This window comes from Protomyctophum bolini, assembly GCF_963924005.1.
Source record: "Protomyctophum bolini genome assembly, chromosome: 16".
Lineage (NCBI taxonomy): Eukaryota > Metazoa > Chordata > Actinopteri > Myctophiformes > Myctophidae > Protomyctophum > Protomyctophum bolini.
Window position 1 is genome coordinate 41,709,273 of NC_137877.1, and position 117,500 is coordinate 41,826,772.

General features: G+C 44.7%; 6 protein-coding genes across 13 annotated transcripts in view; 3 read left to right on the top strand and 3 right to left on the bottom strand.

Annotated features, from left to right (window-relative positions):
* Positions 1 to 36,224, top strand: part of plekhm3 (pleckstrin homology domain containing, family M, member 3) — a 465,291-nt gene extending 429,067 nt beyond the window's left edge. Inside the window, exon 16 of the transcript XR_013965553.1 lies at positions 36,215 to 36,224. The gene's annotated coding sequence lies outside the window, so the exon portion shown is untranslated. The remainder of the gene's footprint in view (positions 1 to 36,214) is intronic.
* On the bottom strand, positions 21,824 to 37,446 carry LOC308330987 (high affinity choline transporter 1; the record flags this gene model as incomplete). The annotated part of the gene is made up of 11 exons (XM_080786056.1): positions 21,824 to 21,973; positions 22,362 to 22,568; positions 23,005 to 23,122; positions 23,732 to 23,931; positions 24,504 to 24,721; positions 29,500 to 29,653; positions 30,674 to 30,817; positions 31,993 to 32,141; positions 34,058 to 34,213; positions 34,532 to 34,645; positions 37,269 to 37,446. The coding sequence occupies 11 exons, from the start codon at positions 37,444 to 37,446 to the stop codon at positions 21,824 to 21,826; spliced, it is 1,788 nt and encodes a 595-aa protein (XP_080642182.1).
* Positions 37,447 to 44,395: 6,949 nt separating this feature from the next.
* adat3 (adenosine deaminase tRNA specific 3) lies at positions 44,396 to 48,196 on the bottom strand (the record flags this gene model as incomplete). Its single annotated transcript, XM_080786057.1, has 6 exons — positions 44,396 to 44,761; positions 45,402 to 45,512; positions 45,793 to 46,002; positions 46,714 to 47,135; positions 47,713 to 47,969; positions 48,153 to 48,196. The coding sequence occupies 6 exons, from the start codon at positions 48,194 to 48,196 to the stop codon at positions 44,396 to 44,398; spliced, it is 1,410 nt and encodes a 469-aa protein (XP_080642183.1).
* A 5,117-nt stretch (positions 48,197 to 53,313) lies between these two features.
* alkbh6 (alkB homolog 6) lies at positions 53,314 to 60,087 on the bottom strand. Of its 3 annotated transcripts, none has more exons than XM_080786374.1 (3): positions 59,997 to 60,087; positions 55,880 to 55,961; positions 53,314 to 54,887 (listed from the first exon to the last, which is right to left on the bottom strand). In XM_080786374.1, exon 3 carries the CDS (start codon positions 54,817 to 54,819, stop codon positions 54,016 to 54,018), a length of 804 nt encoding a protein of 267 aa, XP_080642500.1. In that variant the 5' UTR covers positions 54,820 to 54,887; positions 55,880 to 55,961; positions 59,997 to 60,087; the 3' UTR covers positions 53,314 to 54,015. The 3 variants fall into 3 exon arrangements, with proteins under 3 accessions (XP_080642500.1, XP_080642499.1, XP_080642501.1); XM_080786373.1 differs by lacking the exon at positions 59,997 to 60,087 and adding an exon at positions 57,554 to 57,602; XM_080786375.1 differs by lacking the exon at positions 59,997 to 60,087 and adding an exon at positions 57,554 to 57,596 and having other exon boundaries at positions 53,314 to 54,884.
* On the top strand, positions 58,342 to 67,519 carry osgepl1 (O-sialoglycoprotein endopeptidase-like 1). Its single transcript, XM_080786367.1, has 8 exons — positions 58,342 to 58,810; positions 59,116 to 59,309; positions 59,951 to 60,147; positions 60,738 to 60,972; positions 61,622 to 61,770; positions 62,921 to 63,051; positions 65,289 to 65,360; positions 66,535 to 67,519. The coding sequence occupies exons 1-8, from the start codon at positions 58,503 to 58,505 to the stop codon at positions 66,617 to 66,619; spliced, it is 1,371 nt and encodes a 456-aa protein (XP_080642493.1). The 5' UTR covers positions 58,342 to 58,502; the 3' UTR covers positions 66,620 to 67,519.
* A 1,541-nt stretch (positions 67,520 to 69,060) lies between these two features.
* LOC308331150 (bone morphogenetic protein receptor type-2-like) lies at positions 69,061 to 104,283 on the top strand. 6 transcript variants are annotated; one of them, XM_080786359.1, is made up of 21 exons: positions 69,061 to 69,178; positions 72,616 to 72,920; positions 73,574 to 73,771; positions 74,930 to 75,118; positions 77,649 to 77,756; positions 78,709 to 78,800; positions 79,083 to 79,316; positions 79,809 to 79,923; positions 85,710 to 85,867; positions 87,366 to 87,513; positions 87,834 to 87,970; positions 88,323 to 88,477; positions 88,913 to 89,117; positions 89,308 to 89,401; positions 93,063 to 93,133; positions 98,388 to 98,522; positions 99,332 to 99,463; positions 100,009 to 100,242; positions 100,482 to 100,658; positions 102,035 to 102,548; positions 102,922 to 104,283. In XM_080786359.1, exons 2-21 carry the CDS (start codon positions 72,869 to 72,871, stop codon positions 103,278 to 103,280), a joined length of 3,507 nt encoding a protein of 1,168 aa, XP_080642485.1. In that variant the 5' UTR covers positions 69,061 to 69,178; positions 72,616 to 72,868; the 3' UTR covers positions 103,281 to 104,283. The 6 variants fall into 6 exon arrangements, with proteins under 6 accessions (XP_080642485.1, XP_080642490.1, XP_080642488.1 ...); XM_080786364.1 differs by having other exon boundaries at positions 100,482 to 100,604; XM_080786362.1 differs by having other exon boundaries at positions 99,335 to 99,463.
* The last annotated feature ends 13,217 nt before the right edge of the window (positions 104,284 to 117,500 follow it).

A 117,500-nucleotide genomic window follows, 5' to 3' on the forward strand; every position in this document is an offset into this window, starting at 1 on the left:
GATCCCCCACCCACGAGTCAAAATTAAAACCAACAAAGAAGAAGGGGGGAAGTCCCGCCTCGTTGTCTGGGCCAGCCAATGGCTCAGCTGGGCCCAAACGGATCTAGAAAGATGGCGATTTACAATTCAAGGACTGACAGGCTTAATTTTATGTCCATATCAGACCCGGAGAATGCTTTGTCCATATTTTTTTTTACAGTCTATGGCGCGCGCACACACACACACACACACACACACACACACACACACACACACACAAACCACCTGACATTACAAAGTTTTAACCACTGTACATCCGTTGTGTGTGCGTGCATGCGTGAATATTCTGGCGATTTATTATCCTCATTTATTTAAGTTTCTTTTTATATCAACTTTCCAGTTGTTACTTTATGATTAATTACTTTATTTTACTTTATTGTTCTTTCTACGCCGTCAGCACCTCCTTGTAAAAGAGACGAAGGAGATTCAAATAAACATCTGTGCTGCTCATATTATACAGGACAAGGAGGTGGACATGTTCTTAACCATCGTATACTTTGTCACATTATTACAATGGAAAACAATACAAAACTTATGGCACTCCATCTTTAAGCTCATATAAAGTCACATCGTACAGTAAAAATAAGGATGGAAAGCCTGCTACTGTATACGTGCACAGTGCACGTCGCAAGCAGCGCTGCTTTGTTTGGACGCAAAATAATCGATTCATATACTAAGTATATATACTAAGTATTTTTTAAGATAAACTCACTTTTAGTTATTCTATTTATAGTGACTCATATAGGAATAGACTATGTGACAACCAGGAATATAGTCTGGTGACCACCGGAGAGACGGGTGACAGCCGGAATGTAGACGGCACCCAGGGTGAGCAGTATGGGTTGGCGCCCCAGACTGTGTCTTCCGTGAGGAAGAAGCCCAACAAACCCACGGTCACGGTGAGGCCTTTAGGAGGGCCATTCAATCCACAAGCGGAGCCTGCGGCGCCACCATGGGCTATAGGTGGAGGCTAGCAGAACCATTGCGGCTCGAGAATCCTGCACCACTCCTGAATGAAGTGCCTGGTGCTGGGAGTCTGGTGCAACACACAGGTCCTGGGCCTGGTGAGAGCAGGAGTCTGGTGCAACGCACAGGGCCTGGGCCTGGTGAGAGCAGGAGTGGACCTGGTGAGACGTAGGAGGGGCCCGGACAGGAGTCAACCCACAGAGCCTAGTTCTGGCCGAGGCCAGAATAGTACCTCCCACCCAGTCCCAGCAGAGTAGTTCGGGTGGAACGGATTGTGTGGCCCTGGTCTTTCCCTAATGGGACTGATCGAGGGTAGCTGTATTACTGGGACGTAAGTCGGGACTTGATGAGTGATTGTTGGTAGACCCGAACCCCCGTTGACCTCGTGATACATCACTGAGGATACGTCCCACCAGGTGCATCTATATGCGATGTATTTTTGTTTTAATGCTGTCTTTTCACACGCAGGTTATACGAGCCAAAGAACCCACTCACATGCATAATGAGAAGTTTCTTCTTTAAGTATACATTCTGATACCAATACTTTGTGATTTAAAAGTACATTTTGAATTCCGGACTGTTACTTGTATAACCGACTATTTCTACATTGCATTATTGATGCTTAAAAACCTTTTTTTCCACCACTGTGCAGGACTAATAACACAGACATATAGGAGGCCTTTGCTGTGTTTCACCAGTTTCAATTGAAACGGGCCTCCACCCTCAGGGGGGCCTCTGAGGCATCAGTCAACCCTCTGCCAGCCCCCCCTCTCTCTCTCTCTCTCTCTCTCTCTCTCTCTCTCTCTCTCTCTCTCTCTCTCTCTCTCTCTCTCTCTCTCTCTCTCTCACTCACTCGCTGCCTCGCTCTATCTCACCATATTGAGTTACACCTATATTTCCTGTTAATAACCCATGTGTAAAATGTGCGAGTTAAAGGGGAGACACTTTATTGTGAAGGGACGACAGGATGAGGAGAGGTGTTGTTGCTGCTGCTGCTGCGTAATTGTCAAGAGTAATTACTGCGTGTGATATTGAACAGTCTAAACTATTTGTATCAACATAATTACAATCAATCATATAGGTATATATTATGGAGGCCTCATATTTGGTCTTGGAACGGGCCTCCAGATTCCTATGGCCGCCCCTAAACACAGATTCAGAATTCACCCTTTTGTCAGGCTTCTAATTGGTCCCTGACTGACTAACCAGCAGGCTCTTTCTGCCTGGTTCTGTCTTGTTTATGTTGAATTATAGCTAAAACATGCTGCACCTGTGATGGAGGCATGTTATTTCAATGGTATATAGTGGATGGAGAAAGGATTTTTCGTCCAACCACGAAACGGCAACCAATGGGTGCGAAGAGAGGGTCAGAACCACGGGCGGGACTTGACAAAGCGTGAATTGCAATCATTTTTTCCACTCCCACACAGCTGCCATCCTGTCCAGCATCTCACCACTATACAGAGCTGGTATTTCAAGACCTTGTTGTTGACGTGAAGCAGAAAAACAAACCTTGTTATTTCATTCAATTAGAACGAAGGCCTATAACAGTCCTGACAGAAGGCCACGGCCACGTCCTCATGACAGCCAGCGTTTCCTGTGCACTGTGAAATATCAGCCCCTCTGGCTGCAAAGCATTCTGGGAAATCTTATAGCTGGAGGAGCCGCACGTCAAGTCTGAGACTCGTTGAAGACGAGGTGAAAAAATAATAAAGAAATAAAAAAACACTCCACAAACAGTCGATACATATCTCAGCTGTCTCACTCACCGAATGCACACTCCTGCGTAAAGTCAATGGCAAACAAGTACCACATTTCTTTCTGGTCCAACAATTAATTATTAAGGCCTTTTCAGATGGGCAGCGACTGACGTGCCTAGTAATTCATTTCCGTGCGTTTATGTTGGACACACGGAGAAGGTGAGGGGGGGGGGGGACTATACGCAAGCGTATTTTCACGGGCACGGCCCCGTGAAATTACTGCACACTGCAGCGCCCATACCCTGGGTGGGTTGGCAAATATATGGCCTTTCTGTGTGGAGTTGGCATTATAAATAGTGCATTTATATTACATAGATTGTACATTACATTCACACACACATTCAGATGGCGGAGGAAACCATGCAAGGCACCAACCAGCACATCAGGAGCTCAAGGACACTTCGACACTAAGGGCCGATTCATACTCCTATTTTAGAGCCGAATAAAAGTCGGTTCGGCGCTGTAGAGCCTACAATGTGACGTCATTTGAGGTTCGGGGGGACGGGTAAAAGTCGACTCTTCGGTGCTACTGAAAATTTATGACGAGCCGAAATCATTTCGGCAATACAGCGCCGAAACAGCGGTAAAATAGGAGTATGAAGAATCGGCCCTAACTCTGGGGGAGCCCACAGGGTTCGAACTGGCAACCTTGCGGTTACCATCCAGCCACTGAGCCGCCTCCGCATGTTCTCCCCGAGTCCATAGCAGTGGTTCCCAAAGTGGGATCCTTTTGGAGTTCCAAGGGATCCCATGACTCCCCAGCTAAATGATAATTAGGAACCAAATGGACCCTCAGAGAGTTACAGACCCATGAACGGGTCTATCTAAAATCTCATGATATTTAGTCGACTAAAACTAGACTAACACTAAAACATTCCAGGTGACTAAAATGTGACTATGAAGACTAAATGGAAGCTATATTCAAGAGACTAAAACTAAAATTTAAATGTCCTGCCATAAAAACAACACAGCTCTAGTCTGTAGCGTGTTGTGGGAGAGTTGTAGCTAATCGTCTACTGGAGCTGTACTAATAACTCCTACTGCAATGAATGTTCCCGTCTTCAATCACAGACAGTAATAAAGTACTGCCTCGGGGGCCCCGAAGAGAGAGTCTGAGTAGAGAGTGTGTGTGTGTGTGTGTGTGTGTGTGTGTGTGTGTGTGAGAGAGAGAGGCAGAGAGAGAGAGAGAAAGAGACAGAGGGAGGCAGATGGAGAGAGAGCGAGAGAGAGAGAGACAGAGACAGAGGGAGGCAGAGAGAGAGAGAGAGAGAGAGAGAGAGAGAGAGAGGGAAAGTTTTCTTCAGCATTTCAGTCTTTGTGATCTTTGAGCACCCATAGTTGATTTTTTTATCCCACGATTTTGCAACCCATTTTTTTCCACTACTCCCACTGCTCTATAGCGTTTGACACAAGCAGACGATGGCTGTATAAATATATATTTCCTAAATAAACCAAAGCAAAGGATGGTCCCAAGGGAGTCTCCATGCCCCGCCCGTGGGGGTGGGGGGGGGCATTACCTTCAAGAAGCCGGGGGTGGAGAGGGAGGGAGGGAGGGGGGGATGGGGGCTCCACGTCCAAGAAGCACCATCTCTCATTCGAGCTAATGGAGAGAGACACAATAAATGTCTGGCCTTACAATCCATCTAACTCTCTCTCTCTCTCTCTCTCTCTCCCTCTCCATGATGCAGTGTTCTCTGAAGATCTCCCACAATGCACTCTGATAATGAGTCACGTATAGTACAGTGCAGGTTTACAGTCTCGCATGCCATTAAAACTGCCTAATGAATGGGCGGAGCCACTAAACATTTACATAATGGGTGGAGCCACCACTACACATTTACACGGAGTCAAATGCACATTGGTCCTCCCTCGATCGTGGAAACCGTCACCGCGAACCTGGTCGTCAAATGCACAAAATACAGAAGAATATGGAGAGATTCTCAACATGCACTGATACATGTCAGACACAACAGTCTCTGATGCACCTGGAGCCCTTTACCCGCCTGTAAAACAACTGCCCTCTCCAGACCACGAATGTATAGCATTTGCTACATGTTGAAAGAAATGCTAATGCCACTCCTCTCCTTTCCATATACTATGCTGGGACGCAGCATTCAGGAGGATACCTTTTTTCCGAAAGTCTCCTGAACTTGGAATGCAGAATTTTGCATTTAACTAATTTGTTTAGAAATCCATATCGTTACACCTGCAACTCCAGTAGATAAAGAGTGCCCGAAATTAGCAGATCTACAAGCTCAGCGCGACGCGTCGTGAGCTTGTAGATCAGCTATTTTGGGCCAAAAGTGACCTCAGCCCCTGCCCCTCTAACACTCTCTGCACGTCCCTGATGACAGACCTCTTCCATGTTCAGTTCAGTCCAGTGACATTTGATCTATACACATCAGTGGATTTCAACCTTTTTCACATCAAGGTCCATTATTTATTATCTATTCAGCATGCTATATGCAGCCAAGGACAAACATCACCGTCTACTAAATCCAAACAGATTTCTGAACCGTTTCTATAGTTCTCAAATGTCAAGAACCCCCAACATTTAAATGATGTATTTGGCCACGGAACCCCCATCTCAAAATGATTATGGTCTATGGTCCAGGGTCCAGGGTCCAGGGACCACCCCCCCCCCCCCCCAGAAGCAAAGACTCAACGTTAGCAGATCTAGAAGCTCAAGTTGCGGCACGAAATGACGCGATGCTATACTGTATATGAGCTTGTACGTAGATGTTTTTGAATAGCCACAGTGTAAATAATGCTTTTTTAGCTAAATTTAAAATGACACGGATGCTTTGTGCCTTTTGGCAAGGCACTGCTGTTTTAGGGAGTGTGCAAATATATCGTCCTTCTTTAGAAGAGACTGAAAGCTGGTCATGGCAGTGAGAAATCCCCTTTCCAATCCTTCGTCATGGTACGTGTGGTTCAGTCAGAATCAATACGTCATATTGAACTGTGCATATATAGAATCAATACGTCATATTCCACTAAGTGATCGCAGTCAATTGTGTGCCTCGTTTGTTTTGTTTTGTTCTGTTTGTGGCCAGTGGGAGGAGCCGACGGCATCCATTAGGTTTGGAAGTGATTCTAGTAAAGCACTTCTTACTGGGTTCGGTATTCAATTAATCATTTAACATTATGATGAAGGAAAGACTAAGACTTGGTGTTTTTTAAAGCATCATGTTATACTTTAGCTATTGAAAAATAGCAGATCTACAAGCTCGTAGCGCTACAAGCTTGTAGGTCTGCTATTTTTGAAAAATCGTGAAAATGTGGTGCAAATCGCCATATTCTTTCAGAGTGAACGTTTTTAACTCAAATCTGTGTTTCTGGGGGAGTCCCTGGAACAACATATTTTCAGATGGGGGTCGGCGGCCAATTACATATAATTTTGGGGGTCCTTGACATGAAAATGTTTGAGAACGTTTTTTTTTCAGAAAACTGTCAGGATAAAGAAGACATTCGTAGAGTCAAAATGGATTAAATACTACATAATTTAACATTATGATGAATGAAACATCTTATTAAATACTTTTTCCCCCCCAGTTAAACTAGGGCTTTTTAAATTAATAAAAACATAATTTTGTATGTTAATTAACACAATATAACTTATAGAATCTGGGTGGTTGTATTTGGTCTATACCCTCTAATCTATCGAGACATTTATCAGTGTTGATTTCGTCGACTAAAACTAAACGAAAAATGTTCGTCGACTACGTTTTTTCACTGAACTAAATGGAAACTAAATGAAAACTAAGCTATGATGACTAAAACCAAGACTTATACCAACAATTTTGTCAAAAAATAAAAACTAGACTAAAATGTCAGGAAGGGACTAGTGGACAAGAGATCCAGTATAGGTCATTTTACACTTGGTTGCATGCTGAAAATAGCAGATCTACAAGCTCACAACGACGCGTTGTGAGCTTGTAGATCGGCTATGTTCAGCAAGCGTGAAATCAGCCATTACGACAGCATCAAGGCCCGCCGAAATACATTTTAGTCGACTAAATCAACCGTAGATTTAGTCGACTAAAATGACTTTGACACACATTTTGACCTGAAGCTCAAGATTAAATGTATCCCCTGAGCAAGCGGACACTATACACTGGCTCTATTGGCTCAGTAGTAAACATTTCAGCAGGCCGGAGCACCGGGTTCAAATCCGGGGTAGAATATGAAAAGTTACACAGTGCAGCGTTAAAGGACCACTTCACCACTTTTCAACCTATCTTCATATAATAGGTCCTCACTAATAATCATGAAAAAATGGTGCAATTTTTTTCTACTCTGTCTGTGTCTCATAGGAGGGCTGTGGGCAGTTCAGAAACCGTCTTCCAGTGACATCATCGATGGGGAATAGAAACTGCAGGCATTCTAGTCCTGAAAAAAATGCCATCGTTGTTAATGAAAATCTAAATATTTTTGTAAAAAAAAGAAAAATCTGGCTAATGATGATGTCACTGGAACACGGTTTCTAAACTGCCCACAGCCCTCCTATGAGACACAGACTGATATAGGAAAGAAATCGTGCCATTTTTATTAGTGAGGACCTATTATATGAAGAGAGGTTGAAAAGTGCTGAAGTTGTCCTTTAAGCGTTTTAAATAATGTTGTAGTATACAACATGCTGTGTACTCATACAAGGTACTTGTACGTGAATATGCAGTGTACTTGAGATGTATTGTGTACGCCTGGAGTGTAATAGACTGACTGTCTATCAGCCACTGGAGACAGCTCATAGAGCAAGGTCGACTTGTTGCTAGCTGTTGTTATTGTTATGTCTCAGTGGCACGTCATTAGGACACGGAGATCCAGGGCTATATATGATTCTGTATGTGTAATAAACTGTGTTAACGTTTTAATGTGACCAAGTCTCGTGTCATGTTATTGTTCTCCCGGAGCAGGCCTGTCCGTCTGTCCGCCGCCGTACCATGGAAATAGCAACCAGGTCGTCACACACCAGAACCAGACGAGGGTCCAATACTTAGAACAGTTTCATAACAAATACATAATCATATATAGCCCTGGATCTCCGTGTCCTAATGACGTGCCACTGAGACATAACAATAACAACAGCTAGCAACTGTCACGGTACGTGACATGTTATGGTTTATTGTGTACCTTTTATTTTGTAGTATTGTTTTGTGCCATCCTGTCTGCCCCTGTAGTTCTGTACCTGCCTTGTCTACCTGTATTGTGATTAGTCTTTGTTTTCCACCTGTGTCCTCTTAGTCCCCCAGCCAATCCCCGTCTTAATTTTGAGTTTTGTTCACCTGTGTCTAGTTATCCCTTGTCTATAAGTATGCCCTTGTGTTGTCAGTTCTTTGTTGGTTCGTAAATTGTTGTCAGTGATTTCTAGCTCCTCGTGGTTCCTTGTATATTCCTAGTCCCAGTGTTATTTCTTGCTCCTAGTATTCCCTAGTTTCCTCGTGTTTCCTGTGTTTGTTCCTGTACCTGGTTTTTGGTAATAAACCACCGTGCACTCGACCTGCCTTGTGTCTGCCTCATCCTCTGCCTTTGTCCTGCGCTTGGGTCCTACACACCTCTGACTCTGATCGTGACAGCAACAAGTCGACCTTGCTCTATGAGCTGTCTCCAGTGGCTGATAGACAGTCAGTCTATTACACTCCAGGCGTACACAATACATCTCAAGTACAACTGCATATTCACGTACAAGTACCTTGTACGAGTACACAGCATGTTGTATACTACAACAAATTAAATTAAATTAAATTTGCCCCAATTACCGCCTGCCATCTGTCACTTATATTAATGGATACCATTAATTACCATGTCATTTGAAGAAGTTAGAGAAGAGTTTGGCTCATCATCAACACTATTCTCTATTCACAGAGAAGACGTTTTGTACAAAGTCCATATTGACACAGTTGGTTTCCATCCATGACAACAAACAAACACCTCCCTCGATAACATCCTGGATCTCAAGCCCAGACGGAGAGAAGGGAATTAATAAATGCTGTCGAGGCTAACAGCAGCAAGGTGCCTGATTCCCTTCCATTGGAAAACAATAGCTGTCCGCCTTCCGTTTGGTGCGTAGGTGGATTTGTGTACTTTCCTAACCCAATCCAAGCCAAGGAACAGGTTACGTTTTAAGCACTATAACGCCCTGTGCGTCTTTTGTTTTTTTTACAATAGAAACTATGGCAACTGTTCTGCGTTTCTATTGTAGTGTACTGGCATGGATTGTGTTAACCCTGTAACACCTGGATTAATTCAACCTTACTATTTTGTACTACTAGGACTTTATGTAAAAAAATAAGTATGCACATTTTATGCACATTTATACTAACAAGTAAGACGCGCAAACGTGGGAAGCGAACGCAGCTATACAGTACGTCCAAATATGGAATGTGTTGCATCAATCACAAACAAATCACTCAGCTCCATATATGGGCACAAAAGGGGGACACACAGACAGACAGACAGACATGATCTGCTAGGTCTCATAGTAAGTGCTCACTGCGTTAATAAAATTAATAATTTACATTTGGGGGATATCTTTCACAGTAATAAAAAAAAACATGTTCTAGAGACATTCTAATGATCACAATATGTATATTACAGGCATTTTAATTACTTTCATCAGGGTTAAAGGTCAAAGGTCATAGGTTAATTTTCATTAGAAATTGATTCCAATATAGGAAAAGATTCCACGCTGAGGGAGGGGGGTGGGGGTCTGCTGATATGTTCACTATACTGCCTTTTCTCTCCTGCGTTGATCAATCAACTATAATTCAATATATCAATAACTATTAGTTGATCAACCAACTATATGCAATGTATCAATGCTTATATAGAAATACTCTGTGTGACTCCTTGACTCATCCTGTGTTATCCGTCGGAGCTTTGATATTATTCCACATCAGACGCTGTGTTTATATTCCCTTTCCCTACAGAATACCTCTGAGATTAACATAGACTTTTAGATGATTAAAACATGTATAGTGACTAATAAAGGCTATGTGTTTGTCACCCGCAGTCCTGAAGTTGAACTCCCGGCGTTGACGCACACACACGCTGCCGAAACCAAGCGTGTATACCCCCCCGTTGTCCCACTCTCTGCCCTGAGCCAAGCCGTAAGGCCTGCACACTCACGCACGCACGCCTTATCAAAGGGACGAGTAATGTGATGGGAAGAATATATTGTCCACTCGGAATGAAGCTGAAAGGAATTGAGGAATTATTATCCTATTTCGTGGAATCCGACAGACTCAGATATACGTTCTCTTTTCTGTCCATTTCCACCATGCACTCTCCCACACGCACACGCACACGCGCACACACACACACACACACACACACACACACACACACACACACACACACACACACACACACACACACACACACACACACACACACACACACACACACACACACACACACACACACACACACACACACACACACACACACACACACACACACACACACCCATCCATTTGCACATGACAGAACAAGTCTACATAATTGGCCTCCTCCCAGACTGTCTGATTTACTGACTGGACTTTTTAATGTATACGTATACGTGTAACGCGTGAAGCTTTCTCGCCAAACAACGGACCCAATCCCAGCTCTGTCGCCCGCAGACAAATCATGAGTCAGCGCTTGCATGGCGGCTTACTGTGACACTTACACTAATAACTATCGGACATCTTTCACTCTCTGATTGGCCTCGCGTTGCCAGACTGTTGCCTCTCGCAATGTTCACAATTCAAATGCTTCCGTCACACAGGCTGGAGCAACGGAAGCTCTGGATTCAAATATAGCAACAGAAGCTATACGATCATGAGTACAATATAAATGCTTCCGTCGTACAGTCTGGAGCAACGGAAGCTCTGATCATGAGTAAAATATAAATGCTTCCGTCATACAGTCTGGAGCAACAGAAGCTACGATCATGAGTAAAATATAAATGCTTCCGTCATACAGTCTGGAGCAACAGAAGCTACGATCATGAGTAAAATATAAATGCTTCCGTCATACAGTCTGGAGCAACGGAAGCTCTGGATTCAAATATAAATGCCTCCGTCATACAGTCTGGAGCAACGGAAGCTCTGATCATGAGTAAAATATAAATGCTTCCGTCATACAGTCTGGAGCAACGGAAGCTCTGATCATGAGTAAAATATAAATGCTTCCGTCATACAGTCTGGAGCAACGGAAGCTCTGATCATGAGTAAAATATAAATGCTTCCGTCATACAGTCTGGAGCAACGGAAGCTCTGGATTCAAATATAAATGCCTCCGTCATACAGTCTGGAGCAACAGAAGCTACGATCATGAGTAAAATATAAATGCTTCCGTCGTACAGTCTGGAGCAACGGAAGCTCTGATCACGAGTAAAATATAAATGCTTCCGTCATACAGTCTGGAGCAACGGAAGCTCTGATCATGAGGAAAATATCAAGCGGGAGTGGAGCGTCCTTCCCACTTATTTTACAGTAGTGTACATTTATCCTTAATAAATTAATAAAAATCATCTAAGCATAATTAGCCTGCTGCTTAGAAGAAATGGAAATAAAGAAATAAAATGTAAAGATATTTCTATATTTCGACGTGAACGGAAAATGTCAGCTTCCTTGTTTGGATGTGTAGTGCAGTTCCAGACTCTAGCATTGGGAGATTGTGGAGTAGTTGTAACTGAAACATTGGAAGAACAACGTTTTCTTTTTATATAAATGGGTTTCCACCCGACAGCAACTATGCCAACTATTACAACATCCTGTCGTTCTCCCTCTGAGGTCTTTGTACCATGACAGATATAAGCTCTAATTATAAAGGAATCCACACAGAACCCATGCAGGACTGACAACATTACAGCAGAGTTACACCAGCTTTGAGGTGCAAGTGATCAAAGTAGACTCTGTAAGCCCACTTTTAATTGATACCGATCACCAAAGTATCACAAGGACTTTATAGCTCAATTTTCCGCATTCCTCACCAACACCACAACTTAACTATACGACCAAGCTCTGATTCTGGGCGACGTGAATGTCCATGTATGTTGCCCTATATACTATACTATTACTAAACCCCTTGTTAACGATGTTATGCATTTCATTTAATCTTTTAACCTCACACTTTTGAACACCGGTCCCACACATAGGCTGGGCCAGAGCCATCTAATAGAAGAGTTGCGATATAGAGGGGGCAGAAACCGAGCGCTCGAGTGCTGTTCACGCAGCCCCTGAACTGGGACAAGCTGGAGTTGGAAATACATTGTTTTCAACGAGGGTGGCGCAAACAAGAGCGATTTTAAGCAATGTGTGCAACATGACAACTGTTTTAAACTATTGTACAGTAATAACTATAAAGTTATATTCTTTAATGTTTATGTTGTATACTATTACTACAAAACAAATTTAAAATAAAGGGATTTAAGATCATTAAAGCTGGGCTGTTGCCCAAGTCACACTTCTACCTCCACCCCCCTCAAAACCTCAACTAGTCCCTATACTCACGCGAGTCACGCCACATTAATTGACATGAAAGTGTTTTGAGAACCATTGCATATTATACAGCCCAGGGAGATTCCTCATTCCTTTTATTTCATGTTTTTAAAAGCCCTATAAGGATGGCTGTGTGTGTGTGTGTGTGTGTGTGTGTGTGTGTGTGTGTGTGTGTGTGTGTGTGTGTGTGTGTGTGTGTGTGTGTGTGTGTGTGTGTGTGTGTGTGTATAATGTTTGCGGATGTCGGGTCATTAACCCATTCTGAATGGGAACCCATTTTGGTGTTAGCATCATGTTGTGCTTTAGCTATTGAAAAATAGCAGATCTACAAGCTCATAGCGCGCCACCGAGTGGCGCGCTACGAGCTTGTAGGTCTGCTATTTTTGAAAAATCGAAGAACGACTGACATTTTTAGAATCTGATCTCAGGTCAGAATGGGTTCATCAGACCAGTGTGTGTCCAGTGGAAACCTCGTATGAATCTGATCTCAGGTCAGATTGGGTTAAACGAGACCGCTATAGCAGTCTATACTGGCCTGTCACATACTGGTGGAGACAGGGTCAGAACCATCGGTCACTTTAGACAACACACACACACACACACACACACACAGCTGTTACTCAATCTAATTACAGGCGAGCCGAACAACCTTGGCGAGCGCACGTTCTCATTAGTTCACGCCAAAAGGTGAAGGTATAACGACCACACAGAGACAACGAAACAACACAATCCTTATACGACAATAATTGCATTTTTATAGCGCTTTTCCAAGTGCTCAAAGCACTTTACATTACAATGGTTAATGGCGAGCTCACGCGCCGACCGACTCATTGGAGGCAACGTGGGTTTCAGTGTCGTCCTGCCCATGGACACTTCGACATGTGGACAGGAGGAGGAGGAGCCGGGATTCCAACCGCCGACCCACGGATCATTGGACGACCGGCTCTACCTCCTGAGCCATGCACAGCCGCCCTAAGAATAGACTTCTGATGAAACCTTATGCAATATTTATTATTTAACCTAATGCAGGAGAGAAATCATGTCATTTCTAAACAAATTTGTTTTGACGCAAATACTGTGTTCAAAGGTCAGGAGACTTCGGGGGAGAAAAGCTATTCTTCCGAATGCTGCCTTCTGGCAACATGGCATGATGGAAGGAAAGGAGTAAATGCTACATTCGTGGTGTGGAGAGGGCAGTTGTTTTACAGACAGGTAAAAGGGCAGGGGCTGAAGCCCCCTTTGATGTCTATGTGTGCACGTCCCTGCATGGGAATATACCCGCTATAAAACAGAGCTTGAACCAAACGGATACATGTAGAAAAGGACAGCAATATAGTCAGAAACAATTCATCCATGTAATAAATTATATCATTTATTCCACTGACCCCACGTTTATTATTACTTATATTCTCATGGACACCGCATGATTAAATAAATAAATCAATCAATCAATCAATAATTCAAATCAATAAATTAGCTGCGATTTCACTGTCACCAAAGACACATAGCATCGTTAACAGTGCATTATAAAGTGGACATGGTTTCATAATAATATGCATGTATGTTTTTCTCCGTACGGTGTTTATACATTTATATCACAACAAAAATATACAACAATATCGTCGCATTTTACAACATGAAACCAACAAATATACCATTATGTCCGTCAGGCCAATGGCTGACATTTTGTTCTCTCTTTTTTCATATTTACTATAATTTATAAAGAATTGTTTACAGTGATTTTACACACAGTGGCTCTCTCAACCGTCTCAACAGTTCCCCAAACACATACAGACAAACAAAACAAAAATCACACCCGTGTGAAGTGAGGGGCACTCTCATCATCGTACATCACATCATGACATGACGTAAAATAGACACTATATGCTTATTTGCTCCAGACACGTCAAAATTCTCCATTCACTGTCGTGCGTGAGGACAAAGTTTGAGAACATGAACATACATTTAAAAGCTGGATATAGTTAGGAGGGGCTAGTGCCCCTCAAAAACAATACAGGTATTACCGATATTTGGGGGGGCCCACTTATAATATCCTCGCGGCCCACCAGTCAGGGTCCCGGCCCACAGGTTGAGAACCACTGATTTCAACACAAAAGCTTCGGCACTCACACGTTTCCCTTCTACTGTCCAGGAGACATGAGGTGTTATATATCTACTGTCCAGGAGACAGTAGGACTTTTACTGTGTCACTCACACACACACACACACACACACACACACACACACACACACACACACACACACACACACACACACACACACACACACACACACACACACACACACACACACACACACACACACACACACACACACACACACACCTTTGCGAGTTGCATAGCATCACCCCAGCAACCAGTGGCAACCACCACCCACCCCAGCATCCATCCATCCATCCATCCATCCATCCATCCATCCATCCATCCATCCATCCATCCACGTGAAATCGAGGTCTGTTCATTAGCGTGACCACTCCCCTGGCTTATCAACCATAGCCCCTCCAACATGGCAACCATTCTCTAAATAATAAATAAATTGGAATTGATCGAGGCCGTTTCTGTTCCCCACAACAAGCCTTTTTCTTTTCATTTCATTACAGGCAGGACTCATCAATACAATTTACAAGCTCATAACGCGGTGCGAAGCGACGCGTTGTAAAACTTGTAGATCTGCTATTTTACCCTACTGGGGTCATGGGGGGGTCACCAACATGTGATAAAGTGGTAAAGACTTGTCCTTGTTTTACACACCATGAATGATGTTCTCATTTTGATAAGACCACATTACTGAATGCCAGGTTTTCGTCACAATAATTGTGACAATACATCACTCTGATTTACTGACACTATGTTGAGAACCAACTAGTAGCCTACTATAGTGGTTCTCGCATGTTTTATTAGCAAGGACCCCCTTATAACTGTGAGAGGGTAAAAATGTAACCAAATGGACACGTAAGGGTTACAGGTCCATTTGGTTCCATGTGCACACTCAAGAGTTACAGACTGTTATGGTCATTCAGGGCTATAGATCTTTAGGCCTATATGTTTCCCGTGGCCAAAAATAATAATAATCTTGACAAAAATGACCACAACAAGCTAGCATAATGGTGAAGACCGACGAGCCCTGATTACAGGTGGGACCAGTCATTTGGTTACATGTTCTTCCATCATAACAGCTTTTAAAATGGTCTCCACTAAATTATATCTGGACAAAAAAAACAACAACTTACAGAATATAGCTATAGCGGCATCCCCTCCATTGACAGGTGGTCACAGAAATGACCTGGTGATCTTTTTGAATTAAACCACTGTAAACTTTAACTCACCAATATTGCACCTGTACGGACTGCTGGGGTTGTTGTATACGTGTATATCCTCTTTGTCTTTGTTTGAAAACATCCACCGTTGTCCTGCTCTGAATAGCTCCAGTGTTGTTTTCGTCGACTAAAACTAAATGGAAACTAAATGCAAACTAGACTGAAATGTTAGGAAGGGACTAGTGGACAAGAGGTCCAGTATAAGTCATTTTACACTTGGTTGCATGCTGGAAATAGCAGATCTACAAGCTCAGCGTGACGCGTTGTGCGCTTGTGGATCGGCTATTTTCAGCAAGTGTAAAATCTGTCATTACAACGGCATCAAGCCCCGCCAAAATATATTTTAGTCGACTAAATCAACTGTAGATTTAGTCGACTGAAATCGCATGACATTTAGTCGACTAAAACTAAACACTAAAACATTCCAGGTGACTAAAACTAAATGAAGTTTCAGTCCAAAGACTATATGACTAAACTAAAATAGAAATCTGCTGCCAAAAACAACACTGCATGCAGGCTCTCTGTGCACAACAGCTCTCTGCCTGCCACACTGCCTTCACAGATGTTACCAATGAGTCTCTAACGAAGGCTCTGTTCCATTTAGTGCAAGCTGCACAGTGTGGTTCTCAAACGTTTTAATTTCAAGGAACTCCATAACTCTGAGAGTGTAACACATGTAACCAAATGGACCCTTACAGGTCTGTGACTCTGAGAGTGTAACACACGTGTAACCAAATGGACCCTTACAGGTCTGTGACTCTGAGAGTGTAACACATGGAACCAAATGGACCCTTACAGGTCTGTGACTGTCTCTGAGAGTGTAACACATGGAACCAAATGGACCCTTACAGGTCTGTGACTCTGAGAGTGTACAAATGGAACCAAATGGACCTGTATACAGAGTAGGCCTATAGAGTTCTCAAATTCTGACCGAACCCGACGGGCCGGGCTGGGTCTCGGCTCAATGAAATAAATAATATTTTGAATCTTTTATAATAATAATAATTCTATACTGTCTGTGTGTGTATTTATGACTGGCGTTTCACTTTTGCTCGGCCCGACCCTACGCCAATAACCCAATGCTTTAGGGCCATGACGGGTAGAAAATCTATGCTAATCAGTCGGGCCGGGCCAGTTAGGGCCCACTTAGGGCGCAGTTATGGCCGGGCCTTAATTTTCAAGCCCGTTGAGAACCCTCTCAAGGAACCATGAGGGTCCCTGGACCACCAGTGTCTCCAGTGAGGGTCCCGGGACCACCAGTGTCTCCAGTGAGGGTCCCGGGACCTCCAGTGTCTCCAGTGAGGGTCCCGGGACCACCAGTGTCGCCAGTGAGGGTTCCGGGACCACCAGTGTTTACAGTGAGGGTCCCGGGACCACCAGTGTCTCCAGTGAGGGTCCCGGGACCACCAGTGTCTCCTGTGAGGGTCCCGGGACCACCAGTGTCTCCAGTGAGGGTCCCGGGACCACCAGTGTTTCCAGTGAGCCAACAAGCTTGACTCCGTTTGACCTGAACGGAACAGAGCCTTCATTAGTATCATTGGTAACACCTGCGTGGTTTTATTTTTATTTTGATGATTTTGGAATCCATTTTTCACCTGGTGCCAACTGCCTGCCAACTGTGATCCTGGGTCGCTATACTCTCCCTCTGCCAACCTGGGGGGAGCCCCGAACTGAGCTCACGTTTCCTTCAATGCATGAGGTATAGTGAGCAGGCCGCGTTTCATCACCTGACATGGGGGGGGGGGGGGGGGGGTTCCCTGGTCGGACGTAGCGCGTGGAACGAACACACGTTATTCCAACCAGTTCCTTTCCCCTCCACCAGGCTCCCCGGCTGGCCAGGGGGAGGCAGCATTAGCCCCTAAGCCCACATAAACTCAGTGTTTGCAGCCATGATTCCTTCTGTTTGTGTTTGAGACAGTTGAAGTGCTCTTTGGAAATCACTTCATGACCTGCATGCGAGTGGTAGAGTGTATAGCAGCTGTTGGCAGGACTTTGAGCTAATGAACGAGGCTGTGAGTGGAGAGGGTTCATTTAGCCTCTGTTAGTTGATTGCAGCGAGACAAAAGGTTTTCAAAAAAGATGTTTGAGTGCTGTTCACTCGACCGTTCGCACATGACATCACACCATCGAAGTGACCCCCTTTAAATTAAAGCGATTGAGTACATTGAAGCTGATTAGGTTCTCACACGTGCACGCCACGCACACAGTCACACACGCACGCACACACACACGCACGCACGTACGCACAAACCACAACACTGGAGAGAAAACACAGTTAACCCATTTAGGACTGAGGCCGATTCTAAAAAAAGTATTTTAAATCCTAAACGTTTTCTGAAAATCCTCATGTATGTCAGTGGTTCTCACAGGGTTAAAACTAGAGATGTCCCGATACTGTATCGGTATCTGAAAAGTATCGGATTGGCCCTTATTTGGTCATATCGGGTCATATTATCGGCGAATATGCCAGTCTAACCAGCGATCCGACACAGGGGTAATAAGGGGTTGAAACTATGGCATGGTAAATAAAATGTTGGGGCATGTGGAGTTTGCTTTGGAGTTGCCCCAAACTGCAAGTGCACATTTGAGTGAGGAGTCTGCTATATAAACACAACACGAGATATATATCTAGATAGCTGTAAACACTATTCCCGGTCGATGGACTTCAAAATAAGATCTTTATTATTTTTCTATTGTTCTCTTGTTTCGGTATTCGGTATCGGCTAACACAGAAATTGTGGGATCGGATAAAAGTGAATGGGGACACCCCTATAGTTAAAACCCTATGTTTCTGTGTTAGTGGTTCTCAAACTATTTCATGTCAAGGAAATCAAAATTCCCCATATGAATTTAGAATTATGTCGCACGGCCTCCGAACAAAACGACCTGATTTTCTCAAGTGACTTGCAGCAGTGGAAACGGAAGCTGTTTTATGCATTATTGTGAAAGATATCCCCCCAAATGTAAATTATTAATTTATTATTATTATTTTAATAATTATTATAAATGTGCATAAAATATGCAAAAAGTTTTAATAATATATATTTTTTTTACATAATTTCCTCTGATAAGTCCCAGTAGTAAAAAGTAGTAGTAAGGTTGAAATCAGTAGAAATTAACCCGGGTTTTGCAGGGTTAAGCTCTTCAGAGAGTGGCGTGCTGATGAAATGTCCGGCAGGGGCCGAGCAGCGGCTGCTGCTGAGGGATTGGACGGATCGATGGCGACCGACTGGACGGAGCGGTCGGCTGTCGACGCCCACGTCCCCCAAAGGAACAATACGTCCCCCTCCCGCTCCCCCCTCCCCCTCCCTCCCTCCCTCCCTCCCTCCCTCCGCCTCCCTCTGCTAAGCTGATACTGCTGCCTGACAGCCGGTCAATATGCAACACAAACCACCACTTTATACTTGGTCTGGGAAGCGTTCCTTTTCCAGGTTTATGATCCGGGTCAGGAGAGGATGCTAACTGTTACGTCATGTTGTAGTTGTGCACGCGCACGCGCACACACACATACACACACACACACACACACACACACACACACACACACACACACACACACACACACACACACACACACACACACACAGTCACACACACACACACACACACACACACAGTCACACACACACACACAAATAAGGGTCCATTTGGTTCCATTTGTACCAGATTTTAGTGTGCAGCACTCTCCGTATATATATACACCACACAATGTTTACGACACCATTTTTCAACCTTTGCGTTGCGACGCCTCCAGACCTCAAACGATAACACATGCATCCACAGCATACACGGGAACAAGGTTTTGGCACATGTTCAAAAAAATAAAATATAAATAATCTGATATAGATTTTCCATTTTGCCTGATATATATTTTTTTATCAAGGTGACATACAGCGTATAATAACTGATTGTACAGCATATAAACCAGCGCTGGTGAGCTAAAAACACAAATCATGTTAAGAAGATCTATTGGTCGTCAAGTACTTAAAGATGGAGTGCCACAATTTTTGTATTTTTCCAGTTTTTCATGTGTCTATGAGGTGACAGTATACTTAATTAGACACCCTGGAGTTGTTTTTATGTGCACTGGTGTATTAACTTTGTATTTAGGGTTTCTTCCTGGAGGATGAACCCTTGACAGTCAAACGGGGCCAATGAAATAAACAGTAATATAGTGACATCACATTATCAGCCCCTCCCCTAACCCCTCCCCTTTTATCAATACAACTACAGCTGTGGGTGCGGCTTCAGTTCAGGTGGATCACCACCCATCACCCATCACCACCCACCAGGCAAACCAGGCATACGTAATGAACTGGTGGGCGTGTCCACATAAAAGCATGATTTTAACAAATACTGTACACTTTTGGAAAAAGTTCTTCCCCCTTAAATTGTAATAATACCTGATGTTCATGTTTTAAGGTGGGAAAAAATCGTGGCACTCCATCTTTAAAGAAAGATCTAGTTTTAAATACTTTAAATCATTATAATGTAGCTACAGCTCAATAATTATGTACAACTTGGACCATAAAAAAATATTATTGCTCTATTAATAAAATGTGTTCTACGCTTAAAGAGGTTCAACTCAAAGCAGACTGTCTGGATGGCGATCTATCGTCACGCAAATGTGAGCGTGTGCACACCCACACACACACACGCGCGCGCACACACACACACACATTATTTCCGTAATTGCAGGCGTAAAACTAAAAGCCTTTTTTAACGTCACCTTGATAAACAACCATTTCTCTTGTGAGGACGATTGGACCTCACAACCATAAGTACACACGCACGCACGCAGGCACGCACGCACGCACACACACACACACACGATAATCACATAGACATATACTTCAATAGATATTGCACAGTTCTCGTCTAACTCACGGCATCCATTTTGTGGAACGCTCCATAAAGTGAGCTGTCGGTGTCCGTTGGCCTCTTGCTCGTTGCTTGGCTTAAAAATAAAATAAAATAAAAACAATCCTTCCTTTCACGGTAAGCAGCACTTTAAAACAAACTCAAAAACAGTGGCGGCGGTATTTCTTCTTGGCCCCTTTTCCACCAACAGAAACCTTTGGTTCCAGAACTTTTTCCTTTTCCACCGACAGAACGTTGGTTCCAGAACTGGTTCCGTTCTAGATTCTTAAACCGTCGGTGCTTTTCACGGAACTGAAAGCCTTCTTTTGTTCCAGTTCCAAACCAACTTTTATAGGATTCTGAACCAATACATTTTCAGTGGAACCGAAAACTGGTTTAACTGGTGCTAAAGGACTGAACCGGTTTAACTGGAGGTGAATGGACTGAACCGGTTTAACTGGAGGTGAAAGGACTGAACCGGTTTAACTGGTGATAAAGGACTGAACCAGTTTAACTGGAGGTGAAAGGACTGAACCGGTTTAACTGGTGAGGAAAGGACTGAACCGGTTTAACTGGTGGGGAAAGGACTGAGCCGGTTTAACTGGAGGTGAAAGGACTGAACCGGTTTAACTGGAGGTGAAAGGACTGAACCGGTTTAACAGGTGGGGAAAGGACTGAGCCGGTTTAACTCTGGTGGTGAAAAGGGGCCTTTGAGAGAACGAGAGAGGAAGAAGTCTTTAGCACTTAAAACACACACACGACGACTTGTTGTGATTGGTCTGGCTTGGGACGGGACGGACCAATCATCTGGCTTCTGCTGTGAGCAAGTCAACTTCCTTGTTGGTTCTGCGAGAAGAAGGAATGTAAACAAAAATAAAAGAAGGGAAGGCAGCCCCGCTTCATCATTGGCACAGAACACGGTCGTGGAGTCACCTGGAAGCCAAATATAATATATATATATTTTTTTCTAACATGGATTTGGCCACCGATTTGGCTCCCCAAAGAACCTCACTCGTCCTTCTTCAAATCCCTGGTGTTCCGTTTTTTCTCCTCCTCCTCCTCCTCCTCCTCCTCCTCCTCCTCCTCCTCCTCCTCCTACTGTTCCTGGTTGAAGGTGTCGTCTCCTCCTCCTCCTCCTCCCCCTCCTCCTCCTCCTCCTCCTCCTCCTCCTCCTCCTCTTCCTCTTCCTCCTCCTCCTCCTCCTCCTCCTCCTACTCTTCCTGGTTGAAGGTGTCGTCTCCTCCTCCTCCTCCTCCTCCTCTTCCTCCTCTTCCTGGTTGAAGGTGTCGTCTCCTCCTCTTCCTCCTCCTCCTCCTCCTCCTCCTACTCCTCTTCCTCCTCTTCCTGGTTGAAGGTGTCGTCTCCTCCTACTCCTCCTACTCCTCCTCCTGTTTGAAGGTGTCGTCGGGGCTGAGGTCCTCGTCTTCGTCGTCGAGACTGGCCACGTTGGTGAAGGTCCCGGCCAGAGAGGCCCCGCCCCCCAGGATGGGCTTGACCGGCGCCATCTCCGACAGGATGATGTTGTCCTGGTTGTGAAAGGGTTAAAACAACGGGTAAACGGTTCATCCTGCTATAATCTTAATATAACATGTTATTAAAGTTTCAAAACATTTAAGAAGAAAATAAATAGATGCGTTCCTCACACATAGAGTTTGGCAGTTGCGTAAAGTAACTATAAGTACTTTTGCTCAAGTATTTCAAATTGTGCAGAAGCAGCGAGTGCATATTCCAGAAACGGTACTGCCGGGGGGAGCCGGTAAACTGCCGGTATACACGGTAACAGCCGGTAAACTGCCGGTATAACAGCCAGTAACCTGCCGGTATACACAGTAACAGCCGGTAAACTCCACACCTGGTTGGATCTACAGCGGCCCCTATAGTGGCCGGTTCCGTACGCTATACAGGTATACACACCTGGTTAGATCCCACCAGCGTGGTCTTGTCCATGATCTCTCCGCTGTTCTTGGACACCACGGCGTCCAGGAAGTCGTAGCGGTGGTGCCACGTGCCGCTCTCGAACAGGTACTTGGTGAGGTAGGAGGTCAGCATGTTGGCCACCAGGGAGGCCAGCATGGACACCGTCTTGAAGGGGAAGCGCTGCTGCACGAAGGTGTGCTCTACCTGGACGGATGGAGCACACGGGGAGGACATTAAGTCAACACTTTGGAATGAAGTCTATGACTTTACTGTGTTTTTAATCCTTGATTCTATATGTGCAGTATACGAGCGGTTATACAAGCAATGAACGTAATCTAATCAGGAGCCAGATTAGGTGGTTTGGGCATCTGGTTATAGGATGCCTCTCGAGCGTCTCCCTATAGGGAGGTCCTCGACCCCCCCCCCCCCCCCCCCCCCTCCCACTGGGAGGAGACCCCGGGACAGACCAAGGCGCAGTTGGAGGAAACACATCGACTCACTGGCCTTTGGAACGTCTCGGGATCCCCCCCCAGGAGGAAGTCACTATAATGTTGCTCTGCATTGGGAGAGGGAAGTCTGGAGCTGCTCTGGTGGAGCTGTTGCCCCCGCGACCCGGCTACGGATAAGCGGTTGGACTCACGGCGTCGGTGAGCGGGTTGATCTTGTCCTCGTAGTAGTATCCGGGGTAGTAGATGAACGGCGGGAGGTAGAGGTACGGCTCCCCGCCTCCGATACGCAGCAGCAGGCCAAAGATGTACCTGGAGAAATACTCTTTATTAGTACATCAAAATGTACTTAAAGCTCCAAAAGCAGAAAGTATACTTGCATTAAAAATGTTTAGAAAATAGCAGTTTCTATCTAGTTTTCTGAAAATCCCTATTATGTTTCCATGTCAGTGATTCTCAAACTCTAATCATGTCAAGGACCCCCAAATATAATGTAAAGCCCACTTTTTACATAATTTACTTAAAAATATTTTGTTCCAGGGACCCCCCCACTGTCCACTGTCCACTGTGAAATAATATATATAATTCAAAGTTTTAGGCCACTTTCAAAAGTAGCAGACCTGCAAGCTTGTAGGTCTGCTATACTTTTGAGAAAGCGTGAAAATGTGTTGCAAATCATGAAAATATTCTTATTTTTTCCAGAATATATATTTTCAGATGGGGGTCGGCGGCCTATTACATATATCTTTGGGGGTCCTTGACAGACATGAAAATGTGTGAGAACCACTGACATATAGAAACATAGCGTTTTTCAGAAAACTGTCATGATTTATAGAAGACAATGTTGTAGAATCGTCCTCAGGTCTAAACAGGGGGGTGTAATGTACAGTAACATCGACGTTGCGTATATATATATATTACCCGGCCACGGATCCGTAGGTGTTGGTCCCCTTGACGAACAGGACGCAGAGCAGCTGGGGGAAGATGATGACGTACACCAGGTCAGAGCTGAGGTACCACAGGCCGTACACGGTGCCCGTCAGCAGCGCCATGGCCGTGGCCGCCGCCCCGAACACGAAGATGGTGATGCGCATCACCCACACGATCTCACGGTCCGACGCCTGCACGGAGAGAGAGAGAGAGAGAGAGAGAGACAGAGAGAGAGAGAGGGTTGAAATCGACATGTATAAATATGAAATAAATGCTTAAAGGTAGAGTAAGTGATTTCACTCAAAAAACCTTAGGTTTCGTTTTTGGCTGTGGGACCTAAGCCTTCGTCCAATCAGGATAGAGAGTCAAAAACGAAACCTACGGTTTTTTGACCCCCAGGGGTTAACTGCGGGGACAGGGAGGAACTCCTTATATGGTCAGCACACTCTATAGTAGAGAGGATTATCACAACAAAACAAAAAAAAAAAGTGATATTTGAATTAAGTTAAATCACTTACTCTACCTTTAAACATGTAGCTAGGTGTAATGTGATCGTGTGACACTGTGTGATCGATCAGCTGACAGGCCGGGGTGAAGCCACACAGACTACTCACAGACTGTCTGAAGGCCATCTGGTAGATGTTTAGATCTACTCACAGACTGTCTGAAGGCCAGGCTATACTCACAGACTGTCTGAAGGCCAGCTGGTATAGATGTTTAGATCTACTCACAGACTGTCTTGAAGGCCAGGCTATATACTCACAGACTGTCTGAAGGCCATCTGGTAGATGTTCCGGGCGAACATGGAGCTGGCCGACAGGATGGAGGAGTCCGCGGAGGACATGACGGCGGCCGACACGGCGCCCAGGCCGAAGAAGGAGATGTAGGAGGGACAGAGGTGCTGCAGGACGATGGGCAGGATCATGTCCGACTGCTGGTTCTCCTTGGGCGGGATGGGCCCGTACGACGTCTGGTTCCAGTCTGGGGGATCGGAACAAGAACACACACAACTTAGAACATCAGGATGTGTGGTTCCAGTACAGCAGGGCCGGTTCTAGGCATAGGCGAACTAAGTGGTCGCCTAGGGCCTCAACCACTGAGGGGGCCTCGTCACAGGGAGAAGATTTTTTTTTATGTATCTCTTAATTTTGATCTCAAAGTGCACCAGATTGAAGCATTTTCATGGCAAATTTGCACATTTTTCTGGGCCCCGCCCCCCAGGACCCCCCCCCCCCCCGGCGTGGCAAGGCAGGAGGGGGCCTCATAAAAATATGTCGCTTGGGGCCACAAAAGGCCTAGAACCGGCACTGCAGTACAGTAAAGTAAGGTGGTCCCCATGCAGCTATAAACGATGGAGAGTTGGTAACCAAAATGGACCCTTAACACATTTTACGCTAAAGAAGTCTACACCTATTAGAGAATATGGAATAATTGTTATTTTCATCAATGTTTGCCTGTTATTGTGGACAAAATCTTATCCAACGACAACAGAATATTCTACGTTTTGGGTGGGAGAGGCTAAGGTCTGTATTTTGCGTGTCTTAAGTACCAGGTCTTATTCCCTAACTTGAGTAAACTAAAGACCTGGAGGCGTGATCAATGCCATTTGGCTATTCTGAGTGGCCAAAGAGCATTGATCACGCCTCCAGGTCTTTAGTTTACTCAAGTTAGGGAATAAGACCTGGTCCTTAAGACACGCCAAATACAGCCCTATATGTCATCAAAAGGTGGTCCGTGGCTCAGATACAGAATAAATAATGAGCCTTGATGTGAAATGACACATTACACGTTAAATTGACGATTGCTTGTCACGCAGAGATATTACAATTTGAATTGTGTTTTTTTGGCATTTGGAAATTGGAACGTTATAGAGAGGCCATCTGGGAAAACAGATTGATGGTCTCCGGTTCAGATCCCCCAAAAGTGTCCATGAGCAAGAGACACTTTATAGCCCAATGACTGCCCCCCCCGGGCACTGTATAATAGTACAATATAATATAATTACTGTAGGAGCCACATGGCGTTTGTATTGATGTTTTGGTGACGGATGTTGATTGATTGATTGATTGATTGAAACCTTTATATATTCAGTTCACCCTGAGGTTCACCCTCATTTGCAATGCTGCCGAGATCACACATATATATATACACACAGATATAAAAACACAAAAATAGTTAAATAAAGCAACTGAAAGTGAATACGTTAAAAACAATTACATATTGAGGTAGGGGGGGTTTAAAAAGCAGGTTATGAAATTGTCCATAGGATATTGGGGTGTTAATTTTTAGTGGTTGTTGTGGAGTGTTCCATGAAGTATAGGGGCATGGAAGCAGATTTTCCCGGTTCAGACTGTACAGATGGACCTCTATAAGACAGTTCAGTTCAGACTGTACAGATGGACCTCTATAAGACAGTTCAGACTGTACAGATGGACCTCTATAAGACAGTTCAGTTCAGACTGTACAGATGGACCTCTATAAGACAGTTCAGACTGTACAGATGGACCTCTATAAGACAGTTCAGTTCAGACTGTACAGATGGACCTCTATAAGACAGTTCAGTTCAGACTGTACAGATGGACCTCTATAAGACAGTTCAGTTCAGACTGTACAGATGGACCTCTAGTGTAAGTACAGACTGTACACTTTGAGCGGTTCTGATCGGTGCTTCTTTTCCAGTCTAAGTTAAACTTGAGCATTATTGTGTTTGAACGCAAGTCCTTTAAATGTGACTGCATGCCGGGTTGATCAATGCACTGGGAAACGGCTGTCAGCCGCCAACAATTACTGTCAAGATATTTTACAGTAGAGAGCGTGGCTTTTTTTTTTTTTCAGTTCACTTTCAATAAAAGAATGATGTATAAAAGTGGCATCTGGGCCTTGAGCGGTTGAGTGGAGGGCGGTCTGGTGCCTGAAGGAATATCCCTTAGGATGGAAATTAGTCACGAACCATTTACCTTCACAAACACATTGGATCCCTTTGGAAATGCAGGTTTGCGATGAAAGCAATTACATTTTACTAAAAATGATTTAAAGAACATAGCAACAATATTATTACACAGCTTGTAGATCTACAATTTTTGGTTTTTGAACCAAACTGTCTGCTAAAGCAGCTAACCCCACCACCTCTCCACCGCTCAAACTGTCTGCTAAAGCATCTAACTCCACCACCTCTCAAACTGTCTGCAAAAGCAGCTAACTCCACCACCTCTCAAACTGTCTGCTAAAGCAGCTATACCTCCACCTTATCTTAACTCATCCACCCATCCTCCACCTTATCTTCCCATTCAGATATTTCCTGTGGTGTCGTCCCCCTCCCCCCTCTCTCTCTCTCTGCATGCTGTCATCTCTGTGCTCACTCTACCCCAGCCCCCCCCTCCCCCTCTCTCTCTCTCTCTCTCTCTCTCTCTCTGCATGCTGTCATCTCTGTGCTCACTCTACCCCAGCCCCCCCCTCTCTCTCTCTCTCTGCATGCTGTCATCTCTGTGCTCACTCTACCCCAGCCCCCCCCCCTCTCTCTCTCTCTCTCTCTGCATGCTGTCAACTCTGTGCTCACTCTACCCCAGCCCCCTCTCCCCTCCCCCCCCCCCCCCCCACCATGACACAAGGCCTCGTCCAGAGAATTGCAAATCTGATTTATTTCTCCAATCTGGTGTTCAGATCTGAAGACTGTCCACGCTGTCGTTTGTCAAGTGATTTGTGAACAATGCAGAATAAATAGCTTGTAGATCTATCTATACGCATGCTTGTAGATCGGATATTATATACACTATACTGTAGTAGTATATACTAGATATACAGTATACTGGAGTAGTATACACTATACAGTATACACTCAAGTGTTCAGACTGACACGAATGCGTGCGTGAGTGTGCTCCCTCTCTCTGTGTGTGTGTGTGTGTGTGTGTGTGTGTGTGTGTGTGTGTGTGTGTGTGTCTCTCTCTCTCTCTCTCAGTACTATTCTCTCTTGGTCTCTCTATCTAATTCATACATCGGTAGTCATGATGTGACGTGCTGTTGGCTTCAATATCTCTTCATTTTTGGCCTAGACTGCAATGGAGAATACATTATGTCTATTCATTCATTCCTCTCTGTCTCTGTCTCTGTCTCTGTCTCTCTCTCTCTCTCTCTCTCTCTCTCTCTCTCAATTCAGCTTTATTGGCATGAGTAAACGTACGTTTACATTGCCAAAGCAAAAAGTGGAACAAGACAATCTAGATAAAACAATGTATGTACAAATAAATATGGAATTTAAATAGAGACGCAGTAAACAGAGCTGTGTTACGTGAACACTTTGGATAATACTGTCTTGTGAAACTATACAAAGATTGTGCATTTTCTGTCAGAGATATAGTTATACATCAATATAGGATACTTTTGAAAGTTGACAGCGGAATGTCAATGTTTTGTCTTTCACTTATATGACAACATGTGGACAAGTATAGCAGTAATTTATTCAAGTAGCGGTAATTTATTCAAGTTGCAGTAATTTATTCAAATGTAATTGAATTAAAGTGAGTGGCTCTGTTTATATAACAGTATTTCATTTGCTGTCTGCATTGTATAAACTCAATGCGGTTTGTATTCCTTAAGGTGCTTGTATTCCATTTGACATCCTTCTCCTGTCACAGCAGCTCTCTCTCTCTCTCTCTCTCGTCTCCAGACACAGATCGTTGACTCACATGGAACGTCTCGGATCCTTAAACTAAATAAATCACTGGTCCTCCTCAGATGTAATATTCAGCATATTCATGTCGCGAAGCGTTGAGCCCCCAGACGATCGTCTGTGTGTGTGTGTGTGTGTGTATGTGTGTGTGTGTGTGCGTGCGTGCATGCGTGCGTCACGTGCGTGCTACTTTTGTATGCCGAAGTAGGGCATTCATTTACACACAAAAAAAGACACTTTAAACGTCAAATGTTGAAATATATGAGATATGAGGTTTCTGTATAGAAATAGCCTATATTATGTATTATGTGACATAAAAACCACCCTGCCTCACTTCAGGGAGAAAAGAAGGAGAACGGCTTGAAATGAAGTCCCAATTATTCCTGAGTCCAGATGTTTGCTGCAGCTCATCTGGAACGCACCCAACGTTTACTGTGAACTCACTCACTATTCATTTATTTATTTTCTAAATCTAATTATCCCACCATTTTTGTAACTCTTTGCCAATTGCCTAAACCTCCCTCTCCCCGGGGAGAGCCCCGCACTGAGCTCATGCTTCCTCCAATGCATGAGGAGTCCAAGCTGCTTCTTTTCACCTGACAGTGGGGGGGGGGTTCCCCGGCACGACATATAACACGTGGGAGGAACACGTTATTTCCGACCAGTTCCTTTCCACTCCATCAGGCGCCCCGGCTGGCCAAGGGGCGTCTCAGTATTTTAGCCGTGACGTGAGCGCCCCCTCCAGAGATACTTCCGGGTCTATACTTTTGTGTGGCTTTTGTGTCCCCACAGAGTTATACTGTGTCCCTCCGTAAAACAACCACTAAAGTCTCATTTAACCCCCCCGGGGCCTCACTCTAGAGCCAGTCACTGCTGGGTCAATGCGCAGAGACGTAATGTAATGTCCCCTCAGGGAGCACTCTATAAATCCTACTTAAAGTGCCCTGGACACCGCTGGCCTGTGTGTGTGTGTGTGTGTGTGTGTGTGTGTGTGTGTGTGTGTGTGTGTGTGCAACTGCGCGTGTGCGACTGCGTGACTGCGTGACTGCGTGCGTGCGTGTGTGTGTGCGTGCGTGTTTGTGTGCGTGCGTACCGGTGGATGCGCCTATAGCTCCAATAAGGACAGAGGGGATGGCCATCACCAGACAGCCGAAGGCAGCGAGGAAGGAAAGGATCTGAGCGTAGGTGGCTGAGGAGGCAGAGAGCACCCTCTGGAAGTACACCTGCCACGGGATGCCTCCTAGCATCTAGGAGGTATAAATACATACATAAATACAATCAATACATATATAAATACATAAATACATAATATGTGACCAAATTTGACTGAGAGCCTGCCATCGCGCAACCTCCAGCTTTTCATCCGGGGGAGAAAAACACTTATTATTATTTTTATCCAAAATCAGTTAATAGCAGACTCTTCACATACTAGAGCATGTCTGAAATAAGTGTCTGAAAACGACATTTAAATATTAAATAAATGCTTAAACATGTAATGTTAGAGTCGACATAGAAGACATGTAAATATGAAATCAATGCTTAAACATGTACCTGTAGCTATAGGTGTAATGTTAGAGACCACAGAAGACATGTAAATATGAAATCAATGCTTAAACTGCATGTAGCTACTGTAGGTGTAATGTTAAGAGTCCACAGAAGTGAACCTTTCAAGCCTGTTTTCTCAACTCGCTGCCAATTTGAAGCTCTGATTCCCTGCTTTCATATGACATGAAAAAACAAAAATTCAAAGAAATCCAAAATGGCAGTCCCTCAGTCAAATTCCACCTGCCACGTGATATACCTCCTAGCATCTAGGATAACATAAATACTGGTACATAAATACATGGCACCGTCAACAACATACATTTTAGTCTGCTAAAACAACCGTATAGATTTGGTCGACTAAAATCTCATGCCATTCAGTCGACTAAAACTATACCAAAAGTTAAAGGTAGAGTAAGTGATTTCACTTAATTCAAATATCACTTATTTTTTTGTTTTGTTGTGATAATCCTCCCAACTATAGAGTGTGCTGACCATATAAGGAGTTCCTCCCTGTCCCCAGTTAACCCCTGGGGGTCAAAAAACCTTAGGTTTCGTTTTTGGTTCTCTATCCTGATTGGATGAAAGGCTGTGTCCCAAGGCAAAAACGAAACCTAAGGTTTTTTGAGTGAAATCACTTACTCTACCTTTAAACATTTCAGATGATCAAAAACATGACTATAACACCGAATTAAATTGTCCTCGACAGACACCATAGTGCTCACCAGCAGCAGGAAGTTGTCGGCCCAGCGCCAGCCGTCCTCGGCCTTGATCTGGCCCAGCCAGGGAGCCTGGTAGATGGCCTGCTTGGCCGACACGCCGATGTCCGACACCGCAGGGTTGGAGAGGGCGAACGGCACGCTGATCCACTGAGACACACAGACAACACACACACACATCACTGTCTGTATAACACACTGATCCACTGAGACACACAGACCACACACACACATCACTGTCTGTAACACACTGATCCACTGAGACACACAGACAACACACACACATCACTGTCTGTAACACACTGATCCACTGAGACACACAGACAACACACACACATCACTGCCTGTAACACACTGATCCACTGAGACACACAGACAACACACACACACATCACTGTCTGTAACACGCTGATCCACTGAGACACACAGACAACACACACACATCACTGTCTGTAACACACTGACCCACTGAGACACACAGACAACACACACACATCACTGTCTGTAACACGCTGATCCACTGAGACACACAGACAACACACACACACACACACACACATCACTGTCTGTAACACACTGACCCACTGAGACACACACAAGATCACAACACACACACACATTACAGTAACATACAGTACAACATTACAGTAACACACACACACACACACACACACACACACACACACACACACACACACACACACACACACACATTACAGTGACACACTTTTCTTTTCAGAGTAAAAGCTGCCATATCTGCCTGGAACCCCGAGCTCCTATTTTGAAAGAAAACCCGGCACTCAGGGTTGGACTGGCCATAGGACATACCGGGCATATTCCCAGTGGGCCGCGACCATAGGGGGCCGCCATGATATTAAAAACAAATAAATAAATCCGGGCCTGCTGCCATTCTGCCAGTGCCGTCATGATAATTTCACTGTACCTGTTATCAGTGAGTGACAAATAAACCCTCTTCTATCTTGAATCCTTTTGCCAGCATCATTCTTGTGAGAGCAACAAAGGGTTGTGTATAGTTGTCTGTTGGTTTGTATATCATTTATGTTGTTCTGTAAAAGTGGTGGTAATAGGGCTTGTTTGTTTGTGTGTGCCTCGACGGAGCGGGCGGTAGAGTTCTGCTATCTGCGCGCTGGTCGTGGTGGTGGGCCGGTCTGGGCCAAATTCGCACGAAAATGACCGGGCCGAATTTTTTGTCCCAGTCCAGCCCTGCCGGCACTCATTGTGTTAAACTTTAACTCGCGGGCCGCAGAAGACGACATGCGGCCCGCGGATCGCCAGTTTGACACCTCTGTGTTAAAGGGACTCACCAGGCCAACGAAGATGCAGAAGAGCTGGACCACGTCTGTGTAAGCCACAGAGTACAGACCTCCCACCAGCGTGTAGAAGATGGCGATCAGCGCCGAGATGATCACCGACATGTTGATGTTGATGTCCACGATCACGCTGAGAGTGGCCCCTAGTGGAATAAAATATATATATTATATCACTGAGTGTGGCCCCTGAGGGGAATAAAATATAGTTATATCACTGAGTGTGGCCCCTGAGGGGAATAAAATATAGTTATATCACTGAGTGTGGCCCCTGAGTGGAATAAAATATAGTTATATCACTGAGAGTGGACCCTGAGTAGAATAAAATATAGTTATATCACTGAGAGTGGACCCTGAGTAGAATAAAATAGCATGACTGAGAGGTCCATTGTGACCAATTTTTTTAGATTTTGAAGTTGATTATCTTGAAGTTGATTATCTTTGCCCATGAAGCTTCCAGAAGGTTCCCCTTTCCATGAACATCATCATTCCGTCATCTCGGATGTTTGTGACGTCCGAAACATTTTCTAAATATGAATTTAAGCACATGCTACTTCCGTCACATTTTACTTCAGTCATGCTATAGTGTTAAAGATAGCAGCTCTGTTTACATGTGCAGCGCTCTACTCTGTACAAATAATAGTCCCGAGGGTGGTTGTATTCCATTGTTTACATGTGCAGTAGGTCTACTTGGTACAGATAGTAGTTCTTATAGGGTGGTTGTATTCCATTGTTTACATGTGCAGTAGGTCTACTTGGTACCGATAGTAGTTCTTATAGGGTGGTTGTATTCCATTGTTTACATGTGCAGTAGGTCTACTTGGTACCGATAGTAGTTCTTATAGGGTGGTTGTATTCCATTGTTTACATGTGCAGTAGGTCTACTTGATACAGATAGTAGTCCTGAGGGTGGTTGTATTCCATTGTTTACATGTGCAGTAGGTCTACTTGATACAGATAGTAGTCCTGAGGGTGGTTGTATTCCATTGTTTACATGTGCAGTAGGTCTACTGGGTACAGATAGTAGTTATTAGGGTGGTTGTATTCCATTGTTTACATGTGCAGTAGGTCTACTTGGTACAGATAGTAGTTCTTATAGGGTGGTTGTATTCCATTGTTTACATGTGCAGTAGGTCTACTTGGTACCGATAGTAGTTCTTATAGGGTGGTTGTATTCCATTGTTTACATGTGCAGTAGGTCTACTTGATACAGATAGTAGTCCTGAGGGTGGTTGTATTCCATTGTTTACATGTGCAGTAGGTCTACTTGATACAGATAGTAGTCCTGAGGGTGGTTGTATTCCATTGTTTACATGTGCAGTAGGTCTACTGGGTACAGATAGTAGTTATTAGGGTGGTTGTATTCCATTGTTTACATGTGCAGTAGGTCTACTGGGTACAGATAGTAGTTATTAGGGTGGTTGTATTCCATTGTTTACATGTGCAGTAGGTCTACTGGGTACAGATAGTAGTTATTAGGGTGGTTGTATTCCATTGTTTACATGTGCAGTAGGTCTACTCGATACAGATAGTAGTACTTGTGGTGGTTGTATTCCATTGGCTAACCTTCTTTTGTCGCAACAGTTCACAAATCTTGCTGCTGTGTTCGCACGCTGTTTTATGTGCATAGTCTGCACATCTTCCCTTGGGAGCGTCTCTGTGCAGTGGGTGCGTAGTCTGCATGTCGTGCCTTGAGAGCGGAGACGTCTGTGTGCAGTGGATGGATAGTCTCTAGTCTGCATGCTGTCCCTTGGGAGCGTAAGTGTCTGTGTGCAGTGGATGGATAGTCTATAGTCTGCATGTCGTCCCTTGGGAGCGTAGGCGTCTGTGTGCAGTGGGTGCATAGTCTGCATGTCGTCCCTTGGGAGCGGAGGAGTGTGTGTGCAGTCGGTGCGTAGTCTGCACGTCGGTCTCTCTATTTGCATGGCTGTATTTCATTATGGCTGATGTTTGAGTGGGTGCAGCGGTGAGACGTCCCATGCATCATCATATACACTCACTAATGAAAACGTCTGGGTTTCCGAGGCTATGTGCACTCACTCACTCGCTGCACTTCACTTACCCAGCGCAGACAAGATGGCCGCGGACCAGAAGATCTCTCCCATGAGAGCGGGGATGAAGAGCAGGCCTCCCATCCTCTTCCCGTAGATCTGCTGGAAGGGGTCCAGCATGGTGACGTACCCCCGGGACCGCATGGGCTTGGCAAAGAACAGACCCCCTGGTGGTCAAAACGGGACAGGTGGAATAAAGAACAGACGGAACAACAGGTGGAATAACGCTAAATGAAATCTCAAAGAGTGGGAATGAAACGATGATGTTTTCGGGCCGACCAGCGTGAAGAAATCATATACATTTGAGGCATTTGATTATACGGTTGCTTTTTATGACATTTCTGAGACATTTCACGACACGTCGTGCTGCCAACGTGTTGTGAAATATACTCTATGAAACGTCTATGGGAAAAATGCATGGGCCAGGCCAGGCCAGGCTAGACCAGACCAGGCCAGGCCAGGCCAGGCCAGACTGTGGTACTCACCAACAACCAGACTGAGGGCGTATCCAAAGGGAGCCTGAGCCCAGGCCAGACCGTGGCCCGGCAGGTAGACGTACTCTGCGGTTCCGTTGATGTAACCCCCGCCGACCCAGGTGGCTGCGTGGGAAAAAACACACAGAGCATAAATATAATGTTAGTTATACAACACGGAATTATCCTGTGCTTTTCAACCCATCTCATGAGCATTTGAGCCACGGACCACCGTTTGATGACATTTAAGCCTCTCAGACCCATTTGAGCCACGGACCACCGTTTGATGACATTTAAGCCTCTCAGACCCATTTGAGCCACGGACCACCGTTTTCATCAGATATTGAATATTTTGTCGTCGTTGGATAATATGTTGTCCACAATTCCATGCTGTATATTGATGTTTGTACCATTAGGAGAGATAACAGGCAAACGTATCAAATATTCTACATTCTCTATTTATGTAGCCTTTTTTTTTTGAAAAATATAATAATAATAAAACTTTATTTGTGTAGCACCTTTCATGACATGAAATGCAGCTCAAAGTGCTTTACAGAAAAATGGAGAATAAAAGAAAAGCAAGGCAACAACATTAAAAACAAGCAGTAATGCAATACAGTGAGGACATGAATAACAAAAATAAAAGCTCAATTAAAAGCAATGTTGTAGAAGTGGGTCTTGAGCTGAGCTTTAAAAATGTCTACAGAGGCTGCCTGACGAAGGTACTGTGGGAGCTTGTTCTAAAGGAACATTGAGTGATTTGGGTGATTTGGAAAGCCCCCGGTCTATACCCCGGTAACAAGATGTGCACATGCACCCGCTATTAATTTCAGTGGAAGTTGCTCAGTGGCGTTTTTAAGCACCCGCAATACTGCCGGAAGTATACAAGTATAACTCAATGGCTCGAGTGAGCGGAAGTTAATCCCGGACCTCAAACGTCATATACATGACGTCCGTCCACCTCCATGAAAGTGCTGCAGTTCCTCTTTTCGCCAGTAGGTAGTGGCAGCTTCAAGTTGGATATAACCTTACTGGGGGCTTGGACACACAACAGGCCAACAGCACGCACACCAAGGCCCGCCCCCGCTCAATCATGGTTGGCGGAAAGGCCCCTCTCTATCCTGATTGGATGAAGGCTGGGCCACCTAGCCAAAACGTTTTTTTTACCCCAGGAGTTAACTGGGGAGAGGGAGGGTGGGAGGAACTCCTTATATGGTCAGCACACTCTATAGTAGGGAGGATTATCACAACAAAACAAAAGAATAAGTGATAATTGAATTAAGTGAAATCACTGAATATATACTTTAACCAAATGGACTGTGAGGGTCCATTTGGTTTCCTTTCACACTCTCAAGAGTTAAAGATCTAATAAGGGTCCATTTGGTTACCAACTATCCATCATTTAGCTGCATGGGGACCACCTGGAACCCCCTCAAGGACCACTGGTGGTCCCCGGTCCACTGCTTGAGAACCACTGCTGAATGACTGCAATGTAATGCACAAAAATATATACATCTCTTAACATGCACACGCTATTAAGACCCATGATTCTACAAATCCATCCATCCATATTCAACCGCTTATCCGTAGTCGGGTCGCGGGGGCAACAGCTCCACCAGAGTGCTCCAGACTTCCCTCTCCAGAGCAACATTAGTGACTTCCTCCTGGGGGATTCCCGAGACGTTCCAAGGCCAGTGAGTCGATGTATCTCCTCCCAGTGGGACGTGCGCCGAGGACAACACTTCATGACCATAGGTGAGAGTAGGAACACTTCATGACCATAGGTGAGAGTAGGAACACTTCATGACCATATAGAGTAGGAACACTTCATGACCATAGGTGAGAGTAGGAACACTTCATGACCATATAAGGTCAGAGTAGGAACGAAGATTGCTCAGTAGACGGAGAGCTTTGCCTTCTGGCTCAACTCTCTTGTCGTCACAACAGTGCGGTACAGTGACTGCAATACCGCCCCTGCGGCTCGCCTTCTAAATTTAATCATAGACCTATAGGATATCCTCACACATTTCTAGATTATTCCAACATGTTCAGAAATAGCAGATATACAAGCTCAGATTACTTCCCGTTACCAGTTACGCAAATAGCCAGCCTTCTATATATAGTGTGATATTTCTGAATAACATATTTCCGCATGCGGTTATAAATTATTATGATCATGAAAGTTTCATGACATGTATAGTTGAAGAATGAGGATATATAAATAATTCATGTCATATAATCACTTCCTTCAGGGTGTGGAACTAAAATAGCATCAATGGCGAGGTTTATTGTAAGAAAGAGAGACCTTAATGGTCTATTAATGTATTAATGTATGCTGGTCTCAGGAATATTATGGAGATGCTCAGCTTTTCAACACATAGCCTATTAGGCAGCATCATATTGTATGGAGTTGGTAAGGTTGTATTTTCCGTGCGTAAAACAAGGAATGATCAATCATAATTAATTTATGCTTTTGACTTGATATGAAACAGAATATGGCAATGTCTACTTATATTCTATAGGCTGTGGTTGAATTAATTAGAAAAGTTGGATTTTCTGCAAGTGCCGTGCAGAATCCGTGCGTAAAACAATAAATAATAGGATCAATCATAGTTATTTATGATTAGTTTATGCTTTTGACTTGATCAAATAATGCCCATATATGAACCAAAATATATGGCAGCAGGTTATCCATCCATGCCCAGGTAATTATTTATTAGGACTTTTATTTTTATTTTATTGTACTGACCCGTCATGGTGAATCCCCCGACGAACAGTCCGATGTCCCGGCCGCCCACCATGATGGTCTCGCTGCGGTCCGCTCCTTCTCCGGAGTTCTTGTTCTTCCACGCGGCCCAGATTCCCACGCACAGGATCAGCAGGTAGAAGATCACGATCGCCACGATCCCCTCCGCGTGGACTGCCATCTTCTTCTTCTTCCTTCCACGGACGGACCAGACGGACCACCTCTCCTCTCCTCTGAGACCCGGCGCGGACCCCTGCCTGAGCCTCCTGTCTGCCTATACCCAATGCAGATCACTGCGTGGTGCGACCGCAGGACACAGATCTCATTACAGAGACCTGGAGACAATGAAAGCGCAACAGTCAGTTGGTCTGCCTTTGGAAAACAACCCTATAGACCAACTAAACTATAACTGACTGTAATTACAGTATAAGCAACATGTGTTATTACCTCTGATATAATATAAAAATGTGGTGGCTTTTTGCCTTTTTTTGAAACAGTCTCTTAACGCGAGCGAGTGACATTTTTGCGCGCAGACCCGTCCGTCCGTTCCATGAAACGGGCTTGCCAACATTTAAATTATTCCGTCATAACATTCTGACATATGGCTTTCAGTGGCCTATAAGGCAATACAAAGGGATTCATGTATATTTTGTAACTTTTATAACTCTTCAAATTAAATATTGTTCATTAAAAACAATACTTAATTTGCAGAGTGAAGAATAAGCGAATTTGTGATTTAGGGGAGAAAAAACAAAACCTCCCTGTTGCTATGCGGTTTTGTGGTCGTGCGTAAAAGTCGCTCCAAAAAAGAAACGCACTTGTGTGTGTGTGTGTGTGTGTGTGTGTGTGTGTGTATAGCGTGTGTCAGTGTGTGGGTATAGTGTGTATCAGTGTGTGTTAAAAAATGGATTCGGTCCAAAAGACACGCAGCCAAGCTGCACTTTCAGCTCCACTTTACGCTGACGCCATGCACGCACGCGCGCGCACACACACACACACACACACACACACACACACACACACACACACACACACACACACACACACACAGTGTTAGTCCGGGAAGCTGCGGTTGGCACTATCGACTGGACTGCATGTGTTTAAATCAAGCAGACAGCTCCAGCCTCCCTGCGGGCTAAATGAAGTTAAAGAGCCGCTCCACACAATCAGTGGAGCTGCGCATCTTCTTAATCCTCCTCCAGATGAAGTTACGGAGAGGCTCCAAACACTCCATGATAAACTGTGAGGAAACAGCGAGGCGACGGAAGCAACACGGAATCATTTAGAAGTATACACAATAAATAATCTTACCTTTTAATCTGAACACAAACGGAATTCCCAACGCGCTGCATGTAGGCTATATCCTGCTGTAGAGATACGATACTTTTTTTTACCGACGAAATTCTTTATAATATGATCTAAATGTTGGAACTCTAAAACAGTCCTCCGCTGCGACGACCATCAATCCGTGCGTAATTGGCTTGTGTGTGTGATTGTGTGTGTGTGTGTGTGTGTGTGTGTGCGTGCGTGTATAGTGTGTGTGTGTGTGTGTGTGTGTGTGTGTGTGTGCGCGCGTGTGCGCGTGTGTGCTTTTCTCAGTCACCAGTTGTTCGTCAGAGACTCGAGAGCGAAAAAAATGGAACTAGACACAGGGAGAGAGATAGAGAGAGAGTGGGAGAGAGAGAGTGGGAGAGAGTGGTGCTTTCTGAATGGGGGTGGAGTGGAGGGGGGGGGGGGGGGGTAATAACAGGGAGGGGTCTTCCAGATGGATGTAGGCCATATATCTCTAATTGGGGACGTCATGACGTCACACCCATGGGAAAAGAAAAGCTTTCCAATATGAATTATGATCACAGCCAGAACCTGCATTTATTTCACCAGATCATCACATTCCACACTTACACACCAAGTTTACTTAAACACTTTGCATTATAGGCTATACATTCTGGAAACGCTGCTTTGTGACCATAACTGTATAGTCTGTGATGTAACAACCGAGGCCCTTGAAATGGAAAATAATCGGTATCGAATCGTTATGCAATGTAAATAATACATTTAATAAATTCTAAGTACTTGTGCATTGTATTTAGCGATTTAAATTACTTTTCCATCCCATATAGGTCTACAGATAAATGTGTGTATTCTCTGTGTTCATGTCAAGGTGTGGGTTTGTCCATGTCTTCAAATCTACAATGTCCATCTATTTGCCAGATAATCACTGTGTTTATTTATTTAGACACACTGATGAAGGCTGGATAGCCTCAGTCTTCAGTCTGTTGTCTGAATCCATTATGCAAAAATAAAAACTAAAGCAGTCTTGGTGTGTGCGACACATCGCCGTTATTCCTATTACATGATTTGAACGCGTAACGCACCATGAGTCAGAGTACGGTGGTTACAAAGAAAGGTTAGGTATTTATATCCATAATTATAAATATTTCCCTAAAGAAAACCTGCACTAAGTTTCACACATATATCGGAATGGATGGGGAGCAAAAAAACGTGATCGGGACATCCCTATAATTCACCTACAGCTAAGCCCCGCCCTCTCCCACTTGGACACTTTCCAGCCGGGCTCATTCATTCCAATGTAAATATCATGGATTTTACACATTAAATACTGGTTCGTTTTTGGAACCTGCAGACCTTCAAAATCTCTTACAAATCCGTCAACAAGGCCTGCCGTATGCACTGGAAATATATGTGCGTGGCAATTCTTTTTTTTAAACAATGTTTTGTCACAGGTTACAGGAGCCTGTAACCTATAGCAGCTCTAGATTATGGTCGCTGTCCAAGGTGCTGAAGGCAGGGCTTCTGTAACCTAGCAGCTATTATGGTCGCTGTATTGTTACTTCTGGTCGCTGTCCAGTCCACCATCTCCAATATAGTTGCTGAGTGAATGCTGGTGTTTTTTTTACTAAGACTAGAGGGTTTAAAACAGTGGTTTTCAACCAGGCCGATAATTTATTTGGCATTTGAGCCACGGACCACCATTTGATGACGTTTAGCCTCTCAGACCCAAAGACTACGAATATTTTGTTGTCGTTGGATAATTCACAATTCCATGCTGTATTGATGTTGGTACCATTAGGAGAGATAAAAGATAACTTGGGGTTTCATTTTACACTCTCAAGAGTTAAAGATCGAATAAGGGTCCATTTGGTTACCAACTCTCCATCATTTAGCTGGGGAACCACCTGGAACCCCCTGAAGGACCACTGGTTGAAAAGCACTGGTTTAAAAATATATATAATTTAATCCATTGTAAAGTGTATTGACCAGTGAATCCGAGGAGGTGATTTACCCCGAGAGATAGTGACAGCTTCCCCAATGTCTGCCATGGAGGCGGCAGGCAAGCCAGCCAGGCAGGTGGACACGTCTAATTGGCTGGCTTCCCAAAAGGACAGGCTCTAATTTGGCATGGCTTCACAACAGACCAACCACTAAAACCTCAAACCCATGAGTCTCTGTGCTGATTAGGGCCGTTATACAGGCAGCCACACATAGGCCTGGTGAGAAAGTCATGAAAATACTCACACATGGACACCAACTCAACTCATGGGCAGTGGTGGGAAAAAAAAGTACTAATACATGTCTTGCTTAGTAAGGGCCTTTCTCGACCCCACCCCTCTCCAATTGTTTATATTGTGTTTAGTTTCCAAGATGGCCGCAGCAACAGGAGGGGGTGGGGCGGAGGTGAGCGGGTGGGGTCGACATATGCCCTTACTAGGCTGCGTTCACACCTGTCTTGCGTCTGTGTTTAATGGCCGCTCCAATGTATTTCCAATGGAAGTCCATATGGTTTGATCAAACATTTTGTTTGATGGTGGGAGGGGGGGGGGGGGCAGCACACATCCATCAAAGCTGTGTTCAGACACAAGTCAGGTGTCAGACACAAGGCAAGTGTCTTGAATGCAGCTCAGTAAGGGCATATGTCGACCCCGCCCGCTCACCTCTGCCCCCCACCCCCTCCTGGTGCTGCGGCCATCTTGGAAACTAAACACAATATAAACAGTGGGAGGGGTGGGCCCTCATTACAACTATCCATATACTATGAAGAAATACTCAGTCACAAGGTGAAGTGAGGGGCGCTCTTATCATCGTACATCATGACATCATAAATGCTCCATTCATTGTCAATGGGAGTTTGTGTAGGACGGAAATAGCTGCATATAGGAGGGGCTAGCGGCCCTCAGAAAGGGTAGACCAGACCTGTTACAGAACCTTTTGGGTTTTAAATATAAACAATAAACATAAAACCAGCTCATCGGTCCATATCCAGCAGTGTTGTTTTTGTCGACTAAAACTTAAGACGAAAACTAAATGGAAACTAAATGAAAACTAAGCTATGATGACCACAAATAAGACTAATATATATTGACAATTTTGTCAACAAATAAAAACTGTTAGGAAGGTACTAGTGGACAAGAGATCCAGTATAAGTAATTTTACACTTGGTTGTAGATCGGCTATTTTCAGCAAGTGAAAAAAAACATCCATTACGACGGCATCAAGGCCCACCAAAAAAAAACATTTTGTTCGAATGAATCAACTGTAGATTTAGTCGACTAAAATATTAGGACATTTAGTCGACCTAAAACTAGACTAAACACTAAAACATTCCGGTTGACTAAAACTAAATTTAAACTATTCAAGAGACTACTAAAACTAAAATCAAAATGCGCTGCCAAAAACCACACTGATATCCAGCAGTGCTTCTCTCCAACGAACCGCATGCAGCTTCATATTCATGAGGCCACGGACCCCCATTTGACACCATTCTCTACCTTTGGACCACAAACGGCACCATTATATAAAATCCTCTCGGGCCCCTTTTTCCACCGGTTGGTTCCAAATGGGAACCGGTTCAGTTCTTTTCCACCGGTTGGTTCCAAATGGGAACCGGTTCAGTTCTTTTCCACCGGTTGGTTCCAAATGGGAACCGGTTCAGTTCTTTTCCACCGGTTGGTTCCAAATGGGAACCGGTTCCGTTCTTTTCCACCGTGTTGGTTCCCAATGGGAACCGGTTCAGTTATTTTCCACCGGTTGGTTCCCAATGGGAACCGGTTCAGTTATTTTCCACCGTTTGGTTCCCAATGGGAACCGGTTCAGTTCTTTTCCACCGGTTGGTTCCAAATGGGAACCGGTTCAGTTCTTTTTGGTTCATATAGTCCATGAGCCAGAGCTCCAAAATTGGAACGTATAAAACAAAACAAAAACATAGATTGTTATCACCATGAAACTTCCCCAATTGAGTACTTACACGAAGACAATGATTTATTGTATTACTAATTTTAAATGTTTAAATATGCAAATGAGGCATTATGTAGGAAAATATGCAAAATAAAAAAAATAAAATATAAAAAAATATGAAAAAGCTACTACTATGTGGAAGGGTTATCATGTATTAATTTACTTTCTATAAACAATTTAATATAGGTCTAGTTTTTCCCACCAATTTTGGAGCTCTGGCTCATGGACTAAGAACCAAAAAGTTCCCATTGGGAACCAACTGGTGGAAAGGGGGTCACAGAGTCCCTCAAGGACCCTTGGTGAGAAGAACCAGCACTGATTATGTAGGTTATAGTACAGTGTATTTACTTGTTGGAGCGTTGTCACCCTCCGGTGGCCGTCTCAGGTTCTACACCGGTTTGTTTTGTGTGTAACCCTAACCCTAGTACTTAAACTAGAAATGCACTCTGTCGAGGTGCCAACCTGCGCCTTGCACACACGTAGGGCATTCATGGCCTACTTGTGCGCAAGCAGAGTGTGCAAGTACTGCTAATAACTAATGTCTATTACAACTGCTGTTCTAAATCCTTTAGAGCCGTTATTGACCTTATACCAACCTTGTAGCCTACCTTAGTTACTGTACGTCACCATCAACAGCCAATAAGGGACCACCATTCTTACCGACATGCATGGATGCATACGTGCATTCATACAGGTCCATCTCAATGAATTAGAATAGTGTAAAAGTTTATTTTCTTCCGCAATATAATTCAAAAAGTGAAATTTTCATATATTCACAATTCATTCAAGTATTTAAAACCTTTCTCAACAAATTAGAATATTTTACGAGACCACTAAACAAATTTTTAAACGAGAAATGTCGACCATCTGAAAAGTATATTAATGTATGCAGTGAATTTGGTATTTAAGTCCGATGTCATTTTGTAGTCCTACGTTACGTCGTTTCATTGTCAAAGGGAATGTAATGTTTGTGAAGGACAAAGGTTGTGAACATACACTAAAAGCTGGATATAGGAGGGGCCAGAGCCATCAGATAGAAGAGTGGGGAAGAAACAGAGCGCTCGAGCGCTGTTCATGCAGCCTGAACTGAGACAAGCTGGAGTTGGAAATACATTGTTTTCAACGAGGGGGGGCGCAAACAAGAGCTATTTTAAGCATGTGTGCAACATGACAACTGTTTTAAAGTATTGTACAGTAACAACTAAAGTCTCTTTAATATTTATGTTGTACTAATACTACAAAACAGTCTAAAATAAAGGGATTTAAGATCATTAAAGCTGGGCTGTTGCCTGAGTCCAATGCATTTCTGTCTACTTCCGGTCCAGGACTTGTCCCAGTTGGTTGTCCCCATTCCCATTCTATGTAGGAGAGCCTCCATTGGACTGAAGCCAATAGAAGTCTATGTAGGAGAGCCTCCATTGGACTGAAGCCCCATGAAGTGAACGCAGTTTGCATAACTCTGTCTATATCTAAGGCTCTGGGAGGGGCTAGCGCCCCTCAAAAATATTCCTAAAGAAATAATAATAGAGCTGGGGACTTCTCCTTTGGTCCACCCATTTCTGGGACATGTGAGAATGGTCCAATTAGAAAAAAAAAGAAGCCCATGGCATTGTGGGATGTGTATTGGGATTTTTCTCTATCACTCTATCACTAAACACGGTGAAATTCACCCGAACACCTGCCTGAGGAAAAAACCAGGGATGTGGGCAGGGAAACAAACCTACCTTCTTGAAGGTACTGAAAGACCCGCCCACCTCAGACATCAGCAACATTATGAAAATACAAAAATATAAAATTAATTGAAAATCCCTCGAGTTCAGTGTTCTAGGATTAAAAATTATCCCCCCCCCCAAGAAAACAAAATGAGAAATAAAGCATCAAGGAGTGTTGTTGTGTTCTGTGTCGAGTTCTTCACAGCGCTGTCCGAGGACTCCCCTGAACACCTGGAACCTGTGGTTGAGGTCGGGGTGAGCGTGGACCTTCAGGGCGCTGCCCAGGGCGCCGTCGGGGCGGGCCGCTCCGTAGAACACCCGTCCTATCCGGGAGTGGACCAGAGCCATGGCACACATGACGCATGGCTCTCTGGTCAGGTACAGGTCATACCCCGTGCAGATGTAGGGCCTGGCGGCCCGGTCAGTCCCCTCTGGCCTAGCGGTGGCCCGGTCCGGCACCTCTAGGCTAGCGGTGGCCCGGTCCGGCCCCTCTGGGCTAGCGGCACGGTCCGTCCCCTTTGGCTGCTGGGCCTGGGACCGTGGTGGAAATATTAGAGAAATAACCTATTAAGACTAGCCTGACACTCACACAAATCCTTTCGTTTCACTTAGCAAAGACATGAAATCTGTGTGAAACTTGTGGATAGAGCAGGTGTTTTAATATTCTAAACGAGAGGCATGTTGAAGTCAGAAATGAAGACAGAAGTATAATTATGCCCATCTGGTCCCTAGATTAGGAGAGACGAGCCTTTCTTACTGAGACGTAAACAAGGAAGTGAGCGGCAGCACGCAACGCATGCGCGAAACAGCAAGGAGTACGGTGCAGAAGGAGAGGCCGACCCAAAAGAACATCAATGAAAAAGCGCTATGACGTGTGTACACGTCCACTGGATCCATCGGTTGTATTTCCACACGTTCTCCAGTCAGTTAAGGGGAACATTTATCTCTGGCAAATACATGGACATTATATTTGGACACATTATGGACAAGCGATAGGGCTATGGAATGTTTATTTTTTATTGCTAAATACAAAGCACAAGTGCTTAGTATTAATTAAAAAATATAAAAATGTCCGCCCTCCCGTTGACTATGGTTAATATTGAACTATAGTAATTGTTCTTCATTTTGGACACTTTCAACACATCGCTAGTATAATGTACTATTTATTTACCCGTGTGTTCAGCGACGACTCCGATTGGCCGGCTGTGAAGTGACAGTCGGGGTGTTTATCCAATGGGTACGCTCCGCCACCCTGTGCCCTCGCCACCAGGTCTATACACACCTGGAGGTCACAATCAGTTGTTAATTGGCCGTTAATTCATTTGTTGTCGTTGCTGTCGGGGCTAAATAAATAAAAACTAAATAAAAACTACAATAAAAATAAATAAAATTAATGACTGAAACTGTATTGTGTTTACAAAACGAACTAAAACTAAATGAAAACTGAAGAAAAAAACTAAAATTAAGCGCACGTGTGCACGCGCACACACACACACACACACACACACACACACACACACACACACACACACACACACACACACACACACACATATACACACCATGGTGGCGTGCTGGAGGGGATGGTCCGCGCCGCAGTCGTGTCCCACCGCCACCACGGCGCCCGTCGAGGGGTCAACGACCACGCCTCCCGCGGGGGCGTGGCCTAGCCGGAGCCCCGCCCTGGCGGCGGCGACGGCTTGCGTCATGTGACGCTGCATGGCGATCCTCTCAGGCCCACTGAACAGCGCCCCCTTGAGGGCCTCCGTCACCTGGTTACAGGGGGGAGGAAAGTGTTAATACAACTAGTACAGTGGTTTTCAACCTTTATTCACCATTTGATGACTTAAGAGTTCTGTTATTGATTTTGTCCACAATTCCATGCTGTATTGATGTTGGTAGCATTATAACTGTTTTACTTTTTATGATGATTTGAATCTTTTTTTCATTTTTCATGTCATGATTATGAATTGAATATCCCATTGGACATTTGTTTGACTGTACCCTGTACTGATTACATTACTGTCTGGCTGTACCCTGTACTGATTACATTACTGTCTGACTGTACCCTGTACTGATTACATTACTGTCTGACTGTACCCTGTACTGGTTACATTACTGTTTGACTGTACCCTGTACTGATTACATTACTGTCTGACTGTACCCTGTACTGATTACATTACTGTCTGACTGTACCCTGTACTGATTACATTTCTGCCAATAAAGTATTCAATCAATCAATCGTCTACAAAACAAACTGAAAACTATGTGCGTACATTCTCTAATCTTGTAGACTTCTTGTAAATGAAGTGATGCAAGGTGTTCTACAATAATTTAAGTCTTGAGGGCATAACATTTATTTGGTTTCATTTTTACACTATCAAGAGTTAAAGATCTATAAGGGTCCACTTGGTTACCAACTCCCCGTCATTTAGCTGTAATGGAATCATGGGACCGTTTCAGCCACTATAAACATACAGTACCTGTTTGTTTTCGTGGAAGGCCGTGGGCCAGTGTCGGCTGGCCAGCTCAAACTGAGGCCGGGTCAGAGGGGGCCAGGAGGGGACCCCCACCAGGAAGGGCTGTCCCAGGCCCGCATGTCCCACCCTGTCTGCTGGGACCAGGGCCTCCAGGGACACCCCCACCCTGTCTGCAGGGACCAGGGCCTCCAGGGACACCCCCACCCTGTCTGCGGGGACCAGGGCCTCCAGGGACACCCCCACCCTGTCTGCAGGGACCAGGGCCTCCAGGGACACCCCCACCCTGTCTGCGGGGACCAGGGCCTCCAGGGACACCCCCACCCTGTCTGCAGGGACCAGGGGGACCCCCTCCACCTCCCGCTCCATGTGGGGTACTTGTGTCAGCAGACACAGCAGGATCTCCAGCGAGTGGGGGCTGTCTCTGTCTGTAAAAGTACAGTAAGGTACAGTAAGGTACAGTAAAGGTGGTTGCACACTGGGCGCATTTCTTTTCGGAAAACTGATGGAGAAACCCTGCTAAAAGTCCTCAAAACGCATCCGGTCTGCGGGGACCTTTAGGGAGAGGTTTTCTTGTTAACCCACCATTTTTACTAAAAAGCTGGAGAGTCAGAGAGACCCCTGTTCCTGAACACACTCCATAGCAGTGGTTGTAAACCCTTTTCATATCGAGGTCCAATATTTATTCACTGTTTTATGAGTGTTTTCTTTGAAAAACGAATGCTTGGAATCAATTCAGCATCATGAAAACCCCCTAGTTTGACACGTCAAACAACGTAGGTCGTTATGGTATGGTCACACAATTTATATTAAATTAGGCGTCAAAAGGCGCCTAATCTAGGCGGTAAATGAGTTAAGGGGTACAGCTCTCCTACCTTTACAAGAACATGTGACTGTGGGATGTTAAAGCTCTCCTACCTTTACAAGAACATGTGACTGTGGGATGTTAAAGCTCTCCTACCTTTACAAGAACATGTGACTGTGGGATGTTAAAGCTCTCCTTACCTTTACAAGGCCGGACCCTCTTGAGGTGGCCGAGGGCCGCCAGGGGGAACAGCAGGCTCAGCTCTCTGACCAGGCGAGAGGTCTCCTTCTTGTCCGTGATGGGAGCGGCGAAGGCAGCGACCAGCGGCGCGTCGTCGCGGGACAGCTCGTCGGAGAGGACGGGGACGGCCGCCCAGGACGCCACTACGTCCTCATCCTCACACCCGTCCTTCCTGCGCTTGGCCTGGGGCTCCATCTCTCCCGCCACGCCTCTCTCCCTGTTGGAATGAAAAGTCCTATTAAATTAAGTGTGCTTCTTTCTGCCCATATCAGCGGTCCTCAGACCTTCTCACTCTGACTTCTGACATCATGAGTGAGTGACGTCATCAGTGAGTGATGTCAACAGTGAGGTCTATGTCACCGTCCGCTGACGCCACGTCTTCCCCATAAAACAGACTGACCCGAGCAGTAACACTCTGACCTCTGAGTGACGCCCGACCGTCATCCTAACCAGACCACCATGTTCACCTTCGGCACAAAGACACAAAGCGCGTTCTCCTTCCCCGACGCTACGGAGAGCTCAGCTAATGAAGGCCCGTCGAGCAAAGTGGAGCAACCGTTTATATTCAACGCTTGTCCGAGTGGTGGCGATCCTAATTCTTCTTCGTCGAAGCCAGACAACAACGATGGAACGAAAACGTTTCCGGAAGCACCGACACTTGTGCCCAAGTCACGGGAAAAGCGTGAAGACCGACAGAAGAAAGCGACGTCTGGAGCCGCGTTCGTGTTGAAAGAAGTTTCGTTTAAGTTTGAGGCTCAACCGTCTGCGGCTAGTGCTGCAGGGTTCATCAAGCCCGTTTCATGTGGCTTTACGTTTGGCACTTGGGACGCTGGGGAGACAACTTCAACCGAGGATCCAATGCCCGCAGCGGGGGCAGCTTCCGTGTTCCCGAAGAACGTCGCCGATCAGCACAGAGAGAAAGAGAAGGAGAGCAGCGGCGTCTCTGTCTCCACGCCGTCGCTGGAAGACACCGACCCGGATAATCCACTCTTCAACGTCAAGCCCGACACCTTGGGATTCGCAGACCTGTTCAAGACCACAGGAGGAGACTTCCAGTTCGGACAGAAAGACCCTCTTTTCAAAGGCTTTTCTCGTGCCGGCGAGCAGCTGTTCTGTTCGTCACTCCCGGCGACCCCCAGCAAGGAGGAGGACGCCTCTGTGGAGCCGGGCGAAGAGGACGTGTACAAGGATGCCATTCATCACATGGCAGAGCTGGTGACCGGGGAGGAGGACGAACAGGTCCTCTACTCCCAGCACGTCAAATTGTTCAGATTCGACTCTGCCACCAGCCAGTGGAAGGAGAGAGGGGTGGGGAACCTCAAATTAATGAAGAATACGACCAGCGGCAAACTGAGGGTGCTGATGAGAAGAGAGCAGGTCCTCAATGTTTGCGCCAACCACCTGGTCACCACCACCATGAGCCTGACACCCCTGGCGGGTTCCAAGAAGGCGTGGATGTGGCTGGCCAACGACTTCTCAGATGGACACTCTAAACTGGAACAACTAGCTGCAAGATTCCAAACCCCAGAACTGGCTAAGGGGTTTAAGCAAAGGTTTGAGGAGTGCCAGAGACTGTTGGACGTCCCCCTGGGAGTCACCCCAGTGTCTTCCAGACTGTTGGACGTCCCCCTGGGAGTCACCCCAGTGTCTTCCAACGTGTCCTCTCCTGAAAACACTGGGCCCTCCACGTCTCCATCCCCTGACAGCAGGACATCAGTGGCCACGTCACACGGTCCATCCAAGTTTGTCTCAGGCACTGAACCCCTCCAGAAGAACGTTGGGTCACCTGAATCGCCCCCTGAGACCTCAGTGTGTTTGTCCTGCTCTAAGGCCAAAGACCATGCACCTGCTGTCCAAACATTGCTCCCTCAGGCAGAGCGACTTAATGATTCAGACGTCGGCGTGAATGTAAGGGAACCCACCGCTCCTACCCGAGACCGCACCTTTGGCACATTTGGAAGCCTCTCGTTCAATGGCCTGGCCAACAACAATGGCGGCATGTTTGCATTTGGAAAGCAAGACTCTTCCTTTTCGTGGACGAACGCTCCGGTTATGGTCTTCGGAGCTTCATCACCACCAGCACCACAGAATGTTGGAGAGGAAGAGGGCAGCGACAACGAGGAAGCATCCAATAATGTGGACATCCACTTTGAGCCCATTGTGTCACTGCAAAAGGTGGAGACCAAGTCTGGCGAGGAGGACGAGGAGATCCTGTTCAAGGAGCGGACCAAGTTGTACCGCTGGGACCGGGACCTGGGCCAGTGGAAGGAGCGTGGCGTGGGCGACATCAAGATCCTCTTCCACCCCGTCAAACACGTCTACCGCGTCCTGATGAGGCGTGAGCAGGTGCTGAGGGTGTGTGTCAACCACACCATCTCCCAGGCCATGGACCTCAAACCCATGAACTCCTCCACCAGCGCTCTGGTCTGGACCGCCACAGACTACGCAGAGGGCGAGGGCCGAGTAGAACAGCTGGCGGCCAAGTTCAAGACCCCCGAGTTGGCCGAGTCCTTCAGGAAGAAATTCTGTGAGTGCCAGAAGAGCATGAGCCAGAAGGATCCAGAACCAGAGACCCTGGGCCAGGAAGCACCACAGTCCCTGGACCTGGAGGCCACAGTCCAGGAGACTCCAGAACCAGAGACCCTGGACCAGGAGACTCCAGAACCACGGGACTTGGGTCAGGATGTTGTAGAACCACAGACCGTCCTTCTCCAGGAGACTCCAGAACCACAGGCCGTGTGCCAGGAAACTCAAGAACCAGAGGCCCTGGGCAAGGAGGTTGCAGAACCACATGATTTGGGTCAGGATGTTATAGAACCACATACCCAGGATGGCACAGAACCACTAGCTGTGGGCCAGGAGACTCCAGAACCACAGACCCTGGGCCAGGAGACTCCAGAACCACAGACCCTGGGCCAGGAGACTCCAGAACCACAGACCCTGGGCCAGGAGACTCCAGAACCACAGACCCTGGACCAGGAGACTCCAGAACCACAGACCCTGGACCAGGAGACTCCAGAACCACAGACCCTGGACCAGGAGACTCCAGAACCACAGACCCTGGGCCAGGAGACTCCAGAACCACAGACCCTGGACCAGGAGACTCCAGAACCACAGACCCTGGGCCAGGAGACTCCAGAACCACAGACCCTGGACCAGGAGACTCCAGAACCACAGAACCTGGGCCAGGAGACTCCAGAACCACAGACCCTGGGCCAGGAGACTCCAGAACCACAGACCCTGGACCAGGAGACTCCAGAACCACAGAACCTGGGCCAGGAGACTCCAGAACCACAGACCCTGGACCAGGAGACTCCAGAACCACAGACCCTAGTTCAGGATGTCACAGAACGACAGGCCTCAGAAGAGCAAGAGATCGTGGAACCACAGGACTCGGAGCAGGAGACTGAATCCGAGTCTTCCACACCCCAAGAGCAGTCCGAAGAGGCCCAGAGTGTGACCCCCATCAGCAGCGCTCCCATAGACCTGTCAACCAACCAGACCTCTGAACCCGACTCCACCACTTACACTACTACTACTACTACTACTGCTGCTGCTCCCACTCAAACCACCACCTTTGACTTCAAAACATTTGGAACCTTATTGACTGACCTGGCCAAATACATTGGTGACAAGTTGTCCTGGATGTACGTCTAAAGATTTCCCAACCCTGTCGGTGGGAGCCGAGCAGCTGCTGAGGGTGTAACTGTATGCCCAAGAGTTCTCAAACTTCTGCACAAACCCAAACCCACATTTTCGGGGGCCGGTCCGAGAATGCATGCTAATTAGTCGGGCCTCTGGGGCTCTGTGGGGGAAAAAAATAAAAAATAAAATAAAATCACACCCACTGTGGCGGCCACATGATGTCAACAGGGCTTAAAGCAGACTTTAAAAGTCCATAGACTTTAACATGCCGGATACAGTACAACGTACATGCATGTGTATTTACTGTCACACAAAGAAAATAAAAATTCCATAGACTTGGCTGCCACGTGACATCACGATGAGTGAAAGCCAGCACTTCAAGGGCTAGCTAGCCCTTCAAAATAATGTAATAGAAATTATAAATCTGTTCTGTCTGTTTGTGTATGTATATATATATATATATATATTATGAAGAGGGTTGACTGTTGCAGTTGCACATCAAATAGCCATTCAATCTACAAGCCCAATGAAGTCTACAATGCATCACGATCTGACACGTTTAGAACTTAAAAATCAGACATCGTCATACGCAGCAACGCAGGGGCTCAGATAGTCGGGACGGGGGGTGAATTTTAGAGGAAGTTGTGAAAACGAGAATTGAACAACAATAAAGTCCATTCACTCACACTCGCTCTCTGCCATACTTAGAGCCACTGGTGCGGTGGACAAATCATTTGAAATATACAGAGAAATGACATTCATTATTTGATTCATTAAAAAAAACGAATGGTAAAGGGTCAAAATAAATGTAAAAGCTTACAACACTTTGTGACGTGTTGTAAGCTTGTAGATCTGCTTGTAAGCTTGTAGATCTGGCATTTCAGATTTTTTTTAATGTCTGTAAATGTTTCAACATGCAAACAATTATATGACGAAACAATTGCGATTATTTCAAATAACTGCGATTGTGCGAGTATGTAATGATTGTGACAGGCATGCATGTCGCATGCTTATCGGCTGGGTTCGCACAATGCAAGCTACAGTATAGGCCTAATGTGTTTCATTTATAATTGTACAGTATATGTCAGCCGGGTTCACACAATACAATTTACAGTATAGTATATGTGACTCTTTTTGATGCAGAGACAGTCAAGGCGGCAAGACTAACTGTTCAGGAGAGGGAAACAAACCTTCCTTTTTTTTAATCCAAAATGAGTTCATAGCACAGGCAGACTCTTCACATACTAGAGCATGTCTGAAATAAATATATATGAGCTGAAATCGACATGTAAATACGAAATAAATGCTTAAACATGTAGCTAGGTCAACTCGCTGTTTCTCTGCAAGTCATTAAAGTATAAGCCATATCTCCAAAACTGGTGGGTCAAACTGTCAATTTGAAGCTATGATTCCCTGCTTTCACATGACATTCAAAAGAATCCAATGGCAGTCCCTCTGTCAAATTTGGCCACATATATCAGCCGGGTTCACACAATATAATTGTAGTGTATATATAGATAGTTTCCACAGAAAATGATCATGCCATTTGGCTCATTATGTCTGAAAGGTAAATACATCTGCATAATAAGACAGATGATCAGAGTACAGATGGAAAGAGATGAAGATAGATCATCAAACGTTCTCCCGTTAAGAAAACAACGATATCCCAGGTGTGTTTGCAAACCAATGATTTGAAACCGTCTTCAATTCAAGGACCCCCCCCCCCCCCCCAATTTTAGTCACCTGGAATGTTTTAGTGTTAGTCTAGTAGTCGACTAAATGTCATAACTTAAGATTTTAATGACATCAATATGACCTGAGGAAGGAACAGGCAGTGGCATTTAACAGCAGTGCGTTGCCGCCCCCAAGTGGCCATAGCATGTAAATGTAAAATGTAAATCGTTGCTATTGGGGGGGACCCTGGAACTACATATTTTCAGATGGGGGTCAGCGACCAAATAATTCTGCAGGTGAAATACTGTGGTTTGAGAACCACTGACATAGAAACATAAGGTTTTTCAGAAAACAATCAGCCTCAGGTGTAAATGGGTTAACTACCTTTTCTTTTTTTTTTCGTCAAGAAATAGTAATCTGATTTCTGCCATATCGCTCAGATATCTGCAGGATCTGGTAATTAAAACCTTTTAGACTTTTTCTAACTCTACAAGAGTTAAATTATTGTTGTTAAACATCTGCATTACTTCATTTACAAGACTGGTATATACAATTGAACAGACGAAAAAGTCCAAATTTCATTCTGACCCCTCCACGAAAAGGCCTCGTTGTCCTGACCCCTTATCTATGATTTATACATTATGGATAAATAGTGTGGACTTAGACAGTTTTTCGTCTGTGGCATTCATTTATTATAGAATGTAGAAGAATTGTTACTTTTGATCAACGTTTGCCTGTTATCTCTCCTAATGGTACCAACATCATGTTATCTCTCCTAATGGCACAGAACAGACATCAACACAGCATGGAATTGTGGACAAAATCTTATCCAACGTCTGAGACGCTAAATGTCATCAAGCGGTGATCCGTGGCTCAGAAAAACAACCACGCGATCCATCAAACATGTCGAAGCGCCAAATCAATCAAATCAATTATCAAATCAATCATTTCCTCCCCAGGATGAACTTGGGCACCTTCAGGACTTTGGGCACGTGTCGTATGGTGAGCGAGACGCGCGTCCCGCGGGTCAGCGTGTCCCCGGGCGCCGCCCCGGCCGCCGCCAGGTTGGCCACGGCGCTCCGGGCGAGCGCGTCGACACGCCGCGGCCCGATGCCGTGGAGCAGCCGCTCGTACATGTCGCCCTGCAGCACCAGGAGGCTGCGCGGGCGCACCAGCAGCGACAGGACGTAGCGGTTCTGCTCCGTCTCCTCCGGGACGACGACGACGCCGGCGCTCCCCTCCTCGTCCCCCTCCTCCCCTCCCACGGGGCGGTAGAAGTCCAGCAGCGTGTGCGAGCCCAGGCTGACCGTGGTGACCGTGGGGTGGTACAGCGGCCCGTCCTCGTGCGGCATGATGCCCTCGCCCGCCCGGTACTCGTTGACGAGCACGTGGTTGGCGCGCTTGCCGGCGAAGGCGCCGAGCGCCGACACGCGCTCGCAGAGGCCCTGCAGCCAGGCGGGCATGGGCTCCGCCAGCATGCCCTTGTTGATGTTGGAGGCGCCGCCGCCACTCCCGCTGCCCCCGGGCAGGCCGCCCCAGTTCTGCAGCCGGCGGCCCGACAGCTGGGTCCACTTGGGGCGCGGCGCACGGTACACCTGCCCCAGCAGGAACGCCTCCTCCTCCTCGTCGATGAAGTCGGGCACGTAGTAGACGGTGGGCGGGGCCTCGCTCACCACGAAGCGCTGGAACTCCGCCGGGAGGCTGTCGGGGAGCAGGGGGAGGAGGGGCTGCGACGTCTCCTTTTGCATCTCGTCGTCTCGGTGGTGGACGTCCTCCTCCCGCGTGGGACGAGAGTCACGGGACGGAATGTCTTCTCCTTTTGAAAAGGAAAGTCACTGCATCAAACTGATGGTCCTTCTTCTAAAAATAAGAGCTCTGGGTTGGTTGACGGGAGATTGTGATCAAATCAATGAAGCCCACAGACATTCGAGAAAATATTAACCTTTGTATTTATAATAGTTTGCGTGGTTGCCCTAGCGAGGGCAACAGGAGTATAGAAATTACTCACTCGACTTTTTTATAAGAGTATAAGCTACCCCAAAAAGGTTTGTCTATTTATTAGTCCACAACCCTGTGACATCATGTGGATAAAATGATATATTATTCCATATATGGGCATGTGACATCATCAGTGTTGTTTTTTTACAGCAAATCTTTGCTGCGTTTTTGCTCGGAGAAGTCGCGGTGTGCGACAACGCAAGCGTATATTTACGTGAGCAAATTTGTTTTGCGCGCATGCTCGTTTCGTGCACACGCCCGCGATTCACCAAACCTGGATTCAGTTGAGGTTTTTTTTTCTTACGCCTGCCTTGTCGCGTCCCTCTTGAGCAGACCTGGGGGAGACCTGTGTTGATCCAGGCAACAAAGTGTGCGTTCCTCGCTCCCCGGTTGCAATTAGTCGTAGTCTCTTGAATAGTTTTCACTTAGTTTTAGTCACCCGGAATGTTTAAGTGTCATTCTAGTTTCAATCGACTAAATGTCACAAGATTTTTAGTTGCCTAAATCTACAGTTTCTTTTTTACACTTGCTGAAAACAGCCGATCTACAAGCTCAGCTTTAAACCCACTTTAAACCCTGTTTAATTTTAAAATAACCAATCTATCCCAAATATGCACATGAATTCAGGGGGATCTTCGACGTGAAAACGTTTAAAAATACATCACTATTAATTATACTACGTTGTATTTGTGCTGCCATGGGGATGTGGGGGGTAAAAAATATAATGTCAATTGTTTTGAATATACTTCTTTGTACTGTAAAGAAAATGAATAAACATATGTTTAAAAAAAAAAAATTATACTACGTTACCTCCTCTCTGTGAATGAAGATGAATGAATCCAGACAGGATTGTTTGGTTGCCAGGTCTGGGGCCCGCTTGCCAATCAAGAACCTGGGATAGAAATGGGATAAACAAACAAATTGAGACTCTGCATGCTGAATTCTGCAAATCCATTGAGCATTATCCACATCAAACGGAAAAACGCCAAACAGCGCATGCAGAGCGGAGTTAGGACGATCGATACCCACTAATTATTATTATCACAGCCAAAAAGGGAACATTGAAATTATATAACCACCTAAAAGGAAAGGCGGTTCACTTCACAGTGAGTTCTTTTTTTTTCGGCCGGAAGGAAAAATCTTGTCTATGAGGTTTTCTTTTGGCAATATTGGTATAGGGTGCAGTGGAGTAACCAAGGCCACACCAAATTTAGTAGACTGTTCTTCCGGGTGCTTCAAAACGCCACTGAGCAACTTCCACTGAAATGAATAGTGGGGGGCGGGGCTATCGCTCCGGTTCAGTCTCTATCCTTTTAATACTCAATGGGAGTAACTAAAAGTATTTTATTTCCGGTGGGGAAAAAAAAACCTTTTTGGCCCAAAAGCGCCAGAAAGGGACTTTCCGCTACATACGAGAGCTATGGACCATGAGCTGTACATAGAGACAGAGCAACTCACTTTAATGCCATTGCTTTTTTTTAATTGTTTTATAAAGAATTTATCCCACGATTTTGTAACCCATTTTTCACCCCTGTGTCAATTATCTAATGTGATCCTGTGCTCTACACACCCTCCGCCAACCTGGGGAGAGCAACGGACTTGAACTCATGCTTCCTTCATGCCTGAGTGTCCAAGTTGCTCATTTACACCTGACAGGGGGGAGTTTCCCTGGTTGGACGTAGCGCGTGGGAGGAACACGTTATTCCAACCAGTTCCTTTCCCCTCCATCAGGCACCCCGGCTGGCCAGGGGGAGGCAGTTTAGAGACCAGGATTACTGCATGTTTTTTGTGAGGGTACCTACCCTAGGGGACACGGGGAGAACATGCAAACTCCACACAGAAAGGCCATTGCTTTTTAATAAATTGCTGATTTTGTTGCAAAGGTTTGTCACACTAAGTGAATGCAAAAAAAATGAAATCCTGCTGTCAACTTTCTAAGGTCTATAGGCCTAGTGGCCTACCAGTCCAGGCTAACCTCTCTTATATGGAATGGAGGTATAACTAGCTCTGACAGAAAATGCACAATCTTTCTTTCTTCTTTCTATCTTTTCCACAAGATAGTTATTTACTCTTTTTGTTATTGTATTCCTATTTATATTGAATATGTATAATTTGTACATACAATGTTTGATCTTGATTGTTTTTATTCCACTTTTTGCTTTGGCAATTTGTAAACATAATGTTTTCTCTCGTGCCAAATGCCGATAAAGCTCATTTGAATTGAATTATCCACAGTTTACTACTGTGGGCAGCGGATTAGCGCCCCTCTCCGGTCAGCGCGAGTATTACACTTGTGTGTCCACACCATTCAGTTTTGTCGTATTATTTCTTGTTTTTCTTTCTATAGTTCCAACCACAGCGTTCTGGAGCACCGTGTCTGCACCGCCGGTCACTTTAGGAGTGTCTTCACCGATATGTGTCCAGGTATAAACCCACAGCGCGTCTGTTCAGGTCGAATTCATGCTTTTATTGTAATGTTTTTACCTCAGCTGAGCTGCTTCACATCCGGACGGTCTCCATGCGTACCCAGGGTTGCCAGGTTCTTGTGAAAACAAGCCCAAAGGAAGCGACTACTACCGTATACAATAGAGCAGTGCAGTGGTTCTCAAACTTTTTCATGTCAAGGACCCCCAAGTTAATTTGACACTCTTTACCCCGCGGACCCCCATTAGAAATGATATGCCAAGGACGTACCCCGCATAAGAGAATATTTTCACTGCTCTAGCAGTGATTCTCAACCATTTTAATTTCAAGGCCCCGCAGTTTGACATGCATTAGTCTATACGGACCCCCATTTAATGGCATTTCTATCTCTGGGAACCCCAATTTATATTAGCAAACAAGCCCAAAATAAGCAACTACACTTTAGAAACTAAAAAAAAAAAACTACCAATATTTACAAGCAACTTTACAGAAAAAACAAGCCACGTTCGCTTATAATAAGTTAACATGGCAACACTGCCTCGTACCACTGATGAGAAATGTCCCCCTTGAAACAAAGCGTCGTCGACTTTGTCCGTCACCGTGACACCGTGTCTAAGTGTCTTAAAGAGTAATAACACCGTGGCAACAATAACCACCACTATTATTAATTTACGTCAGGCGTTGGTCATTTATTGCCGTGATGAAAACGTCCCTTAATTGTTTTTCTCCCAAGAGCTTTTCGATGCATAATTAAAACCTGCAGAGGTCACTCTGTTCAGTTTGTTGCTGCACGGAATTGTTTACAAGCAACACGCCCTCACCCCGACTAGTCCTCTGCTGTCTGTCTGTGTGCAGTAGTAAAGTTTGAGGAAGGTTTGTGTTATTGTAGTTATTAAAGTTATATTTTAGTATCATTGACGTTAATATGTTTTATTTATGAATATGTTGTTGAGTGTAGTATAGTGCAGAGACTGGTTCCAGTGCACAGGCTGTTCTGCTGCCTGCCTCCATGCCCAGCAGCACACTGGTTCTCCTGGGCAGGAGACTGCCCTGTGCAGCAGCCTCCATGCCCAGCAGCACACTGGTTCTCCTGGGCAGGAGACTGCACTGTGCAGCAGCATCCAGAACCTCCACCACCACCAGTAGCAGAGTCCTGGTCCTGGGCATCAGGAGGAGACTGTACGGTTCTGCACCCTCCTCCAGGCTCCTGGTCCTGGGCATTGAGACCAGCTGTGATGACACCGGGGCCGCTGTGCTGGACCACACAGGGACCATCCTGGGAGAAGCTCTCCATTGTCAGAACGAAGTTCATCTGAGGTCTGTCTGTGTGTACAATATTTTACAACAGTAGCTACTCATATTTTGTTATTTAAAGCTGCGATTATTTATTTAAGAAGCACTTTTCTGAACCAATGTTCGCCTTGGGAAAAAAAATGTAATCATCCTTTAACCTTTAAGCTAAAATAATTATGACTTAAAATCATTGTTTTAATTGATGGCCTTCATGCCCTGGCACTCGGCCTTTAGTGTGGTCAACAAGGTTGACCACACTAAAGGCCAAGTGGCCTTGCCCCTAAAAGGATGAAATTCCAGGCCTGTAACTATCATAACATGTGTTTCAGGACGGGGGGCATCGTCCCCCCGGTGGCTCAGCAGCTCCACAGGGACCACATCCATCGTGTGGTCCAGGAGGCTCTGGACCAGAGCGGGGTGACCCCGGACCAGCTGTCGGCCGTGGCCACCACGGTCAAACCGGGCATGAGCCTGAGCCTGGGCGTGGGCCTGGAGTTCAGCCTGAAGCTGGTCAGGAGACACGGTACTGAACCTGTAAAAGCCTTCACTAGCTAGCTTCACTAACTAGAGAAGTAGAAATCTAGACGCCTCGTTCGCCGCTGCAATTCAATGGAGAGGGCAGCAGTGCGCCGTTATATGGCCCCTTCCCGGCGTCCAGTCATGTGACTTGCGTCCGTTCCTTTCATTATGTTCCTTGGCACTAGTCTCGTCTCGTGTTGCCAGACTGTTGTCTCTCGCAAATTTTCAACTGCTTCCGTCATACTGTCTGGAGCAATGGAAGCTCTGATCATAAGTAAAATATAAATGCTTCCGTCATACAGTCTGTAGCAATGGTAGGTCTGATCATGAGTAAAATATAAATGCTTCCGTCATACAGTCTCTAGCAACGGAAGCTCTGCTCATGAGTAAAATATAAATGATTCCTGTCACACAGTCTGGAGCAATGGAAGCTCCCATCATGAGTAAAATATAAATGCTTCCGTCATACAGTCTGGAGCAACGGAAGCTCTGATCATGAGTAAAATATAAATGCTTCCGTCATACAGTCTGGAGCAACGGAAGCTCTGATCATGACCCATCCACCACATGTGATGATGTAATGATGATGTAATGTTGATGTAATGATGATGTAATGATGATGTAATGGTGATGTCATGTGTCCAGGCCTGCCGTTCATCCCCATCCACCACATGGAGGCGCACGCGCTCACTGTGCGGATGCTCCTTCCCGACCTCCACTTCCCCTTCCTGGTCCTGCTGGTCTCGGGAGGCCACTCCCTATTGGCTGTCGCCAGGGGGGTCGACGACTTCCTGCTCCTGGGCCAATCGCTGGACGAGGCTCCGGGCGAAGCGCTCGATAAGGTAACGAAGACGAAAAAAAAACCCAGAATGTCCAAATTGGTTCAGGAGGATTCAAATGCAGATCTACAAGCTCAAAGCGCCGTCACTTCACGCCGCGTTTCGAGCTTGTAGATCTGCTACTTTTGATGCTTTTGTGTGACGCCGTAGTTAGTATGATCAAGTTAGTAAGGCGTTAATATTTACAAAAAAAAACCACACACACACAAAAAGTAAAAATATAGACATTTCTGTCTGACGGCAACGATATGAAACTGTTACAGGATTCGAATAACAAAATATATAGCCGATCTATGTAAAGGTGTGTGAATGTGTGTGTGTGTGCATGGGTGAATGTAATCCATGTAAAGTTCCTTGGATAAAGGCGCTCTATAAATGCGCCACTTAACATTCATGACAGGAATGACCCCTTTTGGGGTTTTCTTGTTGCTATATACTGTACCTTTATATGGCAACATAATTTTTTTGTAATTTCTTCTTAATCGACCTCATAGATGGGTTAAAGTAAAACATCTGAGTCCACAACTGGTTTTAGTCTTATTTAAAAAATCGTGTGTTTATTATTTTTTTGTGTACTTTGGTACGTTTTCCAGATAGCCAGGCGTTTGTCTCTGACCAAACACCCAGAATGCAGTGCGCTGAGCGGCGGCCAGGCCATCGAGCTGCTGGCGAAGCGCGGCGACCGCAGGGCGCTGGGGGAGCGCGGAGGCGACCGCAGGGCGATGACCTTCAGGACGCCCATGGGAACGCTGCGCGACTGCAACTTCTCCTTCGCAGGGTTTCGCAACCAGGTCACCATGGAGATAGTGAAGAGGGAACAGGAGGAAGGTAATTCTCCTCAGTTTGATCCAAAATGCCGCAGCTCGCTTGGTCTTCAACCAGCCAAAATTCTCACATGTCTCCCCCCTGCTCCGCTCCCTCCACTGGCTCCCGGTCAAAACTCTGATGCTGGCATTCAAAGCAACCAAAGGTATGGCTCCCCCATATCTTGCAAGTATGATTGAACCCTACAAACCCTCCCGCGCACTCAGATCAGCCAACGCAGGGAAGCTGGAAGTACCCTCACTAAAAACGCCGGGACAACGCTCCACACGTCCCAAACTCTTCTCCCTTCTGGCTCCAAAACTGTAGAATGCACTAAATTGTAATTGTAAATTGTAATTTGACCTCATGCACACCGCGGCCATGTTGCCAGTAAGGTGCTAACTAGGTGCAACTTCCCATTGACAGCCCATTCATCCAAACAGAAAAGTCCTATCTGGTTGTATTAACCCATTTAGACCTGATGACGATTCTACAAATGTCTTCTAAATCCTGACAGTTTTCTGAGAATCCCATGTTTCTATGTCAGTGGTTATCAAAATATTTCCTGTCAAGGACCCCGGAAATTATATGTGTGTATGTGTGTGTGTGTGTGTGTGTGTGTGTGTGTGTGCGCGTGTGCGTGTGCGTGCGTGTTGTGTTCCCTCCCACACAGGTGTGGCCGAAGGCACGTTGTTGTCGTGCGTGTGTGACATCGCGGCGGCCGCTCAGCACACGGTGGCGTCTCACCTGGCCAAGCGAACGCACCGCGCCATCCTGTTCTGTCAGAGCAGAGGCCTGCTGGCGCCATCTCAGCCCTCATTGGTCAGTATAGAGGCCATCTCAGCCCTCATTGGTCAGTATAAAGGCCATATCAGCCCTCATTGGTCAGTATAAAGGCCTGCTGGCGCCATCTCAGCCCTCATTGGTCAGTATAGAGGCCTACTGGTGCCATCTCAGCCCTCATTGGTCAGTATAGAGGCCTGCTGCCTCCATCTCAGCCCTCATTGGTCAGCATAGACGCCATCTCAGCCCTCACTGGTCAGTTATATTCCATCCTCTTCTGTCACAGCAGCATCTAAAAAAAAAATATATACAATTGCGATCATCTCAAATAATTGCGATTAGGCGATGATGTAATAATAGTGACAGGCCTATACTACTGAATCGTACAGTTGTGCTGTTGTTGTACTCGGGGCTTAAAGTTCTCCGTCCCATGGGCACGGATTTCCAGCCTCGGACGTCAGGTGCTCTGCAACACTACAGTGCTACCGGGTGTTTCAATAATAAGCGAGGATGCGCGCCAATCAATGACCAACCGTGTGTGCAAAGTGCAATCATAAGGTGGTCAGAACTTAAAGGGACACCCTTTTTGCAAAAAGATATATGTTAATGACGTTTAGAAGCTTTAGATCACTTTTCTGGGGGTATTTATGTGTGTAATATGTGGTTTTAGATATTTTAGATTGTAGCAGTGAGCCTGTTGTCTCTGATGTCATGGACACTGGTCTCACTACCTTCCTGGACTACAAGTCCCATAATTATTTGGTGCACTGCTCCTCCTTGTGGATAGGGGGGAGAGCTGTCTTACTGAGACAACATGTAGTCCAGGAAGGAAGTGAGCCCAGTGTCCATGACATCAGAGACAACAGGCTCACTGCTACAATCTAAAATATCTAAAACCACATATTACACACATAAAGACCCCCAGGAGTGTGTTCTAAAGCTTCTAAACGTCATTAACATATATTTTTTTGCAAAAAGGGTGAAGTGTCCCTTTAAGGGAAACACGATTTTACCAATATCCACCAATATCCGCGCCAGGATCATTAATGTATGGAAAAACCGACGTTGGGGGGGGGGGAAACATGGCGTGTTGGGGGTTTCCCTTCTAACAACGTTTCACTCATCAGGTCATGATCTGAAAATAATTTTCCGTCTTTTTTTTTTTTTTTTTAACACCTGTGTACTCCAGGTGGTCTCTGGGGGCGTGGCCAGTAACCAGTACATCCGCAGAGCTCTGGCTGTGGTCACTGAGGCTACTGGACTTCAGCTGATCTGTCCTCCCGCCAAGTTCTGCACTGACAACGGCGTGATGATCGCATGGTGTGTATTCTATAGCAGAGCAGTGTTGTTTTTTTTCGCAGCAAACTTCCGTTTTATTTTTAGTCTTAAGTCTTTGGAATGAAACTTGAAAGGTATAGCCTGCAGCACCACCTGCAGTACCACCGTTGGCCAGGTGGAGCCTGCAGAACCGTTGCGGCTCAAGAATCCACCACTCCTGATTGAAGTGTCTGGTGCTGGGAGTCTGGTGCAAACGCACAGGTCCTGGGCCTGGTGAGAGCAGGAGTGGACCTGGTGAGACGTAGGAGGGGCCCGGACAGGAGTCAACCCACAGAGCCTAGTCCTTCCACGCGACAGATTGGTCTACCTCCCAGTCCCGGCAGAGTAGTTCCCGGCTCCTCCTGTCAAAGTGTCCTTGGGCAAGACACTGAACCCCACACTGCCTCCAATGTGTCGGTCGCTGTGAGCTCGCCACCATCGGTGTGTGAATGTCGGAAGTGAGGACGCTGTTGTCGACTGTTCGCCTTCACCTCCCAATGTATGAATGAATGGACCGTTGTAGGCACGTAGTGCATAGAAAAACGCTATAAAGATTATTATTATTATTAATAAAGGTTCCACAATGTAGGAGCAACTACTGGTCAGCCTTTGTCTTCAGTTTGGTCCCAGGAATGTTTAGGGGAGTCAGAGGACTGAGAGGTCTCTCAAAGATCAGTAATATAAGGTGGTCCCAGTCTGTGTAGAGCTGCTTTAAAAAAGGTTTAAAGGATCATAAAATCTACCGCTATTCTGGCCTTAAAATCTACTGGTATTCTGGCCTTAAAATCTACTGGTATCCTAACCAGTATGGTCCTAATCCACTGGTCCTAATTAGGGTTGGGATTCGTTAGGATTTTAACGGTTCCGGATCCTTCCCGGATCCCTCTTAACGGTTCCGGTTCCTAACGGTTCCCTTAACGGATCCTAATATTATTTATTTCCCCTTTTTTCTGACATAGATTATGCTTATATTATAACTAACCTAACCAAGTACATAATAAACACAAATTCATTCATTCAAATTATTGAAAATGCACTTTACAATTATGAGGTGGCACTGTTATTTAAACTTCACCACCAGCAGCAGCTAGCCACCACAACAATATCATTGTTGCAATTTGTACTGTATATTGCAATTTGTACTGTATATTAAATATACAGTACACATTAATGATATTGTTGTAGTGAAAAATGTTGTCTTTAATGTTCAAATTAATTTAATATGAAGGACCCCTTACCCTAATGGAAACAAGCCATAGTGCTTTATTGGATTATAAAATCCTCAAGCAGACCTTGTATTGAACTGTATGCTACGTTCCTGTGCTTTTTTCTGCAAATTGTTTATAAAGTAATCAATCTATGGACGTATATGCACCTCCTAAACGCTGGGCTCTCAACAGCCACGCGATTAATTTAGAGCCAAATCAAAAGCAATTGATCGAGTCGCATATAAGTTGTAAAAGTAAGTGCAGACAAATTGATTTGGCTCTATAGTTAACGTGATTCATAAAATACAGTTGTACAATACGCCTAATGAAAAGCTCTGTAGACGTTAGTAGTTTTTATTTTCCATTACGTTACTAGCATGGGGAAAGTAAACCAGCCTTGCATCAGATCGTCCCCCGCCGGCTGTGGTGGAGCTGCGGGGAGAGCGGGCACGGCTTTCCGCATGGCTCACAAACGCGATGTGTAGGCATATTGATTTTGAGATGTTTCCTCAATGTGGACGTGGTACAAGTTGCAAAAACCTTTGCTGGCAACTATCGCATTTATTGCACTCTGCATGCTCAGCCTCAGCCTCAGTCGTTTCCCTCTCTGTTAACCACACTTTGGAGATCTCTTCGACATACTGTCCCACTCGCTCCGCGGCGGTCGCTGAATGCACAGAACAGTGGGAGTATCCTCCCCCCCGACCCCACTCACACATGTAGGTGGGGTGACGTCACCACAGGCTCTGCTTGCATGCATGCACAGACACAGCGGAGCTAAATGACAACTGATGAGATCCGTTTGGGGAACCGTTAATAAAAAAACGATGGAACCGGCTCCGGATCCGCAATGTCGGAACCGGGTCTGAAATGGACCCGGTTCCGAATCCCAACCCTAGTCCTAATGCATGTCAAACTGCCTGGGGGTCCTTCAAATGTGAAGGGTGCCGGGGAATCGCTGGTTCTATAGTCATGTGACCTGCTGTTGTGCGTGTGTATGTGTGCGTCTGCAAACTGTGCATGTTCTTTTAGGAACGGTGTGGAGCGTCTCAGGGAAGGGAGGGGCCTCCTGTCTCCTGATGTGGATGTGAGATACGAACCCAAGTATGTAAACATCTTCCCCCTTAAAGGAACAGTCTGCCTGTTTATTTTTTCTCTATTATATGGGTGTGTGCGATCGTTGGATATTTGATGTTGGTCTCTGTTACAAAATGGTGACCTTTCAGGATTAAAATTCAAAAGCATCAAAAATAGCAGATCTACAAGCTCAAAACGGGCTTGTAGATCTGCTACTGTTGATGCTGTGTGACGTTGTTTTGTGATCAAGTAGGACGCTATTTCATGAAAAACAATGCAGGTGAGACGATATGTTCCTTATATGTATTTGTATAATTGTGTACTTTATTTATAATAAATATGGGTGATTTTATCTTGTTGATTTCGTCGACAAAACTATGACGAAAACGGCTCGTCAACTACCTTTTTCCACTGACACAAAATTAAATAAAAACTAGATAAAAACTAAGCTATGATGAGTAAAACCATGACTAAATATACTGACACTTTTAGTCAACAAATACAAACTAGAATGAAAATGTAATTTTATGTTTGGTTGGGCTCAGGTGCTCTGAAAATAGCAGATCTATAAACCTCACGGCGCATCGCTCTGCTGCCTTGTAGGTCTGCTACTTTCAGCATGCAACCAAGCGTAAACAATCGGGCATTACGCCCGCCAAAATCAACAGTAGATTTAGTCGATTTAAGACTAGACTTAAACCAAAACATTTCAGACGAATGACATACGAGTATGAAACTAACTATAATGTTATTGTGGTTGTGGTTGCAGAACGTCACATGTTATTCCAGTAGTTCCCAAAGTGGGGTCCGGGGACCCCTAGGGGTCCTTGAGGGAGTTCCAGGGGGGTCCCCAGCAAAATGATAGTTTGGAACCAAATGGACCCATATTATGGGTCTGTAACTCTTGAGACGGTCCATTTGGTTCCATTTGTACACTCTCAGAGTTAAATTTACAGTGATTTTACAATATAAATTTGTGTCCCAGAGATAAGAAATGCCATTTAAATGGGGGTCCGTAGACTAATGCATGTCAAACTGGGGGTCCTTGGAATTAAAATGGTTGAGAAACACTGCTAGAGCCGTACAAATCTTCTCTTATGGGGGGGGGGAGGGGGGTCCCTGGCATATCTTTTCAAATGGGGTATGCAGGATAATTAGTATCAATTTGGGGGTCCTTGACATGAAAAGGTTTGTGTTGCAGAGCTCCTCTCGGTGTGGACATCACAGCAGAGGTGAAGGCAGCATCCATCAAGCTTCCCCCGTTGCAGCTGAGGATAAAAGACTGACTTTGGAACCACCTATGCTTTCTATGGCATAGGCAGGATCCATCCATCCATCTTCAACCTCTTAACCGTAGTCGGGTCGCGGGGGGGCAACAGCTCCACCAGAGAGCTCCAGACTTCCCTCTCCAGAGCAACATTAGTGACTTCCTCCTGGGGGGGATTCCGAGACGTTCCAAAGGCCAGTGAGTCGATGTGTTTCCTCCAACTGCGCTTTTGGTCTGCCCCGGGGTCTCCTCCCAGTCGGACGTGCGTCGAGAGGCAGGGAGACGCCCGAGAGGCAGGATCCGCCGGGAGAATCTAGACGCAGCTGCACGACATGCGACTAATTAATTAGAGCGGCAGAGAGAGAGAGGAGTGTGTGTGCACATGTGTGCGTGTGTGCACATGTGTGCGTGTGTGCGTCAATTTAACAAAGGTGCAGACGATCAGAAATCAGCAGAGAGGGATCGACGTTTGCGCTACTCTATGCCGAATTGAAGTGGACTCGGTCCCAGACTTTTTTTTGCTTCTCCCTGGAAATAAAAACGTCTGGTTTTCCGAGGCTACTCAGCTGTTGATAAAAACACATCAGAGAGGCGTTTCGAGGCGTTTCAATTATTATTTCTTTCCGCCCACCATGTAAATAAATGCTCTGGTTTTGTATGGAAAACGAGCCTGTCTCGTTTGTGTCAGTACTGTGCAGGCTTTTTATCAGCTATAGTGGAAGCAGCACCAGTTTGTCATGTGTTTATGAGAAGGAAAAAGATATCTAAAATGTGCTGTCAAAATCAACACTGGTCAAAACTCATGGTTTCCCCCGCGTTTTCACCTTGTAGATCTTCTATTTTTGATACTGTTGTGTGACGCTGTACTGTAGTACAGTGGTTCTCAAAGTGGGGTCCGGGGACCCCTAGGGGTCCTTGAGGCAGTTCCAGGGGGTCCCCCAGCCACATGATAGTTTGGAACCAAATGGACCCTTATGGGTCTGTAACTCTGAGAGTGTACAAATGGAACAAAATACAATTAAACAGTTAAATTAACATTGATTTTACAATAGCCTATATACATTCGGGGTCCCAGAGATAGCAATGATTACAGATGTTCCCGTAGCCTAATGCATGTCAAACTGGGGGTCCTTGTAATTTCAGGATCACTGCTAGAGCCGTGAAAATCTTCTCTTATGGGGGTCCCTGGCATATCTTTTCAAATGGGGGTCTGTGGACTAAGTGTCAATTTGGGAGTCCTTGACATACCACCACTGCTGTAGTATGATCCGGTTAGGTGTTTAATTTATTAAAAACATATATATTGAGAGGTGTCTGTCCGACAGCAACAATATCTGATAATTAGTAGGCTATTATTATTTAAATCCAGTTGGTTTTAAATATTTAAACCATTCTGGACAGGAACCCATTTTGGTGTTTTAAGTTATATTTAGCTATTGAAAAATTGCAGAAACGGTGCCACGCTTGAGTGCCACGCTATGAGTTTGTAGGTCTGCTAGAAACAAACTAGAAAGGAGCTTGTAGATCTGCTATTTTAGAAAAATTGTGAAATGTGGCGCAAATCTTTGAATATATTCTTTCAGAGCGAACGTTTTTAACTCAAATCTTTGCTTCTGGGGGGTCCCTGGAACTACATATGGGTCAGCAGCCAATTACATATATTTTTGGGAGTCCTTGACATGAACATTTTGTGAGAACGAGTTTGAAAAGCTGTCAGGATTTAGAAGACATCTTCAGGTCTAAATGGGTTAAACCCATAAACTCACATTTGATCAACATCAGGCTATTATTACAACGATTCAAATCAAAGATGTTCAAATTAAATCAAAGTATAATACATGTAGACTTGTGGAATATTATAGTAAAACCAACTTGCTGTAATTCACAAGTCAAAAGATGAATGTCAGGCAGGTGAAATGGGTTTGCTCTTCCACTAGGTGGCGGTATATAACCATAGAGTATGTATTATAACCAACACAAGCACAACGGTTTTAGTAGGCGGAGGAGAAAAGAGAAACTGCCACTTTGCCTTCAGAATAAAGGTCCATATTTTTATTATTTTCAGTCAGCCTATCAGCTATGGGCTATAGTTCCAAACATTGGAACTATCCCATTGAGACAAAGTGGGGTGCCTATGGGGGTATGGGCTATAGTTCCAAACATTGGAACTATCCCATTGAGACAAAGCGGGGTGCCTATGGGCTATAGTTCCAAACATTGGAACTATCCCATTGAGACAAAGCGGGGTGCCTATGGGCTATAGTTCCAAACATTGGAACTATCCCATTTAGATAGAATGAGCACTTCCGCATTCTATTGTTACAATGGGAGTCAACGCTAGTGTCGCCACCCAACTTACTAGAATTCTCTGCTGTAGCCATAGTGTAGCCTTTTGTAGCTATTGCTTTTATTGTGAAGGTTTCCGGTGCCGGTGGTGTCACAGTGTTCTGTAAGTTGACGCACCAGCAGCCAGACAGACAGGGTTCCGCCCGCTCTGAAACCCTCACAACATTAAACACACAACGTTCATCTCTACGGGACCTTCTGACGCTGAAAGGATCAAAGGACAGGGATAAAGGTGAGATATAATATGGACGACATGTTTAATATTTAAAACATGATGTTAGAATAGTGAGTGAAGACAACAAGAGGCCTTTTAAGTGTGTGCGTTTTTTTTAAAGGCAGAGCCAGACAGTCTGTCTCCTCCTGCTTCTATCACATCTGTGTGTGTGTGTGTGTGTGTGTGTGTGTGTGTGTGTGTGTTCCACATCTATACGAGGAGAGGATGTTAATCGGATTACTTATTACATATTTGATGTATTTCTTCTTTATATTGATAATTAAGTTGGGGTTTTCTGTTTTCTTTCACCTATTATTCCTATATTCTGATGTCTGATGATGTAACTGTAACGTCTACAGTAGCCTATATGTGTGTGTGTGTGTGTGTGTGTGTGTGTGTGTGTGTGTGTGTGTGTGTGTGTGTGTGTGTTTGTGTGTGTGCGTGCGTGTGCATGTGCATGTGTGTGTTTTGAGGACATAGGATATATGGGTGTAAAATCAGTGAATCACCAGGGTTTATTTAAATGTTTATTTAAACTCTTGAGAGTGTGCAAGTGGAACCAAATGGACCTGTCCCGTAAGAGTCCATTTGGTTCCGCTCTCCGATTTACACATGGATAGATTATTGTGATTAATAGTATGTCAATCGTTCATGGACCTTAAAGATGACCTAATTTATTGATACACTTTCTTTTTTAAATATTCTTTTTTGTATTGAATTTTTACGTTTTCACATAAAGATGAATCGTAAATGTATATAGATAAAGTGAGACAAACTAGAAAGGTATAAATTAAAAGCACAATACAATAAAACGGACAAGATAAACAAAAAAAAGGAAAGAGCGAGCAGCACACAATACAACTAATTAGAAAAGAATATATACAGTATATACAAATATACATACATACATACATACATACTGTACATACATAACACATACCTATTGATTACTGCCACAATATAGAGCTATTTAACACTGTTACTTAACAAACACTATAGCAATGATTACTGTCACAATATAGAGCTATTTAACACTGTTACTGAAAACACACTATGAATAGAGTAGCAAGGATTACTGTCACAATATAGAGATATTTAACACTGTTACTGAACACAGACTATAGCAATAACTACTGTCACAATATAGAGCTATTTAACACTGGTACTGAACACACTATAGCAATGATTACTGCCACAATATAGAGCTATTTAACACTGTTACTGAACACACTATAGCAATGATTACTGTCACAATATAGAGATATTTAACACTGTTACTGAACACACACTATAGCAATGATTACTGCCACAATATAGAGCTATTAACACTGTTACTGAACACACACTATAGCAATGATTACTGCCACAATATAGAGCTATTTAACACTGTTACTGAACACACTATAGCAATGATTACTGTCACAATATAGAGCTATTTAACACTGTTACTGAACACACACTATAGCAATGATTACTGTCACAATATAGAGCTATTTAACACTGTTACTGAACAAACACTATAGCAATGATTACTGCCACAATAGAGAGCTGTTTAACACTGTTACTGAACACACACTATAGCAATGATTACTGCCACAATATAGAGCTATTTAACACTGTTACTGAACACACTATAGCAATGATTACTGTCACAATATAGAGCTATTTAACACTGTTACTGAACACACACTAAAGCAATGATTACTGTCACAATATAGAGCTATTTAACACTGTTACTGAACAAACACTATAGCAATGATTACTGCCACAATAGAGAGCTATTTAACACTGTTACTGAACACACACTATAGCAATGATTACTGCCACAATAGAGAGCTATTTAACACTGTTACTGAACACACACTATAGCAATGATTACTGTCACAATATAGAGCTATTTAACACTGTTACTGAACAAACACTATAGCAATGATTACTGCCACAATAGAGAGCTGTTTAACACTGTTACTGAACACACACTATAGCAATGATTACTGCCACAATATAGAGCTATTTAACACTGTTACTGAACACACTATAGCAATGATTACTGTCACAATATAGAGCTATTTAACACTGTTACTGAACACACACTATAGCAATGATTACTGTCACAATATAGAGCTATTTAACACTGTTACTGAACAAACACTATAGCAATGATTACTGCCACAATAGAGAGCTATTTAACACTGTTACTGAACACACACTATAGCAATGATTACTGCCACAATATAGAGCTATTTAACACTGTTACTGAACACACTATAGCAATGATTACTGTCACAATATAGAGCTATTTAACACTGTTACTGAACACACACTATAGCAATGATTACTGTCACAATATAGAGCTATTTAACACTGTTACTGAACAAACACTATAGCAATGATTACTGCCACAATAGAGAGCTATTTAACACTGTTACTGAGTAACTGAACACACACTATAGCAATGATTACTGCCACAATAGAGAGCTATTTAACACTGTTACTGAACACACACTATAGCAATGATTACTGTCACACTATAGAGCTATTTAACACTGTTACTGAACACACACTATGAATAGAGTAGCAATGATTACTGTCACAATATAGAGATTTAACCTTTTCACACAAAAACAAAAAGTATTGTATTAACCAAAAAAAGGGTTAAGAGTTTAAAGTTGGAAGTACAGTTGAGAACGACAGGAGGCTCAACAATCCTCATAATCATTGTTTTGTCCACTGATGGCCTTCCTGAGCGCATATTTCAGGACGGTGACAAAGAGGAAGGGTGTCTCTATTTCCCGGAGCAAGTTACGATTTACAATTTAGGCATTTAGCAGACGCTCTTAATCCAGAGCTACTTACATTAAGCAATACTAAAAACATGGCATACATCACCTTATATAAAAAGTAGTTATCATGAATCATGTATAAACTAAGAACGTAACAGTGGAGTATGTAAACTATACATACTACTATATTATATATTATACACGTGTACTATAAAGTGCTATGACTACATGAAATGCAATTCTAATGCTGTCTACGTAACAAGCTATAAGTCTGTCTAAAATACTATCTAAGTCTACATAAATTGCTTTCTAAGGGGCTAGGCTAGGGCAAGTGGCTACGGGCCATGGTGGAGTCTGAAGAGGTGGGTTTTCAGACTACGGCGGAAGATTGGGAGTGAGGCTGCAGTTCTGACTGTGATGGGAAGTGCATTCCATAGTTTTGGAGCCAGAAGTTGGGATGTACACCGGCGTAGTAGGCCTTCAGGATCTTATAGGATATTATTTATATAATGCTCGATTAATTTACTTGTGTCATCATTTCTTGAATTTGCTGTCTAATTTCAAAATCAGCGTGTATCTGTCATCGGAGAAAATGACAAACCAATACAATCAATATGAATAATTAATATTTCATATATTTCTTTATTTTTTACTGTTTTTGTTCACGACCAGAAGACCCAGACGGACCAGGACATTGGACCTTTGGACCGGCCGCGGGGGGAGGGGGGGGAAGCTGTCAATCAACTGCTGTCAGAAATGTCATCCGTCATACCAGAGCTGACAGACTATTATGGGACGTCGGCATCACCGGGTGGACAGTCTGCACTAGAGGCCATGCAGGACGCAGATCTGTAGATCCACCGCTACACCGTCACAGGCCGGGGAAAGGATCTGTAGATCAACATCTGTGGGCAGATAGACAGACATGTCACCATGGGGGACTGTGACTGTGCTACTGCTGCTGTCCACTGTCACTGGTGAGTTGTCTGTCTGTCTGTCTGTCTGTCTCTGTCTCTGTCTCTGTCTCTGTCTCTGTGTCTGTGTCTGTGTCTGTGTCTGTGTCTGTGTCTGTCTCTGTCTCTGTTTCTGTTTCTGTGTCTGTGTCTGTGTCTGTGTCTGTGTCTGTGTCTGTGTCTGTCTCTGTGTCTGTCTCTGTGTCTGTGTCTGTCTGCCTGCATCCCGGGGAGGCGGTAGATCAGGGGTAGAGTGGCCGGATGGTAACCGCAAGGTTGCCAGTTCGAACCCGGGCTCCCCCAGAGTTAGTGTCGAAGTGTCCTTGAGCAAGACACTGAACCCCTAATTGCTCCCGATGTGCAGGTTGGTGCCTTGCATGGTTTCCTCCGGCATCGGTGTGTGAATGCGTGTGTGAATGGGTGAATGTATTTGTAATGCACAATCTATGTAAAGCGCCTTAGATAAAGGCGCTAAATGCACCATTTAACAGACAGACAGACAGACCGACAGACAGACACGATAAGTAGCTACTGCACGCACAGGAATGTAGACCACACACACACACACAGTGAGTGGGGTGAAACATGTACTGCACAAGCTAATTTGAACAGTCTTTGTCTGTCTGTCTGTCTTTTGTAGTTAAGGGTGATTTTAAAAGGTGTGTGTGTGTGTCTAGCCGTGTGTGCGGAGCAGAGGAAGTGTGCGTTCGTCGACAACCAGCCGCAGTCGGAGGAGTCGCGCGGCGGCGGTTCCACCAATGAGCTTCGAGGGGCGGGGCAGCGTGAGAACGCCACCATCCGCTGCGGCGAGGGATCCCGCTGCTATGGATTGTGGGAGAAAAGCAGAGATGGCGAGATTCACCTCGTTAAGCAAGGTGAGTGGGAATCATACAGGGCACACGCACACACACACACACACACACACACACACACACACACTAGAGCAGTGTTCATTTTTACAGCAAATTTTGATTTAGTTTTAGTCATCCTCCACCCAAGATGAGAGATCATATTACTCCAGTTTTATACTCGCTATACATTGGCTCCCGGTGGTTTTTAGGATTGATTTTTTAATTATTTTACTAGTTTATAAATCCCTAAAAACGGTCTTGCACCTTCTTTACCTCCACGAATGCCTGCCTATAGATACGTAACTAACCGCCCCCCCTCAGGTCCTCCACTGCTGGCCTGCAATATGGTGAGGCAGCCTTCTGCTTCTGTGGGCCTACAGCCTGGAATAGACTTCCATTTCAACTCAGACACGCACCCTCTGTAGAGATTTTTAAAGCTCAACTCAAGACTCACTATCTTTACTGTTGCTTTTAGTTGAGTTTTTAACATCTCTGTTCTGACTGATTTGCTTTCTAACTGCTTGCCTGTGTTTTATTGCTGTTTTTATGTTCTGCCCTGTGAAGCACTTTGAGTTGCATTTATGTATGAAAGGTGCTATATAAATAATAATAATTATTATTATTATTATTTATTATTTAATTAATCTGAAAAGTCCGCGATGGCGTCGTCGCAGCGCCTGATCTCACGCTCGGTTCGTTGCATGCTGAAAGTAGCCGCCGTGACGCGTTGCGAGCTTGTAGATCTGCTGTTTCCACGTCTCTACTCACAGAGGTTCCATGTTTTTAACTCCATCTCTACCGCTAGCTGTTAGCATAGCACCCCAGTTCCCAGTGCCAGCAATATGCGTTCACTTTAAAAGACAGAGCTTAAAACACCATTATTTTTAGCTGAGCTACACCGAGTGCCGCGCTATACGAGCTTGTAGATCTGCTATTTTTGAATAAAATCTTAAAAAATGTGGCGCAACTCTTTGAATGTATATTCTTTCAGAGCTATTAACTCAAATCTTTGCTTCTGGCACGGTCCCTGGAACAACATATAATTATATCAGGTGGGGGTTGGGCAGCCAAATACATATATTTTTGTGGGTCCTTATTTCCTTGAGATGATTTCTTTTGGAGAACTACATAGAAATATGGGTTTTTCAGAGCAAAAATAAGACATTTGTCGTGTCCCCCCAGGTTGTTGGACGCACATCGGCGACCAGCAGGAGTGTCATGACGACCGTTGCCGGGTGACGGCCACGCCCTCCCAGGTGCAGAACGGGACGTACAGATTCTGCTGCTGCAGCCGAGACCTGTGTAACCTCAACTACACCGAGGACCTGTCTGTCTTCCTGCCTGTCTCACCCCCCTGGCCCCGGCCTGTCTGTGAGTATACTGTCTGTCCTACTGCCTGTCTCACCACCCCCCTGGCCCCGGCCTGTCTGTGAGTCTCACACACACACACACACACACACACACACTGTGTAACCTCAACTACACCGAGGTCCTGTCTGTCCTACTGCCTGTCTCACATCCCTGGCCTCGGCCTGTCTGTGAGTCACTGTCTCACACACACACACACACACACACACACACACACACACACACACACACACACACACACACACACACACACACATACTGTGTAACCTCAACTACACCGAGGTCCTGTCTGTCCTACTGCCTGTCTCACCTCCCTGGCCTCGGCATGTCTGTGAGTCACTGTCGCATGCACGCACGCATTTTAACAATTTATTTAGGTCCACACAAACGCATACAATTACAAGGACATAAATATTTGGAATTATTGGAGTGTGGAACAGAGAGAGAGAGAGAGAGAGAGAGAGAGAGAGAGGTTATTGTATTCATGGGAGAATACTCAGGAAATACTTGTTACGCTGTGTGTGTGTGTGTGTGTGTGTGTGTGTGTGTGTGTGTGTGTGTGTGTGTGTGTGTGTGTGTGTGTGTGTGTGTGCGTGCGCCGTTTGTTTGCATTCCTTTTGGCTTTTCCTAATGACTGTGTGAGGTGGGTGAGACAGGATGTTGTGTGTGTGTGTGTGTGTGTGTGTGTGTGTGTGTGTGTGTGTGTCTGTGAGAGAGAGAGAGAGAGAGAGAGAGTATGTGCGTCTGTGTTTAATTGTCTTTTAAGTTGAGCGTGTGCAGACACGCCCTGCAGACAGACTGTCTGGAGACACACACACACACACACACACACACACACACACACACACACACACACACACACACACACACACACACACAGGATGATGACAATCTCTGGCCTCATGTGTTAGTGGTTGGAGAACAGGAGTGTGCACGGGGCTCAGACTCCTGTGTGTGTGGGGGGGGGGCGGGGGGTGAGCCAAGCAAATCATAACATTCACACAAACACACAAAGCTCATAGGAGGGGTTAGCGCCCCTCCTCAAAGCTGCTCATAGGAGGGGCTAGCGCACCTCAAAGCTGCTCATAGGAGGGGCTAGCGCACCTCAAAGCTGCTCATAGGAGGGGCTAGCGCACCTCAAAGCTGCTCATAGGAGGGGCTAGCGCCCCTCAAAGCTGCTCATAGGAGGGGCTAGCGCCCCTCAAAGCCCCCTTAAAAGTGAGCTTTCATTGTGATACTGAAATATGAACTCAATGATGTACTGTAGGTTGAAAGAAGGTCAATTCAGGACAAATGGGCTGAATAATTCCTCATACAGATGTTGTCAGAAAACAATACATTGTGTAAATTGCACAGATCTACAAATTAAACTAAGAAAGTGAGGCACAAAATGAACAAAATGTATAGCTCCTCTCAAATCTGATTATTTTGGTTGCAAGTTATTTTTTTCCTCATCCATGATACTTGGTGCAAGCTACTGTAGCGTGTGTGTGTGTGTGTGTGTGTGTGTGTGTGTGTGTGTGTGTGTGTGTGTGTGTGTGTGTGTGTGTGTGTGTGTGTGTGTGTGTGCTGCAGGATGCTGGCAATGGCATACTCACCATACTGCATCCCTGCATGTGTCACACACACACACACACACACACACACACACACACACCACCGACACACACACACACACACACACACACACACACACACACACACACACACACACACACACACACAGGGTTCTCTCCTGAAGGCCTCTGTTCATGCATCCCTGCCATGTGGTAAATCTAGATCTGTAGATCTGCTATTTTCACTGTCAGGTCTTCAGGCCTATTGGTTTATTAATAATTTTCATTAGATTGAATATATTTTCTGCCAGCTGCTGAGTCATCATCGATGTGCAAGCTAGTCCTCTATATAGTCCAGCTGCCTTTCTCATTGGCTGAAGTCGCTGTGCTAGTCCAGTTGGCCTTTCTCATTGGCTGACGTCGCTGTGCTAGTCCAGTTGGGCTTTCTCATTGGCTGACGTCGCTGTGCTAGTCCAGTTGGCTTTCTCATTGGCTGACGTCGCTGGTGTCAGGGTGATGATGTCACAGTGATGTCACAGTGATGTAACAGTGATGTCATTGCAGAGCCCCAGGCTCTGCCCAGAGAGGAGACCGTGGTCATCGCCCTGGTGTCAGGGTGATGATGTCACGGTGATGTCACAGTGATGTAACAGTGATGTCATTGCAGACCCCCAGGCTCTGCCCAGAGAGGAGACCGTGGTCATCGCCCTGGTGTCAGGGTGATGATGTCACAGTGATGTCACAGTGATGTAACAGTGGTGTCATTGCAGACCCCCAGGCTCTGCCCAGAGAGGAGACCGTGGTCATCGCCCTGGTGTCAGGGTGATGATGTCACAGTGATGTCACAGTGATGTAACAGTGATGTCATTGCAGACCCCCCAGGCTCTGCCCAGAGAGGAGACCGTGGTCATCGCCCTGGTGTCAGGGTGATGACGTCACAGTGATGTCACAGTGATGTAACAGTGATGTCATTGCAGACCCCCAGGCTCTGCCCAGAGAGGAGACCGTGGTCATCGCCCTGGTGTCGGTCGCCGTCGTAGCGCTGCTCATCGCCGCATTGTTCTTTGGATACCGCATGTTGACAGGTAACGCACGCACGCACGCACGCAGTGCACGCAGTGCACGCACGCACGCACACACACAGAACAATTACATTCGCTGGGCAAGACCCTGTGATGATGTATGTCGCCACTGTCCGGTGCGTCATTACTAAATTATTATGAAGCCCGGGGGGGGGGGGGGGGGTTTGAATTAATGGACCCAGAAAGCTTTAGGCCAAACACTCGCTACAGTTTCCACATCAAACAGTGCAAAAGAAGGACACTATTAATTTTTTATACTTTTTAATACTTTTTCATTTTAATATATATTTTCTTCTGACAAAAACAGGAGCTGGGGGGGGGGGGGGGGGGGGGGGTGGGGGGGGCGTATACACATCTCTCTGTACAATGAAACTATGCATAATACACTATAGAGTGCTATATGTCTACATAAAATGCTATCCAAGTTACATAAGTTGATCCTTTGCCATGGTGGAGTCTGAAGAGGTGGGTTTTCAGACTATGGTGGAAGATTGGAAGTGAGGCTGCAGTTCTGACTGCAACGGGAAGTTCATTCCATAGTTTAGATTGGGAGTGAGGCTGCAGTTCTGACTGCAACGGGAAGTTCATTCCATAGTTTAGATTGGGAGTGAGTCTGTAGTTCTGATTGCAATGGAAAGTTAATTCCATAGTTTAGATTGGGAGTGAGGCTGCAGTTCTGACTGCAACGGGAAGTTCATTCCATAGTTTAGATTAGGAGTGAGTCTGCAGTTCTGATTACAAATGGGATGTTCATTCCATAGTTTTGGAGCCAGAAGGGAGAAGAGTTTGGGACGTGTGGAGCGTTGTCCCGGTGTTTTTAGTGAATGTTCTGCCAGCTTCCCAGTGTTGGCTGATATGAGCGAGGACCCCATATCTTCACCCTGTGCGTGTGTGCGTGTGTGCGTGCGTGTGTGTGTGTGTGTGCGTGTGTGTGTGTGTGTGTGTGTGTGTACAGGCAACAGTAAACAGGGTCTACATAATCTGGACTCATTGGAGGCAGCGAACACAGAACCTTCAGTAGACCTGGACAACCTCAAACTGCTGGAGGTAAGCATGCACGCACACACACACACACGCACACACGCACACCGTTGGCTTGATCACAGACAAACACACACACTCCTCCGCCCCAAATGTGTTCCACTTGGGCCTGAGGTAGATTTTTTGACAGTACACCTGGCAGAGCTTTTCCAAACATCACGCACATCTTACACGGCATCCCTCTCTAGTAATAACTGCCCCTAGAGGCAAAGGAAAAAATACTCAAACTATTGTTTTGTGTGTGTGTGTGTGTGTGTGTGTGTGTGTGTGTGTGTGTGCGCGCGTCAGCTGATCGGCCGCGGCCGCTACGGCTCGGTGTTCCGCGGCAGCCTGGACGAGCGCTGCGTGGCGGTCAAGCTGTTCGGCCACTCCCAGCGGGCCAACTACGCCAACGAGCGCTCCATCTACCGCCTGCCGCTGCTGCGCCAGCACCACAACATCGCCCGCTTCATCGCCGCGCACGAACGCACCGCGCCCGACGGCCGCGCCGAATACCTGCTGGTGCTGGAGCATTACCCCCACGTACGTATACTGTTTATAACCCATTCTGACCTGAGATCAGATTCATACGAGGTTTCGACTGGACAACACACACTGGTCTGATTATAACCCATTCTGACCTGAGATCAGATTCTAAAAATGTCAAGTCGTTCTTCGATTTAAAAAAAAATAGCAGACCTACAAGCTCGTAGCGCGACACTCAGTGGCGCGCTATGAGCTTGTAGATCTGCTGTTTTTCAATAGCTGAAGCACGACATGATGCTGACACCAAAATGGGTTCCCGCCCAGAATGGGTTAATACCTGCTGGTCCTGGAGCATTACCCCCGCGTACGTACTGTTTAAATACCTGCTACCCCCACATATGTACTGTTTTAATACCTCTCTGTCTGTCTGTCTGTGTGTCTGTGTCTGTGTCTTTCTCTCTGTGTGTGTGTGTTTGTGTGTGTGTGTGTGTGTGTGTGTGTGTGTGTGTGTGTGTGTGTGTTTGTGTGTGTGTGTGTGTCTCTCTCCAGGGTTCTCTGTCTCTCTACCTATCAGCTCACACAGTGGACTGGCTGACATGCTGCAGAATGGCTCACTCTGTCACCAAAGGACTGGCTTTTCTGCACACTGAGGTGTACAGAGGAGGTGCGCACACACACACACACACACACACACGCACGCACGCACGCACGCACACGCACACACACACACACACACACACACACACACACACAGAGAGAAAGGATATCCATTTAGAGGTCCTGGCGTCCCCTGGTGGTGGTAAACATGAACTGCAGCCTCTAGTCCAAAGGAGTGATTCTCAAACCTTTTCATGTCAAGGACCCCCAGATTGACATGTATCAGCCTGCTGTGTGTGTTTTTTTTTAAACTCACCCCACACAGCTACTGCTGTTGTCCTGCGACGTCCCCTTATCATTCACTAAACTCACCCCACACAGCTACTGCTGTTGTCCTGAGACGTCCCCTTATCATTCACTAAACTCACCCCACACAGCTACTGCTGTTGTCCTGAGACGTCCCCTTATCGTTCACTAAACTCACCCCACACAGCTACTGCTGTTGTCCTGCGACGTCCCCCTTATTATTCACTAAACTCACCCCACACAGCTACTGCTGTTGTCCTGAGACGTCCCCTTATCGTTCACTAAACTCACCCCACACAGCTACTGCTGTTGTCCTGCGACGTCCCCCTTATCATTTATCATTCACTAAACTCACCCCACAGACACAGTTACTGCTGTTGTCCTGCGATGTTGCCTTATAGCTAGGCGGGAAATAGAGGTGATAGTTCAGTTGGTGATACAAGCATGAAATTTGGTACAGATGACCTTTATATGACCATAATCGATAATCAACCTCGGGCCACGCAAAATTCCTCCATTTTCCAAGATGGCCGCCAATTTGCAATTGGACCTATACGTTTTGGACTACACCAATTCGCGGGGCCTATAAAACTTAGAATTTCCACTAATTTTGATATAAGATATGTCCTGGAGGTATTTCTACCAAGTGAGATAAAACAATAACATTAGGTTCCAATATGGCGGTATATTTTTCAAAATGGCTGCTGAGAAATTACATAAATGTACATCTGCTCATGGTTAATCCACAGTTGGCGATACAAGCATGAAATTTGGCACAGATGACCTTTATATGACCATAATCGATAATCAACCTCGGGCCACCAAAATTCCTCCATTTTCCAAGATGGCCGCCAGTTTGCAATTGGACAGCTAGGCGGGAATAGAGGTGATAGGTCAGTTGGTGATACAAGCATGAAATTTGGTACAGATGACCTTTATATGACCATAATCGATAATCAACCTCGGGCCACGCAAAATTCCTCCATTTTCCAAGATGGCCGCCAGTTTGCAATTTGGACATACGTTTTGGACTACAACAATTTGCGGGGTCTATAAAACTTAGAATTTCCCCTAATTTTGGTATAAGATATGTCCTGGAGGTATTTCTCTTTCAATGATTTTTATTTGGTTTTCAAGTGTTTGACATGGATCACATTTACGTACATAAAACAAAAACAGAACAAAACAAAAACAACAACAACTTGCCAGCAAATAGTACAGAAAGGTAGTCAGGTATACAGTTGGTATTTCATATATACACATATACATTCACATAAATAAATATAAATATAAATAAATATATTATATATACATATACATAAATATACTTACACAAATATATTCCATATATATACATACATATGTTTGTATACCTATACATACGCATATTCATATATACATTCACGTACTCCTATAACTTCTTCTCATACTGTTACCCCCATACATATTACTCTTTTCCATTCCTCTTTTAAAAATCTTGCAATAGGTGACCAGTCTCTGACGAAGTCAGTAAGATTGCCTTTTAATACATATGATAATCTCTCCATTGGCAATATCGACATGAGTTTTTCATACCATAATTGTATGTCAGGGGGATCCTCATCTAACCACTTTTGTAGAATTGTGAGCCGTGCAACATAAAGTGCTATTCGTAATATGTATCTATATCTTAAATCATAATCAAAGTCTAGACCTAGTACCAGGTTCACTGGGTTTAACTGTATCCTGATCTCAAAGATCTTCAATATCTCCCTTTGAACGTTTTTCCAGAATGTTTTGATTTTATGGCATGACCACATTAAATGGCTATATGTACCAGCATTATTTTTACATTTAAAGCACTGCCCAGAACATGATGGATCATATTTACTGCGTATAGCTGGAGTTACATGTAACCTGTGAATGATCTTATACTGTGTCTCATGAGTTCTGTTAGAGCATGTAATTTGTTTTGCATTTAGTAAGATTCTTTTCCATTTTTTTGAATCAATTTGGTGCCCAAAATCCTCTGCCCAAAATGTTTTACTACTTATATTTGGGATTTTAGTGAACATTTGAGAGTATATATAGCTTATCACCGTCTTCTTTAAGGAAGAGGCTTTCATTAATATTTGTTCCAGGTTGTTTTCCCTCGTTTCTCTTTTGTATAATGGTACAGATTGGATATAACTCCTAACTTGTAGATACCTGAAGAATTGTACTTGAGACAAATTAAATTCATTCCTAATTTGGGCAAAGGATTTTAAGGTTCCACCCAGAAAGAGATCTTGTATTTTTAAAATGCCAGCCTCTTTCCAGGCTCTGAACCCAACATCTGAACATGATTGAGCAAAGTCAGGATTACAAAAAACAGGAGCAAGAACAGAGTATGTATTAGTAATACCAAAGTGTTTACGTATTTGATTCCAAGATTTCAAGGTATTTCTCACGATAAAGTTTTCTCTTAACCCGTGGAGTGAAATAGCTCCGTTTATAAATGGCAACTCAGAAAGAGCAGACAGACATCCAACACCCTCCAAGTCAAGAAAGGATGAATTTGTATCATTTTTTACCCACTCTGCTATATATCTAATTTGTGATGCCCAGTGGTAATACATTATATTTGGGAGTGCTAATCCCCCTTCTATCTCTGGTACCTGTAGTTTCTCTAGTTTAAGCCTGGGGCGTTTGCCTTTCCATACAAATTTGCGAATGATAGCCTACTGTGTATTAGTTTAAAATACTTATTTGGAAAATAATTAGGCAACATCTGCATTGGATAAAGAAGCCTCGGTAATATATTCATTTTAACAATAGCAACCCGTCCAAGTAGAGATATCTGTAAGGGGCTCCATCTTTGAAGATCAATTTTTATTTTGTTTACCACTGGGTCTACGTTAAGTTTTATCAATTCCTCAAATTTGAGGGTGACATGTATACCTAGATACTTAAAACCACTGGGAGTCAATTGGAGGTATTTCTACCAAGTGAGATAACATTAGGTTCCAATATGGCAGCATATTTTTCAATATGACTCTTGGGAAACTACGTCTCCAACACTGAGCTTTGCCAGAAGGTTATTGTCCAGCAGGTTTTGGGCAATTCTCTGCAGCTTGGTAGTCATTGTGAGAGACATCGCTTCTCTCAGATTCTTCTTTGTGTCTGTCTGGTTACATATGAAACACTCTCCTGTCGTTTCATAATCAGCTTCTGCAGAAGTCTTATTAAGGCTGCTGCGAGTGAACTTAGCACAAGGTACTTCACACTTCTCTTCTGATGACTTGGACTTTTTCTTTCCAATTTTGTTGCTTTAAACTTCAGTTTACATGAATCATGGTATGTGGCTTTGTTCCTCTCAAGTGTCAACTGAATTCCATCACCGTCATCAAGTCGCTTGGGGTCAAACATTATTGGCATGCAATTCAGTTCGTAAAACTGGGGAATATTGGTAGCCAATGTCACATAACCACTGCTAGTGGCATCAACTAGCTTCTCAACTGTAGAACGCTGGCACAAACAGCACAAATTCCAATAGGTTGTACTAGATGTACTGTTTTCCTGTGATGAACATGATGGCATTTCTGCCTGTGTGTCCATTGCAATTTCGTAGGCCGAGGGTTTATCCTTTTACCACCAATGAAAAAAAAGATACACTTTACAGTATGGGATACAACTGGGCTCAGATAATAACATGACTATCCTACCCCCAGTCCGATCATTCATCCAATGCTATTTAATTCCTGTGTGATCTGTACACCGTCCGAAAGACTAAAGCCCCGTCTTCCTTGGCTCGGCTCTCCCGCGCTGGCACATCCTGTCAATTCAGGTGCGGCTGTTTAAGTTTAATTTGGGGCAACCTAAACAACATTTAGGAAACTAGAAAAAATATTAATTAATAGCTAGCATTGAACCCCATGCTGAGTCTCACAGCTATAGTGTCAACCAGTGTGCCCTGGTAGTGCAATGACACTATACAATATTTAAAAATTGTCAATTGGGCTGGGAAGATTTTGAAAACCTGTCAGCCATCTTGAAATATTCAGGAATTCTGCGTGGCCCAAGGTTGATTATGAATTAGGGTGGTATAAAAGTGATCTGTGACAAATGTTTATATCACCAACTGTGCATTAACCATGAACAGTACATTTATGCAATATACCGGCAGCCATATTGGAAAAATGCCGCCATATTGGAACCCAATATATATATTCTTTATTGTACTTAGTAGAAATACCTCCAGAACATATTCTCTTATATCAAATTGTGGGGAAATAAAATATTTACAGCCCCAGCAAGGTCATATAGTCCAAAACGTATTTACAGTTGCAGCCATTTTTAAAACTGGCGGGCCACCTTGAAAGAATTGGAATTCTGCGTGGCCCTAGGTTGATTATCGATTAGGGACATATGAAGGACATCTGTGCCAAGTTTCATGCTTGTATCACCAACTGTGGATTAACCATGAGCAGATGTACATTTATGCAATTTCTCAGCAGCCATATTGAAAAATATGCCGCCATATTGGAACCTAATGTTATTGTTTTATCTCACTTGGTAGAAATACCTCCAGGACATATCTTATACCAAAATTAGGGGAAATTCTAAGTTTTATAGACCCCGCCAATTTGGTGTAGTCCAAAACGTATGTCCAATTGCAAACTGGCGGCCATCTTGGAAAATGGAGGAATTTTGCGTGGCCAGAGGTTGATTATCGATTATGGTCATATAAAGGTCATCTGTGCCAATTTTCATGCTTGTATCGCCAACTGTGGATTAACCATGAGCAGATGTACATTTATGCAATTTCTGGCGGCCATCTTGGAAAATGGAGGAATTTTGCGTGGCCCGAGGTTGATTATTGATTATGGTCATATAAAGGTCATCTGTACCAAATTTCATGCTTGTATCACCAACTGACCTATCACCTCTATTCCCGCCTAGCTGTCCAATTGCAAACTGGCGGCCATCTTGGAAAATGGAGGAATTTTGCGTGGCCCGAGGTTGATTATCGATTATGGTCATATAAAGGTCATCTGTGCCAAATTTCATGCTTGTATCGCCAACTGTGGATTAACCATGAGCAGATGTACATTTATGCAATTTCTGGCGGCCATCTTGGAAAATGGAGGAATTTTGCGTGGCCCGAGGTTGATTATCGATTATGGTCATATAAAGGTCATCTGTACCAAATTTCATGCTTGTATCACCAACGGAACTATCACCTTTATTCCCGCCTAGCTAATAGTCCAAAACGTATTTACAGTTGCAGCCATTTTTAAAACTGGCGGGCCACCTTGAAAAAATTGGAATTCTGCGTGGCCCGAGGTTGATTATCGATTAGGGACATATGAAGGACATCTGTACCAAATTTCATGCTTTTATCACCAACTGAACTATCATGCATTGAAAACAGCAATTTCCCGCCTAGCTATTATCATTGGTTTAGATAAAATCCCTTGAAAGTTGAATCCCACAAATAAATCACCTTTCTCTCTCTTTCTCTCTCTCTCTCTCTCTCTCTCTCTCTCTCTTTCTCTCTCTCTCTCTCTCTCTCTCTCTCTCTCTCAGACCAGTACAAGCCAGCGGTGTCCCACAGGGACGTGAACAGTCGTAACGTCCTGGTGAGGAGTGACCTGTCGTGTGTCCTCACAGACTTCGGTCTGTCCATGAAGCTGACGGGACAGACCCTGAGGACAGGGGACGAGGACAACGCTGCTATATCTGAGGTTAGAGAACGCACGCACGCACGCACGCTTTATTGGCATAGTAAAACAGATGTAGAAACAGTTGAAAATGGGCAAAGTATATACAGTTGGAGGAGGTTCAGCATTTTGTAGACATTGCATCATTATATATACTATGTTATAACAGGATATAAAGCTTTGCTGAAACAAATAGCAGTCACTTTGGTTCAAGTTCTCAACGGGCCCAAATATTAATGTTCCATTTCCATCGTTCTAATGGATTCCAGACAGTGGTGGTGGTGACTGGTGGTGAGTAAACATGAATAGCAGCTGCAGCTCCCTCCCTTTATTAGTACGTTTCCTCTGAAGTGAAGCAGTTAATTATGTCCAAGTATTGTCCCCGTTCGCAAAGTGCAATCATCACCGTTGTGCAACAGTCCCGAAAAACAGAGCGACAACATTATTATACTGCCAACTTGGCTATAATGGCGTGTCTCAACAGCTTAGAGATCTGTTATTTTGGGGCACATATAATGAGGCGCACCGACGGACGGCGGTTATAATACAAGGGGCTGTATTTTGCGTGTCTTAAAGGGACACTTCACCCTTTTTGCAAAAAAATATATGTTAATGACGTTTAGAAGCTTTAGATCACTTTCCTGGGGGTATTTATGTGTGTAATATGTGGTTTTAGATATTTTAGATTGTAGCAGTCAGCCTGTTGTCTCTGATGTCATGGACACTGGTCTCACTACCTTCCTGGACTACAATTCCCATAATTATTTGGTGCACTGCTCCTCCTTGTGGATAGGGGGGAGAGCTGTCTTACTGAGACAACATGTAGTCCAGGAAGGAAGTGAGCCCAGTGTCCATGACATCAGAGACAACAGGCTCACTGCTACAATCTAAAATATCTAAAACCACATAGTATATTACACACATAAAGACCCCCAGGAAAGTGTTCTAAAGCTTCTAAACGTCATTAACATATATTTTTTTGCAAAAAGGGTGAAGTGTCCCTTTAAGTACCAGGTCTTATTCCCTAACTTGAGTAAACTAAAGACCTGGAGGCGTGATCAATGCTCTTTGGCCACTCAGAATAGCCAAATGGCATTGATCACGCCTCCAGGTCTTTAGTTTACTCAAGTTAGGGAATAAGACCTGGTACTTAAGACACGCAAAATACAGCCCTTTAAGCATTTTAGAAATCAAATAGCCTGCAGTGGACTGCAACGTTGCCTGGTAATCATACACTTTTATCATACAGAGTTATATATCACTTACCTGTATATGGATCGTTTGGTGACGTTGATTAATGATTAGGTTATTCATCGCAGCCAGCTGGGTTTAACGAGATAGCTCAGTGCAACATGACGAGAACCACGACGCTTCAGCTATCGTGTGATAATCCGATTGATCTTATAAAACATTTAAGCATTATTTATAGACACTGGCAAAGTTAACTGGTTAGAAGCTCGTTTTGGTACGCGAACCAGAGGCATAATATTGTCATATTGATATTATAAATTAACCCTTTCAGGTGGGCACGGTGCGCTACATGGCCCCTGAGGTCCTGGAAGGGGCCGTGAACCTCAGGGACTGCGAGTCGGCTCTGAAGCAGGTGGACATGTACGCCCTGGGCCTGGTCTACTGGGAGGCCTTCATGAGATGCTCCGACCTGTTCCCTGGTGAGTGGACCTGTTCCCTGGTGAGTGGGCCTGTTCCCTGGTGAGTGGACCTGTTCCCTGGTGTCTAAAATCTAAGTGAAGCACATCTGGAGCAATTAGGGGTTTAGAGTCTTGTTCAAGGACACTTGGACACTAACTCTGGGTTCCCATCCGGTCACTCTACCCCTGAGCCACTGCCGCCCCCTAGTGGTCACTCTACCCCTGAGCCACTGCCGCCCTCATGTACTATTGGTCGTGTTTATTGTAGAAGGTCTTGTTAATGTCTTGTCTTGTGTGTGTGTGTGTCCTGCCTGCGTGCGTGCGTGCGTGCGTGCGTGCAGGTGAGTCTGTCCCAGAGTACCAGGTGGCGTTCCAGGCAGAGATGGGGAACCAGCCCAGCTTTGAAGACATGCAGGTTCTGGTGTCCAGAGAGAAGCAGAGACCCAGGTTCCCTGAGGCCTGGAAGGAGAACAGCCTGGTGAGAAACCCCTAACCCTACCATACCCTACACTACCCTAACCCTATACCATACCCTACACTACCCTAACCATACCCTACACTACCCTAACCCTACCATACCCTACACTACCCTAACCCAGGTTCCCTGAGGCCTGGAAGGAGAACAGCCTAACCCTAAAATAAGTTTAGCATCGTGTGCTACAACCAGTGCGGAACCTCTTCCTTTCTTCAAACTCATGAACCAGACCAAAATAAATTGTGACTAGATAAAGTGCCCCTCGGGGCACAGGTCTCCACCAGGGCAGGTCAGGTTGTGGCCTCCTGGTGGCGCTATAATAGGCCAATGTGTGTGTGTGTGTGTGTGCGTGCAGGCCGTGCGCTCCCTGAAGGACACCATGGAGGACTGCTGGGATCAGGACGCCGAGGCCAGGCTGACCGCCCAGTGTGCCGAGGAGAGGATGGCTGAGCTCCTATTGGTCAGAACCTCCACGACCTCTACGACCTGTACCACGCTACAGAACCACAGGTAACACACTGGGCTCCTATTGGTCAGAACCTCCACGACCTCTACGACCTGTACCACGCTACAGAACCACAGGTAACACACTGAGCTCCTATTGGTCAGAGCCTCTACGACCTCTACTACACTGCAGAACCACAGGTAACACACTGAGCTTCTATTGGTCAGAGCCTCTACGACCTCTACTACACTGCAGAACCACAGGTAACACACTGAGCTCCTATTGGTCAGAACCTCTACGACCTCTACTACACTGCAGAACCACAGGTAACACACACACGCACGCACGCACACACATACACACACACACACACACACACACACACACACACATTGGGGGTCAATGAAGTACATTTTTGCAGTTAATATACAAAAGAAAAACGATGAAATGTTAACCCATGGAGGTAAGAGGGTTCTGTCTCATCTCGTCTCACCTGTCAGGAACCTGTCCAACACTAGGGGTGGCTTCAGGGTTGGCCCCTCCCACAACACGGCCGACTCCGCCTCCTCCTACATCGAGGACCACCAGGTGGGCGTGGCCAACGGTCACCTGGCGGCGGCGGTCGCTGCCGCAACCCGGGGGGCAGGGGGCGGAGTCACGGAGAGGAACAGGAACTCCATCAACTACGAAAGACAGCAGGCACAGGTGTGTGTGTGTGTGTGTGTGTGTGTGTGTGTGTGTGTGTGTGTGTGTGTGTGTGTGTGTGTGTGTGTGTGTGCGACGTGTGTGTGTGTGCGACGTGTGTGTGCGCGATATACATCTCCTGAAATTAACTGATTAATTTATCAATTTATTCACCTCACCTCTCTCTCTCTCTCTCTCTCTCTCCATGCAGTGTCATGCTCGCTTGTCCAGTCCAGAGAGCAGTGTGTCTGCAGGCCTGACGCCCAACACTGTGATGACCTCCATCTCGGAATCTGAGCACACTGGTACGTACGCACGCACGCACGCACGCACGCACGCACGCACGCACGCACGCACGCACGCACGCACGCACACACACACACGCGTGCTTCCGTCTAGGCTGCAGGTGACGGAAGTGTGTGAGTCAACAGTCTGTCTGAAGAGAGCTAGTCCACCCGTTCATCCGATGACTCCCTGGCGAGTGTGTGAAGACATTTTAAACTCTTTTTTACGCACAAAGATTGACAGTTTTAATATCGCTGTAACGTCTCACCTCCAGCACCACACGGTCCCCGACAAGTTTGAACCCATGTCTCTGTCTGTCATCTCATCTGACAGACACAGTCTGCCACGCGCGCACTCACGCACACACACACACACACACACACACACACGCGCACACACACACCTGTCTCTTTCTCTGTCATCTGACAGACACAGTCTGTCTAATAACAACCTGTCTGTCCCCTGGAGCACCGTACTGCTTCTCAGCCTTTTATTCCACGTATGCAGTGCATAGACACGCATGCACACACGCATGTACACACACACACACACACACGCACACACACACACTTGTTTTCTCAGACATGTTTAGCGCATACAGGCCTTATATTATCAACCCTGTCGGGTGGAAACAGATCTACAAACGCCAACTTAATGCTTCCTCTCTGACTGCAGTCTACGATAGTATATGTAGTTTAAACTTTAATGTCAGTCTACGATAGTATATGTAGTTTAAACTTTAATGTCAGTCTACGATAGTATATGTAGTTTAAACTTTAATGTCAGTCTACGATAGTATATGTAGTTTAAACTTTAATGTCAGTCTACGATAGTATATGTAGTTTAAACTTTAATGTCAGTCTACGATAGTATATGTCGTTTAAACGTAATGTCAGTCTACAATAGTATATGTAGTTTAAACTTTAATGTCAGTCTACGATAATATATGTAGTTTAAACTTTAATGTCAGTCTACGATAATATATGTAGTTTAAACTTTAATGTCAGTCTACGATAGTATATGTAGTTTAAACTTTAATGTCAGTCTACGATAATATATGTAGTTTAAACTTTAATGTCAGTCTACGATAGTATATGTAGTTTAAACTTTAATGTCAGTGTACGATAATATATGTAGTTTAAACTTTAATGTCAGTCTACGATAATATATGTAGTTTAAACTTTAATGTCAGTGTACGATAATATATGTAGTTTAAACTTTAATGTCAGTGTACGATAATATATGTAGTTTAAACTTTAATGTCAGTGTACGATAATATATGTAGTTTAAACTTTAATGTCAGTCTACGATAATATATGTAGTTTAAACTTTAATGTCAGTCTACAATAGTATATGTAGTTTAAACTTTAATGTCAGTCTACGATAGTATATGTAGTTTAAACTTAATGTCAGTCTACGATAATATATGTAGTTTAAACTTTAATGTCAGTCTACGATAATATATGTAGTTTAAACTTTAATGTCAGTCTACGATAGTATTTGTAGTTTAAACTTATTGTCAGTCTACGATAGTATATATGGAATTCTACCAAATTGGTTCAAATTCAGAGTTGGAAATTGTATGAAATGTGTATGCTATTTTGGAAAAACTTTTACCATATTAATGTTGCACCAGATCTAAGGGACACTTTTTTTTGTTGAGGCACAATTATCATATTGCATTTTAATAATTTATTACTCTCCCAAAATGTGACACTACAGAAACATTGACTTTTACCTTCGAATTAAGATTCTTTTTCTTTTTTCAATTCCCCCCCTGTACAGACCATCTTTAAGAATGTATGTACAGTAGGTGGTTCCACAATTAATGTGGAACTGTTTTCTGAACTCCGGAACAACGTTCATTTGCCTGTTTGCGGTCGTCGACTTCTTTCTCCGTATTTTTGCCTATATGTATTTTAGTAAGTTTGTTCATGTAGGCGACCGGGCATTCTCTATGTTATTGTCATGTATCTTATTCTATCGTGTGCCTCCTTGCTATGTTTTTATATATGTCTCTCTGTTAAAGCAGAGAAAATAAATACAAATAAATCTTTATTATTATTATTATTATTATTATTATGAGCTCTATAGGGAGAGAAAAGCACTTATCCTTCCTTTTTAGTTCATTTACTTCACTAGTCATGGCTGCCAGTTCCCACCTGATGTCGTGTGTGAGTTCAAACTGCTCCAGACCGTACTGAATAACTGCTAGCTTACATAATGTCTTGAGGCTGGGACTGAAGTCTAAGATGTTCAGGTCATTCAGTAGAACGGGTGTACAGCCGCCGCCGTCGCCTCTGTATCCTCCAAAGATGATGAGACGATCTCCCAGCATGCAACAGCACATCCGATACTTACCACAGAATGGCGTCCCCTTTGGCTCAACCTTCTTCCAGGAGAAGGTCTCTGGGTTGAACTTCCACAGATCATCGAAAGCCTGGATAAAGTTCCAGCCACCTAATATGTACAGCTCCCCATTGTAGGTAAAGGCTGAATGATCCCAGCGTCCTTCTGGTAGAGGCTGTGCAGGTGTGTCCAGCCAGTGGTTGGTCTCCGTGTCAAACACTCTGATGGTGTTGTGGTACTGACCGCCCCCAAATACAAACATCTTTGTCCCGATGATGGTTGCAGAGTGACATGATGAAGCAGGAGGTGGAGTTCCTCTGGTGTTAATTAAAGTCCAGACCATTGTGGTGGTGTCCAACTTGTAGATGTCATTAGTGAGTCCAGTCCGGGTCATTCCTCCATGAATAAACATGACCTTCCCCACGACACAGGCTGAGTGGAGAAACCGTGGAGCTGGAACAGCCCCAGAGATCTCTGGTATGAACCATCTGTTAGCGTCGACATCAAATGCATGAAGGACGTCACAGTACTCCCTCGACGCCACTTCCCTCCATGTAGTGACACCCCCCCAGATGTAGACCACGTCCTCCATCAGCACAGCTGTGTGGCTGTAGCGCTTGGGACGTCCTCTCTGTGTCATTCCGGTTGTAACCGGGGGCAACGGGGTCCTCCAGCGCAAAGACACTGTGCTGAAGACGTTCACGTCAACGTGGTCCGCGCTGGGATAGCTTCTGGAGTCTGTGAAGGAATAAACCTGGTGTCCGACTGCCACGACAGCTTGACCAGCTCTTTCTCTTCCTCCGTCCTCTCTGGTCACCGTCCACGCAAACATCTCTCTGTCTTTTCTGTCTTCCTTCTTACGCTTGGCTCTCTCCGTCTCTCTCTTCCGTGTCTTCAGTCTACGGCTGTGGTTTCTCACCCTGCAGCATCTTATATAGACTATCTGGAGCTGTGAGTGACGTCATACACAACACAAACTGTTGTGCGTAGAAACGTGTATTTCCGAGTTGTATAGATAGTTTTTTGAGGGCCGCTAGCCCCTCCCCTATAGGCCCTTCTATATCCAGCTGTTGGTGAGTGTGCACTAACGTTGTCCTACACAAACATGAGAATGAATGGACAATGTTACGACACGGTGTCTATTCTACGTCATGATGATGTACGATGATAAGAGTGCCCCTCACTTCACACGGGTGTGATTTTCGTTCAGAGTTAGTGTTAGTCCATGAATCCACCCATCTTCAACCACTTATATCCGTAGTCGGTTCGCGGGGGCAAAACAGATCCACCAGAGACTATACTACAGTGTAACTGTGTTTTCATGTTGTCCAGCAGAGGGCGCTCCAGTGTTCCTGCAGCTGACAGAGGAGGACCTGGAGGCCACCAAGCTGGACCCTAGAGAGGTGTGGTTCAATGTCTCTCTCTCTCTCTCTCTCTCTCTCCCCCTGTGTATTGTATACCGTAGTATAGCATTGTACTGTAATGTATCTAATATAACAATGCTTAAGTTGATCACGTGCCAAAAGCGGTGGACACAAGGACGTCGACAGACACATGTTGCCACAACACGCTCAGAAACAAGGACTTTAACCACGCTACTTACACACACTGCAACTCGCTTACAATTCGCAAACCTGGCAACACTGCTCCGTGTTCTCATAGGCCCTCCAGGCCCGCCCCCACACTACTTTTCAGTCTCACAATCGGCCATCTTGCTTTTTACTTCGATGCGCGAGTGGACATTTAATGCAACTAGAACTGCACTCTGCCGAGTGCATACTTGCTTGTTGCACACTAGTAGGCCATAAATGGCCTACTAGTGCGCAAGCAGAGCGCGCAAGTACTTTCGACCGCTGGAAACTATCACATCTCAGTATCTCTGTGAAGGAACGTTTGAAATGTATAATCATTACGTGTAACTATTTGCTACCTAACTACTTTTTTACAGAAAAATTAATCATTGATATGTGATGAAAAAAAAGGTATATAAACTGAATTAAAATATATTATACAGTATAATTATTTTATTACTTATTGTAAATTGTCAATTGTTTTAAATGTATTTCATTTTGTACTATAGTGATATTAATACTAAATCATGATCAGAGTAATATGTGTCTCTAACTTAAATTTCTGTAATAATACTTTCAAATTTGTTGAAATATACATACTTCCGAAATCTGTAGTTGGATTTGTATCTCAGTGATGACGTAAGAGAAATGGTCATCTGTGTAATCTGGTCCCACCAGATACCACATTACGTCATCGTTGAGAGCTGGGACCAGAGTACACGGTGTGTATATGTATGACTAGCTCTCAGTGATGACGTAAGAGACATGGTCATCTGTGTAGTCTGGTCCCAGCAGACCAGGCACAGATTTACAAATTACAAATCACATTACAACTACATACAGTAACAGAGTATGTAGTTGTAATTTGATTAGCAGTATACTGTGGTTACTTGGTTCCAAAAAGTGAAGCCAAGTTTTTTTCAACCGTAAGTCTGTGCCTGGTTTGCTGGGACCAGTTACAACATTACGTCATCGTTGAGAACTGGGACCAGAGTACATGGTGTGTATATGTATGACTAGCTCTCAGTGATGACGTAAGAGATATGGTCATCTGTGTAGTCTGGTCCCAGCAGACCAGGCACAGATTTACAAATTACAAATCACATTACAACTACATACAGAGTATGTAGTTGTAATTTGATTAGCAGTATACTGTGGTTACTTGGTTCCAAAAAGTGAAGCCAAGTTTTTTTCAACCGTAAGTCTGTGCCTGGTTTGCTGGGACCAGTTACAACATTATGTCATCGCTGAGAACTGGGACCAGTTACATAATGGTCCCAGTTCTCAGCGATGACGTAATGTTGTAACTAGCTCTCAGTGATGACGTAAGAGATATGGTCATCTGTGTAGTCTGGTCCCAGCAGACCAGGCACAGATTTACAAATTACAAATCACATTACAACTACATACAGAGTATGTAGTTGTAATTTGATTAGCAGTATACTGTGGTTACTTGGTTCCAAAAAGTGAAGCCAAGTTTTTTTCAACCGTAAGTCTATGCCTGGTTTGTTGGGACCAGTTACAACATTACGTCATCCTTGAGAGAGTACATGGTGTGTATATGACGTAATGTTGTAACTTGTAACTAGTCCCAGCAAACCAGGCACAGACTTACGGTTGAAGAAAACTTGGCTTCTTCAACCGTAAGTCTGTCATCCTTGAGAGAGTACATGGTGTGTATATGACGTAATGTTGTAACTTGTAACTTGTAACTAGTCCCAGCAAACCAGGCACAGACTGTATGTAGTTGTTCTAGTTACAACTACATACAGAGTATGTAGTTGTAATTTGATTAGCAGTATACTGTGGTTACTTGGTTCCAAAAAGTGAAGACAAGTTTTCTTCAACGGTAAATCTGTGCCTGGTTTGCTGGGACTAGTTACAACATTACGTCATCCTTGAGAGAGTACATGGTGTGTATATGACGTAATGTTGTAACTTGTAACTTGTAACTAGTCCCAGCAAACCAGGCACAGACTGTATGTAGTTGTTCTAGTTACAACTACATACAGAGTATGTAGTTGTAATTTGATTAGCAGTATACTGTGGTTACTTGGTTCCAAAAAGTGAAGACAAGTTTTCTTCAACGGTAAATCTGTGCCTGGTTTGCTGGGACTAGTTACAACATTACGTCATCCTTGAGAGAGTACATGGTGTGTATATGACGTAATGTTACAAGTTACAAGTTACAAGTTACAACATTACGTCATATACACACCATGTACTCTCTCAAGGATGACGTAATGTTGTAACTAGTCCCAGCAAACCAGGCACAGATTTACCGTTGAAGAAAACTTGTCTTCACTTCGAAGAGACCAAGCGAAACGATTACTTGCGCGCTCTGCTTGCGCAAGTAAATACATTAATTATAGCTCCAGCAAGCAAACACAAACACCTCAACTCCATCTCATTGTGAATAAGAATTCCGAGGGGAAAAATAATTTTTGGAACGCCACTTTCACCCAGTATGAAGCTAAATGTGGAAGCCGTGTGTGTCACACCAAAACTGGTGACCCAGAGATTCCTGTACCGATTCTCGGGCATCTGGCCTGAGGCACTGCCTGCGAGTTGGCTCTGCGTGCGCTTTTTCCAACTCTCACTGATTTATCCAGCTCACACGTCAATCACAGTCACCAGCTCTCAGCCTGCACACACACGCACGTCTGTCTTGCGCACACGCGCACACACACATACACACACACACACACACACACACACACACACACAGGAATAGGCATGCAGGCTATTGCTTTTTATTTATATGGGCGAGTGGCAATTTAATGCAAATAAATTAATTATAGGTCCAGCAAGCAAATCATGATGGTCTGTAGGTCACAATTACATTCCGATTTTAGTTGTTGTGTTTTGTATGACATTTTGGCCAGTAGTTTTATATCTATCTCAGCTTTTGCCTGATAGCACACATGCTAACAGTGCTGACCACAACGTTAGCAGCATTTGATGACAGGTTGCCATAGCAACATACAGTGTGCGCAGACCTAACGTGAGCTTCTGGGACAGAAACTTGCGTTTTCATGACAGCAGCAGCTGCTGCAACCTCTGATAGCTACTGTGCTAAAGATGCTAAAGCAACACAAAAAAACATCCACACGCAAACCAAAACAAACCAGGGACCAGGGTTGCCACATATCGTGGATGTGAGAGTGAAACAAGCAACCAGGTCTATAAAAATGTTAATAGGCCAGTTCAAAGTAGGTAAATCAGAAATGGTCCGGAAATTAGTCTTAAAATAATCAATTATAGTGTTGACTGTCAAACTTTGTTGTCTAATGTTGTTTCAGAGCAGTGGAACTCAAACATTTCCATGTCAAGGACTACCAATAGATAAACAAGTCCAAAGTAGCTTATAATGATCAGACTTGGCAACACTGTCTCTAGGTTGAACGTTCTACTTTACAAGCTCACACATATGAAATATGTTTTTTTGAATCTTCAAACTGAGACATATTTTATGATAATACTGTTAGCAGTCATCATACTCCAAGAGCATACAAATGGAACCAAATGGACCCTGATTTTCCCAGAGAGCAAATGGTATCAAATGGGGGTCTGTGGCCTAATGCATTTCAAACTGGGGGTTCTTGGTATTATATTCTCTGCATATCTTATCAACTTGGGGTGAATATTTCACCACAATACTTTACTGAATATTTCACAAGAATATAACACAAGAGTCAAATGTACGGTCAAATGTAATCACAATATAGGCTACAGATGTAAATATTTATGACACAGTAAAATGTCCAAAATTAGTGCTATCCCCCCCCCCCCACACACACACACACACACACACACACACGACAGGCAAGGCTGTTGTTTGCATCGTTAGCAGGCAGCAGCTACCTTGGCACTGCTCTCTGTGACTGTAGTTGTTTCACCATGTTTGCGTATTTATGAGAAATAAAAAACACTTTCTGTTATTATAATACTTTATAACCCATCCGTTACTACATATGTGCAGGGCACACTACTGAGAATTTCCTTCTTCCCATATTGCGCTGCAATGTAACTAGGATTCGCCGGCCGAAGGCCGGCGAAATTCTAGTTATATACACTATGTATTACTGATGAATTGAGTACATTGTTGGAGCACAATGGAAACAAACCCTTTTGATTTACATCAAAAGGGCGTGTGTTTTTAAGATGTTGATATTCATTTTGTATTCATCCTTATTAGGACCCCAAATCACACCTTGGAAACCATGAGTGTCTATGTTTTTTGACTGGGGGGGGGGGTCATATTTTGACAGCAGTATTAGGATTTACATCAAAAGCTCAAAGCCACAATTCAACATTTTGGTTTTAAGATGTTGATATTCATTTTGTATTCATCCTTTAAGACCCCAAATCAGACCTTGGAAAGCATGAGTGTCTATTTCAAACAAAGTGTCATTTGACCCCCAGTATTAGGATGTATTAGGATGTTGATATTCATTCATCAGCCAACACTCTGACAGGTAGTTACCCCCCCCAGAGCGGACGTATAGGGCCTTATTCCTACTTCTCCTCCCAGCCAACACTCTGACAGGTAGTTACCCCCCCAGAGAGGACGTATAGGGCCTTAGTCCTACTCCTCCTCCCAGCCAACACTCTGACAGGTAGTTACCCCCCCAGAGAGGACGTATAGGGCCTTAGTCCTACTCCTCCTCCCAGCCAACACTCTGACAGGTAGTTACCCCCCCAGAGAGGACGTATAGGGCCTTAGTCCTACTCCTCCTCCCAGCCAACACTCTGACAGGTAGTTACCCCCCCAGAGAGGACGTATAGGGCCTTAGTCCTACTCCTCCTCCCAGCCAACAGTCCCCACTGACAGGTAGTTATAGTGTTATCCTAAGTGTACTGTCAACAAACGTGTTAATAAAGTATGCAATCAATCAATTTACTCTCTCTTTCCTGTCTGCCTCTCTGCCTGTCTGTCTGTCTGTCTGTCTGTCTGTCTGTCTGTCTGTCTGCCTCTCTGCCTGCCTGCCTGTCTGTCTGTCTGTCTGTCTGTCTGTCTGTCTGTCTGTCTGTCTGTCTGTCTGTCTGTCTGTCTGTCTGTCTGCCTGTCTGTCTGTCTCGTCAGGTTGATAAGAACCTGAGGGAGAGTTCAGATGAGAGTCTGATGTCTCACTCTCAGAAACAGTTCTGTTCTCCCGACCTGCTGGCTGCCCCGAGCAGCACCCTGCTGCTGTACCCCCTGACCAGTCTGTCTGCTGAGGTGAGACCCCCCCCCCTGACCAGTCTGTCTGCTGAGGTCATACAGTCTGGAGCAACGGAAGCTCTGATCATGAGTAAAATATGAATGCTTCCGTCATACAGTCTGGAGCAACGGAAGCTACAATAATGAGTAAAATATGAATGCTTCCGTCATACAGTCTGGAGCAACGGAAGCTACGATCATGAGTAAAATATGAATGCTTCCGTCATACAGTCTGGAGCAACGGAAGCTCCGATCATGAGTAAAATACAAATGCTTCCGTCATACAGTCTGGAGCAACGGAAGCTCTGATCATGAGTAAAATACGAATGCTTCCGTCAATACAGTCTGGAGCAACGGAAGCTCTGATCATGAGTAAAATATAAATGCTTCCGTCAATACAGTCTGGAGCAACGGAAGCTCCGATCATGAGTAAAATATTAATGCTTCCTGTCATACAGTCTGGAGCAACGGAAGCTACGATCATGAGTAAAATATAAATGCTTCCTGTCGACAGATATTATGTTCTTAGCTTGCTTATGATTCTTGATTACTATTTTTTTAAATATTCAACCTTATTATTGTGTTTGCTTACTGTAAGTCGCTCTGAATTAAGAGCATCTGCTAAATGCCTACATTGTAAATGGTATTTTAATAGTTTTTAATAGAGTTCATTGTACCGTAGCAGCAGGCCATAATACAACTGGCCAGACTGTAGTACAATATACCTCATTTTGAGCTCAAATATACAGTAATCTCTGTGTTTCAGATCGGGATTGTTTTCTGTACCTGTGTAGAGTGATAAAAGTTGTTCCCTTTGGTCTGTTAAGCAGGTGACCTCGACGCAGTGGCCAGGGGAACACTGCCTCCCCCTCCCCCTCCCCAAACAGCACAACGTCCCAAAGAGACCCAGCACTCTGCCCCTCCAGCCCAGAACCAAGCACAGGTCCAACGTCAAGCTGGTACGGTACCTCTATACGGTCTCCACCTAACCCACTGTTGGGTTAGGTAGCAAACATCTATTTTGGTCATAATTGCGAACGCAGTGATTGCGAACGCACTGAGCACTTACTATGAGACCTAGCAGATCATGTCTGTCTGTCTGTCTGTCTGTCTGTCTGTCTGTCCCGCTTTTGTGCCCATATATGGAGCTGAGTGATTTGTGTCACCATGACTCAGCCATAACCATATAAGGAGTCCCCAAAGCAGCTATACGTCCAAAACCCAAATATGTACGAGCTGCGTTCGCTTCCCGCATTTGCGCGTCTTACTGGTATAATAGTCTTTGGTTGTTGCACTCTGAAATAGCAGATCTACAAGCTCACAACGTGTTGTGAGCTTGTAGATCTGCTATTTTCAGCACGTAACCAAGGGTAAAATCTGCCATTACAACGGCATTACAAGGCCCACAAATGCGTTCTTGTCAACAGAAACAAACTGTAGATTTAGACGACTAAACTCTTACGAAATATTTAGTCGACTACTAAAAATTCTGGGTGGTTTCTAGGTGGAGACGGGCGTTGCTAGGGTGAACACGGTGTCTGTTGCCCGGGCGGCAGAGCCCCACCTGGTTACCGCGGCGACCACCATCAACAACAACACCGTCCCGGGCGTGGGAGGGACACTGGCGGTGGTCGCCAACGGTTACAGCGCCGGTGTCCCCACCCTGGTGACCAATGGCATGAGAGGAGGAGGAGGAGGAGGAGGAGCCGGCGGACGGACCAATCCGGCGGGACCTCAAGTGAGTGTGGACGTACATTAACGTGTAATGAAGTACATTAACATGCGGTATTTCTTTCTGTCGTTTTATTTATGTCGAGGACCCCCACAATGGGATCTGTATTTGGGAAAAACGTATTCTCCAATAATTGCGATGAGGCGATGATGTAATGATTATGTAATGATTGTGATGTAATTGTTGCGATGTAATGATGATGTAATGACCGTGATGGTGATGTGATGATACTGACGCTCCGTCAGGTGGAGGAGGAGCCAAGCATGAGTGGGGGCGTGGACGGAGGTGAAGAGGGTGGGGCTTCGCTGCTCAACTGCAGTCCCGACGAATACCAGCCGCTGCTGAGCACCGGGCGACGCCCACACCAGGTCAGTACCGACCAATACCAGCCGCTGCTGAGCACCGGGCGCCGCCCACACCAGGTCAGTCCCGTCATGTGTCTGAACGGGAACCCCTTGGTGTTTTAAGCATTGTGTTATACTTTAGCTATTGATATAACCAGAATTACAAGCCTCGGTCATTTATCACTCCCTGCTCCAAAAACGAACCTCCTTAAATAAACAGTTATGTGTCGATCAATATCATTTTGGAACATGTTACCGCCTCACATTAACATAACACAACATAAATTATCTTTCAAATATGCTTTAAAAGAACACTTCCTACAGCTGACCACATGACCATAATGTTATTCTCATTACGTTGCATTTCATTTTATAGAATAAATTGTAATTATGTATTTTCATGTATTTAACTGTTGAATGTATTTGTAATTACCGTATGTATTTTTTTGTATGTATTTTATATGGACCCCAGGAAGATTAGCTGTCGCCACGGCGTCAGCTAATGGGGATCCATTCAATAAACAATAAACAATAAATAAACAATAAAAATAGCAGTGACGCACAATGAATTAGGCTTATAATAAAACAGCGATATAGCTGCAGAAGATACAAATAGTAGAGAGGAGCGCATATTGGATTGGTCTTTTATTTGACAATTATTAAACGGCGCCTCTCAATTACCTCTCAATCAAATAAAAAAATATATAATCCAAACTCCTGTCAATTGTAAACGAACGGTAACATGAATGAACTCTTCAAGCCGTCAATGACGCATGTCAGAAATTAAATCTGAGTGTAATATTATAGATACCGTACTTATATTAGTGCAGAAAAGAGACAATAGATCCAGCTTTGGAGAAGATGCGCTCCGATGGGGTTGTGGTAGCATGCGGCAGGGAGTCGGGCATGGATGGAATCCTCTTCGCTACAGGTGCTGTGATAACGTGACACATTATTTTTTCCACCACGGTCGTGGACTTCTTTGCATATTTTTAAAATGCAACCATGTCACTTTTGACTTATTTTTCTGCGTGGACGGCATGACTATAGATCCGCACTTGTTGACTTTCTCGTTAACGCGTGAGGACGGAGCCATGCTCGCGCCTGCCTGGCTCGCGGACCAAAATGGGCCGGCTCGCGGACCAAAAAGGGTCCACTTTTTATTTATTTATTACTATTCGATTTATTTCAAGATCGACTCCCGTGGTTATCGAACGAACGTCGATTAATCGATTTTTTTGGGGTCAGCCCTAATTCAGATAAGGGTCGGCAGCCAATTACATAATCTTGGGGGTCCTTCCTTGACATGATGTTTGAGAACCACTGATACAGAAACATGGGTTTTTCAGAAAACTGTTTGTATTTCCTCAGGTCTAAATGTGCCGTTTGTAGTTCCTCAGGTCTAAATGTGCTAAATGGGTCATGTGACCAAAACAATGTCCTGCTGTTCTCAGAGCTACCACCAGGAGCTCCATCGCCCCCCCAACTCCAACAACAACAACAACAACCGGAGGTCAGAGGTCACCCGCCAGCAGGACGCGGCCGCCGCAGAGGTCGCGGGGTCGTCGCCGAGGGCAACGGGAGGCGATGATGATGATGTCACCGTGACAACGGAGGGGGGCGGGGCCACAGGAGACCGATCCCCCGACCGGATCACGGCGGCGGATCAGAATGCGGACCGCCGCGCTGTCGTCAGCAGACTGGTCTCGCACGCCAGGCCAGAACCTGGACCGGTCTCAGTAGAACCGGTAGAACCGGTCCACTGTGCGGTCCAGACTGGACCAGTCTCAGTAGAACCGGTAGAACCGGTCCACTGTGCGGTCCAGACTGGCCCTGTCTCAGTAGAACCAGTAGAACCGGTCCACTGTGCGGTCCAGCTGAGGCGGAGCCGGGGCAGGGAGCGTCCTCAGAGACCCTGTTCCCTGGACCTCTCTTCATCTACGTCTTCATCCTCCTCATCGTCATCAGGTGAGGTTGTTTTAGCGAGAGGCCTCGCCCCCTAACCTCATATCGGTCTTAACCGGCCACGCAAGTGTGTGTGTGTGTGTGTGTGTGTGTGTAAGGAAATTCCACACAGATAAGAATCTGTTGAATGTCGGAATTCTGATAACTTGCGATAAGAATGCATGGCCGACGTACTGTGTGTGTGTGTGTGTGTGTGTGTGTGTGTGTGTAAACATCCACTTCTCTTAGAATTGTTTATGAACACACGCACGCACACACACACACAAAATGTGTTGAAAATCTGGTGCTATCTTCTGTTAGCAGACCAAACAATCCTGTCAGAAGAAGAGTGTGCTTGCGCGTGCATGTGCGTAATGTAATGTCTCTCTCTCGTCAGTGTGCGGCTCGGCAGACTCGGGTCTCAGCCTGTCCGCGGAGAAGATCAAGCGTCGCGTCAAGACGCCGTACGCGCTGAAGAAATGGCCCCGCCCCTCCTCCTGGGTGGTCTCCACAGACACCAGCCTGGACCTGGACTTTGATCACGCCCACTTCATCATGTCATCGTCCTATCACCACCACGGCAGACCGGCCAGTACGGGCGGAGGAGGATTAGGAGGAGGAGGAGGAGGTATGGCCAGAATCAACCAATCGAAGTCTAGCATGGCTGTTTTCTTGGTCGGGGTGGGCGGAGCCGCCACAGCGACCGTGACCTCCTCATCCGGCTCGGAGGACCAGGTTGGGTTGACCTGCCTCTGAGCTTTGATGGTGTCTAATGTCTTACTTTTATGTCTTTTATGTCTTTATGCTTCGTTTCTCCTCATTTCCTGTTTTGTCTTTTTTTTTTTGGTCCTTTTGTCAATCTCCGCCCTCATTCCTGCCCCTTTTCGCGCCCCATTGGTTGTTGTTACTCGGTTGGACAAAAATCATCTCTCTCTCCAACCACTGCCGTCGTGGAAACGTGATTTTTTTCAATTCTCATTTTGAATACAAAAACTGGAATTTTTTTTAACTCTTTTTTTTAACTGTACGCATATACAACCAGAAGGTGGCAGAACAAGGCGGAACAAGACTGCTGGTTGGTCGGTCAGGGACCAATCAGAATGATGCAATGGGTCAAGGCTGATTTCAACATGGCGTCCCTATTTAAGGCGGGAAAAGTACAATATTTGCAATGTAATGCAGTAGAAGTATAAAGTATAAAGAAGTATAAAGACATTTTAAACATTCAAGTAAAGTAAGTGTACCTCTAAATGTGTACTCGAGTACAGATGTAATGCAGTAGAATAAAAAAATATGTGTACTCGGGTATAGCACTTTGAGTAAATGTACCATTTACTACATTTAGTTACTTCACACCACTGAGACCGGGGGGGGGGGGGGGGGGGGTGTGCACATCACTACAACCCAGCCAATGGGAGGCTGGCTATACGTACAGCGTAGCCAATGAAAACGACCGGCTCGCGTCTTGAAAGGCATTCACGTGCCAATGAGTAGCACAAAAAACAAAAAAAACATCTCCCTCTGCAAGATGGTAGGCGATTGGATAGCTCTGCTGTAAACACGCCCCCTCTCTCACTGCTCGTTGGCCAGCGAGAGCTAGTGGGCCATGCTAGTTGCCATGTTAGTTAGCTAGTTAGCTAGTTTATTCTTGAGTCTTGAGTAAAAGTACAAAAGTATTGGCATCAAAATGTACCACAAATAGAAAGCACTCATTATGCAGATTTCAAGTTTTCAATTGTATATACAATCTTTTGAAAAAGGCTGAAATGTAGGCTATATACAGTATATATATAAGGCTGCAGTCCAAATCTACAACGTTTTCAAATGATTGTAGTACAATATTTTTACAGTATACTGGAGTAAAAGTACTCAAATTTTGAAATACTGTATTTGTATTCCAAGTCTCTTCTTGGTGGACACACTGCCTTTTGTGGTCAACAGATGGCGCTCTCCTACTCACACACACACACACACACAGTTTGGAAAAGCGCCGGCTGTGATTGGTCAGAATGACCGTGATGCATTCTGCTCATGTGTGCTAATAGGCTGATCTTGGCTGTTACTTTTTTTAGTTTTTTTAAAATCTAGCTATGCATTGTTTGTTGTACAGCACTATCTCCTTTTGTTCCATTGTTTGTTGTACAGCACTATCTCCTTTTATTTTGTAGTGGGGTTCGGAAGCTTTACACCGCTCCAGGTGGTTCGGTCAAGAACAACAAAGCACTTGGGTTGAGGGTTTTACTGAAGAATGTAGAGTTGTACAGAAAGCATGTGTGTGTGGTTAACAAGGAGACGCACACGCTGCTGTGGTCTGTACAGAATGAGCAAAAAACTAGGCTTGACAAACTCTGTGCTGATTGCAGGGTGGATACAGGTGCTCACTAATTGAGAATACAGCAGTGATAGGCTATGGTCAATTTGCCCTCTGCCAGCCAACAGTTCTTAATTGAGGAGGTCATCATGACCTCAGCTCAGTACTTTAGTATATTTGAGCTGGCCTTTTTCCACACCTTTTGTTTTCACTTTCATTTAGGGGAGCACAGATATATCGGCCACGTATCGATATCGCCTGATATTTGCTGTTATCGTTTAATATCGGTATCTGAAAACCAAGCTGACATTAACCCTTTTAGGCCTGACGTCGAAATTTGAAAAAAATGTCTTCTAAATTCGAACAGTTTTCTGAAATACCTATGTTTCTATATCAGTGGTGCTCAATATTTCATGTCAAGTGCCACAGAAATTATATGTAATTGGCCACCGACCCCCATCGGAAAATATGTCGTTCCAGGGACCCCCCCGGAAGCAAAGATTTGAGTTAAAAACGTTCGCTGTGAAAGAATATATATTCAAAGATGTGCGCCACATTTTCACGATTTTTCAAAAAATAAGCTTGTAGATCTGCTATTTTTCAATAGCTAAATACTTAAAACACCAAAAGGGGTTCCCGCCCCTTAAACGATAGCAGTAGCCAATTTATCTATTGTTAATAAGCAGACATTTTGCATTAACTCTTTTGGTGTGTTGGTGTATCTGCAGCCTACCAAGCTGTGTAGATTCTGAACAGTTATTACTTATAATGGAGATATATTTGTTTATTTGTAACACAAAGACGAAATAAACATAATCCGTATTAGTATCGGCTATCAGGATAAATTCATATTTTAAAACATTGGTGTCGGCCAAGATACTTCTATATATCGGCGCTTCCCTAGTTTTATTTTCACCCTCTGTCTCGTTAGAGAGAACTAGTTAGAGCTAGTTAAACTAGTCTCTCGTTAGAGACGACTGTGGTGGAACGGAGAGAAATATCTAGAAAAGAGTTGAGAATCAGAAAGTCAGCTGTAATAAAATAAAAAAATAATCATAATCATAATAATAAGAGTTAGAGCAATCAGTCTGTGAGACTAAAGACACTCCCCTGTGTTATAGATATATATATAAATATTTTTATTTGAATTTGAATTTGAAGTCAAAGCAAATCTTTTATTTGAATAAGTCAAAGCAAATCTTGTTTTCCCATGTGTGTCCACTATCAGACCTTTTGTATCATAACTTAAAAATGTGCAATAGCCTTTAACTTCAAAGTGCTTTTTAAAATATTACTTTAGTATGTGTGGGTGCGTGTGCGAGCGCCTGCGTGCGTGCGTGTGCGAGCGTCTGCGTGCGCGCGCGTTTTCAGTCATAAAGCTATGGTCATATGTACTATGTAAGCCGTGTGAGTGTGCGTGCGTCATATTGTAAGCAGTGTGTGTGTGTGCGTGTGTAGTATGTACTATATGTAAGCAGTGCACTTATAACTTGTATCGTTACGACCATCATGTCAATCACGTGTAAAGTAAACGTCCCGGACTTGCGTCCCAGTAGCTACCCTCGATCAGTCCATCAGGGAATGAGCAAGGCCACAAAATCAGTTTCTCCGGAACTACTGTGCCGGGACTGGGAGAACCAAAATCTGGCGTGTGGATGGACTATAGGCTCTGTGGGTTGACTCCTACGTCTCACCAGGTCCACTCCTGCTCTCACCAGGCCCAGGACCTGTGTGTTTGCACCAGACTCCCAGGCACCGCAGGCACTCCATTCATTTAAGTCACTACAGTCATTTTAAGTCCCGGGTCCCCAGAACACTGGGTCATTGTTATTTTTATAACGTTATAGTTTTATTATTCTAAAATGATGCCTTTTCATGACTAAATGTATCTCTTTCATTTTCCATGTATTTTCTGTGGTTTATTTGTGGGTTAATATAAATAATTCCACAACCTATACAGACTATTCTACATTCTATTGAACGGTGGTTTTCAAAGTGGGGTCCTGGGGGGGGGGGGGGGGGGGGGCGGGGTTCCGGGGTCCTTGTATTATACTTAGGCCAATCAACAATAGCCGATCTATAGGCTCACAACATGACACACTGTGCTGTGACGAGCTGTAAGCTTGACGAAACAAATTTAGTAAAAAAGAAAACCGGGAAAGAATTTGAATTTTCAGAATAAGTTTGGATTCTTTTTTGGGGGGGGGTCCCTAGCTGGAATGACATATTTTCAGATGTGGGGGTCCTCCTCGGCCAAATACGTGGCATGAATTTATTGATTCTTGATTTATTTTTTAAACATTATTAGTTTTTTTCTAAATTTTTAAATTCTTTATGCGTCTTATAAGAAGTATAGTGTGTGTTTTTGCGCGCACGTGTGTGTGTGTGTCCTAACTATCATTCAGCTGGCCGGGGGGGGGGGAGGGGAGGACCCCTGGAACTCTCACAAGGACCCCTGGGGGTCCCCGGACCCCCACTTTAAGAACCACTGCATTAGGCCATTAATGCCAGAACTTGTACTTTGTTCATCATACCGTATATTATATCCAGCCATAGTGTAAATACTGCTGTACTGTACATACATACATAGCTGATGATACTCGGTGTGTGCGGTATAAGTTACCGCAACGGTTATACCGCCGGTAACCGCTGATGACATTTGGATTTGATTGGGACGGAGGAGAGCTATAAAGTAAAATTATACAACAGGTCCTTTTCCCGAGGAAGCGATCTGATTGGTTGAAACATTTTCACGGTTTTTCAAGAATTGCAGATCTACAAGCTCATAGCGCTGGCATGAGCTTGTAGATCTTGCTATTTTTCAACAGCTAAGGTATAACATTATGCTTAAAACACCAAAAGGTGTGTGTGTGTGTGTGTGTGTGTGTGTGTGTGTGTGTGTCTGTGTGCGTGTGTGTGTGTGTGTGTGTGTGCGTGCGTGTGTGCATGTGTGCGTGTGTGTGTGTGCGTGCCTCCTCAGGCGGTCTCTATATCTGCATCTAACTGCTATAGGTTTATACTCCAGTTTTGTAAAATACGAAGAAATGAAATGTTTAGACAACGTACCGTAGCGCCCCCTAGCTGTATCTCTGGAGCTCAATAAAGATTATGTTACTGAAAAAACCAACATCCGAACCCGTGTCTTCTTTCAGCACGACACCACTGGCTTTTTAGTGCATGATATATAAAGTCAGCCGTGTGTCTTGTGTATGGGTAGCTCAATGGCAGTGTTTTTTTTGGCAGTACATTTAGATTTTAGTTTTAGTCATAGTCTCTTGAATAGTTTTCATTTAGGACAAAATATAAGATTTTAGTCGACTAAATCTATACAGTTGATTTAGTCGAACAAAATGTATTTTGGCGGGCCTTGATTGCCGTGGTAATGACTGTTTTTACACTTGCTGAAAATAGCCGATCTACAAGCCCACAACGCGTCGCAGTGACGCGTTGTGGGCCTGTGGACTTTGGTCACATATTGTTTTTGTGTTTTTTTTGTTTCTTCTCCTTCCGCCAAAAATAGCAGTTCTGGCTGAACTGTGCTGTCGGTTTTCGCGAAACACGGGAATCTGGTAGAGGGCCATGCCAAACGGTGACTATGCGAAGCCCATTACCATTGGCCAAAGGGTGGCACCCATGTACGTACACACACACACACACACACAGAGAGATAGGTACACACATAGCTACGCACAACTGTACCTGGTGGCGGTAGCCCAGCGGTGAAGTGATTCAAATGATTGAATAGACACAGAGAGACTCCAGTGGGGTTTGAGGCAATTATCACTCAGCGACCCACAGCCGTTATCACAGGCTGTGCTCCCAGTGGGGCAAAGATGCAACTCTCAGCTAATTGAGTGCTAATTAATCCAGTGGAGGCTTTCTGAGCAGTGGGTTTAAAGGGGCATCGATGGTGGAAAAAACGATGGTGAAAATAATGAACGTGAAAAAAACGTTGGTGGAAAAAAACGATGGTGGAAAAAACGATTGTGAAAAAACGATGGTGAAAAAACAAACGTGAAAAAAACGATGGTGAAAAAACCGATGGTTTTGTGGCCAAATGTAGCCTATAAATTAATTGGGGGATCCTTGACGTGAACAAGGTTTTAGAAGCACTGATTTACACTACAGCATCCAGCATAATAGTCTTCAGGCACATGCAGTGTCTGCTGGTGAACGCTAGATGGCGGTAAAATGTGTCCATGACAAGACTTTAACCGACGTGTAGATTCACCTGCTTCATCTCTCTCTCTCTCTCTCTCTCTCTCTCTCTCTCTCTCTGTCTCTCTCTCTCTCTCTCTCTCTCTCTCTCTCTCTATTCTATCCAATGGATTAGCCCAGCTCTCCCCAACCTTTTTTGGCCGTGGACCCCCTGTTACCTCCTGACCTGACCTACGCTCGTACAAAATTCAGCACAGGAATAAACAATGTACAGCATTGGGGGGGGAAATGGGCCCCTTTTTGAGGGAGGGGCGGACAGGGCATTCCACACTTTGGTGGCAGTGCTGTAGAAGAAGGAGAATTTCACATATTTGTTTTCAAAGTGTTGTTCTGAGCGGTGGGTTTGAAGGGGCAGGTGGAGGCTGCAGTCTGTCGTTCTGAGCGGTGGGTTTGAAGGGGCAGGTGGAGGCTGCAGTCTGTCGTTCTGAGCGGTGGGTTTGTAAGGGAAGGGGCTGCAGTCTGTCGTTCTGAGTGGTGGGTTTGAAGGGGCAGGTGGAGGCTGCAGTCTGTCGTTCTGAGCGGTGGGTTTGAAGGGGCAGGTGGAGGCTGCAGTCTGTCGTTCTGAGCGGTGGGTTTGAAGGGGCAGGTGGAGGCTGCAGTCTGTCGTTCTGAGCGGTGGGTTTGAAGGGGCAGGTGGAGGCTGCAGTCTGTCGTTCTGAGCGGTGGGTTTGAAGGGGCAGGTGGAGGCTGCAGTCTGTCGTTCTGAGCGGTGGGTTTGAAGGGGCAGGTGGAGGCTGCAGTCTGTCGTTCTGAGCGGTGGGTTTGAAGGGGCAGGTGGAGGCTGCAGTCTGTCGTTCTGAGCGGTGGGTTTGTAAGGGAAGGTGGAGGCTGCAGAGCTGCAGTCTGTCGTTCTGAGCAGTATAGCGTTTCCAGGAATTACATTTTGGGCAGGCAAGATGTCCCCCCCGCCCCCCCCCCCCCCCCCCCCCCAGATGAGTAGAGGATACAAAGGCTGAAAGGCATGCGTTTGCATTTCAATTAGATATTGAGGGTCGTGCACACACGTAACGGCCAATCCGCTGCCCACCAATAATTCTCAGGTCTGGTGTTTGACCTCTCTCTTTTTTCTCGTGTCGTGTTTTTTTTTAATGGATTTGGCCTTATTGTAGATACGCCACTGGTTCTGAGCGGTGGTGGCAGTGCGTGTGTGTTCACAAACATTCAAAACGCTGTGTGTGTTCACAAACATTCAACGTTCACAAACGACAGAAAGCACAGGGTGACATTTAAGGCTCCGTGAGAAGCGAATAAGGCTGCTGAAGTGACTGTTGGGACGGACGGCCATGTTTAAATAATTAAACTTTTCTTGTGGTGGTGAATAAATAAAAAGCGCAGCGTTTGCAGAACCGTTCAGTCGACATCACCTCTATTTATATAACGCTGCCTGCATGACGACGGCTGCAGCTGTTATGCAAGAAAGGCTGGAAGTACTGTTCTGTTATTTTATTTGTATTAATTTCACCCTGTCTGAGGAGGCAGTGAAGTATAATTCCTACCAACTTAAGAGAGAAGAGAACTGACGACAGTGTAGGCAGATCAGAGTTTCCAAGTCCATTTTATTGCAGAGGGTCCTACAAAGACAGCATCGCACAGCCATGGGGCCAGGCCCCATGGACGAGCTCCTTCAGCCTGGGCTTCCAGAGACTCACTCACATTTACAAACATTTCAGTAGACTTTATATAACTCAAGACAAAGACATCAAAAGGAGAATGCAAACCCCCACTGTCCACTATATGGTAATATTCACCAGGAAGAAGGTACAGGGAGAACAGTAGGTGTTTGCTATCAATCAGCTGCTATCAACAGGCCAGATCCACTTAGCATACAGGGACCCCTGTTGCTGTCCATGCATCCTGTCCAGAGTCCAGACATGCCTGACTCTCATTTGTTGAGAGACAACTTAGAGCAGTTATTTAAGCTATATTTAATGTGAATTGTAGTTCCAATATACATCATAACCTCCCTTTGAGGCAACCTTGCCTCATAAAACGAATATGGAACACAATTTACCCTAGTCCTCCCTTTTGCACTGACTGACTGGAACATCAAAAATATGACACAAAGAATTAAATAAAACAATTACAGTAGAATGGTGTACAAAATTCCAGCATTCATACATATATGGTCATTGACATAACTGATAAACCGTATTACAGGAATCTGACACTGAAACACAATACACGTCGCTGAATCCAACCCCTTTTGCTTATCAAAGCACCCAATTATCGAATTCAAAGTGTGTTACGGTTTTCATACCTGGCATCTAAAGCTCTTAGCTTCAGCTAATGTCAGGGATAAATTTACCATAGTCATCCAAAAAATGATTCGTAACTTTCGTTTTTTTGTTTAGTTAACTCCACTTTTAGCACATGCAGAAATCATCCATAATTATTTATAACACTCTAGATTACCAAGGCTCATATACAAATAACCAATCTACTGCAGTGACCATACGCTACCCTCTTCCCATTTAAAAGAGCTGTACGTTTCCAGATCCTGTGCATGCTAAAGGTTACCTACTCACGTTAAAATCCTAGAGTGTCCTATATAACTTTAGAGTTTCCCCACATATCATAGCATAAATACCTTGTTGACTTTACCCATTCACAAATTTATTCGAACATAAATAAGAACTTTATGCACAATTAGGACGATTAACACTTATGCGTACGACAGGAGCGCTGTCTTTCGCCTGACAAAGAAACATCTACTAATTTCACTCCAGTAAATATCTCTATTCAGTTCCCAAATATCCCTTAGGCATATTCATCCCCATTAAGTCAACTTCTCTAATTAAAATACCCGACACATAAAATCAACATACATGCCCATTATATGTTGAACTAGACAAACGTAGACATACATTTGAAATCAAATGGAACGATATCCATCTGATATAATAGAACTTATTTCTCTGTAATGTTGCTCTCTTCTTCTGTCTCACCTTCAGTGTTCATTCATCAGCCAGCGCGCACAGGCCAAACGAGGTTGTGATGCAGTACACTTATGCACCGCAATGACGTAGGCCGCTCTGTTATGAAGAGTTGCCCATTGTCCAAGAACCTTCATTCTGAATTCTGATCTGAATTCACTTGTAACACCTCCTCCCTTTCAGCCATGACAATCCAATCATGACTGAACAATCAGAAAGTGATCCAGCGTCATCACAGGAGCCTGTAGGCTTCTGCAAGGCAGAAACTTGTTGCGTGCTGCGTTGCGAGCTTGTAGATCAGCCGCCTTGCCGTCGCTGCCGAACCAAGCAGAGGCGTACGCCGAGAAGAGCCAATGAATAACGCCACCGCCTCCCTTTGATCGTTGACCGCCGATGAGCTGAGCTCCTTGGGCCGGGGTATATGCTACGCTGCGCATCCTCACCCCGCCGTCCAGCCGCTTTGCATCGCCTCCGGTCACCGATAAGCTGAGAGCCGCCGCCGTCATGTTGAATCGCCGCTGGTTCGACCGCAGCACGCAGCACCGTCGTCCTCCTCCATCCAAAAATTGCCGACCGAAACACTATATTAGACTGAAAAATCCCCCTTCTGGTTCTCTCGCCTGACGCAAAAAGCATCAAAAAAGCGACCGGGATCGGCATCACTGTGAAGTATAATTCCTACCAACTTAAGAGAGAAGAGAACTGACGACAGTGTAGGCAGATCAGAGTTTCCAAGTCCATTTTATTGCAGAGGGTCCTACAAAGACAGCATCGCACAGCCATGGGGCCAGGCCCCATGGACGAGCTCCTTCAGCCTGGGCTTCCAGAGACTCACTCACATTTACAAACATTTCAGTAGACTTTATATAACTCAAGACAAAGACATCAAAAGGAGAATGCAAACCCCCACTGTCCACTATATGGTAATATTCACCAGGAAGAAGGTACAGGGAGAACAGTAGGTGTTTGCTATCAATCAGCTGCTATCAACAGGCCAGATCCACTTAGCATACAGGGACCCCTGTTGCTGTCCATGCATCCTGTCCAGAGTCCAGACATGCCTGACTCTCATTTGTTGAGAGACAACTTAGAGCAGTTATTTAAGCTATATTTAATGTGAATTGTAGTTCCAATATACATCAGCAGACAGACAGACAGACAGACAGACAGACAGACAGACGAGATGAGGCAATTTCTTTTACATGTACAACACGGGTGGATTCTAGAATTTCTAGGGATTTATTTTGGTGGCATAGGAGCGAAATTAATTTAGTCCCTTGTTTGTGCCGAATCTGGGTTGCATGTCGTTTGTTGGACATTGTACTGCCTCTGGTGTTGTGCGTGCATGCGTGCGTGCGTGCGTGCCATGCGTGTGGAAAGCACGACATGGGCTTATTGATTTTCTCGGCGCGCTGCAGGCTGTCTGGCCGGTGATTAAAACCCAACGGAGGGGGTAAAGATACATGGCGACCTTTTGACCTCTGACGCTATACACGTAAACTGTACATTTCAATCGATTGTCGTCCGAATGTTCTGTGGAGCTGTCAGTCACCCTGGTGGGAGGGTAAAGGCACGCACGGACAGGTGTGTGTGTGTGTGTGTGTGTGTGTGTGTGCGCGTGTGTTTGAATGTGCGTGTACATGTGCGTGCTGATCAGGCTGATGGACTGAAGTGATACCTCTCAGCTGATCAATATGTGATGAATCTGTCCTTTAATGTCATGGTGGGGTTGGGATGACAGATCTATTAAACACGAAGATATGACCGTAATGTTGCCACATTCTTCTCGTCTTTTAAATCGATGCTGGACGCAAGAAGGAGCAGCTATAGTAATTATTACAGACAAAAATATCTGACTCAAAATGGCTTGTAAAACATAGATGAGTGAAAAGTGATGAGTGATCATCACTCATCACTTTTCACTCAACACATTTTGTCGTTGTTTTTAGTCTTTGTAATTATTTGTTTGATCCAAAATATATATATATATGTTTGTTGTCATGATTTGTCACAACTCCAGTTGTCTTCATACGACGCTTAAAAGGTCTTTAAATAAATACTTGCATTTCCTGGGCCTGGTGTCGTCATGAAAGGGGGCGGGACTGCGACGCTCTATTGACCTGGAATCCTATAGATGACTATTGTATATATTTTTATATAGAATATATAATATTATATATATATATATATATATATATATATATATATATATATATATATATATATATATATATATATATATATACATATATATATATATATATATATGCTTATATATTCTACTGTTAGACTGGTGGTAGTTTCTTGGTTTACTGATGATCCTAGATGACTATTTATTTTTGAATGTATTATTTCTTATTTGACCATTTCTTATTTCATGTATTATAGGCTACCATGTGTTGTTCTCGCTTACTGTATAAATCGCTCTGGATTAAGTCAATTGTAACTTGTGAATTGCATGTAGCCTATATACTCTGTATGTAATGTAATATTCCAAGTTCCATGCTATATGCTGACTGAGCGCCCTAAGGGTGCGTACATGTGCTCTGTGTCATGCATGCATGCATGAATGCACGCACACACAGTCACACACACAACCTATAATGCATGCTTCCACATGCACACACACACACACACACACACACACACACACACAACCTAATGCATGCTACCACATGCACACACACACACACACACACACACACACACACACAACCTAATGCATGCCTCCACATGCACGCGCGCACACACACACACACACACACACACACACACACACACACAACCTAATGCATGCCTCCACGGCTCACATTATAAAATAATGTATACAGTGCGCCGCGTTGTGATCGGCTGAGCCGCTCGCTCAGAGCTGTTGTAAAATACTGTATACTGTAACACACCTATTATACAATTTAGGCATTTGGCAGACACTCTTAATCCAGAGCTATAAGAACATAACAGTGGAATTATCTATATGATGAAACTATAAAGTGTATACACTATAGAGTTCTGTCTACATAACATGCTATCTCTAAGTTACATACAGTACATCTCTGTGACTCTGGGTCCTCACCTGACACACTGTCTGTGACACCTTCTGGGTCCTCACCTGACACCCAGAAGAAAAAAAATACCCAACAAATTATTAATTGATATTTTATTTTTGGTTCCATTCGGTACACACTCAGAGTTACAGACCCATAAGGTTCCAAACTATATCATTTAGCTGTGGACCCCCTGGAACTCCCTAAAGTACCCCTGGGGGTCCCCGGACCCCACGTTGGGGTCATCTGCAGGCCGTCTGCTTTTCATTACGTGTCGTTAAGCCGTCCACTCAGCCCAGCTCTTATCGCACACATTGTCTCATTAACGCTAAATTAAGGAAAGGATTACATCTTGACATCTTGTGGCCTTTTCAGGTGCGTCTCTGCTAGTTCTGCCGCGTTGGGGAAGAAAACTCTTCTCTTTTTACATCGGATAATGACATTATTGTGGCACTGCGTTTAGTTTAGTTTAGTTTACTTTAGTCTAGTCTAGTCTAGTAAACATGTAGTGTATAGTGTAGTCTAGTGTAGTCTAGTCTATTTCCCCCTTTTGTGCAGTCTGTGTTTTTATTTCTTCATAGCTGCCCCCTTTGCCAACTTGTAGTCTTTTGTATTGTTCTTAATGAACTTTTAATCTGTTTAGTCAATGACCTCTTCCATACAGGAAAGGATTCCAAATAAGCCAGCTGGCTTCTTCCTTTCCTTGCATTGTATTTTTGTTCTTCGATATGTATTGTCTATTTTTTATACTATGCTAAATAAACCTAAACCTATAGTATAGTAAACATCTAGTCTAGTCTAGTCTAGTCTAGTAAACGTGTAGTGCAGGGTAGTGTAGTGTGTAGTGTAGTGTAGTGTAGTGTAGTGTAGTGTAGTGTAGTGTAGTCTTGTCTAGTCTACATGTAGTGCAGTGGTAGGGTAGTGTAGTCTACATGTAGTGCAGTGGTAGGGTAGTGTAGTCTACATGTAGTGCAGTGGTAGGGTAGTGTAGTCTACATGTAGTGCAGTGGTAGGGTAGTGTAGTCAACATGTAGTGCAGTGGTAGGGTAGTGTATAGTCTACATGTAGTGCAGTGGTAGGGTAGGGTAGTGCAGTCTACATGTAGTGCAGTGGTAGGGTAGTGCAGTCTACATGTAGTGCAGTGGTAGGGTAGTGCAGTGGTAGTGCAGTCTACATGTAGTGCAGTGGTAGGGTAGTGCAGTGGTAGGGTAGTGTAGTCTACATGTAGTGCAGTGGTAGGGTAGTGTAGTCTACATGTAGTGCAGTGGTAGGGTAGTGTAGTTAACATGTAGTGCAGTGGTAGGGTAGTGTAGTCTACATGTAGTGCAGTGGTAGGGTAGTGTAGTCAACATGTAGTGCAGTGGTAGGGTAGTGTAGTCTACATGTAGTGCAGTGGTAGGGTAGTGTAGTCAACATGTAGTGCAGTGGTAGGGTAGTGTAGTCTACATGTAGTGCAGTGGTAGGGTAGTGTAGTCAACATGTAGTGCAGTGGTAGGGTAGTGTAGTCAACATGTACTGCAGTGGTAAGGTAGTGTAGTCAACATGTAGTGCAGTGGTAGGGTAGTGTAGTCAACATGTAGTGCAGTGGTAGGGTAGTGTAGTCTACATGTAGTGCAGTGGTAAGGTAGTGTAGTCAACATGTAGTGCAGTGGTAGGGTAGTGTAGTCTACATGTAGTGCAGTGGTAGGGTAGTGTAGTCAACATGTAGTGCAGTGGTAGGGTAGTGTAGTCTACATGTAGTGCAGTGGTAGGGTAGTGTAGTCTACATGTAGTACAGTGGTAGGGTAGTGTAGTCTACATGTAGTGCAGTGGTAGGGTAGTGTATAGTCTACATGTAGTGCAGTGGGTAGTGCAGTCTACATGTAGTGCAGTGGTAGGGTAGTGCAGTGGTAGTGCAGTCTACATGTAGTGCAGTGGTAGGGTAGTGTAGTCTACATGTAGTACAGTGGTAGGGTAGTGTAGTCTACATGTAGTGCAGTGGTAGGGTAGTGTATAGTCTACATGTAGTGCAGTGGGTAGTGCAGTCTACATGTAGTGCAGTGGTAGGGTAGTGTATAGTCTACATGTAGTGCAGTGGGTAGTGCAGTCTACATGTAGTGCAGTGGTAGGGTAGTGCAGTGGTAGTGCAGTCTACATGTAGTGCAGTGGTAGGGTAGTGTAGTCAACATGTAGTGCAGTGGTAGGGTAGTGCAGTCTACATGTAGTGCAGTGGTAGGGTAGTGTAGTCAACATGTAGTGCAGTGGTAGGGTAGTGTAGTCAACATGTAGTGCAGTGGTAGGGTAGTGTAGTCTACATGTAGTACAGTGGTAGGGTAGTGTAGTCTACATGTAGTGCAGTGGTAGGGTAGTGTATAGTCTACATGTAGTGCAGTGGGTAGTGCAGTCTACATGTAGTGCAGTGGTAGGGTAGTGCAGTGGTAGTGCAGTCTACATGTAGTGCAGTGGTAGGGTAGTGTAGTCAACATGTAGT

Excerpts from the sequence above, each read along its gene's own strand:
- osgepl1 (XM_080786367.1), top strand. The coding sequence starts at position 58,503 with ATGCCCAGCAGCACACTGGTTCTCCTGGGCAGGAGACTGCCCTGTGCA. Across the intron at positions 59,310-59,950 it reads GAAGCTGGTCAGGAGACACG|GCCTGCCGTTCATCCCCATC; the intron begins GTACTGAACCTG and ends TCATGTGTCCAG. Across the intron at positions 65,361-66,534 it reads GATGTGAGATACGAACCCAA|AGCTCCTCTCGGTGTGGACA; the intron begins GTATGTAAACAT and ends TTTGTGTTGCAG.
- alkbh6 (XM_080786374.1), bottom strand. The coding sequence starts at position 54,819 with ATGCAAAAGGAGACGTCGCAGCCCCTCCTCCCCCTGCTCCCCGACAGC.
- LOC308331150 (XM_080786359.1), top strand. The coding sequence starts at position 72,869 with ATGTCACCATGGGGGACTGTGACTGTGCTACTGCTGCTGTCCACTGTC. Across the intron at positions 87,971-88,322 it reads CCTGGAAGGAGAACAGCCTG|GCCGTGCGCTCCCTGAAGGA; the intron begins GTGAGAAACCCC and ends GTGTGCGTGCAG. Across the intron at positions 102,549-102,921 it reads ATCCTCCTCATCGTCATCAG|TGTGCGGCTCGGCAGACTCG; the intron begins GTGAGGTTGTTT and ends CTCTCTCGTCAG.